Genomic DNA, 141950 nt, shown 5'->3' on the forward strand with positions numbered 1-141950 from the left:
AACCTCGTTTTTCATCATTTTTGAACATGGGCTATAGCCCCTACCGTACGGCATACTATAGCACACCATTTTTCATCATTTTTGAGGATTGGAAAAAAAATTGAATTTTCAAAAAACATGGGTTATAGCCCATCGTTTTTTTGAAATTTTGAAAAAAAAAATAACCTCGTTTTTCATCATTTTTGAACATGGGCTATAGCCCCTACCGTACGGCATACTATAGCACGCCGTTTTTCATCATTTTTGATGATTTGAAAAAAAATTGAATTTTTTTTTTAACCTCGTTTTTCATCATTTTTGAACATCGGCTATAACCCCTACCGTACGGCATACTATAGCACGCCGTTTTTCATCATTTTTGAGTATTTGAAAAAAAATCAAATTTTCAAAAAACATGGGTTATAGCCCATCGTTTTTTGAAATTTTGAAAAAAAAGAATTAACCTCGTTTTTCATCATTTTTGAACATGGGCTATAGCCCCTACGGTACGGCATACTATAGCACGACGTTTTTCATCATTTTTGAGGATTTGAAAAAAAATCAAAATTTCAAAAAACATGGGTTATAGCCCATCGTTTCTTTGAAATTTTGAAAAAAAAAATTAACCTCGTTTTTCATCATTTTTGAACATGGGCTATAGCCCCTACCGTACGGCATACTATAGCACGACGTTTTTCATCATTTTTGAGGATTTGAAAAAAAATTGAATTTTCAAAAAACATGGGTTATAGCCCATCGTTTTTTTGAAATTTTGAAAAAAACAATAACCTCGTTTTTCATCATTTTTGAACAAGGGCTATAGCCCCTACCGTACGGCATACTATAGCACGCCGTTTTTCATCATTTATGAGGATTTGAAAAAAATTCAAAATAAAAAAAAACATGGGTTATAGCCCATCGTTTTTTGAAATTTTGAAAAAAAAAATTAACCTCGTTTTTCATCATTTTTGAACATGGGCTATAGCCCCTACCGTACGGCATACTATAGCACGCCGTTTTTCATCATTTTTGAGGATTTGAAAAAAAATCAAAATTTCAAAAAACATGGGTTATAGCCCATCGTTTTTTGAAATTAAAAAAAAAAAAATTACCTCGTTTTTCATCATTTTTTAACATGGGCTATAGCCCCTACCGTACGGCATACTATAGCACGACGTTTTTCATCATTTTTGAGGATTTGAAAAAAAATTGAATTTTCAAAAAACATGGGTTATAGCCCATCGTTTTTTTGAAATTTTGAAAAAAACAATAACCTCGTTTTTCATCATTTTTGAACAAGGGCTATAGCCCCTACCGTACGGCATACTATAGCACGCCGTTTTTCATCATTTATGAGGATTTGAAAAAAATTCAAAATAAAAAAAAACATGGGTTATAGCCCATCGTTTTTTGAAATTTTGAAAAAAAAAATTAACCTCGTTTTTCATCATTTTTGAACATGGGCTATAGCCCCTACCGTACGGCATACTATAGCACGCCGTTTTTCATCATTTTTGAGGATTTGAAAAAAAATCAAAATTTCAAAAAACATGGGTTATAGCCCATCGTTTTTTGAAATTAAAAAAAAAAAATTACCTCGTTTTTCATCATTTTTTAACATGGGCTATAGCCCCTAACGTACGGCATACTATAGCACGCCGTTTTTCATCATTTTTGAGGATTTGAAAAAAAATCAAAATTTCAAAAAACATGGGTTATAGCCCATCGTTTTTTGAAATTAAAAAAAAAAAAATTACCTCGTTTTTCATCATTTTTGAACATGGGCTATAGCCCCTAACGTACGGCATACTATAGCACGCCGTTTTTCATCATTTTTGAGGATTTGAAAAAAAATCAAAATTTCAAAAAACATGGGTTATAGCCCATCGTTTTTGAAATTTTGAAAAAAACAATTAACCTCGTTTTTCATCATTTTTGAACATTGGCTATAGCCCCTACCGTACGGCATACTATAGCACGCCATTTTTCATCATTTTTGAGGATTTGAAAAAAAATTGAATTTTCAAAAAACATGGGTTATAGCCCATCGTTTTTTTGAAATTTTGGAAAAAAAAATAACCTCGTTTTTCATCATTTTTGAACATGGGCTATAGCCCCTACCGTACGGCATACTATAGCACGCCGTTTTTCATCATTTTTGAGGATTTGAAAAAAAAATTAATTTTTTTTTTAACCTCGTTTTTCATCATTTTTGAACATCGGCTATAACCCCTACCGTACGGCATACTATAGCACGCCGTTTTTCATCATTTTTGAGTATTTGAAAAAAAATCAAAATTTCAAAAAACATGGGTTATAGCCCATCGTTTTTTGAAATTTTGGAAAAAAAAATTAACCTCGTTTTTCATCATTTTTGAACATGGGCTATAGCCCCTACCGTACGGCATACTATAGCACGACGTTTTTCATCATTTTTGAGGATTTGAAAAAAAATTGAATTTTCAAAAAACATGGGTTATAGCCCATCGTTTTTTTGAAATTTTGAAAAAAACAATAACCTCGTTTTTCATCATTTTTGAACAAGGGCTATAGCCCCTACCGTACGGCATACTATAGCACGCCGTTTTTCATCATTTATGAGGATTTGAAAAAAAATCAAAATAAAAAAAAACATGGGTTATAGCCCATCGTTTTTTGAAATTTTGAAAAAAAAAATTAACCTCGTTTTTCATCATTTTTGAACATGGGCTATAGCCCCTACCGTACGGCATACTATAGCACGCCGTTTTTCATCATTTTTGAGGATTTGAAAAAAAATCAAAATTTCAAAAAACATGGGTTATAGCCCATCGTTTTTTGAAATTAAAAAAAAAAAAATTACCTCGTTTTTCATCATTTTTGAACATGGGCTATAGCCCCTAACGTACGGCATACTATAGCACGCCGTTTTTCATCATTTTTGAGGATTTGAAAAAAAATCAAAATTTCAAAAAACATGGGTTATAGCCCATCGTTTTTTTAAATTAAAAAAAAAAAATTACCTCGTTTTTCATCATTTTTGAACATGGGCTATAGCCCCTAACGTACGGCATACTATAGCACGCCGTTTTTCATCATTTTTGAGGATTTGAAAAAAAATCAAAATTTCAAAAAACATGGGTTATAGCCCATCGTTTTTGAAATTTTGAAAAAAACAATTAACCTCGTTTTTCATCATTTCTGAACATGGGCTATAGCCCCTACCGTACGGCATACTATAGCACGCCATTTTTCATCATTTTTGAGGATTTGAAAAAAAATTGAATTTTCAAAAAACATGGGTTATAGCCCATCGTTTTTTTGAAATTTTGGAAAAAAAAATAACCTCGTTTTTCATCATTTTTGAACATGGGCTATAGCCCCTACCGTACGGCATACTATAGCACGCCGTTTTTCATCATTTTTGAGGATTTGAAAAAAAATTGAATTTTTTTTTTAACCTCGTTTTTCATCATTTTTGAACATCGGCTATAACCCCTACCGTACGGCATACTATAGCACGCCGTTTTTCATCATTTTTGAGTATTTGAAAAAAAATCAAATTTTCAAAAAACATGGGTTATAGCCCATCGTTTTTTGAAATTTTGGAAAAAAAAATTAACCTCGTTTTTCATCATTTTTGAACATGGGCTATAGCCCCTACCGTACGGCATACTATAGCACGACGTTTTTCATCATTTTTGAGGATTTGAAAAAAAATTGCATTTTCAAAAAACATGGGTTATAGCCCATCGTTTTTTTGAAATTTTGAAAAAAACAATAACCTCGTTTTTCATCATTTTTGAACAAGGGCTATAGCCCCTACCGTACGGCATACTATAGCACGCCGTTTTTCATCATTTATGAGGATTTGAAAAAAATTCAAAATAAAAAAAAACATGGGTTATAGCCCATCGTTTTTTGAAATTTTGAAAAAAAAAATTAACCTCGTTTTTCATCATTTTTGAACATGGGCTATAGCCCCTACCGTACGGCATACTATAGCACGCCGTTTTTCATCATTTTTGAGGATTTGAAAAAAAATCAAAATTTCAAAAAACATGGGTTATAGCCCATCGTTTTTTGAAATTAAAAAAAAAAAAATTACCTCGTTTTTCATCATTTTTGAACATGGGCTATAGCCCCTAACGTACGGCATACTATAGCACGCCGTTTTTCATCATTTTTGAGGATTTGAAAAAAAATCAAAATTTCAAAAAACATGGGTTATAGCCCATCGTTTTTTGAAATTAAAAAAAAAAAAATTACCTCGTTTTTCATCATTTTTGAACATGGGCTATAGCCCCTAACGTACGGCATACTATAGCACGCCGTTTTTCATCATTTTTGAGGATTTGAAAAAAAATCAAAATTTCAAAAAACATGGGTTATAGCCCATCGTTTTTGAAATTTTGAAAAAAACAATTAACCTCGTTTTTCATCATTTTTGAACATGGGCTATAGCCCCTACCGTACGGCATACTATAGCACGCCATTTTTCATCATTTTTGAGGATTTGAAAAAAAATTGAATTTTCAAAAAACATGGGTTATAGCCCATCGTTTTTTTGAAATTTTGGAAAAAAAAATAACCTCGTTTTTCATCATTTTTGAACATGGGCTATAGCCCCTACCGTACGGCATACTATAGCACGCCGTTTTTCATCATTTATGAGGATTTGAAAAAAATTAAAAAAAAAAAAAACATGGGTTATAGCCCATTGTTTTTTGAAATTTAGAAAAAAAAATTAACCTCGTTTTTCATCATTTTTGAACATGGGCTATAGCCCCTACCGTACGGCATACTATAGCACGCCGTTTTTCATCATTTTTGAGGATTTGAAAAAAAATCAAAATAAAAAAAAACATGGGTTATAGCCCATCGTTTTTTGAAATTTTGATTATTTTTTTTAACCTCGTTTTTCATCATTTTTGAACATGGGCTATAGCCCCTACCGTACGGCATACTATAGCACGCCGTTTTTCATCATTTTTGAGGATTTGAAAAAAATTCAAATTTAAAAAAAACATGGGTTATATAGCCCATCGTTTTTTTGAAATTTTGAAAAAAAAAATAACCTCGTTTTTCATCATTTTTGAACAAGGGCTATAGCCCCTACCGTACGGCATACTATAGCACGCCCTTTTTCATCATTTTTGAGGATTTGAATTTTTTTTCAAAATTTCAAAAAACATGGGTTATAGCCCATCGTTTTTTGAAATTTTGAAAAAAAAATTAACCTGGTTTTTCATCATTTTTGAACATGGGCTATAGCCCCTACCGTACGGCATACTATAGCACGCCGTTTTTCATCATTTTTGAGGATTTGAAAAAAAATCAAAATTTAAAAAAACATGGGTTATAGCCCATCGTTTTTTGAAAAAAAAAAAAAAAATTACCTCGTTTTTCATCATTTTTGAACATGGGCTATAGCCCCTAACGTACGGCATACTATAGCACGCCGTTTTTCATCATTTTTGAGGATTTGAAAAAAAATCAAAATTTCAAAAAACATGGGTTATAGCCCATCGTTTTTGAAATTTTGAAAAAAACAATTAACCTCGTTTTTCATCATTTTGGAACATGGGCTATAGCCCCTACCGTACGGCATACTATAGCACACCATTTTTCATCATTTTTGAGGATTGGAAAAAAAATTGAATTTTCAAAAAACATGGGTTATATCCCATCGTTTTTTTGAAATTTTGAAAAAAAAAATAACCTCGTTTTTCATCATTTTTGAACATGGGCTATAGCCCCTACCGTACGGCATACTATAGCACGCCGTTTTTCATCATTTTTGAGGATTTGAAAAAAAATTGAATTTTTTTTTTAACCTCGTTTTTCATCATTTTTGAACATGGGCTATAGCCCCTGCCGTACGGCATACTATAGCACGCCGTTTTTCATCATTTTTGAGGATTTGAAAAAAAATCAAAATTTCAAAAAACATGGGTTATAGCCCATCGTTTTTTGAAATTAAAAAAAAAAAATTACCTCGTTTTTCATCATTTTTGAACATGGGCTATAGCCCCTAACGTACGGCATACTATAGCACGCCGTTTTTCATCATTTTTGAGGATTTGAAAAAAAATCAAAATTTCAAAAAACATGGGTTATAGCCCATCGTTTTTTGAAATTTTGAAAAAAAAAATTACCTCGTTTTTCATCATTTTTGAACATGGGCTATAGCCCCTAACGTACGGCATACTATAGCACGCCGTTTTTCATCATTTTTGAGGATTTGAAAAAAAATCAAAATTTCAAAAAACATGGGTTATAGCCCATCGTTTCTTTGAAATTTTGAAAAAAAAAATTAACCTCGTTTTTCATCATTTTTTAACATGGGCTATAGCCCCTACCGTACGGCATACTATAGCACGCCGTTTTTCATCATTTTTGAGGATTTGAAAAAAAATCAAAATAAAAAAAAACATGGGTTATAGCCCATCGTTTTTTGAAATTTTGATTATTTTTTTTAACCTCGTTTTTCATCATTTTTGAACATGGGCTATAGCCCCTACCGTACGGCATACTATAGCACGCCGTTTTTCATCATTTTTGAGGATTTGAAAAAAATTCAAATTAAAAAAAAACATGGGTTATATAGCCCATCGTTTTTTTGAAATTTTGAAAAAAAAAATAACCTCGTTTTTCATCATTTTTGAACAAGGGCTATAGCCCCTACCGTACGGCATACTATAGCACGCCGTTTTTCATCATTTTTGAGGATTTGAAAAAAAAAAAAAAAACAAAAAAACATGGGTTATAGCCCATTGTTTTTTGAAATTTTGAAAAAAAAAATGTACCTCGTTTTTCATCATTTTTTAACATGGGCTATAGCCCCTACCGTACGGCATACTATAGCACGCCGTTTTTCATCATTTTTGAGGATTTGAAAAAAAATCAAAATAAAAAAAAACATGGGTTATAGCCCATCGTTTTTTGAAATTTTGATTATTTTTTTTAACCTCGTTTTTCATCATTTTTGAACATGGGCTATAGCCCCTACCGTACGGCATACTATAGCACGCCGTTTTTCATCATTTTTGAGGATTTGAAAAAAATTCAAATTAAAAAAAAACATGGGTTATATAGCCCATCGTTTTTTTGAAATTTTGAAAAAAAAAATAACCTCGTTTTTCATCATTTTTGAACAAGGGCTATAGCCCCTACCGTACGGCATACTATAGCACGCCGTTTTTCATCATTTTTGAGGATTTGAATTTTTTTTCAAAATTTCAAAAAACATGGGTTATAGCCCATCGTTTTTTGAAATTTTGAAAAAAGAAATTAACCTGGTTTTTCATCATTTTGAACATGGGCTATAGCCCCTGCCGTACGGCATACTATAGCACGCCGTTTTTCATCATTTTTGAGGATTTGAAAAAAAATCAAAATTTCAAAAAACATGGGTTATAGCCCATCGTTTTTTTTAATTAAAAAAAAAAAAAATACCTCGTTTTTCATCATTTTTGAACATGGGCTATAGCCCCTAACGTACGGCATACTATAGCACGCCGTTTTTCATCATTTTTGAGGATTTGAAAAAAAATCAAAATTTCAAAAAACATGGGTTATAGCCCATCGTTTTTTGAAAAAAAAAAAAAAAATTACCTCGTTTTTCATCATTTTCGAACATGGGATATAGCCCCTAACGTACGGCATACTATAGCACGCCGTTTTTCATCATTTTTGAGGATTTGAAAAAAAATCAAAATTTCAAAAAACATGGGTTATAGCCCATCGTTTTTGAAATTTTGAAAAAAACAATTAACCTAGTTTTTCATCATTTTTGAACATGGGCTATAGCCCCTACCGTACGGCATACTATAGCACGCCATTTTTCATCATTTTTGAGGATTTGAAAAAAAATTGAATTTTCAAAAAACATGGGTTATAGCCCATCGTTTTTTTGAAATTTTGAAAAAAAAAATAACCTCGTTTTTCATCATTTTTGAACATGGGCTATAGCCCCTACCGTACGGCATACTATAGCACGCCGTTTTTCATCATTTTTGAGGATTTGAAAAAAAATTGAATTTTCTTTTTAACCTCGTTTTTCATCATTTTTGAACATCGGCTATAACCCCTACCGTACGGCATACTATAGCACGCCGTTTTTCATCATTTTTGAGTATTTGAAAAAAAATCAAATTTTCAAAAAACATGGGTTATAGCCCATCGTTTTTTGAAAATTTGAAAAAAAAAATTAACCTCGTTTTTCATCATTTTTGAACATGGGCTATAGCCCCTACCGTACGGCATACTATAGCACGCAATTTTTCATCATTTTTGAGAATTTGAAAAAAAATCAAAATTTCAAAAAACATGGGTTATAGCCCATCGTTTCTTTGAAATTAAAAAAAAAAAATTTAACCTCGTTTTTCATCATTTTTGAACATGGGCTATAGCCCCTACCGTACGGCATACTATAGCACGCCGTTTTTCATCATTTATGAGGATTTGAAAAAAATTCAAAATAAAAAAAAAACATGGGTTATAGCCCATTGTTTTTTGAAATTTTGAAAAAAAAAATTAACCTAGTTTTTCATCATTTTTGAACATGGGCTATAGCCCCTACCGTACGGCATACTATAGCACGCCGTTTTTCATCATTTTTGAGGATTTGAAAAAAAATCAAAATAAAAATAAACATGGGTTATAGCCCATCGTTTTTTGAAAATTTGATTATTTTTTTTAACCTCGTTTTTCATCATTTTTGAACATGGGCTATAGCCCCTACCGTACGGCATACTATAGCACGCCGTTTTTCATCATTTTTGAGGATTTGAAAAAAATTCAAATTTAAAAAAAACATGGGTTATATAGCCCATCGTTTTTTTTTAATTTTGAAAAAAAAAATAACCTCGTTTTTCATCATTTTTGAACAAGGGCTATAGCCCCTACCGTACGGCATACTATATAGCACGCCGTTTTTCATCATTTTTGAGGATTTGAATTTTTTTTCAAAATTTCAAAAAACATGGGTTATAGCCCATCGTTTTTTGAAATTTTGAAAAAAAAATTTAACCTGGTTTTTCATCATTTTGAACATGGGCTATAGCCCCTGCCGTACGGCATACTATAGCACGCCGTTTTTCATCATTTTTGAGGATTTGAAAAAAAATCAAAATTTCAAAAAACATGGGTTATAGCCCATCGTTTTTTTAAATTAAAAAAAAAAATTACCTAGTTTTTCATCATTTTTGAACATGGGCTATAGCCCCTAACGTACGGCATACTATAGCACGACGTTTTTCATCATTTTTGAGGATTTGAAAAAAAAATCAAAATTTCAAAAAACATGGGTTATAGCCCATCGTTTTTTGAAATTTTGAAAAAAAAAATTACCTCGTTTTTCATCATTTTTGAACATGGGATATAGCCCCTAACGTACGGCATACTATAGCACGACGTTTTTCATCATTTTTGAGGATTTGAAAAAAAATCAAATTTTCAAAAAACATGGGTTATAGCCCATCGTTTTTTGAAAATTTGAAAAAAACAATTAACCTCGTTTTTCATCATTTTTGAACATGGGCTATAGCCCCTAACGTACGGCATACTATAGCACGCCGTTTTTCATCATTTTTGAGGATTTGAAAAAAAATCAAAATTTCAAAAAACATGGGTTATAGCCCATCGTTTTTGAAATTTTGAAAAAAACAATTAACCTCGTTTTTCATCATTTTGGAACATGGGCTATAGCCCCTACCGTACGGCATACTATAGCACACCATTTTTCATCATTTTTGAGGATTGGAAAAAAAATTGAATTTTCAAAAAACATGGGTTATATCCCATCGTTTTTTTGAAATTTTGAAAAAAAAAATAACCTCGTTTTTCATCATTTTTGAACATGGGCTATAGCCCCTACCGTACGGCATACTATAGCACGCCGTTTTTCATCATTTTTGAGGATTTGAAAAAAAATTGAATTTTTTTTTTAACCTCGTTTTTCATCATTTTTGAACATGGGCTATAGCCCCTGCCGTACGGCATACTATAGCACGCCGTTTTTCATCATTTTTGAGGATTTGAAAAAAAATCAAAATTTCAAAAAACATGGGTTATAGCCCATCGTTTTTTGAAATTAAAAAAAAAAATTACCTCGTTTTTCATCATTTTTGAACATGGGCTATAGCCCCTAACGTACGGCATACTATAGCACGCCGTTTTTCATCATTTTTGAGGATTTGAAAAAAAATCAAAATTTCAAAAAACATGGGTTATAGCCCATCGTTTTTTGAAATTTTGAAAAAAAAAATTACCTCGTTTTTCATCATTTTTGAACATGGGCTATAGCCCCTAACGTACGGCATACTATAGCACGCCGTTTTTCATCATTTTTGAGGATTTGAAAAAAAATCAAAATTTCAAAAAACATGGGTTATAGCCCATCGTTTCTTTGAAATTTTGAAAAAAAAAATTAACCTCGTTTTTCATCATTTTTTAACATGGGCTATAGCCCCTACCGTACGGCATACTATAGCACGCCGTTTTTCATCATTTTTGAGGATTTGAAAAAAAATCAAAATAAAAAAAAACATGGGTTATAGCCCATCGTTTTTTGAAATTTTGATTATTTTTTTTAACCTCGTTTTTCATCATTTTTGAACATGGGCTATAGCCCCTACCGTACGGCATACTATAGCACGCCGTTTTTCATCATTTTTGAGGATTTGAAAAAAATTCAAATTAAAAAAAAACATGGGTTATATAGCCCATCGTTTTTTTGAAATTTTGAAAAAAAAAATAACCTCGTTTTTCATCATTTTTGAACAAGGGCTATAGCCCCTACCGTACGGCATACTATAGCACGCCGTTTTTCATCATTTTTGAGGATTTGAAAAAAAAAAAAAAAAAAAAAAAACATGGGTTATAGCCCATTGTTTTTTGAAATTTTGAAAAAAAAAATGTACCTCGTTTTTCATCATTTTTTAACATGGGCTATAGCCCCTACCGTACGGCATACTATAGCACGCCGTTTTTCATCATTTTTGAGGATTTGAAAAAAAATCAAAATAAAAAAAAACATGGGTTATAGCCCATCGTTTTTTGAAATTTTGATTATTTTTTTTAACCTCGTTTTTCATCATTTTTGAACATGGGCTATAGCCCCTACCGTACGGCATACTATAGCACGCCGTTTTTCATCATTTTTGAGGATTTGAAAAAAATTCAAATTAAAAAAAAACATGGGTTATATAGCCCATCGTTTTTTTGAAATTTTGAAAAAAAAAATAACCTCGTTTTTCATCATTTTTGAACAAGGGCTATAGCCCCTACCGTACGGCATACTATAGCACGCCGTTTTTCATCATTTTTGAGGATTTGAATTTTTTTTCAAAATTTCAAAAAACATGGGTTATAGCCCATCGTTTTTTGAAATTTTGAAAAAAGAAATTAACCTGGTTTTTCATCATTTTGAACATGGGCTATAGCCCCTGCCGTACGGCATACTATAGCACGCCGTTTTTCATCATTTTTGAGGATTTGAAAAAAAATCAAAATTTCAAAAAACATGGGTTATAGCCCATCGTTTTTTTTAATTAAAAAAAAAAAAATTACCTCGTTTTTCATCATTTTTGAACATGGGCTATAGCCCCTAACGTACGGCATACTATAGCACGCCGTTTTTCATCATTTTTGAGGATTTGAAAAAAAATCAAAATTTCAAAAAACATGGGTTATAGCCCATCGTTTTTTGAAAAAAAAAAAAAAAAATTACCTCGTTTTTCATCATTTTCGAACATGGGATATAGCCCCTAACGTACGGCATACTATAGCACGCCGTTTTTCATCATTTTTGAGGATTTGAAAAAAAATCAAAATTTCAAAAAACATGGGTTATAGCCCATCGTTTTTGAAATTTTGAAAAAAACAATTAACCTAGTTTTTCATCATTTTTGAACATGGGCTATAGCCCCTACCGTACGGCATACTATAGCACGCCATTTTTCATCATTTTTGAGGATTTGAAAAAAAATTGAATTTTCAAAAAACATGGGTTATAGCCCATCGTTTTTTTGAAATTTAGAAAAAAAAAATAACCTCGTTTTTCATCATTTTTGAACATGGGCTATAGCCCCTACCGTACGGCATACTATAGCACGCCGTTTTTCATCATTTTTGAGGATTTGAAAAAAAATTGAATTTTCTTTTTAACCTCGTTTTTCATCATTTTTGAACATCGGCTATAACCCCTACCGTACGGCATACTATAGCACGCCGTTTTTCATCATTTTTGAGTATTTGAAAAAAAATCAAATTTTCAAAAAACATGGGTTATAGCCCATCGTTTTTTGAAAATTTGAAAAAAAAAATTAACCTCGTTTTTCATCATTTTTGAACATGGGCTATAGCCCCTACCGTACGGCATACTATAGCACGCAATTTTTCATCATTTTTGAGAATTTGAAAAAAAATCAAAATTTCAAAAAACATGGGTTATAGCCCATCGTTTCTTTGAAATTAAAAAAAAAAAATTTAACCTCGTTTTTCATCATTTTTGAACATGGGCTATAGCCCCTACCGTACGGCATACTATAGCACGCCGTTTTTCATCATTTATGAGGATTTGAAAAAAATTCAAAATAAAAAAAAAACATGGGTTATAGCCCATTGTTTTTTGAAATTTTGAAAAAAAAAATTAACCTAGTTTTTCATCATTTTTGAACATGGGCTATAGCCCCTACCGTACGGCATACTATAGCACGCCGTTTTTCATCATTTTTGAGGATTTGAAAAAAAATCAAAATAAAAATAAACATGGGTTATAGCCCATCGTTTTTTGAAAATTTGATTATTTTTTTTAACCTCGTTTTTCATCATTTTTGAACATGGGCTATAGCCCCTACCGTACGGCATACTATAGCACGCCGTTTTTCATCATTTTTGAGGATTTGAAAAAAATTCAAATTAAAAAAAAACATGGGTTATATAGCCCATCGTTTTTTTGAAATTTTGAAAAAAAAAATAACCTCGTTTTTCATCATTTTTGAACAAGGGCTATAGCCCCTACCGTACGGCATACTATAGCACGCCGTTTTTCATCATTTTTGAGGATTTGAATTTTTTTTCAAAATTTCAAAAAACATGGGTTATAGCCCATCGTTTTTTGAAATTTTGAAAAAAGAAATTAACCTGGTTTTTCATCATTTTGAACATGGGCTATAGCCCCTGCCGTACGGCATACTATAGCACGCCGTTTTTCATCATTTTTGAGGATTTGAAAAAAAATCAAAATTTCAAAAAACATGGGTTATAGCCCATCGTTTTTTTTAATTAAAAAAAAAAAAATTACCTCGTTTTTCATCATTTTTGAACATGGGCTATAGCCCCTAACGTACGGCATACTATAGCACGCCGTTTTTCATCATTTTTGAGGATTTGAAAAAAAATCAAAATTTCAAAAAACATGGGTTATAGCCCATCGTTTTTTGAAAAAAAAAAAAAAAAATTACCTCGTTTTTCATCATTTTCGAACATGGGATATAGCCCCTAACGTACGGCATACTATAGCACGCCGTTTTTCATCATTTTTGAGGATTTGAAAAAAAATCAAAATTTCAAAAAACATGGGTTATAGCCCATCGTTTTTGAAATTTTGAAAAAAACAATTAACCTAGTTTTTCATCATTTTTGAACATGGGCTATAGCCCCTACCGTACGGCATACTATAGCACGCCATTTTTCATCATTTTTGAGGATTTGAAAAAAAATTGAATTTTCAAAAAACATGGGTTATAGCCCATCGTTTTTTTGAAATTTTGAAAAAAAAAATAACCTCGTTTTTCATCATTTTTGAACATGGGCTATAGCCCCTACCGTACGGCATACTATAGCACGCCGTTTTTCATCATTTTTGAGGATTTGAAAAAAAATTGAATTTTCTTTTTAACCTCGTTTTTCATCATTTTTGAACATCGGCTATAACCCCTACCGTACGGCATACTATAGCACGCCGTTTTTCATCATTTTTGAGTATTTGAAAAAAAATCAAATTTTCAAAAAACATGGGTTATAGCCCATCGTTTTTTGAAAATTTGAAAAAAAAAATTAACCTCGTTTTTCATCATTTTTGAACATGGGCTATAGCCCCTACCGTACGGCATACTATAGCACGCAATTTTTCATAATTTTTGAGAATTTGAAAAAAAATCAAAATTTCAAAAAACATGGGTTATAGCCCATCGTTTCTTTGAAATTAAAAAAAAAAAATTTAACCTCGTTTTTCATCATTTTTGAACATGGGCTATAGCCCCTACCGTACGGCATACTATAGCACGCCGTTTTTCATCATTTATGAGGATTTGAAAAAAATTCAAAATAAAAAAAAAACATGGGTTATAGCCCATTGTTTTTTGAAATTTTGAAAAAAAAATTAACCTAGTTTTTCATCATTTTTGAACATGGGCTATAGCCCCTACCGTACGGCATACTATAGCACGCCGTTTTTCATCATTTTTGAGGATTTGAAAAAAAATCAAAATAAAAATAAACATGGGTTATAGCCCATCGTTTTTTGAAAATTTGATTATTTTTTTTAACCTCGTTTTTCATCATTTTTGAACATGGGCTATAGCCCCTACCGTACGGCATACTATAGCACGCCGTTTTTCATCATTTTTGAGGATTTGAAAAAAATTCAAATTTAAAAAAAACATGGGTTATATAGCCCATCGTTTTTTTTTAATTTTGAAAAAAAAAATAACCTCGTTTTTCATCATTTTTGAACAAGGGCTATAGCCCCTACCGTACGGCATACTATATAGCACGCCGTTTTTCATCATTTTTGAGGATTTGAATTTTTTTTCAAAATTTCAAAAAACATGGGTTATAGCCCATCGTTTTTTGAAATTTTGAAAAAAAAATTTAACCTGGTTTTTCATCATTTTGAACATGGGCTATAGCCCCTGCCGTACGGCATACTATAGCACGCCGTTTTTCATCATTTTTGAGGATTTGAAAAAAAATCAAAATTTCAAAAAACATGGGTTATAGCCCATCGTTTTTTTAAATTAAAAAAAAAAATTACCTAGTTTTTCATCATTTTTGAACATGGGCTATAGCCCCTAACGTACGGCATACTATAGCACGACGTTTTTCATCATTTTTGAGGATTTGAAAAAAAAATCAAAATTTCAAAAAACATGGGTTATAGCCCATCGTTTCTTGAAATTTTGAAAAAAAAAATTACCTCGTTTTTCATCATTTTTGAACATGGGATATAGCCCCTAACGTACGGCATACTATAGCACGACGTTTTTCATCATTTTTGAGGATTTGAAAAAAAATCAAATTTTCAAAAAACATGGGTTATAGCCCATCGTTTTTTGAAAATTTGAAAAAAACAATTAACCTCGTTTTTCATCATTTTTGAACATGGGCTATAGCCCCTACGGTACGGCATACTATAGCACGACGTTTTTCATCATTTTTGAGGATTTGAAAAAAAATTGAATTTTCAAAAAACATGGGTTATAGCCCATCGTTTTTTTGAAATTTTGAAAACAAAAATTAACCTCGTTTTTCATCATTTTTGAACATGGGCTATAGCCCCTACCGTACGGCATACTATAGCACGACGTTTTTCATCATTTTTGAGGATTTGAAAAAAAATTGAATTTTCAAAAAACATGGGTTATAGCCCATCGTTTTTTTGAAATTTTGAAAAAAATAATAACCTCGTTTTTCATCATTTTTGAACATGGGCTATAGCCCCTACCGTACGGCATACTATAGCACGCCGTTTTTCATCATTTATGAGGATTTGAAAAAAAATCAAAAAAAAAAAAAACATGGGTTATAGCCCATTGTTTTTTGAAATTTTGAAAAAAAAAATTAACCTAGTTTTTCATCATTTTTGAACATGGGCTATAGCCCCTACCGTACGGCATACTATAGCACGCCGTTTTTCATCATTTTTGAGGATTTGAAAAAAAATCAAATTTTCAAAAAACATGGGTTATAGCCCATCGTTTTTTGAAAATTTGAAAAAAAAAATTAACCTCGTTTTTCATCATTTTTGAACATGGGCTATAGCCCCTACGGTACGGCATACTATAGCACGACGTTTTTCATCATTTTTGAGGATTTGAAAAAAAATCAAAATTTCAAAAAACATGGGTTATAGCCCATCGTTTCTTTGAAATTTTGAAAAAAAAAAATAACCTCGTTTTTCATCATTTTTGAACATGGGCTATAGCCCCTACCGTACGGCATACTATAGCACGACGTTTTTCATCATTTTTGAGGATTTGAAAAAAAATTGAATTTTCAAAAAACATGGGTTATAGCACATCGTTTTTTTGAAATTTTGAAAAAAACAATAACCTCGTTTTTCATCATTTTTGAACATGGGCTATAGCCCCTACCGTACGGCATACTATAGCACGCCGTTTTTCATCATTTATGAAGATTTGAAAAAAAATCAAAATTAAAAAAAAACATGGGTTATAGCCCATTGTTTTTTGAAATTTTGAAAAAAAAAAATTACCTAGTTTTTCATCATTTTTGAACATGGGCTATAGCCCCTACCGTACGGCATACTATAGCACGCCGTTTTTCATCATTTTTGAGGATTTGAAAAAAATTCAAAATAAAAAAAAACATGGGTTATAGCCCATCGTTTTTTGAAATTTTGATTATTTTTTTTAACCTCGTTTTTCATCATTTTTGAACATGGGCTATAGCCCCTACCGTACGGCATACTATAGCACGCCGTTTTTCATCATTTTTGAGGATTTGAAAAAAATTCAAATTTAAAAAAAACATGGGTTATATAGCCCATCGTTTTTTTTGAAATTTTGAAAAAAAAAATAACCTCGTTTTTCATCATTTTTGAACAAGGGCTATAGCCCCTACCGTACGGCATACTATAGCACGCCGTTTTTCATCATTTTTGAGGATTTGAATTTTTTTTCAAAATTTAAAAAAACATGGGTTATAGCCCATCGTTTTTTGAAATTTTGAAAAAAAAAATTAACCTGGTTTTTCATCATTTTTTAACATGGGCTATAGCCCCTACCGTACGGCATACTATAGCACGCCGTTTTTCATCATTTTTGAGGATTTGAAAAAAAAATCAAAATTTCAAAAAACATGGGTTATAGCCCATCGTTTTTTGAAAAAAAAAAAAAAGAATTTACCTCGTTTTTCATCATTTTTGAACATGGGCTATAGCACCTAACGTACGGCATACTATAGCACGCCGTTTTTCATCATTTTTGAGGATTTGAAAAAAAATCAAAATTTCAAAAAACATGGGTTATAGCCCATAGTTTTTTGAAATTTTGAAGAAAAAAAAATAACCTCGTTTTTCATCATTTTTTAACATGGGCTATAGCCCCTATCGTACGGCATACTATAGCACGCCGTTTTTCATCATTTTTGAGGATTTGAAAAAATTTCAAAATTTCAAAAAACATGGGTTATAGCCCATCGTTTTTTTTTTTTTTTTAATTTTTTTTTTAACCTCGTTTTTCATCATTTTTGAACATGGGCTATAGCCCCTACCGTACGGCATACTATAGCACGCCGTTTTTCATCATTTATGAGGATTTGAAAAAAATTCAAAATTTCAAAAAACATGGGTTATAGCCCATCGTTTTTTTGAAATTTTGAAAAAAAAAATAACCTCGTTTTTCATCATTTTTGAACAAGGGCTATAGCCCCTACCGTACGGCATACTATAGCACGCCGTTTTTCATCATTTTTGAGGATTTGAATTTTTTTTCAAAATTTCAAAAAACATGGGTTATAGCCCATCGTTTTTTGAAATTTTGAAAAAAGAAATTAACCTGGTTTTTCATCATTTTGAACATGGGCTATAGCCCCTGCCGTACGGCATACTATAGCACGCCGTTTTTCATCATTTTTGAGGATTTGAAAAAAAATCAAAATTTCAAAAAACATGGGTTATAGCCCATCGTTTTTTGAAAAAAAAAAAAAAAAAATTACCTCGTTTTTCATCATTTTCGAACATGGGATATAGCCCCTAACGTACGGCATACTATAGCACGCCGTTTTTCATCATTTTTGAGGATTTGAAAAAAAATTGAATTTTCAAAAAACATGGGTTATAGCCCATCGTTTTTTGAAAATTTGAAAAAAAAAATTAACCTCGTTTTTCATCATTTTTGAACATGGGCTATAGCCCCTACCGTACGGCATACTATAGCACGCCATTTTTCATCATTTTTGAGGATTTGAAAAAAAATTGAATTTTCTTTTTAACCTCGTTTTTCATCATTTTTGAACATCGGCTATAACCCCTACCGTACGGCATACTATAGCACGCCGTTTTTCATCATTTTTGAGTATTTGAAAAAAAATCAAATTTTCAAAAAACATGGGTTATAGCCCATCGTTTTTTGAAAATTTGAAAAAAAAAATTAACCTCGTTTTTCATCATTTTTGAACATGGGCTATAGCCCCTACCGTACGGCATACTATAGCACGCCATTTTTCATCATTTTTGAGAATTTGAAAAAAAATCAAAATTTCAAAAAACATGGGTTATAGCCCATCGTTTCTTTGAAATTAAAAAAAAAAAATTTAACCTCGTTTTTCATCATTTTTGAACATGGGCTATAGCCCCTACCGTACGGCATACTATAGCACGCCGTTTTTCATCATTTATGAGGATTTGAAAAAAATTCAAAATAAAAAAAAAACATGGGTTATAGCCCATTGTTTTTTGAAAATTTGAAAAAAAAAATTAACCTAGTTTTTCATCATTTTTGAACATGGGCTATAGCCCCTACCGTACGGCATACTATAGCACGCCGTTTTTCATCATTTTTGAGGATTTGAAAAAAAATCTAAATAAAAATAAACATGGGTTATAGCCCATCGTTTTTTGAAAATTTGATTATTTTTTTTAACCTCGTTTTTCATCATTTTTGAACATGGGCTATAGCCCCTACCGTACGGCATACTATAGCACGCCGTTTTTCATCATTTTTGAGGATTTGAAAAAAATTCAAATTTAAAAAAAACATGGGTTATATAGCCCATCGTTTTTTTTTAATTTTGAAAAAAAAAATAACCTCGTTTTTCATCATTTTTGAACAAGGGCTATAGCCCCTACCGTACGGCATACTATATAGCACGCCGTTTTTCATCATTTTTGAGGATTTGAATTTTTTTTCAAAATTTCAAAAAACATGGGTTATAGCCCATCGTTTTTTGAAATTTTGAAAAAAAAATTTAACCTGGTTTTTCATCATTTTGAACATGGGCTATAGCCCCTGCCGTACGGCATACTATAGCACGCCGTTTTTCATCATTTTTGAGGATTTGAAAAAAAATCAAAATTTCAAAAAACATGGGTTATAGCCCATCGTTTTTTTAAATTAAAAAAAAAAATTACCTCGTTTTTCATCATTTTTGAACATGGGCTATAGCCCCTAACGTACGGCATACTATAGCACGACGTTTTTCATCATTTTTGAGGATTTGAAAAAAAAATCAAAATTTCAAAAAACATGGGTTATAGCCCATCGTTTTTTGAAATTTTGAAAAAAAAAATTACCTCGTTTTTCATCATTTTTGAACATGGGATATAGCCCCTAACGTACGGCATACTATAGCACGACGTTTTTCATCATTTTTGAGGATTTGAAAAAAAATCAAATTTTCAAAAAACATGGGTTATAGCCCATCGTTTTTTGAAAATTTGAAAAAAACAATTAACCTCGTTTTTCATCATTTTTGAACATGGGCTATAGCCCCTACGGTACGGCATACTATAGCACGACGTTTTTCATCATTTTTGAGGATTTGAAAAAAAATTGAATTTTCAAAAAACATGGGTTATAGCCCATCGTTTTTTTGAAATTTTGAAAAAAAAAATTAACCTCGTTTTTCATCATTTTTGAACATGGGCTATAGCCCCTACCGTACGGCATACTATAGCACGACGTTTTTCATCATTTTTGAGGATTTGAAAAAAAATTGAATTTTCAAAAAACATGGGTTATAGCCCATCGTTTTTTTGAAATTTTGAAAAAAATAATAACCTCGTTTTTCATCATTTTTGAACATGGGCTATAGCCCCTACCGTACGGCATACTATAGCACGCCGTTTTTCATCATTTATGAGGATTTGAAAAAAAATCAAAAAAAAAAAAAACATGGGTTATAGCCCATTGTTTTTTGAAATTTTGAAAAAAAAAATTAACCTAGTTTTTCATCATTTTTGAACATGGGCTATAGCCCCTACCGTACGGCATACTATAGCACGCCGTTTTTCATCATTTTTGAGGATTTGAAAAAAAATCAAATTTTCAAAAAACATGGGTTATAGCCCATCGTTTTTTGAAAATTTGAAAAAACAAATTACCTCGTTTTTCATCATTTTTGAACATGGGATATAGCCCCTAACGTACGGCATACTATAGCACGACGTTTTTCATCATTTTTGAGGATTTGAAAAAAAATCAAATTTTCAAAAAACATGGGTTATAGCCCATCGTTTTTTGAAAATTTGAAAAAAACAATTAACCTCGTTTTTCATCATTTTTGAACATGGGCTATAGCCCCTACGGTACGGCATACTATAGCACGACGTTTTTCATCATTTTTGAGGATTTGAAAAAAAATTGAATTTTCAAAAAACATGGGTTATAGCCCATCGTTTTTTTGAAATTTTGAAAACAAAAATTAACCTCGTTTTTCATCATTTTTGAACATGGGCTATAGCCCCTACCGTACGGCATACTATAGCACGACGTTTTTCATCATTTTTGAGGATTTGAAAAAAAATTGAATTTTCAAAAAACATGGGTTATAGCCCATCGTTTTTTTGAAATTTTGAAAAAAATAATAACCTCGTTTTTCATCATTTTTGAACATGGGCTATAGCCCCTACCGTACGGCATACTATAGCACGCCGTTTTTCATCATTTATGAGGATTTGAAAAAAAATCAAAAAAAAAAAAAACATGGGTTATAGCCCATTGTTTTTTGAAATTTTGAAAAAAAAAATTAACCTAGTTTTTCATCATTTTTGAACATGGGCTATAGCCCCTACCGTACGGCATACTATAGCACGCCGTTTTTCATCATTTTTGAGGATTTGAAAAAAAATCAAATTTTCAAAAAACATGGGTTATAGCCCATCGTTTTTTGAAAATTTGAAAAAAAAAATTAACCTCGTTTTTCATCATTTTTGAACATGGGCTATAGCCCCTACGGTACGGCATACTATAGCACGACGTTTTTCATCATTTTTGAGGATTTGAAAAAAAATCAAAATTTCAAAAAACATGGGTTATAGCCCATCGTTTCTTTGAAATTTTGAAAAAAATAAATAACCTCGTTTTTCATCATTTTTGAACATGGGCTATAGCCCCTACCGTACGGCATACTATAGCACGACGTTTTTCATCATTTTTGAGGATTTGAAAAAAAATTGAATTTTCAAAAAACATGGGTTATAGCACATCGTTTTTTTGAAATTTTGAAAAAAACAATAACCTCGTTTTTCATCATTTTTGAACATGGGCTATAGCCCCTACCGTACGGCATACTATAGCACGCCGTTTTTCATCATTTATGAAGATTTGAAAAAAAATCAAAATTAAAAAAAAACATGGGTTATAGCCCATTGTTTTTTGAAATTTTGAAAAAAAAAAATTACCTAGTTTTTCATCATTTTTGAACATGGGCTATAGCCCCTACCGTACGGCATACTATAGCACGCCGTTTTTCATCATTTTTGAGGATTTGAAAAAAATTCAAAATAAAAAAAAACATGGGTTATAGCCCATCGTTTTTTGAAATTTTGATTATTTTTTTTAACCTCGTTTTTCATCATTTTTGAACATGGGCTATAGCCCCTACCGTACGGCATACTATAGCACGCCGTTTTTCATCATTTTTGAGGATTTGAAAAAAATTCAAAATTTCAAAAAACATGGGTTATAGCCCATCGTTTTTTTGAAATTTTGAAAAAAAAAATAACCTCGTTTTTCATCATTTTTGAACAAGGGCTATAGCCCCTACCGTACGGCATACTATAGCACGCCGTTTTTCATCATTTTTGAGGATTTGAATTTTTTTTCAAAATTTCAAAAAACATGGGTTATAGCCCATCGTTTTTTGAAATTTTGAAAAAAGAAATTAACCTGGTTTTTCATCATTTTGAACATGGGCTATAGCCCCTGCCGTACGGCATACTATAGCACGCCGTTTTTCATCATTTTTGAGGATTTGAAAAAAAATCAAAATTTCAAAAAACATGGGTTATAGCCCATCGTTTTTTGAAAAAAAAAAAAAAAAATTACCTCGTTTTTCATCATTTTCGAACATGGGATATAGCCCCTAACGTACGGCATACTATAGCACGCCGTTTTTCATCATTTTTGAGGATTTGAAAAAAAATTGAATTTTCAAAAAACATGGGTTATAGCCCATCGTTTTTTTGAAATTTTGAAAAAAAAAATAACCTCGTTTTTCATCATTTTTGAACATGGGCTATAGCCCCTACCGTACGGCATACTATAGCACGCCGTTTTTCATCATTTTTGAGGATTTGAAAAAAAATTGAATTTTCTTTTTAACCTCGTTTTTCATCATTTTTGAACATCGGCTATAACCCCTACCGTACGGCATACTATAGCACGCCGTTTTTCATCATTTTTGAGTATTTGAAAAAAAATCAAATTTTCAAAAAACATGGGTTATAGCCCATCGTTTTTTGAAAATTTGAAAAAAAAAATTAACCTCGTTTTTCATCATTTTTGAACATGGGCTATAGCCCCTACCGTACGGCATACTATAGCACGCCATTTTTCATCATTTTTGAGAATTTGAAAAAAAATCAAAATTTCAAAAAACATGGGTTATAGCCCATCGTTTCTTTGAAATTAAAAAAAAAAAATTTAACCTCGTTTTTCATCATTTTTGAACATGGGCTATAGCCCCTACCGTACGGCATACTATAGCACGCCGTTTTTCATCATTTATGAGGATTTGAAAAAAATTCAAAATAAAAAAAAAACATGGGTTATAGCCCATTGTTTTTTGAAATTTTGAAAAAAAAAATTAACCTAGTTTTTCATCATTTTTGAACATGGGCTATAGCCCCTACCGTACGGCATACTATAGCACGCCGTTTTTCATCATTTTTGAGGATTTGAAAAAAAATCAAAATAAAAATAAACATGGGTTATAGCCCATCGTTTTTTGAAAATTTGATTATTTTTTTTAACCTCGTTTTTCATCATTTTTGAACATGGGCTATAGCCCCTACCGTACGGCATACTATAGCACGCCGTTTTTCATCATTTTTGAGGATTTGAAAAAAATTCAAATTTAAAAAAAACATGGGTTATATAGCCCATCGTTTTTTTTTAATTTTGAAAAAAAAAATAACCTCGTTTTTCATCATTTTTGAACAAGGGCTATAGCCCCTACCGTACGGCATACTATATAGCACGCCGTTTTTCATCATTTTTGAGGATTTGAATTTTTTTTCAAAATTTCAAAAAACATGGGTTATAGCCCATCGTTTTTTGAAATTTTGAAAAAAAATTTAACCTGGTTTTTCATCATTTTGAACATGGGCTATAGCCCCTGCCGTACGGCATACTATAGCACGCCGTTTTTCATCATTTTTGAGGATTTGAAAAAAAATCAAAATTTCAAAAAACATGGGTTATAGCCCATCGTTTTTTTAAATTAAAAAAAAAAATTACCTCGTTTTTCATCATTTTTGAACATGGGCTATAGCCCCTAACGTACGGCATACTATAGCACGACGTTTTTCATCATTTTTGAGGATTTGAAAAAAAAATCAAAATTTCAAAAAACATGAGTTATAGCCCATCGTTTTTTGAAATTTTGAAAAAAAAAATTACCTCGTTTTTCATCATTTTTGAACATGGGATATAGCCCCTAACGTACGGCATACTATAGCACGACGTTTTTCATCATTTTTGAGGATTTGAAAAAAAATCAAATTTTCAAAAAACATGGGTTATAGCCCATCGTTTTTTGAAAATTTGAAAAAAACAATTAACCTCGTTTTTCATCATTTTTGAACATGGGCTATAGCCCCTACGGTACGGCATACTATAGCACGACGTTTTTCATCATTTTTGAGGATTTGAAAAAAAATTGAATTTTCAAAAAACATGGGTTATAGCCCATCGTTTTTTTGAAATTTTGAAAAAAAAAATTAACCTCGTTTTTCATCATTTTTGAACATGGGCTATAGCCCCTACCGTACGGCATACTATAGCACGACGTTTTTCATCATTTTTGAGGATTTGAAAAAAAATTGAATTTTCAAAAAACATGGGTTATAGCCCATCGTTTTTTTGAAATTTTGAAAAAAATAATAACCTCGTTTTTCATCATTTTTGAACATGGGCTATAGCCCCTACCGTACGGCATACTATAGCACGCCGTTTTTCATCATTTATGAGGATTTGAAAAAAAATCAAAAAAAAAAAAAACATGGGTTATAGCCCATTGTTTTTTGAAATTTTGAAAAAAAAAATTAACCTAGTTTTTCATCATTTTTGAACATGGGCTATAGCCCCTACCGTACGGCATACTATAGCACGCCGTTTTTCATCATTTTTGAGGATTTGAAAAAAAATCAAATTTTCAAAAAAACATGGGTTATAGCCCATCGTTTTTTGAAAATTTGAAAAAAAAAAATAACCTCGTTTTTCATCATTTTTGAACATGGGCTATAGCCCCTACGGTACGGCATACTATAGCACGACGTTTTTCATCATTTTTGAGGATTTGAAAAAAAATCAAAATTTCAAAAAACATGGGTTATAGCCCATCGTTTCTTTGAAATTTTGAAAAAAAAAAATAACCTCGTTTTTCATCATTTTTGAACATGGGCTATAGCCCCTACCGTACGGCATACTATAGCACGACGTTTTTCATCATTTTTGAGGATTTGAAAAAAAAATTAATTTTCAAAAAACATGGGTTATAGCACATCGTTTTTTTGAAATTTTGAAAAAAACAATAACCTCGTTTTTCATCATTTTTGAACATGGGCTATAGCCCCTACCGTACGGCATACTATAGCACGCCGTTTTTCATCATTTATGAAGATTTGAAAAAAAATCAAAATTAAAAAAAAACATGGGTTATAGCCCATTGTTTTTTGAAATTTTGAAAAAAAAAAATTACCTAGTTTTTCATCATTTTTGAACATGGGCTATAGCCCCTACCGTACGGCATACTATAGCACGCCGTTTTTCATCATTTTTGAGGATTTGAAAAAAATTCAAAATAAAAAAAAACATGGGTTATAGCCCATCGTTTTTTGAAATTTTGATTATTTTTTTTAACCTCGTTTTTCATCATTTTTGAACATGGGCTATAGCCCCTACCGTACGGCATACTATAGCACGCCGTTTTTCATCATTTTTGAGGATTTGAAAAAAATTCAAATTTAAAAAAAACATGGGTTATATAGCCCATCGTTTTTTTTGAAATTTTGAAAAAAAAAATAACCTCGTTTTTCATCATTTTTGAACAAGGGCTATAGCCCCTACCGTACGGCATACTATAGCACGCCGTTTTTCATCATTTTTGAGGATTTGAATTTTTTTTCAAAATTTAAAAAAACATGGGTTATAGCCCATCGTTTTTTGAAATTTTGAAAAAAAAAATTAACCTGGTTTTTCATAATTTTTTAACATGGGCTATAGCCCCTACCGTACGGCATACTATAGCACGCCGTTTTTCATCATTTTTGAGGATTTGAAAAAAAAATCAAAATTTCAAAAAACATGGGTTATAGCCCATCGTTTTTTGAAAAAAAAAAAAAAGAATTTACCTCGTTTTTCATCATTTTTGAACATGGGCTATAGCACCTACGGTACGGCATACTATAGCACGACGTTTTTCATCATTTTTGAGGATTTGAAAAAAAATCAAAATTTCAAAAAACATGGGTTATAGCCCATAGTTTTTTGAAATTTTGAAAAAAAAAAATAAACTCGTTTTTCATCATTTTTTAACATGGGCTATAGCCCCTATCGTACGGCATACTATAGCACGCCGTTTTTCATCATTTTTGAGGATTTGAAAAAATTTCAAAATTTCAAAAAACATGGGTTATAGCCCATCGTTTTTTTTTTATTTTGAATTTTTTTTTTAACCTCGTTTTTCATCATTTTTGAACATGGGCTATAGCCCCTACCGTACGGCATACTATAGCACGCCGTTTTTCATCATTTTTGAGGATTTGAAAAAAATTCAAAATTTCAAAAAACATGGGTTATAGCCCATCGTTTTTTGAAATTTTGAAAAAAAAAATTACCTCGTTTTTCATCATTTTTGAACATGGGCTATAGCCCCTACCGTACGGCATACTGTAGCATGCCGTTTTTCATCATTTTTGAGGATTTGAAAAAATTTCAAAATTTCAAAAAACATGGGTTATAGCCCATCGTTTTTTGAAAATTTGAAAAAAAAAAATAACCTCGTTTTTCATCATTTTTGAACATGGGCTATAGCCCCTACCGTACGGCATACTATAGCACGCCGTTTTTCATAATTTTTGAGGATTTGAAAAAAATTCAAATTAAAAAAAAACATGGGTTATAGCCCATCGTTTTTTTGAAATTTTGAAAAAAAAAATAACCTCGTTTTTCATCATTTTTGAACATGGGCTATAGCCCCTACCGTACGGCATACTATAGCACGCCGTTTTTCATCATTTTTGAGGATTTGAAAAAAATTCAAATTTTCAAAAAAACATGGGTTATAGCCCATCGTTTTTTGAAATTTTGAAAAAAAAAATTTACCTCGTTTTTTATCATTTTTGAACATGGGCTATAGCCCCTACCGTACGGCATACTATAGCACGCCGTTTTTCATCATTTTTGAGGATTTGAAAAAAATTCAAAATTTCAAAAAACATGGGTTATAGCCCATCGTTTTTTGAAATTTTGTAAAAAAAAATGTACCTGGTTTTTCATCATTTTTGAACATGGGCTATAGCCCCTACCGTACGGCATACTATAGCACGCCGTTTTTCATCATTTTTGAGGATTTGAAAAAAAATCAAAATAAAAAAAAACATGGGTTATAGCCCATCGTTTTTTGAAATTTTGATTATTTTTTTTAACCTCGTTTTTCATCATTTTTGAACATGGGCTATAGCCCCTACCGTACGGCATACTTTAGCACGCCGTTTTTCATCATTTTTGAGGATTTGAAAAAAATTCAAAATTTCAAAAAACATGGGTTATAGCCCATCGTTTTTTGAAAATTTGAAAAAAAAAATTAACCTCGTTTTTCATCATTTTTGAACATGGGCTATAGCCCCTACCGTACGGCATACTATAGCACGCCGTTTTTCATCATTTTTGAGGATTTGAAAAAAATTAAAAAAAAAAAAAAACATGGGTTATAGCCCATCGTTTTTTGAAATTTTGATTTTTTTTTTAACCTCGTTTTTCATCATTTTTGAACATGGGCTATAGCCCCTACCGTACGGCATACTATAGCACGCCGTTTTTCATCATTTTTGAGGATTTGAAAAAAATTCTAATTAAAAAAAAACATGGGTTATATAGCCCATCGTTTTTTGAAAAAAAATAAAAAAAAATTAACCTCGTTTTTCATCATTTTTGAACATGGGCTATAGCCCCTAACGTACGGCATACTCTAGCACGCCGTTTTTCATCATTTTTGAGGATTTGAAAAAAAATCAAAATTTCAAAAAACATGGGTTATAGCCCATCGTTTTTTGAAATTTTGAGAAAAAAAAATAACCTCGTTTTTCATCATTTTTTAACATGGGCTATAGCCCCTATCGTACGGCATACTATAGCACGCCGTTTTTCATCATTTTTGAGGATTCGAAAAAAATTCAAAATTTCAAAAAACATGGGTTATAGCCCATCGTTTTTTTTTTTTTTTTAAATTTTTTTTTAACCTCGTTTTTCATCATTTTTGAACATGGGCTATAGCCCCTACCGTACGGCATACTATAGCACGCCGTTTTTCATCATTTTTGAGGATTTGAAAAAAATTCAAAATTTCAAAAACATGGGTTATAGCCCATCGTTTTTTTAAATTTTGTAAAAAAAAATGTACCTGGTTTTTCATCATTTTTGAACATGGGCTATAGCCCCTACCGTACGGCATACTATAGCACGCCGTTTTTCATCATTTTTGAGGATTTGAAAAAAAATCAAAATTTCAAAAAACATGGGTTATAGCCCATCGTTTTTTGAAATTTTGAAAAAAAAATTAACCTCGTTTTTCATCATTTTTGAACATGGGCTATAGCCCCTACCGTACGGCATACTATAGCACGCCGTTTTTCATCATTTTTGAGGATTTGAAAAAAATTCAAAATAAAAAAAACATGGGTTATAGCCCATCGTTTTTTGAAATTTTGATTCTTTTTTTTATCCTCGTTTTTCATCATTTTTGACCATCCCACTGAGCAATAGCCGGCTATTAGACGTGCGTCTAAAAATGGGATAAAAACTTCTAAAAATAGATGTCTAAAAAACTTCTAAAAATAGACGTCTAAAACACGTCTAAAAATAGACGTGTTTTAGACGTCTATTTTTGGACGTTTTTTAGACATCTATTTTTAGAAGTTTTTTATCCCATTTTTAGACGCACGTCTAATAGCCGGCTATTGCTCAGTGGGATGGTCAAAAATGATGAAAAACGAGGATTAAAAAAATAATCTAAAATTCAAAAAACGATGGGCTATAACCCATGTTTTTATTTTTTTATTTTTTTTCAAATCCTCAAAAATGATGAAAAACGGCATGCTATAGTATGCTGTACGATATGGGCTATTAGACGAGCGTTTAAAAATGGGGAAAAAAAACGTCAAAAAATAGACGTCTAAAACACGTCTAAAAATAGACGTGTTTTAGACGTCTATTTTTAGACGTTTTTTAGACATCTATTTTTAGAAGTTTTTTATCCCATTTTTAGACGCACGTCTAATAGCCGGCTATTGCTCAGTGGGATGGTCAAAAATGATGAAAAACGAGGATAAAAAATAAATTCAAAAATTCAAAAAACGATGGGCTATAACCCATGTTATTTTTTATTAAAAAAAATTCAAATCCTCAAAAATGATGAAAAACGGCATGCTATAGTATGCCGTACGGTATGGGCTATAGCCCATGGTCAAAAATGATGAAAAACGAGGATAAAAAAAAAATTAAAAAATTCAAAAAACGATGGGCTATAACCCATGTTTTTTTTTTGTTTTTTTTTTTCAAATCCTCAAAAATGATGAAAAACGGCATGCTATAGTATGCTGTACGATATGGGCTATTAGACGAGCGTTTAAAAATGGGGAAAAAAAACGTCAAAAAATAGACGTCTAAAACACGTCTAAAAATAGACGTGTTTTAGACGTCTATTTTTAGACGTTTTTTAGACATCTATTTTTAGAAGTTTTTTATCCCATTTTTAGACGCACGTCTAATAGCCGGCTATTGCTCAGTGGGATGGTCAAAAATGATGAAAAACGAGGATAAAAAATAAATTCAAAAATTCAAAAAACGATGGGCTATAACCCATGTTATTTTTTATTAAAAAAAATTCAAATCCTCAAAAATGATGAAAAACGGCATGCTATAGTATGCCGTACGGTATGGGCTATAGCCCATGGTCAAAAATGATGAAAAACGAGGATAAAAAATAAAAATAAAATAGACGTCTAAAACACGTCTAAAAATAGACGTGTTTTAGACGTCTATTTTTTGACGTTTTTTATCCCATTTTTAGACGCACGTCTAATAGCCGGCTATTGCTCAGTGGGATGGTCAAAAATGATGAAAAACGAGGATAAAAAAAAAAATCAAAAATTCAAAAAACGATGGGCTATAACCCATGTTTTTTTTTTTCATTTTTTTTAAATCCTCAAAAATGATGAAAAACGGCGTGCTACAGTATGCCGTACGATATGGGCTATTAGACGAGCGTCTAAAAATGGGATAAAAAACGTCAAAAAATAGACGTCTAAAACACGTCTAAAAATAGACGTGTTTTAGACGTCTATTTTTAGACATCTATTTTTAGAAGTTTTTTATCCCATTTTTAGACGCACGTCTAATAGCCGGCTATTGCTCAGTGGGATGGTCAAAAATGATGAAAAACGAGGATAAAAAAAATAATCTAAAATTCAAAAAACGATGGGCTATAACCCATGTTTTTTTTTTTTTTTTTTCAAATCCTCAAAAATGATGAAAAACGGCGTGCTACAGTATGCCGTACGATATGGGCTATTAGACGAGCGTCTAAAAATGGGATAAAATGTCAAAAAATAGACGTCTAAAACACGTCTAAAAATAGACGTGTTTTAGACGTCTATTTTTAGACGTTTTTTAGACATCTATTTTTAGAAGTTTTTTATCCCATTTTTAGACGCACGTCTAATAGCCGGCTATTGCTCAGTGGGATGGTCAAAAATGATGAAAAACGAGGATAATTTTTTTTTTTTAAATCAAAAAACGATGGGCTATAACCCATGTTTTTCTTTTGTTTTTTTTGTTTTCAAATCCTCAAAAATGATGAAAAACGGCATGCTATAGTATGCCGTACGGTATGGGCTATAGCCCATGGTCAAAAATGATGAAAAACGAGAATTAAAAAAAAATTCAAAAATTCAAAAAACGATGGGCTATAACCCAGGTTTTTTTTTTCTTCATTTTTTTCAAATCCTCAAAAATGATGAAAAACGGCGTGCTACAGTATGCCGTACGGTATGGGCTATAGCCCATGGTCAAAAATGATGAAAAACGAGGATATTTTTTTTTGTTTTTTCATTTTTTTCAAATCCTCAAAAATGATGAAAAACGGCGTGCTATAGTATGCCGTACGATATGGGCTATTAGACAAGCGTCTAAAAATGGGATAAAATTTTTCTAAAAATAGACGTCTAAAACACGTCTAAAAATAGACGTTTTTTAGACGTCTATTCTTAGACGATTTTTAGACGTCTATTTTTAGACGTTTTTTATCCCATTTTTAGACGCACGTCTAATAGCTGGCTATTGCTCAGTTGGATGGTCAAAAATGATGAAGAACGAGGATTCAAAAAAAATTCAAAAATTCAAAAAACTATGGGCTACAACCCATGTTTTTTGTTTTTGTAATTTTTTTCAAAACCTCAATGATGAAAAACGGCGTGCTATAGTATGCCGTACGGTATGGGCTATAGCCCATGTTCAAAAATGATGAAAAACGAGGTTAATTTTTTTTTAAATAATTTCAAAACACGATGGGCTATAACCCATGTTTGGTTTTTTTTGTTTTTTTTTCAAAACCTCAAAAATGACGGCGTGCTATAGTATGCCGTACGTACGGTATGGGCTATAGCCCATGGTCAAAAATGATGAAAAACGAGGATAAAAAAATTAAAATAAAATAGACGTCTAAAACACGTCTAAAAATAGACGTGTTTTAGACGTCTATTTTTAGACGTTTTTTTATCCCATTTTTAGACGCACGTCTAATAGCCGGCTATTGCTCAGTGGGATGGTCAAAAATGATGAAAAACGAGGATTCAAAAAAAATCAAAAAACAATGGGCTATAACCCATCGTTTTTCATTTTTTTTCATTTTTTTCAAATCCTCAAAAATGATGAAAAACGGCGTGCTATAGTATGCCGTACAGTAGGGGCTATTAGACAAGCGTCTAAAAATGGGATAAAATTTTTCTAAAAATAGACGTCTAAAACACGTCTAAAAATAGACGTTTTTTAGACGTCTATTCTTAGACGATTTTTAGACGTCTATTTTTAGACGTTTTTTATCCCATTTTTAGACGCACGTCTAATAGCCGGCTATTGCTCAGTTGGATGGTCAAAAATGATGAAGAACGAGGATTCAAAAAAAATTCAAAAATTCAAAAAACGATGGGCTACAACCCATGTTTTTTGTTTTTGTAATTTTTTTCAAAACCTCAATGATGAAAAACGGCGTGCTATAGTATGCCGTACGGTATGGGCTATAGCCCATGTTCAAAAATGATGAAAAACGAGGTTAATTTTTTTTTAAATAATTTCAAAACACGATGGGCTATAACCCATGTTTGGTTTTTTTTGTTTTTTTTTCAAAACCTCAAAAATGACGGCGTGCTATAGTATGCCGTACGTACGGTATGGGCTATAGCCCATGGTCAAAAATGATGAAAAACGAGGATAAAAAAATTAAAATAAAATAGACGTCTAAAACACGTCTAAAAATAGACGTGTTTTAGACGTCTATTTTTTGACGTTTTTTATCCCATTTTTAGACGCACGTCTAATAGCCGGCTATTGCTCAGTGGGATGGTCAAAAATGATGAAAAACGAGGATAAAAAAAAAAATCAAAAATTCAAAAAACGATGGGCTATAACCCATGTTTTTTTTTTTCATTTTTTTTAAATCCTCAAAAATGATGAAAAACGGCGTGCTACAGTATGCCGTACGATATGGGCTATTAGACGAGCGTCTAAAAATGGGATAAAAAACGTCAAAAAATAGACGTCTAAAACACGTCTAAAAATAGACGTGTTTTAGACGTCTATTTTTAGACGTTTTTTAGACATCTATTTTTAGAAGTTTTTTATCCCATTTTTAGACGCACGTCTAATAGCCGGCTATTGCTCAGTGGGATGGTCAAAAATGATGAAAAACGAGGATAAAAAAAATAATCTAAAATTCAAAAAACGATGGGCTATAACCCATGTTTTTTTTTTTTTTTAATTCAAATCCTCAAAAATGATGAAAAACGGCGTGCTACAGTATGCCGTACGATATGGGCTATTAGACGAGCGTCTAAAAATGGGATAAAAAACGTCAAAAAATAGACGTCTAAAACACGTCTAAAAATAGACGTGTTTTAGACGTCTATTTTTAGACGTTTTTTAGACATCTATTTTTAGAAGTTTTTTATCCCATTTTTAGACGCACGTCTAATAGCCGGCTATTGCTCAGTGGGATGGTCAAAAATGATGAAAAACGAGGATAATTTTTTTTTTTTTAAATCAAAAAACGATGGGCTATAACCCATGTTTTTCTTTTGTTTTTTTTGTTTTCAAATCCTCAAAAATGATGAAAAACGGCATGCTATAGTATGCCGTACGGTATGGGCTATAGCCCATGGTCAAAAATGATGAAAAACGAGAATTAAAAAAAAATTCAAAAATTCAAAAAACGATGGGCTATAACCCAGGTTTTTTTTTTCTTCATTTTTTTCAAATCCTCAAAAATGATGAAAAACGGCGTGCTACAGTATGCCGTACGGTATGGGCTATAGCCCATGGTCAAAAATGATGAAAAACGAGGATATTTTTTTTTGTTTTTTCATTTTTTTCAAATCCTCAAAAATGATGAAAAACGGCGTGCTATAGTATGCCGTACGATATGGGCTATTAGACAAGCGTCTAAAAATGGGATAAAATTTTTCTAAAAATAGACGTCTAAAACACGTCTAAAAATAGACGTTTTTTAGACGTCTATTCTTAGACGATTTTTAGACGTCTATTTTTAGACGTTTTTTATCCCATTTTTAGACGCACGTCTAATAGCTGGCTATTGCTCAGTTGGATGGTCAAAAATGATGAAGAACGAGGATTCAAAAAAAATTCAAAAATTCAAAAAACTATGGGCTACAACCCATGTTTTTTGTTTTTGTAATTTTTTTCAAAACCTCAATGATGAAAAACGGCGTGCTATAGTATGCCGTACGGTATGGGCTATAGCCCATGTTCAAAAATGATGAAAAACGAGGTTAATTTTTTTTTAATAATTTCAAAACACGATGGGCTATAACCCATGTTTGGTTTTTTTTGTTTTTTTTTCAAAACCTCAAAAATGACGGCGTGCTATAGTATGCCGTACGTACGGTATGGGCTATAGCCCATGGTCAAAAATGATGAAAAACGAGGATAAAAAAATTAAAATAAAATAGACGTCTAAAACACGTCTAAAAATAGACGTGTTTTAGACGTCTATTTTTAGACGTTTTTTTATCCCATTTTTAGACGCACGTCTAATAGCCGGCTATTGCTCAGTGGGATGGTCAAAAATGATGAAAAACGAGGATTCAAAAAAAATCAAAAAACAATGGGCTATAACCCATCGTTTTTCATTTTTTTTCATTTTTTTCAAATCCTCAAAAATGATGAAAAACGGCGTGCTATAGTATGCCGTACAGTAGGGGCTATTAGACAAGCGTCTAAAAATGGGATAAAATTTTTCTAAAAATAGACGTCTAAAACACGTCTAAAAATAGACGTTTTTTAGACGTCTATTCTTAGACGATTTTTAGACGTCTATTTTTAGACGTTTTTTATCCCATTTTTAGACGCACGTCTAATAGCCGGCTATTGCTCAGTTGGATGGTCAAAAATGATGAAGAACGAGGATTCAAAAAAAATTCAAAAATTCAAAAAACGATGGGCTACAACCCATGTTTTTTGTTTTTGTAATTTTTTTCAAAACCTCAATGATGAAAAACGGCGTGCTATAGTATGCCGTACGGTATGGGCTATAGCCCATGTTCAAAAATGATGAAAAACGAGGTTAATTTTTTTTTTAATAATTTCAAAACACGATGGGCTATAACCCATGTTTGGTTTTTTTTGTTTTTTTTTCAAAACCTCAAAAATGACGGCGTGCTATAGTATGCCGTACGTACGGTATGGGCTATAGCCCATGGTCAAAAATGATGAAAAACGAGGATAAAAAAATTAAAATAAAATAGACGTCTAAAACACGTCTAAAAATAGACGTGTTTTAGACGTCTATTTTTAGACGTTTTTTTATCCCATTTTTAGACGCACGTCTAATAGCCGGCTATTGCTCAGTGGGATGGTCAAAAATGATGAAAAACGAGGATAAAAAAAAAAATCAAAAATTCAAAAAACGATGGGCTATAACCCATGTTTTTTTTTTTCATTTTTTTCAAATCCTCAAAAATGATGAAAAACGGCGTGCTACAGTATGCCGTACGATATGGGCTATTAGACGAGCGTCTAAAAATGGGATAAAAAACGTCAAAAAATAGACGTCTAAAACACGTCTAAAAATAGACGTGTTTTAGACGTCTATTTTTAGACGTTTTTTAGACATCTATTTTTAGAAGTTTTTTATCCCATTTTTAGACGCACGTCTAATAGCCGGCTATTGCTCAGTGGGATGGTCAAAAATGATGAAAAACGAGGATAAAAAAAAAATCAAAAATTCAAAAAACGATGGGCTATAACCCATGTTTTTTTTTTTTTTTAATTCAAATCCTCAAAAATGATGAAAAACGGCGTGCTACAGTATGCCGTACGATATGGGCTATTAGACGAGCGTCTAAAAATGGGATAAAAAACGTCAAAAAATAGACGTCTAAAACACGTCTAAAAATAGACGTGTTTTAGACGTCTATTTTTAGACGTTTTTTAGACATCTATTTTTAGAAGTTTTTTATCCCATTTTTAGACGCACGTCTAATAGCCGGCTATTGCTCAGTGGGATGGTCAAAAATGATGAAAAACGAGGATAATTTTTTTTTTTTAAATCAAAAAACGATGGGCTATAACCCAGGTTTTTTTTTTTTTCATTTTTTTCAAATCCTCAAAAATGATGAAAAACGGCGTGCTACAGTATGCCGTACGGTATGGGCTATAGCCCATGGTCAAAAATGATGAAAAACGAGGATATTTTTTTTTGTTTTTTCATTTTTTTCAAATCCTCAAAAATGATGAAAAACGGCGTGCTACAGTATGCCGTACGGTATGGGCTATAGCCCATGGTCAAAAATGATGAAAAACGAGGATATTTTTTTTCATTTTTTCATTTTTTTCAAATCCTCAAAAATGATGAAAAACGGCGTGCTATAGTATGCCGTACGATATGGGCTATTAGACAAGCGTCTAAAAATGGGATAAAAATTTTCTAAAAATAGACGTCTAAAACACGTCTAAAAATAGACATTTTAGACGTCTATTCTTAGACGATTTTTAGACGTCTATTTTTAGACGTTTTTTATCCCATTTTTAGACGCACGTCTAATAGCCGGCTATTGCTCAGTTGAAGAACGAGGATTCAAAAAAAATTCAAAAATTCAAAAAACGATGGGCTATAACCCATGTTTTTTGAATTTTTTTATTTTTTTCAAATCCTCAAAAATGATGATAAACGGCATGCTATAGTATGCCGTACGGTATGGGCTATAGCCCATGTTCAAAAATGATGAAAAACGAGGTTAATTTTTTTTCTTCAAAAATTCAAAAAACGATGGGCTATAACCCATGTTTTTTTTTTTTTTCTTTTTTTTCAAATCCTCAAAAATGATGAAAAACGGCGTGCTATAGTATGCCGTACAGTAGGGGCTATAGCCCATGTTCAAAAATGATGAAAAACTAGGTTAAAAAAAAATCTAAAATTCAAAAAACGATGGACTATAACCCATGTTTTTTTTTTGTTTTTTTTTTTTTTTTCAAAACCTCAAAAATGATGAAAAACGGCGTGCTATAGTATGCCATACGGTATGGGCTATAGCCCATGATAAAAAATGATGAAAAACGAGGTTAATTTATTTTTCTCAAAAATTCAAAAAACGATGGGCTATAACCCATGTTTTTTTCATTTTTCATTTTTTTCAAATCCTCAAAAATGATGAAAAACGGCGTGCTATAGTATGCCGTACGGTAGGGGCTATAGCCCATTGTCAAGAATGATGAAAAACGAGGATAAAAAAATATATCTAAAAACGATGGGCTATAACCCATGTTTTTTGAATTTTTTCATTTTTTTCAAATCCTCAAAAATGATGAAAAACGGCGTGCTATAGTATGCCGTACGGTATGGGCTATAGCCCATGTTCAAAAATGATGAAAAACGAGGTTAATTTTTTTTCTTCAAAAATTCAAAAAACGATGGGCTATAACCCATGTTTTTTTTTTTTTTCAAATCCTCAAAAATGATGAAAAACGGCGTGCTATAGTATGCCGTACAGTAGGGGCTATAGCCCATGTTCAAAAATGATGAAAAACTAGGTTAAAAAAAATCTAAAATTCAAAAAACGATGGGCTATAACCCATGTTTTTTTTTTTTTTTTTTTTTCTTTTCAAAACCTCAAAAATGATGAAAAACGGCGTGCTATAGTATGCCGTACAGTAGGGGCTATAGCCCATGTTCAAAAATGATGAAAAACTAGGTTAAAAAAAAATCTAAAATTCAAAAAACGATGGGCTATAACCCATGTTTTTTTTTTTTTTTTTTTTTTTTTTCAAAACCTCAAAAATGATGAAAAACGGCGTGCTATAGTATGCCATACGGTATGGGCTATAGCCCATGATCAAAAATGATGAAAAACGAGGTTAATTTATTTTTCTCAAAAATTCAAAAAACGATGGGCTATAACCCATGTTTTTTTCATTTTTCATTTTTTTCAAATCCTCAAAAATGATGAAAAACGGCGTGCTATAGTATGCCGTACGGTAGGGGCTATAGCCCATTGTCAAGAATGATGAAAAACGAGGATAAAAAAATATATCTAAAAACGATGGGCTATAACCCATGTTTTTTGAATTTTTTAATTTTTTTCAAATCCTCAAAAATGATGATAAACGGCATGCTATAGTATGCCGTACGGTATGGGCTATAGCCCATGTTCAAAAATGATGAAAAACGAGGTTAAAAAAAATCTAAAATTCAAAAAACGATGGGCTATAACCCATGTTTTTTTTTTTTTTTTTTTTTTTTTCAAAACCTCAAAAATGATGAAAAACGGCGTGCTATAGTATGCCGTACAGTAGGGGCTATAGCCCATGTTCAAAAATGATGAAAAACTAGGTTAAAAAAAAATCTAAAATTCAAAAAACGATGGGCTATAACCCATGTTTTTTTTTTTTTTTTTTTTTTTTCAAAACCTCAAAAATGATGAAAAACGGCGTGCTATAGTATGCCATACGGTATGGGCTATAGCCCATGATCAAAAATGATGAAAAACGAGGTTAATTTATTTTTCTCAAAAATTCAAAAAACGATGGGCTATAACCCATGTTTTTTTTATTTTTCATTTTTTTCAAATCCTCAAAAATGATGAAAAACGGCGTGCTATAGTATGCCGTACGGTAGGGGCTATAGCCCATTGTCAAGAATGATGAAAAACGAGGATAAAAAAATATATCTAAAAACGATGGGCTATAACCCATGTTTTTTGAATTTTTTTATTTTTTTCAAATCCTCAAAAATGATGATAAACGGCATGCTATAGTATGCCGTACGGTAGCCTATGGGCTATAGCCCATGTTCAAAAATGATGAAAAACGAGGTTAATTTTTTTTCTTCAAAAATTCAAAAAACGATGGGCTATAACCCATGTTTTTTTTTTTTTTCTTTTTTTTCAAATCCTCAAAAATGATGAAAAACGGCGTGCTATAGTATGCCGTACAGTAGGGGCTATAGCCCATGTTCAAAAATGATGAAAAACTAGGTTAAAAAAAAATCTAAAATTCAAAAAACGATGGGCTATAACCCATGTTTTTTTTTTTTTTTTTTTTTTTTTTCAAAACCTCAAAAATGATGAAAAACGGCGTGCTATAGTATGCCATACGGTATGGGCTATAGCCCATGATCAAAAATGATGAAAAACGAGGTTAATTTATTTTTCTCAAAAATTCAAAAAACGATGGGCTATAACCCATGTTTTTTTCATTTTTCATTTTTTTCAAATCCTCAAAAATGATGAAAAACGGCGTGCTATAGTATGCCGTACGGTAGGGGCTATAGCCCATTGTCAAGAATGATGAAAAACGAGGATAAAAAAATATATCTAAAAACGATGGGCTATAACCCATGTTTTTTGAATTTTTTCATTTTTTTCAAATCCTCAAAAATGATGAAAAACGGCGTGCTATAGTATGCCGTACGGTATGGGCTATAGCCCATGTTCAAAAATGATGAAAAACGAGGTTAATTTTTTTTCTTCAAAAATTCAAAAAACGATGGGCTATAACCCATGTTTTTTTTTTTTTTCATTTTTTTCAAATCCTCAAAAATGATGAAAAACGGCGTGCTATAGTATGCCGTACAGTAGGGGCTATAGCCCATGTTCAAAAATGATGAAAAACTAGGTTAAAAAAAATCTAAAATTCAAAAAACGATGGGCTATAACCCATGTTTTTTTTGTTTTTTTTTTTTTTTTCAAAACCTCAAAAATGATGAAAAACGGCGTGCTATAGTATGCCGTACAGTAGGGGCTATAGCCCATGTTCAAAAATGATGAAAAACTAGGTTAAAAAAAAATCTAAAATTCAAAAAACGATGGGCTATAACCCATGTTTTTTTTTTTTTTTTTTTTTTTTTTCAAAACCTCAAAAATGATGAAAAACGGCGTGCTATAGTATGCCATACGGTATGGGCTATAGCCCATGATCAAAAATGATCAAAAACGAGGTTAATTTATTTTTCTCAAAAATTCAAAAAACGATGGGCTATAACCCATGTTTTTTTCATTTTTCATTTTTTTCAAATCCTCAAAAATGATGAAAAACGGCGTGCTATAGTATGCCGTACGGTAGGGGCTATAGCCCAATGACAAGAATGATGAAAAACGAGGATAAAAAAATATATCTAAAAACGATGGGCTATAACCCATGTTTTTTGAATTTTTTAATTTTTTTCAAATCCTCAAAAATGATGATAAACGGCATGCTATAGTATGCCGTACGGTATGGGCTATAGCCCATGTTCAAAAATGATGAAAAACGAGGTTAATTGTTTTTTTCAAAAATTCAAAAAACGATGGGCTATAACCCATGTTTTTTTAATTTTTTCATTTTTTTCAAATCCTCAAAAATGATGAAAAACGGCGTGCTATAGTATGCCGTACGGTATGGGCTATAGCCCATGTTCAAAAATGATGAAAAACGAGGTTAATTTTTTTTCTTCAAAAATTCAAAAAACGATGGGCTATAACCCATGTTTTTTTTTTTTTTCATTTTTTTCAAATCCTCAAAAATGATGAAAAACGGCGTGCTATAGTATGCCGTACAGTAGGGGCTATAGCCCATGTTCAAAAATGATGAAAAACTAGGTTAAAAAAAATCTAAAATTCAAAAAACGATGGGCTATAACCCATGTTTTGTTTTTTGTTTTGTTTTTTTTCAAAACCTCAAAAATGATGAAAAACGGCGTGCTATAGTATGCCGTACAGTAGGGGCTATAGCCCATGTTCAAAAATGATGAAAAACTAGGTTAAAAAAAAATCTAAAATTCAAAAAACGATGGGCTATAACCCATGTTTTTTTTTTTGTTTTTTTTTTTTTTTAAACCTCAAAAATGATGAAAAACGGCGTGCTATAGTATGCCATACGGTATGGGCTATAGCCCATGATCAAAAATGATGAAAAACGAGGTTAATTTATTTTTCTCAAAAATTAAAAAAACGATGGGCTATAACCCATGTTTTTTTCATTTTTCTTTTTTTTCAAATCCTCAAAAATGATGAAAAACGGCGTGCTATAGTATGCCGTACGGTAGGGGCTATAGCCCATTGTCAAGAATGATGAAAAACGAGGTTAATTGTTTTTTTCAAAAATTCAAAAAACGATGGGCTATAACCCATGTTTTTTGAATTTTTCATTTTTTTCAAATCCTCAAAAATGATGAAAAACGGCGTGCTATAGTATGCCGTACGGTATGGGCTATAGCCCATGTTCAAAAATGATGAAAAACGAGGTTAATCTTTTTTCTTCAAAAATTCAAAAAACGATGGGCTATAACCCATGTTTTTTTTTTTTTTTTTTTTTCAAAACCTCAAAAATGATGAAAAACGGCGTGCTATAGTATGCCATACGGTATGGGCTATAGCCCATGATCAAAAATGATGAAAAACGAGGTTATTTTATTTTTCTAAAAAATTCAAAAAACGATGGGCTATAACCCATGTTTTTTTCATTTTTCATTTTTTTCAAATCCTCAAAAATGATGAAAAACGGCGTGCTATAGTATGCCGTACGGTATGGGCTATAGCCCATTGTCAAAAATGATGAAAAACGAGGTTAATTTATTTTTCTCAAAAATTAAAAAAACTATGGGCTATAACCCATGTTTTTTTCATTTTTCATTTTTTTCAAATCCTCAAAAATGATGAAAAACGGCGTGCTATAGTATGCCGTACGGTATGGGCTATAGCCCATGTTCAAAAATGATGAAAAACGAGGTTAATTGTTTTTTTCAAAAATTCAAAAAACGATGGGCTATAACCCATGTTTTTTGAATTTTTCATTTTTTTCAAATCCTCAAAAATGATGAAAAACGGCGTGCTATAGTATGCCGTACGGTATGGGCTATAGCCCATGTTCAAAAATGATGAAAAACGAGGTTAATTTTTTTTCTTCAAAAATTCAAAAAACGATGGGCTATAACCCATGTTTTTTTTTTTTTTCATTTTTTTCAAATCCTCAAAAATGATGAAAAACGGCGTGCTATAGTATGCCGTACAGTAGGGGCTATAGCCCATGTTCAAAAATGATGAAAAACTAGGTTAAAAAAAATCTAAAATTCAAAAAACGATGGGCTATAACCCATGTTTTTTTTTGTTTTTTTTTTTTTTTTCAAAACCTCAAAAATGATGAAAAACGGCGTGCTATAGTATGCCATACGGTATGGGCTATAGCCCATGATCAAAAATGATGAAAAACGAGGTTATTTTATTTTTCTAAAAAATTCAAAAAACGATGGGCTATAACCCATGTTTTTTTCATTTTTCATTTTTTTCAAATCCTCAAAAATGATGAAAAACGGCGTGCTATAGTATGCCGTACGGTATGGGCTATAGCCCATGGTCAAAAATGATGAAAAACGAGGATAAAAAAATATATCTAAAAACGATGGGCTATAACCCATGTTTTTTGAATTTTTTAATTTTTTTCAAATCCTCAAAAATGATGAAAAACGGCATGCTATAGTATGCCGTACGGTATGGGCTATAGCCCATGTTAAAAAATGATGAAAAACGAGTTTAATTGTTTTTTTCAAAAATTCAAAAAACGATGGGCTATAACCCATGTTTTTTGAATTTTTCAAATCCTCAAAAATTATGAAAAACGGCGTATGCCGTACGGTAGGGGCTATAGCCCATGTTCAAAAATGATGAAAAACTAGGTTAAAAAAATTAAAAAATTAAAAAAACGATGGGCTATAACCCAAGCCCATTCCCCATCCACGGCGACGTCCTCTACTCTGCGGGGGATGGGAGGCATTAGCCCGGCCCGCCGTCTCTCCAGACGGGTTTTCACCGCGTTAAAGGGGGGGGGTGTTTTCCATATCCGCTGTTTGGGCAACGACCTGGTCATATACCCGCTTCACGGGGATTGTTGGATCGGCCACCACCAGGTTGAGCATCTGCTCAATTATAGCCGTGGTGGCGACCAAATCCGCCTCTCCCGCGTGGTCATGGTCACCTGACGGCATAAGAATGGTGATGGCTGGATTGTCCTCATGGACGTCAAGCCACCGTGTGTGGACGGTCACGTTGCACCCAGGGTGGGCACAACGCCAATATATTTTGGCTGGGGTGGTTTTATTTCGGAGGTAACGAAATGGTTCGATTACCATGGTTTTCCCTCTGCGACTGTTGGCCACCTGTATGTAGGCCTATGCCATGTTTTGTAAAAGAGAATTATCACTGGTGGGCCGCGCTCTTTTATAGACGTAAACTTGATTGATTAACATGTGATTCCAATAAATTACGATTGCCTCGGCTCAAACTCATTGGCCTAGGCGAATTTAATGCTTTATTGGTATGTCAAATTGACATTGTCAATTTTAACGCGCCCACCTGTCTGTCTGGTGATGAGGAGCTGTCTGTGGTGCTGAACGTGGGGACCTGTTGGTCTATCTGTCTGTCTGTCTGTCCACAAGTTTTTGACAAAACTTGTCAAAACTTGTGGACGAAACCTGGGCTCACATTTTCGTTAAAAAAAAGAGAAATTACCGGTAGTGTTTCCTCCCGTCGATGACACATTTTATTTTGCAGGCCGTAACTTTTGAGATACTGTATAATGGACGTCAAGTCTGTATGTCTGTCTTTGATTACTGGACTTATTTCTTCATTGCAATATTGATACTATACTATGCACGACTCTTGTTCCTTGGTGGACGGCGAAACCCCCTCATATTGCTTCCGTTATAAAATATCCAATCCAAATGTATCCATTAGGAAGACGCATTTTCTTTGAGGATTTGCATTGTGCTATACCAATGGCATTAATCATTTATTTACGCTGTTATTAATAACAGTGCAGTATTTACGCACAGCAGGTTCTAAACACTTATTTGTAACACTTTTTAAACGTGTCACATGTGTTTAGATTATAAACAGAAGAGCATGTTTAAATGCCATATGATTGCACTGAGTCATCTGATATAGGCTATAGGCCTACTCCTTTTCATTGTAGCCTAAGCATACAGTAGCCATACCTGTCAGGTGAAAACAAGTTTGCATTTGAATGCCTGAATGCCTGATCTGCATGTGTACAAGAGGACAGGGAACGTGGTATATTTGACTGGACTTGCGCTGTTACGAATGTGGTTGTATTTTTATTTTATTTGTGTTAGATTTTTTGGAGTCTGTGTGCTCTGAACAATGGCAGTTTGTCTGCATGCCTAGTAGGCTATAGCCTGTCTATTTCACCTAACGATAAATAGCGTCTGCGAATGTGGTTATTATTTTATTTGTGTCTGTGTGCTCTGAACAATGCAGGCAGCTAGTTTCGAGACATATGGCAGTAGCTTACAGTAGGTTATGACTCGTTATGAATATATATATGAATAATAAAGTCTACATTTTATAATCACACACACACGATAGCAAACGTCCCAAGGTTATTTAAGAGTGGTGTGATTTATCAGTGACAATTATCTCGAGTGTTGCTTTAGTTTGGCGGCTGATCATTCAAAAGCAGTTTGCTGATATGACTGAACCTTACAGCATGTTTGCTGATATGACTGAACCTTACAGCATGTTTGCTGATATGACTGAACCTTACAGCATGTTTGCATTGACTGAACCTTACAGCATGTTTGCATTGACTGAACCTTACAGCATGTTTGCATTGACTGAACCTTACAGCATGTTTGCATTGACTGAACCTTACAGCATGTTTGCATTGACTGAACCTTACAGCATGTTTGCATTGACTGAACCTTACAGCATGTTTGCATTGACTGAACCTTATACAGCATGTTTGCATTGATGTGCCATTAAAGCTCAATGACACTTGGGCAACGTGTGGGTTGTTTGGTTACCTCCGGGTGGAACACAGATGAAAGCTAAACAAGCTAGGAAAAACATCTTGTGTGCACCAGTAAACTGAGATTGTCTGTTTAACAGCATAAAACATTTAAAAAATATATATAAAACCGGTAAGATTCTGTATGTTGTTGCAAGTTTGGGATCACCAAAATGCACACATGCAGATGACCAAGACGACAGATAGTTTTTAGCCTGCTCACTGTTTAACGATACTTTGACACAATTCAAAACTTACAGGCCATTGATTTGCTGTGACAAGGAAGCAGGCATTTTCATTTAACAGATGGGTGGGTCAGGTAAAGTTTGCTTTTTATTGACTGGAACACAGCTGCATTGTCAATAGAATTACAGATTGGGAAGCTTTCAAAAAGGCAAAAGATTTGGAACAAAGCCTATCATCAACCCCAAAAACAGTAGTGTAATTCTTTCAAATGGACACACTTTCCTTTTTTAAACAGGCTTCTAGACCATTGCTGATCATTTCCAAAGGTCAAGGTGTAAATGACAGCTTTAGTTTCTAGAACATGGGACTGAAACCTCACAAAAAGTGCAAATTAACAAGTGCCATTACAAATGAAATATTCAAAAACATAGTTGTTAACATAGGCAGCATCATGTAAGGTGCCCACAAGCATCTGAATCCAGAACTTTGCATCTAATGAAGACTACCTCTGTCTTTTCTGATACGCATGACTTCACACAGCAGCGACTGGCGTTTAAAAGACACAGGCAAGTCTCTTCAAATGCAAACTATGAACTACTAACACACAAAAAAGGCACAACAGACAAATTCACACATGTTCACAGGCAGTGACGTTTGTCTGATCTCGATAGAAGTTCAGAAAACAGTAGAAATATCAAAATTCCAGTGCTAAGTAACATAACATTAAAGGCTTGCGGCGAGCTGGCACCAAAGAGGACTCAGTGAGCATGTGTAGATGTCACAGACACAAGCAAATAACGGTTTGTTGGCAAGTCGTGGGTGTGCTCTGTGTAACAATGTGTGCTATATAGTGCAAAGTGTCTGCAGATGTACAGGGCATTCTGCAATGCCTGGGGATGTTGTGTGTGAGCTCTCGACAGTAAATTTGGTTTCTTTCTATTGTGGTTGTGTGGTATTCTACTTGTTGGGGATGTCTAACTCTGACTGAGTGCCACCGCAGAGAAACGGACTTCGCCCTTCTCCCGTTCCATGAATTCACGACACACGGCAGACGCATCCTGGAGGGGAAGAAAGGGAAAAGGAGAACCGTTTGGCAAGATCACTGGTAATTTTTGTGTCCAACTTTGCACAAGGCACACCAATGGTCATTTTTTTCAGATTCAGATTTCAAAAACACATTGTTCCAACACTGTAAACATCTACCAATGCCAAATAGTTTAACATCATATGCCCAATTTAATAGTCATATTTTAAACAAAATGTCTTTGTCATTTCCACTACTTGTGGAACTAACGACATGCACAATATAGGAACAGGTTGAAAAGTCGTTAAATGTTTGTCTAAAGGGGTAAAGAATTAGTTCATGACGTGCACACGGCGTAACCGCAGCATGTGATCAAAATATACCAGACAAACAAACGCGACACAGATGGACATAGTCGCACAAGACCAGGGCAGACACAGGACCATGCATTGGGCAGACACAGGACCATGCATTGAGGGAGAGTTCTGTGTGCCGTCAGCCTGTCACACAACTGTACGGTGGGGAACCCCTGGTCTATGCTAGTTCCAAGTTGGTAATCCACATTCAGCATGCATAACTGCCAATTAAGTGACCATCACTGTAGTTCTGGTTTTCAGAGAACAGGGCTGCATACATTAGTGATGTTGATGTTAATACATTAGTGATGTTAATGAAAAGATCATTACCAAGTAATTTCAGTTGAAACAGTTAAATAGAAAACAGAAAAACGACCATAGTCATTACCTTCATGAAGGAATCATCTGTCGTGGCTCCATGCTTCACTGCACCGTCCAGTCTCCCATCTAAAAACAAAACAAAACACCGGGCAACTTAAATACTAAGCAAGGCTATACTCCACACACCTCAAGTGTACTGCATGCAGTCTGTTCTGTTGCATAGAACATATTTTGCTCGCCGTGGATTACAATGGTAGTGGTACACTACAGAATATGGTAATATACTACTGTTGCATTTGTCTAAGCTCAATTGTTTGTCGTATTATGGAAGACGCTTCTGATCATCCATCCTACTGCTGGTTTGACCAATTATTGACCTGTAAATTGGTGGATTTGAATTAAAATACGCTGCACCATACAACTGTCCTGTTCTACCCTGGTGTTGAACAGAGGTCTCCTGCGCAGCTGCTCAAATATTGCATTTTAACTTTAAAGAAATTAGTAATTACATAGAGCTTCAATATAATTTTACTCTTTAGTATCTACAAGATTACACAAGGAATGCATTGTGGGCTTGTAGATCACCATTTTTTGTGGCCGTCTGTCCCTAAGGCGAAAGCTTTAGGGACAGACAGTAGGCTGACAGGAAAATGGGGAGAGAGATGGGGGGGTGACATGCAGTAAAGGCCGTCAGGGTGACTGACAATCTACAGGCACTCCCAGGCCTGTAGATCGTCATTTTGATAATTATAAATCATCCTTTAGAGAAAGCCAAGAGTTGGCCAAGTCATGGAGAAATCAGATCTACAAGCTGACAACTGAGCATGAGGATTTGCAAATTTCTTATATGGCTATAGTAATTGAGCAAATTTGGGCTGTATACTCTTGCTGGAGGCCTCATTCAATACCATTTTGAGCATGCTTGCAGCTCTTTGTTCTCAAACATCAAGGTAAAAAAAAAAAAAAACTAAGCTCCAGACCTTCTAAAACAAACTGATACCACTACTCTGCCGTACGCCCATGACCTACCTAATTCTAACATACTTTGCTATTTTGGGATGGCTCAGGGTGGGAGACAGGGTTATGATGAAAATAAATAGAATTGATGAAGAGACAGTGCCCAGGCCCATATATATATATGGGTTCAGGTAGGGCCTTAATTTTCAGGACTATTGAGAACTCAGTTTTCGCGGGCTGCGAGGTGTAGCTGCACCAATACTAATACGGCCCGTCTAGAGTTTAAATGGACAGGTATCAGTCAAAAGAGAGACATCGATGTTTGTGTGACTAATCTGAAAAAGCAATAAAACTTTGAATCATAAAAAAAAAAAAAAGGAGAGACATCGAAGAGGAAGGATGGATGGGGAAGGTTCAGCATATGGAATGTCAGAACAGGTAAACTCCATATATGGAGATCTAAGAGTTTGAAAAGAAAACAATCTGCTGGCAAAGGTCTTGTTTTCCCCATTGAAAAACTGAACAGAAATACGGACGCTCACCCAGTTCATAGAGGTGTCCTTTTACGTTGATGAAGGTAATGAAGTGGAAGTTGACTTTATCAGCTTCAGGCTGAGAAAAAAGAAACATTGGAGGACTTAGATCTTGTACATTATGCATGTATATTAAAAATTTCATGAAAACCAGTAGCCCTAGCAAGTCACTGGTTTTTACTAAACCGATCAAAATAATTGTCACACGTGTACAACTGACCAAATGATACATGAAACCCAAACAGCCATTAGAGATCTTACCCTACACTGTCCCTGTGTATTATATTATACATATATGTATTAAATGACACATGAAACCCAAACAGCCATTAGAGATCTTACCCTACACTGTCCCTGTGTATTATACATATATGTATTAAATGACACATGAAACCCAAACAGCCATTAGAGATCTTACCCTACACTGTCCTTGTGCAGCCGCTTCATCATGAGCCTCCCGGATGTCCTTGGAGAAAATAATGACGTTAAACCTTTTTAAATTTACGAAAAGAACTATTTATTCCGTTATTCAAATCCTTGGTGAGATCACAACTTGAATTTGCAAGCTCAGTCTGGTGCCCCTACAAAATCAAATACATAGAGAAAATAGAGAAGGTTCAGAGAAGAGCTACTAAACTAATACCAGGGTTGAAAGAAAGGTCTTATGAAGAAAGGTTAAGACACTTACAGTTACCAACGTTAGTGTATAGGAGGCACAAAGGGGATATGATCGAGGTATATAAACTTGTTCACCAGATATGACTTTACAGCCGAGCCTGTTGTACATTCTTGGGACAGCAGGTATGAGTTGAGGGAATTCTCTTAAACTCTTACCACTAAATTGTCAGTCAGAAAAGAGAAAGAATTTCTTTACTCAGAGCTGTCAGAGCATGGAATAAACTTCCGGAGGAAGTGGTCAGGCTCCTTCAGTCAATACTTTTAAGAATAGGCTTGACAAATTTTGGTCAACAAAATGTTTTTTGTATAACTATAGGGCTGGCTTGTAAGGTCATAGACTGGTAAATACAAAGTTCATTACTATTGAACATATTTCCTGCTCTTCAAGTTCATATTCACCGACTAAAAATAAAGATGTTAACATACATATATTAAATTAAATGAGTTACCTTATTCTTCTCTAGACATTTGGCACGTTCAGCAGCAGACATTTTTGCAGTCTCCTCAAAAAACTTCTTGAGGGCTGAGGCACCGTCTATGACAGGGCACAAAGACATGTTTAAATCAATGACTATGAGTCATGCATCGATGACTCATGAGTCATGCATCGATGACTCATGCATCTTTACATAATTGCCTTCCAGTTTCCAAATTCCATTATTTAACTACCACATTTCTGGCCTATATCAAATTGACATGAATTATAGATTTTGCTTAAAATTCTTCTCTCCATAAATGTTTTTATCTACACTTTTCAAATCAGTCCAAATGGATTCCTTTACCATACAACATAGCCTTAAGACAAAACTAATCATGCGATCTCAGGAGTCACATGGGCAACAGTGTGGATGTGGATCTGACATTTTGTGAGCAGCCTGCGACATCAGCCGTCTGATGTATAATTCACATATTGGCAAGGTTTCAGCCCATTAGAAACCCATTGACTGCCATCATTACTTCAAATTGAAGTTTCAAAATTCATGAAACACAATAAATATGTTTGGTGCAGACAGTGGTTTGGAATATTAGCTCCAGACAAACAAAGTTTAGGCATATGGCAGATGCCAGAGTGCCAAGTCACAGTAAAGGTATAAAGCATAGTTAAATGGTCACAGAAGTAGAGTGCAAAGTGAACAATTTAGTGCTTCAAACACAACTATGATACCAGCCAGGTAAACATCAAACCTAGCATCTGTCTCCCAACATGTGATCTAAATAACATTGTGGTCAAGCACAAAATACAGTAGTCGTCTTGACTCGTCTAGTGTACACCCACAAACCGGGTGCGCAGCGACGCGGCACAGGCGTTGCCGCGCGGCGACGCCTGGAAAACAGTTCTATCGGAGCGTCCGACGCACGCACGCCGCCGGTGTGCGATAGGTTAATTGAAAATAATGGAGGCGGCTGTTTTGCCGCGCGGCGTTTGCAGACGGTGTGTGCGGCCCTTAAGACCGACCTCATGCAGACACAGTTCACCATGTTGGCATAGCCATCTAAAGCCAGTTTTCAAGTCTCTGAAAGTAGTATTTTTACACTAAATGATGTAGTTTCCTGGACGTATGAAAAAGTCTTCACAATCCTAAACCAGTAACTTACACAGGAAAGTGTAAGTTAGTGGTTTGAAAGGTGTCCCTGGTGAGTGATGAACCCTGGGATGTGGACAGACCGTAGCCATGATCAGACGTGTCCTCACCGAATGTCACTTTGCTCTGGTTGTTGCCAATGGAGTGCAGGAGGGCCACGGTGCCACAGGAGTTCACCACCGTCTGCTTCAGGAAGTAGATGTCCGGTTCATCCACTACCACCTTGTCCGCCTGTTGTTTCCTGAGAGTCTCATGCTGACACACACACACACCGCATCATGGCACAATACCCAACCAATGGCATCGTTGCCGTCGGGCATAAACCTCTCTACAGTCCAACTTTGTGTTTTTCGTAAATTAAACCATTCTGGGCGGGAAGCCCTTTTGGTGTTGGCATTATGTTAAGCTTTAGCTATTGAAAAATAGCAGATCTACAAGCTCATAGTGCACCACCGAATGGTGCGCTACTAGCTTGTAGGTCTGCTATTTTTTTTTAATCGAAGAACGAAACATAGCTTTTTCTGAAAACTTTCAGGACACCCTACTTGATCCAGCGTCACACAAGTATCAGAAGCAGTAGATCTGGAGGAACTTGTAGATATGCTTTGAATCTTTTTTATCCTGAAGTAGAGTCTACGAGTTTTCCCAACTCCTATCGTTTTTTTTTCTTAAAGGGGTCACCCCATCTCTTTAGAAGACAGAAAATAAATGTTCAAGTTGTGATACAAATTTTATTCAATCAGGAGAAGCCAGACAGACATTTATATTTGTATAGTGCCCATTTTAATTTCACCACCGATGAAATAAGTAAGAGTTCTTTACTGAATGGATACTGAACTTTGTATCCCGATTGTTTTTCTGTTCAAAGAGCTGGAGAAACTGGGAGAACCACCATTACTGAACAAACACTGTATAGCAATGAAAGCCAAATCAGAAGTGCCATTTAACACTTCACCATAAATTAAACATTACATCTCACTCAAACATATACTCTGCCGCCCCCCCCCCCCCTCTCTCAGACACACATCCCTCACCTTTGGTGTCAGAGGAAAGAGGAGCATCAAAGCACAGGAGGGAGTTGACAAAGACTCCCCGTCCAGGCCCAAAACATCCACAAAATGCCAGCTTCCAGCCACACCCAGTTTAGTCAGCATCTGAAACAAAGACACACATGTCCATCACGGCTCAGCAATATGGCCGTACGTACACAGACAAATGTGTCCGTGCCGGCAAGACTTGTCCGTGGAAATTCTAGGTTCTCTTTTAACTTTTTACAAAACATTATAATGTTCTTATTTTGATCACAAGACCCCATCCATTACTTACTGAATGTCAGTCTCTCATGCGTCTCAGAATATGTATGCAACCATTCCCTGATGAAGGCTTAACATTGGATTCCTTTGTCTTAGCCTGCTGCGTCCTAATAAAGTATTGTCACTCTGGCCATTGGCGTGTGCGTTTGTTTTTTCCAAGATTCCTTCTCACAATAATATGTATGCCACTGATTTACTATGACACATTAGTCCGCTCATTTGCATGTCCATGGCACCAAAAATAAAATAAAAGATGGACTATAAAATGTCCACCACAGCTGCCGAGCATGGTGGTGATGACCCAATTACTAATTAGTCCCGTTAGTTGAAATGTGTCATGTAGTTGAAATGGTTCAGATTATTATTGTCAAGGTCAGTTGGTGGAGTTCAATTGAATTTGAAGATGATGCATGTGCAATTGTCTGCAGCATGTAACGTTTATTTTGTGATTCTTTTGAGGAGGTTTGGTGTTCCCCTCCTCCCTGGAGGGTGTGTGATACCTCAGAAGGATTGGGGTGCAGGTCCCATTTAGTGTAGATACACTGCAAGAAAATGTTCTCAGGGAGTTAGCGATGAATGGATCGGGTAGCAAGAATAAAGATCAATCATGTTGATTTGAGTCACATTCGATCAAAGCTACGCGCAACTTGCGCAACACCCATATACATACATTACACACACACTTTCAGAATTGACCAAAATGGTGACCAGTTGGATTTGTCACAGGAGGATGTCATGAAACCTTGTTCCAATAATAAAACTAGATGGCATTCATGACATAACACATATTAAATTAACTTGAAAATGGGCCAAAACATAAGACAGTGAAATCCTAATTGAACCGTGTGTGCAGCTCTAGTAGTTCATCCATCCAATCCATTCCTGACCACACCCTTCATCCCAGACAGAGGGTGGAGCACTGACACAGCATGCTACTGCTGCATAACGTTACTGACTGGTGACTGCACAATGCATTACTCAGTCTACAGAATGCACAATTACTCTACAATACTCTAAAATGACTGTAATACACATTACTCTAAAAATGCAAATACATTCAACCAGTGTTCCAAGTCCAACTCAAGTTTAGTTAAATCATTAAATTCACCACACAATACGTTCAATCCACGTTTCACATTTTGCCCTTTTAAAAATACGAATTACCAAAAATACAACCGTACAACACCATAATGACTGTAGGCTTGCGCGATGCAACTAATTCGTGAGATTATAGAGTGGTCAGATATCATTGTTTATTTCAACAATGTCAGCACCGGCGTCAACTTACCAATGAAATAAAAGGACAATAACCCTCATCTAAACACCAACATACATACATACCGCCATCATGACTCGGCATCATCATGAAAAAATGCTACGCACCTTGTTGAGCATCTGAAAGAAAGCACACAGAGATGGAAGCAGCAAGGTGAGTTTACATCGTCGAGTGGAGAGGAAAAAAAGCTCAGTCATAAAAAAAATACAATGTTCAGGGTTTGTTTAATAGAGGCTGGTTTCACTCACCTCGGGGTTGATCTCCATCGGGTTCCACTCCATTTTGCTGAAAGTTAGCTGGGTTTGTCCAGTTGAATCGAATGAAAGCAGATAAAAGCAACCGGCGTCTGTCTGGTGTGATGTGGTGACTGGTCTGCTGCTCCTCTTCTGCTAGGCTAGAGTAGATAAAAGCTGGGAGTGCGCATGCACGCGGTTTATACTCTGTCTGCTTGTGTTACAACACATCTGGTTCCCCTGTCGAATTGTGTGCCTCCAGCAGAGGTCTTCTCCTGTACGGAAATAATAGGCTACTATCATATGATTATCAATTTATCATAGAAATTGACAATTGTATGATGTGAAATAGCCCTGGAATCTGGATTGGGCTATTTCACGTCATTAGATAGAAAGAGGAATAATATATATTTAAAGTATATGTAATAGCTAAAGAGGATGGTAAAAAAGCGAAAAATTATATATCAATATCCTTTCTGTGTACAGCTATATTCCATTAGATGTCGCTGTAGCTTATTCTTTCACTGATGTGATGTACATTTTCTGCTGACAAGTGCCTATACCCTCGTTATCAATGTGTTTGTGTATTGAAATTTCGAACAATTAAATGTAAAAAGACATTCAGAAGAATTAGCTGATCTACAAGCTCTGCTATTTTCACTATATTTGAAATATTCATAATATATTTTGTAAGTCCCTTGTTAGAAATAGAGTGGAGTCATAGTGCATTCCCGGCGAATTGAAAGTCACGAGACTTCAAAAGTCACACTTATTGATTGTGAAGTGAGGGGTGCCTTTATTTATCTCATGATGATCATCAATGATGATGTAGTCACGAGGACATGCACAAAAGCATAAAGTCCATAGACTTGGCCACACATGACGTCACGGGGGCTGCGGGGGCACAAAGCCAGGCATTGGAGTCTCCATGGAAAAAGATAGGAACAGTTCCATATATGGGCATACAAGGACAACAGGTACAGTGCACAACTCTGGTAGTTATGGGTATGGCATATGGGTTCTGTCTGTCTGTCTGTCTGTCTGTCTGTCTGTCTGTCTGTCTGTCTGTCTGTCTGTCTGTCTGTCTGTCTGTCTGTCTGTCTGTCTGTCTGTCTGTCTGTCTGTCTGTCTGTCTGTCTGTCTGTCTGTCTGTCTGTCCGTGTGTCTGTCCGTGTGTCTGTCCGTGTGTGTGCGTGCGTGCATGCGTGTGTGTGTGTGTGTGTGTGTGTGTGTGTGTGTGTGTGTGTGTGTGTGTGTGTGTGTGTGTCCTTTATGCCTATATATATATATAGAGGTCCCTGATGACGTAATGCATCATAGTCCTGAGATCATAGACTGGTCTCAGTGTACTTCACTACATTGTCTGACAACTGGCATTGCATTACTGAAGAGGCATATGCTGCAACAGGCATCACAGATCACACCCTTTGATATGCAATACACCTTTGTTTTACATCTCTGGGACTCCCCCCAATCTAAATCCCTAATTTAAGAAGCCCCCAAGACAGACCAGACAGACACTCACCAGGGATGAAAATAATAATCTTTCCTTCGGCCTGGTAGAGATAATGTTACGTTGATGATGTCTCAAACTAAACAAATGACTGTGGCAACATGCTCCAAGCCAGAGAGAGTTGACACCATGTTTGGGCAAGGCTAGTGACGTCACACTACACCATGGTGAAGTGTTTATATACTGGCCCATTCGATCTAAGACCTATATATCACTAGAGGACAGGGAATAACTCAAGCTGACGTCGTTATTTTAGCTTAAGGAGTCAAACATCTCCTTAGGTACTCAGGATTTCTCCCGAAATACACCGTCATGAAAAAGAACTACAGAGAAACCCCAACAAAAGACAACAGAGACAGATCATCGACAGAAACCCCTGAGTGCATGCAATATCGCAAGGAGCAAATCAGGAGACTAGAGGAGGAGTTCCAACAAGTTAAGGATGGGAAGAGGACACAGGAAGACCCCATGTCTGACGATGTGCGACACACCGTCCTCCAGGTCCTGAAGAATAACTATGCAGAGCTGTATGGTAAGTACCAGTGCCTCCCGATTATCTTAGATACCCCGGGGAAAAACTCCCGCAAGGAGAGCATGGAGGCTTTACTGAATCAAATTGAGAGCAACATTCACCTCTTTGAAGGCTGCAAGACCATTTTCATAGCCAACAGCCCCATGGAGATGGACAGGCTGGACAACAAGATTATGCACTCGGGACTTGTATACAAATATATCAGGAAAAAGGATTACCTGCAACTGCTCAGAAAAACGATCAGCTCTATGGAGGCTGAGTATAGCAGCGATATTAAAGAGCGGAGGAAGCAGGAAGCCGACAGGCCTGACGATGAGCGGGAGACCATCCTCCAGGACCTGAAGAGCAACTATGCTCAGCTGTATCATCAGTACCAGTGCCTCCCCATTATCTTAGACACCCCAGGGAAAGTGGCCCGGAAGGAGCGCCTGGAGGCTGAAATGAATCAAAAGCAGAACGACATTAATCAGTTTGAGAAATATCGAGAGGAGCACCCTGAGTGAGAACAAGGACTACGGAAGTTTCCAGAATCTTATGTTAAACACCTTACCGATTTCTGAAAGAAGCATTTTAATCTCAAAATGGTAAGGATTCTGCAGTGAAGGAACCGGAGGGGAGATATTGCATGAGCTTTCGGGCAGAGTAACTCACATTTTCAAGTTGCGTATTTCAGCTTTCATCTTGAGAGATGCTCACAATGCAGTGTGGATGCAAGGCATTGTGAGCTTATAACTCATAGATGTGAATAGATAGTACGGAGCATAGCGGCATAATTAGGCAGGACAGGCATAATTAGCCTGGGAAAAAAAAAAAGGTGCAAGAACCGTGTGGCACCAGCAAGATCGTGAGCGACGACATGCCACAACAGGACAACAGGATTGAGAAACTTGAGAAATGAATGAGGGAAATGGATGATAGAGATCTCCATGAGAGACCATCTACTGTGAATAGTCATCAACTAAGATGTTCTCCTGAAGCATATGCATTGTTAGCATAGATAGAAAAGAAAATGTGATTCACTTGATTCTAAATACCAGATAACCAGACTACTGAGGTGGCCTAGCTTTTTCACTTTCCACTTTTATCACTATCAATACCTTAGAAGAACACTTATGTTTGTTTTTATTTATTTATTTTTTGTCCCAACTTAGACCCAGGGCTTTTTTGTTAGACTAGTGAGCTCAATCCTTTGAGAGAGCCCAGTTATTTATTGTCACTATTCTTTATTAGTGAGCTTATTTTTGTTGTTTTTCTCATTCAGGAATAGCCGGGACTTGTTTAGTTTTTTTGAAGTCTTTTATACTTCTGAAATATTTTAACCTGAATATCTTTTTATTAAAAGGTCCTGCAGTAATGTTTTCAGCAACCACAACCAGCTGAGGCGGTTGAGGCCGAGCAATCCAACCCTTTTTTTATAGACAGTAGACAGTTTATAGATAGTAGAAAAATAGTGGTACACACTACACACCTATTTTTATAATGCATCATCTCCACCTGTGTAGGGGATGATGGGTGGGAATTATTGTATTAAAGCAGAAACCTACTTGTCCCTCTTTGACATTCAATGCTTTTTTCCAGCCAGGGACGTAGCTGACTATTTGGTTGCCCTACTCTTAGGATATTTGTGCTGCCCCCCCCTCCCGACGACTGGAGGAAATTGTTCTTATGAGGGTTGGCTTGGCACTTTTTGTCACATTTTGTTGCCCCCCTTGGTGTGTTGCCCTACTCGCAGTGCGTAATGCACGTATACGTAGCGACAGCACTATGTTTCCAGCATCACCTTTGAAATATCAAGCCGTGTGTGTGCTTTCATTCTTGTGCAAACAGTGACCATCTATCTCAAAATGTCTTCTATCTGCTCCATACTGTACATGACATTGTTTCTAGTAGTTGTGTACAGTGTTAGTACCAAAACACTTTATACTTACTCATATATTTGATATAGCCTAGACTTTACACATTATAGACATTTTATATATACAAATTAAAGTTGTTTCTCTACTGAGTTACCATTCAGGATTTCCATTACATGTTTCACCTGTCACGTTTTATAAAGCAATGAGTCGATTGATGCACAGTCACACCTACAGTGTGCAAACGTTAATAAATCACCACCTTTCCTAAATATCCGATAGTGATTGTTCTTCTGAAATCATCGTAGCAAGATCATCATGATATGCTGAGTATAGGTGGTGTGGTCTGGTATTGAACCCAGAACCTTGTGATGAAAAGGTGAGCACTCTGAGCTAAATCCCCCACCATGTCTATAAGATGGTTATGCCCTTAATCTGTGCTATGTGAAACAGATCCTATACTGTAACAGATGTTTGTTGCAGTCGCAGGACATGACTGCCTACAGTGTGTTGCTTGAATGCTTGCAGTGTTCCACACACACATGCTCCTTTCATGTGCACTTTGGGTTAATCAGACGGTGGATCAGACAACGCGTGCCGTTTGGTAGATCTCTCCAGGGAGTGGACAGGACCTAAATACATTGATAAGATAAATTAGATAAATAGATCAATTTCACAGATATCATATGATGATGTCATATTTCGTCACATTCTGCACTTCGCGATCAAACACGTCTACAGTGTCTGTCTATATATGATGATAGTGTACATTCATGGGTGGGGCAATGCACCATCATCATCTAATTATGTTAGCAGAGCAATTGCTTCATGTGCTTCATTGCTCGGGCTCCAGTGGCATAAAGGTCAACTTTATAATTCAATGCTTATCTTAAAAACACACTAGCAGATCTAGTAGAGCCATGATGGGGCACGTTACACGTAGGGTTTAACTGGATAACGCATTAAATATTTCTCATAGATAAAATAATTTGTCTGAAGACATTACTCACAGAAAATAGAATCTTCTGTTTGGAAATTACCGGTAATGGCTGGCTGTTTGAGGTTTGATTGGGGGGGATTAGCGCTTCCCTTGCTTTTTCGCTGGCTTTGCTGCTGCCTTGGTCAGTAATTGTCTGCGGTGGTGGTAAGTGGCTAGCACTTACTTAATCTGAAACAGTCCGTGGTTGGGGTGGCTCGGATCTTTGATGATTCGGAGAGCTTTGCCGAAACAGTGTTCATCTTATGAGGCTTGGATGGTGGGGAGGTCACATTCCGGTCAATACCGTTTCCATGCTTCGCATTACAGCAATTAGTCCATTTGCTCTTTGGTGGTTGGTAGTGGTACCTCTGTTGAAGTATAGCCTATGACTCAGGACATTTGGTCCCATGTCTTCAGTCGACTGAGAAAGTAGAGGCCTTGTTGTGCCTTTTTCACCACCCGTTCAGTGTGTATACGGTACGTCCCAGGTGAGTTTCTCAGTGATGTGCACTCCCAGGAATTTGAACCCACTCAGCTCTTTTGTCTTGTCAGTATTAAGAGCCAGGTTGTTCCCCTGACACCATTGTTTCAGATTCTCCATCTCTATAGGCTGTCTCAGGCCTATCAGGCCGTATCACTGTAGTGTCATTTAGATCCCATCCTCACTACCTGATATAGTTCTGACAGGAAGTCCAGAATCCAGCTGCACAGATTGGAGTTGAGCTCTAGGCTCCTGAGCTTGGTGTCTAGTCTGACAGGGATTGTAGTCGACAGTATATGTAGTCTGTGTTGTCTCTCTCAGGTGTGATGTGAGAGAGCAGTGTGCAGACGTTCCTTATGGAAGGTCAGTTGGTGGGGGTCGAACGTGAGCGTGACATCTTGCTGTTGATCAGCTCTGACATGTTTCTCAAAGCATTTGCTCGCCATGATTCTGAGTGCTACAGGCCGCCAGTCATTTTAGACCAGTTACTGTACTCTTTTTCTGCACTGAAATGATATTTTCTGTGTTGCACATGCTCTGTAGACCCGCCCTGGAATTGTATCTGGACCTGCTGCTTTACGTGTGTTGATTGATACATTGGAGCCTTGCGCACTTCAGATGCTGCTTTACCGGTATGTCCGTGAGTGACCATTTGTGTGTGTTGGCGCTTTCCTCTAAAGGTGTCGCCTTCAGCCCTGCTATAAATAACTCATGACACATATTAAAGGTATATTCAGTGATTTCACTCAAAAAACCTTAGGTTTCGTTTTTGGCTGTGGGACCCAGCCTTTCGTCCAATCAGGATAGAGAGTCAAAAACCCCCAGGGGTTAACTGGGGACAGGGAGGAACTCCTTATATGGCCAGCACACTCTATAGTAGGGAGGATTATCACAACAAATCAAAAAATCACACACGTGTGAACTGAGTGGTGCAATTCCCCCCCCCCCCCCCCCCCCTCTCTCTCTCTCTCTATCTCTCTCTCTCATTAGAGTCACTACCCCTCTCACTGTTTCTGGCGCCCCCTACTGCTATTTTTAAGTCACATACTCATGCTCACACAGACACACAAACAAGTACGAGACAGACACACACACAGACACACAAACACGTACGAGGACATTGCAAGCTGGTTGTAGGAGTGGTTGCACCACTCAAAAAATAAGTGATATTTGAATTAAGTGAAATCACTGAATATACCTTTAAATGTGTTTTCAAATAATGTATTGAATTCATCATAGTGCAGTAAATTGGAAGTAGACATCTCTGTAGTGTAACCTGTTGCTATGTGAATCTGTTCATCTGTGCTGCATATTTTAGGGCATTTCACTTTAAAACACTTCTGGGGACATTTTAACGATTTATCTGGCTTTTGTGTGATTCAATATTTAAATATTAGATATTAATTTGATCAGACTCTCAGGTGTTATATTAGCCCATTCTAATTGTTAATGATTTTAGACTAATTGAAAACACACTGGTGACTGATATTGAAGAACAAATAAAATGTGGTAATAAGTTCACAATGCATCAATGTGAATGTTGGTCATGAGGTATACTGTATGAATTCTTGAAAATGTTTGAAAATAAATAATAAAAATAAAAGAACAATGAACATTTTTGCTTGTAATGACTTGCCCAAAATGGAGCTGCCAAGCCGAAAGCGGTTTGGTAGCATTGATGCAATAGGCTGTGTGTGTGTGTGTGTGTGTGTGACGAAAGACAACAACAAAAAATCTCTGTGAATTCAAGGCTTATATGGGGAGTGTAATTTATAGAAAATAAGACCTTTTTGGGGGAGAACTACTCCTTTAACATGGCACTGACGGCAGCTTTTCGGTTGCCGTGTTAAAGTGTACGAGGTACTGTAAAGACTAAAATGGATAACTCCAAAAAATACCTATTGTGGTCCCCTATGTATTCAATTCATCAACGTAACAATCAGCATATACCGCAATAATGCATAATATGTTAGTTGCACAGATTTCATCCAAATCTCACGCAAATCGGTACACATGATCTCTGTAGTCATCTGATCAAGACGAGTCTGTTGGATTTCTCAGATTCTACACTGATTGGCTAAGATTGCCTTCCAAAGTTTTCAGGAGTGGCCCGTTTCGTTCAAAATGCTGCACATGTCCTGCTCATCCAGAATTCTATCCTCAGAGATGCTATGAGTGATCTGGCTCTGCATTTCCTCAACAAAATGAAGAAAATTGTTGCAAAAAACAAACAAACAAAACAAAACAACCTTCCCCCCTCACGATGCACATCCTTATAATGCCCTCATCCAAGGTTTCTCCGACTGCATGCACCTCTTGGTACCACAGCACCTCAAAGGCCCTTAAAACAAGGCTCCAGACTTCTCAAAACAAACTGGTCAGGCTACTACTGGGCCTCACCCCCTGAACCCATCTCAACCCTGCCCACTTTGACAGGCTGGAATGGCTTAGGGTTGACGACAGAGTACAGCATCTTGCAAAGGGTCTGGTCCACAAGATTTGATACACCACCAAGATACCCATGTACCTGTCTAAATACTTCCTTAATGTCAATGAAGTCCACACCCACAACACCAGTGGGAGTTCAACAAACCATGTGCAACCCAGATTCGGCACAAACAAGGGACTAAATTAATTTCACTCCTATGCCACAAAAATGTGGAACGCCCTACCAACTGTCATTAAGAATGACAGTTGGTAGAATCAGTTGGTAGAATCAGTTGGTAGAATCAGTTGGTAGAATCAATTGGTAGAATTATGTGAATCAATTGACTCCTTCAAAACCGCTCTCAAAGGGCACCTACAGGCGACCCCGTAAAAAAAACTGTATCTTTTCCCCCTTTTCACATCCTTTATGATTTCCTGTTTTTTTGCTATATAGAAGTGTATATTTGTACGTCTCTAAATGTTATGATGGATTGAAACCGGTGGACCCTCTTGTAAACAAATGTAATGCTTTATGGTGTCGTGTCGTCCACTCACAGTTAACAGTTTTTGTATTGAGTTGTGCTTGAATGTACTGTAATTCTGCAAACTGTTAATAAATACTCCAATCAATCAATCAATCAATCAATGCCCTTCTAATCCCTTCCATTTCTAAGGTGTGTAGCAGGAAGATGCCGTTTCTACCAGATCTGCCATAACCGGAGTATTTTTCAATAGCATCCTTTGGAGGATCATATAGTTTATTAGTTGGTAACTATACCAGAGCTGGGACAGAGAAGAGTACAGAACAAATAAAGGCTTGCAAGGTATTTGATAAGATGCATTAACAACGGATAGTAGGAGTTAATGAGTAACTTGTTTACATTTGATTTATATTGCCCCCTTGCTCCCTCAACCATTAGAAAGTGAAGAAGACCCATCATTCACAGCGTGAATTAATGTGATGTGGGACTGGGGAATAGGCTGTAATCAGATGTGGAGACAGAAGAATCCACCAGGTATTGATCAAATATACATGGTCTGTGTGTGTGTGTGTGTGTGTGTGTGTGTGTGTGTGTGTGTGTGTGTGTGTGTGTGTGTGTGTGTGTGTGTGTCACTCATGAGGGAGTGCATGCTGTGCGTGTTTGTGCGGGAGGCTTGCATGTGGGTGGATGCCTAGGTGCGGTGGGGGCTTTTGTGTGTGTTCACACAAAAGACAAACAGACACAGTACACACACACACTTTCTCTCTCTCTCTCTCTCTCTCTCTCTCTCTCTCTCTCTCTCTCTCTCTCTCTCACACATGCACACATGCACAGCACACACAGTTTCCATCTCTGCATGCAAGAAACAGAGCTTAAGTTGTGCTTCACCGACACCAAAGAGGGAGATTCTATGTTCGATTTCGTCTCCCTGCACCTCGAAATGGACATCACCTGGTGCAGTGTGTTATGAAACCAGTGTCAACTGTTCAAAAGGATACTCAGTCCCAGCCGGACCTGACCGGACGTGTGCTGTGGATGAGCAGTTCCGTGGTGATGAGCCGACCTCAGAACATTTGAGTTCTGCTTGGCTGTGAGGGAGCTTTGAACTTTTAGGCGTCTCAACACCTGGGAAGAAAAGGACAACAGACTGAGAGGTACTGGCTGCTATACCTAACACACTGAGACGGAATTGGCTTCCCCTGCTCTGTCCACAGTGGACAAACCCATCATGGGCATCGCTGCTCCCAGAGTACACATGTAGGACCACTATAGGGATATAGAATATATAGAAACTTTAGTTTGGACATTTTCCATTATGTTGTGTTCTGTTGTCACATAAAGAGTTTTAGATTATGTGTTTGTTTTTAACTGTTTTTTTTATCGTTTCCTTTGCCTGCTTTGAGTCCTCTGTGAGTGCATCATGTTTTTATCTGATCTCACCTCTACAAATGTTTGTACCTTGCTGTTATCAACAAATTACTAGAGTGAAGTAAAACGGCCTCAGTTCAAGTCATTTGCTGTCAGACCACTGATGAACGGGACCTTGAGAAATGGTGTCAATGTAATCTTTAAACGTTGCACGAGTCTCCGTCGGCTTTTGCGCAAGGACACGCATTTTGAGTCAACCATGAAGTCGGGACCCGATTTATTTTGTGACTGACGTCTTGTGAACCATTGGAGTGACCCGACTGACCACTCTGTTTGAGAAACGGCCCGCAACCATGCATCTCCCGCTGTGCTTCGTTGAGGTGTCCGGGGTGCCTCCATTGGCTGCTGGCTGGGGATGGAGCACGGTGACCTACCTCTGTCTCTTCTTCTCTCTCGGCATCCTGTTCTCTCTGCTGCTCTGGTTCCTATTGCGCGAGCTGCGACGCAACGTTCACACACTACGACACTAGAGATGACCTGTTAACACCGTCATCCAAACACTCTCACCGGTTCCCAAACCTTTTAGCTCAACGTTTTTTGTCTCCCTGGGATCCAAACTAGTGACAATAGCAGATCTACAAGCTCACAATGTGTCGCGATGAGACTCGTTGTGAGCTTGTAGATCTGCTATTTTCAATACTTCTTCCTTTTTTGGTTTATTCGTGAAAAAGTGTGATTTCTTTCTTGAATTTTTTGAAGATCTTTTGAAAATGTATTGGAAAACTAAAAATGTATTTCTTTTTTCTCGTGACCATTGTAGTGTCCAAGCCCTATGCTTGAACACTGGTTAACTGATGGCAAGGAGGTTGTTCAGACGTGTGATCAAATGAACTGAAGTCAAAACGTTGTCCGTTGTTGAGTTAATACAATATATTTATTTACGCCGTTGTCCTATACTTCAGCACAATAAATACAATAAATAAACGGTCAAACGCTACACAATACACATACTCAGACCACAGCTCCAAGAGCACAGCTGAAAACTGTGTGCCTCTGCCAATCAGCAACACCCGTGCCCAATCAGGGACCAGGCCTAAATACCCTGGGCAACCATGGCAACCCCGGCCCCGCCCATGCCCCGCTGCGATGCCATCAATACATACATATACACACACACCATTAAAATCACTTAAATCAGTAGTCATCGTATGGCTCCCACAACCATTATGGGTCTGCGGAAATCTCTCTCTCTCTATCTCTCTTGCAATCCTAAAATGTTGGTCCTGTTTACTTTTGCGTCTGTGCGTTTTTGTTATGTTTTTTGTTTTTGTTTTCTTGGATTCATATGTTTGATTTGTGTTCATTTATTCATTATTTGGTGTAAAGATTTCTTTTTTAATAAAAACCTTTTTTTATTAAAAAAAGAGTTGGTCCTCACAAGTATAGTAATAAATACGTTATGAATCTTGCACAATAGATAATGCATTGTTAATTGTTAAAAAAAATTATTTTACTGGGATGTCTGAATACCTTTGAACTTCTGTGTTTATTATTCATCATTTCTGAAGGTATATCAATATCATTATGATTAGACTGTCCAAACATTACTAGTGCGCAAGCAGAGCGCGCAAGTACTGTCGACCGCTACAAACTGTCAAATCTCAGCTTCTCTGTGAAGGAACGTTTGAAATGTAGAATTATTAGGTTTAGCTATTTGCTACCTACCTACTTTATGCATGTAAAAAAGTAGTATTAAGTATTAAGTAAAGTAAGTACAAGTTTCTATCTATAAAAGAAATACAGTTTTATCGATTTAGAATTATTCTGGATCCCTTTTTAGTTTCTCAAAGAAAAATAAATCATCGATATCTGATGAAAAAAAGGTATATAAACTGAAATAAAATATGTTATCACGTATACAGTATAATTATTTAATTATTTATTTTAAATTGTCAATTGCTTTAAATGTACTTAATCTTGGACTATAGTGATATTAATACTGTGTATATGTATATGTAATTTGTAAGTTGATTAGCGGTATACTGTGGTTACTTTGCGCCACTTTTGATGCGTATGCACCGTCCCAGCATATGATGTCAGGGTATAACTGGTATAACTAGCTCTCAATGATGACGTAATAAAGATGTGGATTAAAGGACCCAATGCCAGAGTGTAATTGGTTTTCGATGGTGACGTAATGACGATATGTTTTAGTGTCGGGAGGATTAAAGGTAATGCTCCTATGCATACATGTAGTATATGTAATCTTGCACCACTGCCGTATCAGGCACAAGTATTCATTACGTCATTTGCTGGGACGGTGCATACGCATCGAATATCGTCCTAGGCAAAACTAGTACTTGCGTGCTCTGCTTGCGCAAGTAATTATGGTTCTCAAAGTATGGTCTGGGGGGGGGGGGGGATGTACAGGTTTGATGAGGTCAGATCAACATATGGAATGTCAGGTCAGCTCATATAGGAAATCTAAGGGTGGCAGTGGGGGCAGTGTCTTGAGTGTACAGGGTTTGATGAGGTCTAAATAGACAGGTATCATCATATGGAATGTCAGAACAGGTCAGCTCTATATATGGAGATCTAAGGGTTTGAGGTCAGATGTAGAGTTGCTGGACAACTCTATATATGCAGATCTAGGTGATGATCAGTCTTGTCCATGTACACATGTCATGAGGTGTGATATATGGAGGCTTGATGTCACAAGGCGTGACCATATATGGTGGCATGATGTCACGAGGCGTGACCAGGAGGCATGATGTCACGAGGCGTGACCATATATGGAGGCGTGATGTCATGAGGTGTGACCATATATGGAGGTGTGACTGACGGGATATGCAGGTTTTCATAGTAAACTGCAACCTACAGTCGCAAATGGTGTATTCCAGTACTTTCTGTGTCAAGCTTTCAATTGCTCAGCCTGACCATGGATACAACGTCCGTCTGTCTGTCTGTCTGTCTGTCTGTCTGTCTGTCTGTCCGTCCGTCCGTCAGTCAGTCTGTCTGTCTGTCTGTCTGTCTGTCTGTCTAATCCATCCAGCCAACAACAAGCTATAGCCAGCCAGCCAGCCAGCCAGCCGACCTATTGTTATCACAGAATAGCATTGATTGCATAATACAAAACGACATTTCCCAGACTGCCTCGGGGTTAGTGTCATATGAGAGGTGTGGGCTTTAATTTCTCGTCACTGGGGTGTGGTCAGTGGACTTTTCCTACTCTGCTGCCTGCCTGCCTGCCCGTATCTTTTTCTCTCTTCTCTCTTTCTGCGCCTCTCCTCTCCTGCTCCACCGCGCCTTGTTGACAGAGAAACTTCATTTATAAGGTATGTTCAACTTCTATAGACTTCTGGGTGACTTTAGCACTTATACTTTCCACTGTTCACTTTTCACTTGTAAACTAAAGTGACGGGATAGTGTTTATACCTGCGTACTAAAAATACTGACTGTACGGATTTGACAAGGCAGACTGTCTGGCTTGCCGGTAAAAAAAAAAAAGAGAAAAAAAGATCAGCCTTTTTATTGAAAAGTTTGTTCGCACAGGGAAATGTTCTGCAACTGCATTTTTCTCCCCTTTTACAACTTGTTACTTTTTCCTTTTCTCATGCAGACTATTTTTCTCTAGCTCCCGAAATAAAGAAACCCCAAGACTGTCAAAATGGTAAGTAGCCTAAGTAAGCTAATTCTACCTAATTCACTGAGCTTTCAAATACTTTACGACATTTTACCATTATTGTATTTATTGTAGCCTATAAAAGTCTCGCTAAAATTCATCAATTTCACTTTCCGTTACTTATGCAAATGTCTGACTCACACTCTGAAATAAATCCAAGACAACGCCCACTGTACTCCGAGTCCACATTAAACGTACGTTAAGGGTGTAGAAAAATGTGGACATTCAAATACATTTTAATTCACTTTTCACAAATGAAAAAGCTGTAGTTTATATTTAAATTACTTTTCATTAGCCTACTCATAATAGCAAGCAATCCAAAACTTTAATATAACCTGTATAAGTATAGGCAAGTTAGGCAACGCAAACAGACAATTAAGCTCATCTAGGCTAATGCAAAACGAAATCTGAACATCAAGCAGTGATTTTATTTTATTAACACCTTTCCCGTTTTTAAAGTCAAGTGTGTGTGTGTGTGTGTGTGTGTGTGTGTGTGTGTGTGTGTGTGTGGGTGGGTGTGTGACTGTGTGTGTGCTTGTGTGTGTTTCTGTGCATGCCTGCGCGTGTGTGTGTGTGTGTGTGTGGGGGGGGGGTGCACTCGTTTAGGAGGCAGAGAGAGAGAGAGGGGGGCTGCATTTGGGGAAGTTGGGAAGTTTGGTCTATATGACTCATGTGGCTTTATTCCAGTCGGGTGGGCCTCCCCCTCCCTCCCTCTCTCCCTCCCTCTCTCTCTCTCCCTCTCTCCCTCTCCCTCTCCCTCTCCCTCTCCCTCTCCCTCTCCCTCTCCCCCTCTCTCTCTCTCTCTCTCTCTCTCTCTCTCTCTCTCTCTTTTCCATCGTCCCCACCTCTAGTGGTTTCTGCAGTTTTAAAGTATGTCTCTTTAAAGGGGAATGTTAGCTTCTCTAGCAGTCACAAGACAAGGCGGAGTTATGACAGTATCAAAAACGGCCTATGGCTACACACACATTGTGCTCATCATCCTGGCATTGTTATGTAAATCGGACACATGCAGCTGCCCAAATTCCAATGTGTTCTCGACTGAAAATAGCAGATCTACAATTACGCTCACAATGCATCGTGATATTAATGATAATAATCTACTCAAAAATGGGTCCCAAACCCAGTGTTTTGGGGAAACACTGTTATAAAGTGTTATAACTTTGGCTATGAATGAACTGCGGAGTGGGCGGCTTCCTCATACGTACAATAGGGTGTGGTCAGACTAGAGCAACTGTTAAATGAGTGACTTCACTCTTCTCACAGAATAGAATAGAATTCTTTATTCATTGGCAACAGTTAGCTACAACAGTATCACCAATTTTACCACTTTTACTCAGTGGAAAAAATGTAAGCACTTAAGAGTACAGGAGACCCGGGTTCAGGTCCAAATTACATAACTTCCCTGTATTTTACAGTCCCAGAGATTAAACAATGGTGTCAAATGGAGGTCCATCAGAATCACTGTTATATATATATATATATATATATATAAATCTCTTGACCGTACAGAACGGACAGCCACTTCCCTCATTTCTTTAGCAGGTTGAGGAAGTCCAGTATGTGTGCATGGATTTATGAGGGTTGTTTGTTTCCATGACAACATAAAAGCAACCACACGATTGGTCGTAAAGCAAAGAAGTCATGTTGTAATAATGTAAAGAGAACTATCTACTTCTTTGTTGTGGGCCAACGGATTGTTATCCACTGTAAGCCCTCCCACCTGCGCACGCACGCACACACACACACACACACACACACACACACACACACACACACACACACACACACACACACACACCCCTGTGTGTGTGCGTACTCCGGTACTACTGTACTTATGAGAACCAAATGTTCTCACAAGCAGAGAAAGTTGAGGGGGAGTGAGGCAGTGAGCACATTTAACTTCACTTTTTGAGAGTGATTTAAAGAGAAAATGTTTAGGCTTAGGGGACCAGACCATAGGCGGAGCTTGAAATTGACGCCTGGGGGTGTGACTGCTTGGCCAACGACACAAATTTACCTTTATTTTATTATTTTAGCGTTTTTACAATGCCCTAACCCCTAAAAATGAGTTATTTAGGTAGTACAGCAGCTCACACACATGCACTACAGCCATACAGCGAGTCATCATATCATGATAAGAGAGATGATTACAAACTACAGTCAGAAGCCAGAAGTTATGTTAAAAAAAAAAAAAAAAAACCCTGAACCCCCTCATGCTCCGCCCATGGACAGAACCTAGGGTTAGACAGACAGACAGACAGACAGAATAAATCAATCCTCGCAACAGCTACAGGAATACAAACCAGTGTGTGAGTGTGTATCTGCACACATGTAAGCAAGCAAGTGTACTGAATGTCTGTAATCATGTAGTATGTGTTTATATATGAAAGTATTGTGTGAGTGTAAACATGCACACGTGTGTCAGTCATGCCTGAACTTGTAATCCAGGACATGATGACACATACTGTAGCCCTGAATAGAGGTCCTGAGCTGTTCTATAAGAGGGACATTCCAATGGAGACATTTCACATTCCGCCATGTTTTTGGGGTCAATTCCAGGCGAATGTTCTTTTTGTCTCTTTCTAAATGCCTCCTGTCTCAGCACCTTGATTAGATCTGCCATGGCTCGTGGTGCTGACTCTGTCTGGGTGTGACCATGAGCGGGAGGGGGGGAGGGGGGGGGGATACAGAGATTGTGCACGCACATGTGCATGTGTGTGTGAGAGAGAGAGATAGATCATGTGGACATTTTGACATACCAAATCTTGATAAACAAAATTATAGTTGTTATAGCGTTCTAGTTCTGGGCATTGGGAGAGAGAAACCGACAGACCAAGAGTGAGATAGACATGCAGAGATATATAGCGATAGTGATAGAGAGACTGCACATTCCACAGCACAGAAAATTAGGCATTTTCTTTTGAAAGTATTTACCAATGGTAACACAGGCAGGCGGGAGGAGGCCATGCTGGAACTGGAAGACAGAGAACTATACAAACATCCCTTGCAAGGCCGTTTCTATTCCGTTGGTTCTGTCCCATTCCAGAGACATGCCGGTGGGTTTCCTCTATAAACACAGCCGTGGTTCTCAAACTTATAGTACACTATAGGATTGTTCTCATGCTTAGACTCAGACTCTGGACTATAGTGTCACTCTCTGGAATGAGTGTTTTAACGAGGAGCAATTTTGCGTTGGAATTCAATCGATGGAACACAATGTGATGATGTGCCTTACGGTATGTCTCTTCTTTGTCCACTGTGTGAGTGGAATATTCAATTGAATTGCCAAGGGGAATCTGCTGGTAATCGATTCAGCGTGCTCAGGGTAAACACTGGACCAGGGCATCAGGTTCACAATATGGATGTCTTAGCCATACAATCCAATAGTGTTGTAGACAAGGAACAATTAAAGAATCATCACGAATCAGGTGCTAACAATGTGCTTCAACATCGGATTCAGCAATGCATGACTTTATTGTGTCGTTGTTGCCAGTCAGATACCTTGTATCTCTTGTGTTGTTGGTGCAACCACTCCAAGGAACAGCAATGTCTGTGTTCACCTATGTGACTATGAGCACCAGTATGACTATGAGTACCAGTAGGGGCGCTGTTGTGCCAGAAACAGAGTGAGAGAGATAGTGCTGCACTGTTGCCTGCTAATGAGAGAGAGAGAGAGAGAGAGAGAGAGAGAGAGAGAGAGAATGAGAGAGGGGGAGAGGGGTCTTGCAACACTCAGTTCACACAGGTGTGATTTTTCCCTCGTAAATGACATACAAGAGTGTCACACAAATAGTGAAAATAGCAGATCTATCTGGCTATTGTCACTATTCTTATTTATTTTTGTAACAGCAACGACATAAGAGGTTCATAGAAGACATTTGCTTCATAGAAGACAGGAGTTGCAGCATCAGCCACTTACAACCTAGCATCCCTATTCTGAGGGAACATTTGCCAAGAATAGAGATTTGGTGCAGAGCGGTTAGTTTAATTAAAGTACTTAACCCATTCTGGGTGGGAACCCCTTTTGGGGTTAGCATTATGTTATGCTTTAGCTATTGAAAAATAGCAGATCTACAAGCTCATAGCGTGCCACCGAGTGGCGCGCTACGAGTTTGTAGGTCTGCTATTTTTGAAAAATCGAGCAATCAACCTGCTCCTATAAAACTGGACTCTACAAACTCTCATTGTCAGTTCATAGTTTGATATCATGGCCTGTCTGTGGATTCCTGTTTTGACTACATTGTCATTTTGCAATTGCCTGATTCCTGCCTACAACTTAAGTGTAAGATCTGCCTTATTCTTTATGAAATACTTAACATCTATTCTTGTTTGTTGTTACTCTGCACTTGGGTTGGACTCTGTCTACATCCATGACAGATCCACTGTATGTTGCAACAGGACATTGCAGAAGCATTTCAACATTAGACAGCTGACTACAACAGCCTACACTAAAAGAGTCATCCATGGCACTTTATCCAACTCAAGTCCCTCTGTCTGGATTAGTGTGCTGTCTTAATTGTAATTTTAAATAAATTGTACTCTAGCTATATTGATCCTGTTGTGTACAAATGCTGGGTATAGTATGGGTGCCAGGTGTTTTGGACCCTACAAATGCAGAATTCATTTCAAAGCATGAGACCAAGGGGACAGGATAACGAATACATTACTAAATTTAAATCGTAATGCAAAACGAGGTACACCTCACAGGGCGAATAAACACAACACGGGGACCTGGAAACGAGCACCCTGAATATACAATGAACCAACACAGAGAGCACTCACAAACTGTCTTAAATAGGCTCTGGCCAACTAGGTCATTTGGCCAACAGCTCGCACCTGTGGACCAGGGGAGAAGGGTTGAGCATGCACAGCCTAGTGGCCAAACAGGGAAAGTACAGGGAACAGACCCAGGACGTGACATGTCTGTTGTTCATGGAATGAGGGTAGGGGGAAATTGTTTGTGCGTGTCTGCCTCTCTCTCCCTGTGTGTGCATGCATGTGTCACTCAGTATGACCGCTTTATCTACATCAAGGTAATTATGTTATAATTACAGTCAGTGTCTCCAAGGATTGATAAGGCCCAGCCAACGGATGCTTCTTCATTTTACACACATCTGCAAAGAGGAAACTTCATACCATGTTATTTAAAAGAAAAACCTTTGAAATTATCTTTCACAGGAAAACATTATTTTTACCTAATATTCTATTAAGCATTTTTACCAGAAAATTATAGCAGCAGTAGTACTAATAGCAGTATAGCAGTATGATCACACAATGTAATATTTTATCAACTTATTTGTTTCCGGACCGTAAAGTTGTATCCGCCATAAAAACGCTGCTGCCTTATTCAAATTCACGTGCCCCTGTCGTACCTTGCCACTGGCTATACGGCCACAGCTGTGTTTACTCAGTGAGTGCAAACAGCACTGCCAAGGTTATCATTTAAACCCAACAAAGCATCCTGTCATCTGGGAGGTCACATTTAGATCTTCTCCCACTGCATGACGAGTGTGATTACTACCCTGCAATACACCCATACAGACTCTGGGGAACCTGGTTGTGGTTGTTTTTGTAATCTATGTATGGGTTCGATGACATTTCAAACAACACCGTCACCTCCTCTCTCTTCTTCCTCTGCTCATGTACGTTGTTGTTTTTGTTGTTTTCGTAACCAGGCCAGCAGAGGGACCGTTAAAGCCAGCGCCAACTTCAGCGCCAACGACGATGCCGAGATCCTGTTCAAGGCCATGAAAGGACTGGGTGAGATGTGTGTGTGTGTGTGTGTGTGTGTGTGGAGGAAATCTAAATATCCTGTGAGCTCACCTGCCTGTGTGTAATAATGGCTGCATCTTGTGGGAATGTTAACGTTGATAAACACTGGCGGGCTCGGTTGCGTAACCATGACTGGTCACTGCCGCAGGGACGGACGAGGACGCCATCTTGCAGCTGTTGACGGCCCGCAGCAACGACCAGAGACAGAAGATCAAGGCGGCCTACAAGACCCTGCATGGAAAAGTAGGACACACACACACACACACACACACACACACACACACACACAATTTCTCTCTCCCTCCCTGTCTGTGTGCGTCTCTCTCCATCGCTCTGTTTCTCTCTCCCAATCTCCAATTCTAATTAAAAATGCTTTATTGGCTGCTGGCATGATACAATTTGTTTTACATTGCCAAAGCATACATATAACATAAAACGAGTCAACATTACAGTACAACAAGGGAATCACATACATGCATCCTAACAATAATACGTGAATGACAAGCAATGTAGTAATAATGAAAACGGTGAATAACAAAGAGACGACAAGTGATATTCTGTGGTTAGCAAGTTCGTTTAGCCAGATGTGTTTTCCCCAATCCCTCCCAACACACACACGCACACAGCTTTGTCTCAGATGATTTAAACGGACTTATTTAAACTAACTTAGTTGCGTGCCAAATTCCAACGAGGCACACTGAAAATAGCTAGTCTACGAACTCCACAAAAAGCTCCATTCTTCTTTGTTTTAGTCTGCTGAGCATCTTTTCTCCACCTTTTGGAGTTATCCTTGTAGCTGTTCAGTATAAAAGCTGTAATATAAAATATTTCAGTCAGACAACTCATGAATAGATTAAACAATATTTATTGCAGAATGAGTAACAAGTGTGCATATGATATTTGACTTGGCGTTCGGCTCTGCTGGATTTCTCCGTGCTCGGCATGAATAAGCAACATCATAAAACATAAGAGCAGGGAGATAGATATACAATAACCCCCCCATGGGGAGCATAAATAGCAGAGCCCACCGGTGGTGCTGGGGTGGTGGTGGGAGAAAACATCACATACAACCGGGAACCATGAGCAGAGGAAGGCGGAAGAGCATGGAGTCTAGTGAGCTTAAGTAGCCTGCCCAATTGGTCAGCTGACTGCCGCATCGGCGAATGACGTGTGAGACTTGCACACACTTATACGCCCACATAGTAATGCAGCATGTTAACCCCTTGAGTATAGAATGAGCCTTTGAGCATGGCAAGAACCCCCCTTGAGGTTGACTGACTGAACTGACTCCGCGAGCTGCGTTTGATAAAGTATATGATGAATATGAGATTCCATAATTCTGCAATATTACATGCCCTTGTGTTCTAGAGTTGAGTAGACCTATTTTTGGTGATTAGCACCTAGGGTGTCGGCCTTCTCAGGGTGATACAGTATATCCTGGAGCCGAATTCCGGTGGCTAGCCTATCTGTATAACAAAGGAGTTTGTTGACATGAAGAAAACAGACGGGTTGATCAAAGACTTTGGTTTTACATATGCAATAAATGTCGACACCCCACGCCAATGTACAGTGCTTAAGTAGTGACCAAGAATACAATCATTTGGTCAGTTGGGGCGAATCTCGTCTGTCTGCCTTGCACATTTTCTCCTCTGTATGGTATAAAATATACATCAGATGGTGCCGAAACCAGGGATCGAACCAGGGATATTTTATACCATACAGAGGAGAAAATGTGCAAGGCAGACAGACGAGATTCGATGTTCCATGAGTTGTTTATTTCAACGAAGTACAGCTTACAGCATAGACAGACTCACGCCAGCCAGCAGAGTGGCTGACGTCTCCACACAAGGCTTGCGCCCCAACTGACCAAATGATTGTATTCTTGGTCACTACTTAAGCACTGTACATTGGCGTGGGGTGTCGACATTTATTGCATATGTAAAACCAAAGTCTTTGATCAACCCGTCTGTTTTCTTCATGTCAACAAACTCCTTTGTTATACAGATAGGCTAGCCACCGGAATTCGCCTCCAGGATATATCACCCTGAGAAGGCCGACACCCTATAGTGCTAATCACCAAAAATAGGTCTACTCAACTCTAGAACACAAGGGCATGTAATATTGCAGAATTATGGAATCTCATATTCATCATATACTCAATAACTCTCTCTCTCTCTCTCTCTCTCTCAGGATCTGATCGACGACCTGAAGTCTGAGTTGGGGGGGAAGTTCGAGACCCTCGTCGTTGCACTGATGACCACACCTCTCAACCAAGATGTCACCTTACTCCGTGATGCCATTAAGGTACTGCAGTTGTAGGTGCAGCATTTGATGAGATCTGTCAAATCAGAATCACGTTTATTGGCCATGTAAGTTTGCAAGATGGTGGTTTCTTCAGACTGGATCGTATTGTACATGTTTGTAGGGGGACACTCACTTACTCACAAACACACAGGCACACTGTAGCATTTGTTTCGAATGCAAATAGACCTTTATTGGCCTAAAATTTCAGTTCAATGTAATACATTGTTTAAAATATTTCTTTTTACAAATTGTTTTTGCTGTAATGAGAGCATGCAGAGCTGGAATAGACTCCATTAAACCTGATGATCCCTGCATGATTTGACAAGGTTCCAAATGGCTTCTTGTGACGTCACAGGATGCTTCAAAGCTTTCTCAGTTTCCGATAAACAGTCTTGGGTTTGAGGGAGCAGCGGTGGCTCAGGAGGTAGGGCAGCCACTCCAGAAGCAGAAGGTTCCTGGTTCCATCCCCCTGCGTTAGTGTCGAAATGTCCTTGAGCATCCCCTTTAACCCAAGAGGACCACAACGGAAACAAGCCTGCCGGCTTTCTTGTGACTCTATCCTTTTGAATGTATTTTCAATAAAGTAATCAATCAATTAAGCAACACACTGAACCCCTAACTGCTCCTGGTGAGCAGGTCTGTTCCCTCTGCCGTCTGTGTGTGAATGTAATGTGCATTGGATAGAGGCAAAATGCAGCATTTAGGTCAGGTGACGTTAGGTTTTCAAGTAGTATGTGCAAAGGGGTCATTATCCATCCATGTAGCATGTAGAGAGGAGTGGTACTTCAATGAGTGGCAAGCTCACAGTGTGAGCTCTTGGAAAAGCACTACAAGTCATCATTATGTGATTGTCATTTTCTCTCCAGTTTGTCTCTTTATTCAATGGGATTCTTTCCACTAATCCACTGTGAATTGCAGTTGTGGGAGCTTTTGGACGGGATTCCCCTCCACTACCAGACAGCCTTCTTTTGACAGTATTCTTTTGCTGATTGGAGTCTTGCGTTCTTTATTTAGCTAATTCAGTATCTTTGATGGAATTGCTTTTTTTTTCTCAGGGAACTAAAGCCTGATTTATGCTTTGTTGCACGCACAGAAAATAGCAGATCATTAAAAGTTTGTGGATTTGCTATTTTCGGTACGAAGCTTGTGCTTCGTGTATTGATCTTTGGGTGTGGTCACATTTGATCTGCCTGATCAAATGCTTTGTATACATTACAACTGATCCAGTTTCTTATAATCGCTAATGGCTCTCGTAGACGGAGAAAGCAAGACCTAAGACGACAAGAGGAGTCCGTGGACTGGTGCACCCGTTTCGAATGCCATCAATGCATTGAAAAAGACTGAATCACGTTTAATCAGAGCAGACGCGGCTACCGACCTACCGGATCTCAGCTGCATTCTGTATTGATCACGGCTACCAGCGATGAGACACGCATTGGACTTACATGCCTGTTTAACACTGATATGAGGTTAGGGGACTTACATGGCTGGTTAAAACTAATATGAGGTTAGGGGACTTACATGGCTGGTTAAAACTATTATGAGGTTAGGGGACTAACATGGCTGGTTAGAACTACTGAGGTTAGGACACTTACATGGCTGGTTAAAACTGATATGAGGTTAGGGGACTTACATGGCTGGTTAAAACTGATCTGAGGTTAGGGGACTAACATGGCTGGTTAGAACTAATATGAGGTTAGGGGACTTACATGGCTGGTTAAAACTGATCTGAGGTTAGGGGACTAACATGGCTGGTTAGAACTAATATGAGGTTAGGGGACTAACATGGCTGGTTAAAACTAATATGAGGTTAGGGGACTTACATGGCTGGTTAAAACTAATATGAGGTTAGGGGACTAACATGGCTGGTTAAAACTGATCTGAGGTTAGGGGACTTACATGGCTGGTTAAAACTGATCTGAGGTTAGGGGACTTACATGGCTGGTTAAAACTGATATGAGGTTAGGGGACTTACATGGCTGGTTAAAACTGATCTGAGGTTAGGGGACTTACATGGCTGGTTAAAACTGATCTGAGGTTAGGGGACTTACATGGCTGGTTAAAACTGATCTGAGGTTAGGGGACTGTCACACCCCTGTCTTAGGCGAGGGTAATATGAACACAAGGATGGCGAGGCAACGCAGTTGGGCAGAGTTTAAGAGTTGTTTATTTTCCCCAAGTGCAAGATGTGACAAAAACCAAATACAGAGGAGACCGAAACATCTGTAATAGAAAATAAAATATATATTCAAAACCAAGTATTTCATTTTATAGATATGTAAATCAAAGCAATCATTTTAAATTATATATAATATAATCAAGTATTTATAAATCAGGCCTTAATATAAAGCAAATCAAACACCATTATAATAAATCAACATATCTGGATCCAAAAATGCATTTCAACCATGGTTATAAAATGATAAATCAAAACATCACCTCCTCAGAGACTGAGACCTTCTTGTCCAACACCAGCAGACTGACTGGAATACCAATTCTCTGCAGCTATATACCCCCCATGGCCCCTCCCACCAGACAGGACCAATTGATAGGGGTTAACATTAACTTAACATGATCCACAACATGTCAAATCTGCATTTTTATACACCTCAATTAATTTAAGCTTGTAGATCTTTTCTTTCTCAAGTCTTTAGTTTTTCCAAAGTCCTCTTTTTAGAGTCCAGTGTCCCTCATGACAAATGCTATCCCTATCCACAGACAGGAGTTGGTTTGGCCCAGTAGGTGCTCAGCTGGGCTTCCACCTATTCCACAGAACCCATTGAACATGTTTGATAGCTGAACAGAAATATACAGAGAGTTGATGGGGATTTGTTGTTTTGTTTGTCCATACCCTACCTAACCAGTGCGCGCTACTGACAGGCATGTAATGAGCAAAACATGAACAGTGACAGGGTGTGGTCACACAGTCACAGGGACTTACATGGCTGGTTAAAACTGTTTTGAGGTTAGGGGACTTACATGGCTGGTTAAGACTGAGCTTAGGGTTAGAGTTAGGGTTAGATTTAGTGTTGGGGTTTGTAATGTCGGACAACGTGCGTCGCTGCTGCCTAACAGTAGTGATCAATGCAGAATGCAGCATACTGAATCTCTCCAAAGCGTCACAATATAACGTTTCGCGCTGGTCATGAACTTCCCTCCACAGTCACCTGACCTCAACCTCATCCCCATGGAACATTTATTGGGAGCTCTTGGACACTGAGAAAGCATCTTGTGACGCCAAAAGAAGCTCTTTGGCCCATTATCAAATCATGCATGGATCATCAGATCATCATTAGTTCATCATCAGAGTACATGTATGCCAGCTCCAATGCATTGTGCAAAAGGAGGGCATACCAATATTCTGAAAATGAATTAAAGTATATTTTCTAAACGGATGCAAAATAGAAGTATCTTGACTAGTGGTGTCATATCTTTGGACCCCACCCATGTTTTTGGGGTACGTACTGTAGGGTACTTTATGAAGTGACTGTGTCTTGCAGGGGGCGGGGACAGATGAGAAGATTCTGGTGGAGATCCTGGCCTCCAGAACAGCAGCGCAGGTCAAAGACATCGTGGCTGCCTACAGAGAGGGTAACACACACACACACACACACACACACACACACACACACACACACACACACACACACACACACACACACACACACACACACACACACACACACACACACACACACACACACACGATTCCTAGAGATCAAATACCTACATTCTAAGTAACAATGAGGTTAAGTCCCAGAGCAACAGTTCAGAAATAACACCATTGTCTGATAATGATTCATCAGGCTTAAGAATGCAGAAAGATACAAGCAAGTAATGTTCATTCACTAACGATGTAGAGTGGGTGTCACTTAAGCAATATTACACGAGAGGGTGTGGGTTAACGTGATTATTGCCACGACAGGGAACGAGACCAAGTCGAGTTCCGCAAGCATCACTGAAGTGGCAATAATCACGTTAAACCACACCCTCGAGTGTAATATTGCAATTCTACCACAGTTACCCTTAAAACTAAGAAAATCGCTGAAATAATATTTTATTTTAATGACAGATGTAGTCACTACGACCACAAATGTCCCAAGAAACTATCTAGCCTAGCCACCGAGTTTGCTAGCGCTCTGGGAGAACAGAGCAGCTGAATTCTTTGTTTTGATTAGGTGGTGAATGGTGCTGGTTTAACCCACGTCTAGAAGGCTGTTTCAACCAATCAGATTGCTTCCTCGAAACGACCTGTGGTAGAATGTCAGATATTGGTTTCAATGACGTTCAAAAAGGTGTGGCAGAGTCCACACCACAATGACTGTTGTGAACGATATCGCTTGGATCAATTTCAGAGTGATTGTATGAACAATGACAGCCAATCAAACCCATCAGAAAGGCATCTGGGATGCAAGCGGTCTCCCTCACCCTCGGAATCACATGAATGAGTTGTATTATGAAATGGAGATGAGGCATGACGAGGCATGAATTATGAATAGAGAGCGCTCTAGCCGGTGGGCAAGCTGGCATTACCTCAGGTACAGCCTACAACTATTTATGTTACCTCCTTACACTCTCACATGAGTCACATTTCGACGAGAAGGCCAAATCATCCCCAATAACCAGCATCACTGTCAGGATCTGCCTTCTGTGGGTTTTGTTTGGTGTTCCTGATTCTTATTTTGAAGTGATGCTTTGTGTTTCCTGTCCTACCTTGTAGTAGTTTCCTGCCTTGTCTCACCTTCCCTGATTTTTGGTTCTTTGTTTCACCTGTGTCTTGTTTTTCCCCAGCCAATCCTTGTGTTGATTTGATTTGAGTTCACCTGTGTCCTGTTAATCTTGTGCCTATTTAAGCCCTGTGTTTGGTTGTGTTCCCTGTTGGATTATTGTATTGTCACCTGAGTTCCAAGTCTATGTTTTGTTTGCTAGTGTTACTGCTATACTGCTTTACTAGGTCTTTGGTTGAATAAAGACTTCTAAGATCCCGACTTCCTTGCATTTGGGTCCTGCTTGAAAACCACCACCCTGACAGAATGGCTATTCTGTCAGGGTGGTGGTTTTCAAGCAGGACCCAAATGCAAGGAAGTCGGGATCTTAGAAGTCTTTATTCAACCAAAGACCTAGTAAAGCAGTATAGCAGTAACACTAGCAAACAAAACATAGACTTGGAACTCAGGTGACAATACAATAATCCAACAGGGAACACAACCAAACACAGGGCTTAAATAGGCACAAGATTAACAGGACACAGGTGAACTCAAATCAAATCAACACAAGGATTGGCTGGGGAAAAACAAGACACAGGTGAAACAAAGAACCAAAAATCAGGGAAGGTGAGACAAGGCAGGAAACTACTACAAGGTAGGACAGGAAACACAAAGCATCACTTCAAAATAAGAATCAGGAACACCAAACAAAACCCACAGAAGGCAGATCCTGACAATACCCCCCTTCAAAGGGGCGGATCCCCAGACGCACCAAAAAAACAACAAACAGGAGGGACCAGGGCACTGCACTGAGGGACAGGACTGAACTGGAGGGACAGGGCAAGACAGAGGGGGCAGGGCGTAAACAGAACTGGACTATAGCAAAGGGCCAGGGGCTGGGGACTAAGGCAGGGTGGAGAGGGGCTGGGGAAGACTGACCAATACAGAACAGAGAGAAGGATAGAGGACACTGGCAAGGAAAAGGTGACGAGAAACGGGCAGAAAATAGACAAGACCGAGTAGGAATCACACACACAAGCAATCAAGAAGACGCACACAAAGGCAAAGACATCCAAACAGGCAACACACAACTAGGTGAAAAGCTGACAAACTACCAGAACCAGGAAAACACTGCAGGCTACAGACATTCCACACTCCACAGGACAGACAAAGAGAGACAGCGGAACGCACAACCATACAACCGGAATCACATTGAAGTGGGCAAACACACTGACAGACATGCAGATAGGCACATAGACAAGCAGACAGGCATCAACTCAGACAGACCAACAGACAAACAGATTAACTGACACACAGGCAGGCAAGCGGACAAACAGGTGATCTCACACAACATCAGGCGGGAACGAAAGTCAGAGGGTAGACAGGAGGACTGGGGGGTAGACAGACGGACTAAAAGACTAGCAGACAAACTAGCAGACACACAGAGAGGGAGACAGGCAGACACACAGAAAGGGAGAGCAGTAGGCAGACCAAGCGAACCCTCCACCAAAGGGCAGGACATTTCAGAACGGAACAGAGGAGGCTGGGAAGAGGAAGTAGCTTGGGGAACAAAGGGGCTGGCATACTGGGACACAGGGGAGAAAGGCTGCAAAACTGGGGAAGAAAGGTGGCCAGGGACAGGGCTAGAAATGGGACTATGATGAGCAGTGCTGGGTCTAGGGCAAAGAGGCTGAAGAGGGCTGGGACATAATGGCTCTGTAGAGCATGGGGACAAAGGCTCAGGAGGACATGGAGACAGGGACTGGGGTAGTGGACACTGAGACAGGGGCATAGGGGGAGAAGAACATTGGTCAGGTGGTCGAAGGGGTACTGGGAGAACACAACAGGCCTCACAAGGCTGGGGAAACACTGGGAGGACAGAACACTGTGGGGACACTAGGAGCACAGAATAGGAGTCTGGTGGCTGAGGGAACACTGGGAGCACAGAACAGGGTTCCGGTGTCAGTGGGGACACTGGGAGGACAGAGCAAGGGTCTGGTGGCTCAGGGGACACTGAGAGGGCAGAACAAGGGTCTGGTGGCTGTGGGGACAATAGGTGCACAGAACAAGGGTCTGGTGGCTGGGGGGACACTGGGAGGTCAGAACAGGAGTCTGGTGGCTGAGGGGACACTGGAAGGACAGAACAGGGATCCGGTGTCTGTGGAGACACTGGGAGGACAGAACAAGGGTCTGGTGGCTGGGAGGACACTGAAATGGCAGAACAAGGGTCTGGTGGCTGTGGAAACAGTGAAATGGCAGAACAAGGGTCTGGTGGCTGGGAGGACACTGAAATGGCAGAACAAGGGTCTGGAGGCTGTGGGGAGACTGGGTTGGGTACAACAGCGACAACCAGAGGCAGTTCAGAATGTTCAACAGGGGTGTCAGCAGGGAAAAGGGACAGGGTTCCTGGCAAACTGTCAACAGACGAGGACACAGACTTACAGGTGGGGACAGACAGGATGTTGGCAGGACCAGCCAACACAATCTTAGGCAAAACTGGGGGCAGAGTCACTGTAGCGCTGGGCAGCAGTGGAGCCTCTTGAACACTGGGCAGTGACACACACTGGGCACTGGATAGCAAGGACTCCAAGGCGCTGGGCAGCGAAGCATCCAGGACGCTGGGCAACAGGGAACGTTGGCGGTATCGGGAGCCATGGCGCTCACGCCCCCTTCTGGAGGTCCCACGGATTCCCCTGAACACGACCAAACGAGACCCCTCAAATGGGTCTTGGGCTGGAGTCGGCTCAGGGTAGACGGGTACCGAGTCATTACAGACAGGATCTGGGAACTTTACGGAACAGGCAGGTGTAGGGAGGGCCAATGAAGTGCAAGGCTGCAGAGTGTCAGCGGCACTGGACACAGTGAAGCTGGGCAGCTCGGTGAAGCTGGGCAGCTCGGTGACGCTGGGCAGCTCGGTGGTGCTGGGCAGCTCGGTGATGCTGGGCAGCTCGGTGACGCTGGGCAGCTCGGTGGCGCTGGGCAGCTCGGTGACGCTGGGCAGCTCGGTGACGCTGGGCAGCTCGGTGACGCTGGGCAGCTCGGTGACGCTGGGCAGCTCGGTGACGCTGGGCAGCTCGGTGACGCTGGGCAGCTCGGTGAAGCTGGGCAGCTCGGTGAAGCTGGGCAGCTCGGTGGTGCTGGGCAGCACAGGCTTGATGGTGCTGGGCAGCACGGGCTCGGGTACACTGGACACTGGAGAACCAAAAACTCTTCTCAGCTCTGTTGTGAAAGAGGAGTAGCTGGAGCAAAACCTTTGTTCCTCCTCCCATGCATCAATAGCCCAGGATAGGGCCTCTCCTGTGAGCATGTATCTCACATAAGCCAGGCGGGAATGTTCAGTGGAGAAGGCACGTGCCTGGTCCTCAAAAACTGCCCAACACTGGGCAAGGAAAGAGTCACATGTCTCAGGAATACCTCCATAACGCTCAGGGTGAGGAACGTGGAGCCCCTGGGTGGGCAAGGCATGGGCAGGAGTCAGAGATGGCAGAGTACAGGCATGTGTCACAGGTGTGAGCACTGACAGACCTGGGCATAGTGGCTTGCTCCAAACTGCTGGCATCTTGAAGAATAAAAAATCTTCCCGCTGGGTCCGACGTGGTTGGATTATTCTGTCAGGGTGGTGGTTTTCAAGCAGGACCCAAATGCAAGGAAGTCGGGATCTTAGAAGTCTTTATTCAACCAAAGACCTAGTAAAGCAGTATAGCAGTAACACTAGCAAACAAAACATAGACTTGGAACTCAGGTGACAATACAATAATCCAACAGGGAACACAACCAAACACAGGGCTTAAATAGGCACAAGATTAACAGGACACAGGTGAACTCAAATCAAATCAACACAAGGATTGGCTGGGGAAAAACAAGACACAGGTGAAACAAAGAACCAAAAATCAGGGAAGGTGAGACAAGGCAGGAAACTACTACAAGGTAGGACAGGAAACACAAAGCATCACTTCAAAATAAGAATCAGGAACACCAAACAAAACCCACAGAAGGCAGATCCTGACAATCACCTTCTCCACCCAGGACCTCCACCTCTCACCCCACCTGACCTTCGACTCCCATATTAAACAAAACCTCATTCACGCCTTTGTCTCCTCAAGGCTCGACTACTGCATCGCACTTCTCATCGGGATCCCTAGCAAGAGCATCCAGAAGCTTCCGTACATTCAGAACAGTGCTGCTAGGATCCTGATGAGAGTGCGAAAACATGAACGTATCACACCCATACTCCATTCCCTTCACTGGCTTCCCGTCTCCTTCAGGATAGAATACAAGGTCTGACTCCTCACCCATCAGTGCATCCACAGCAACGCTAAAGGAACTCATTGAACCTCCACCCGCTCCCTCCGCTCTGGGACTTCAAACACACTTTAATGCAAAAAGACTAAGCTCCGCACCATGGGGGCCTTCTGCTCAGCTGCTCCTCAGCTGTGGAATGCCCTCCTCGACCACCTGAGAGCACCACAGTCCGTGGACACTTTATAAGGGGACCTTCCTTTTTAACAAGGCATTTTCCTAGCTGGACCTTTTAAATGCCCTGTGTGCTTTTTTAACCTTTTAGCTTAGGTGCATTAATTGTTTTTATTCTTATCTTGTCCGTTTTATTTGTATTATCCTGCTTTGTATCACTTTGAGATTTGTTTCAAATGTAAAGTGCGTTAAATAATAAATATAATGTATTATTTATTACAAGGCAATTCAATGTGCCCAGTCTGGCTCAAGTGCAATCTTCTCTCCCTCACAGAAGAAAAGGTATCGTTCACACATTGTGAATATAAAGTTGTGCATGTGTGTCTAAACTAAAAGCCTGGTTTGTGTGTCTGTGTCTCTCAGAGTACGACGACAACCTGGAGGAGGACATTTCTGGAGACACCTCCGGTCACTTCAAAAGATTGCTGGTCATTCTGCTTCAAGTGAGTCTCTTCTCCTCCCTTACCTCCTCTCCTCTCCTCTCCTCCTGTAACTCTCCTCTCCTCTCCTCTCCTCTCCTCTCCTCTCCTCTCCTCTCCTCTCCTCTCCTCTCCTCTCCTCTCCTCTCCTCTCCTCTCCTCTCCTCTCCTCTCCTCTCCTCTCATCCCCTCCCCTCCCCTCATCTCCCCTCTCGTCTCCTCTCACAGTAATCTCCTATCCGTCCTCAGGGCAGCAGGGAGCAGGGCATTCAGGAAGGAAACATAGAAGCTGACGCTCAGGTGAGTGAGATGCCTGTATGGTTTTACAGATCAACGACTGTTACAAGGACATAATAACCTCCCCAGCTTCCTACTGTACCTACAGAAAAACAGGCTCTGTGCATAACTGTAGTCCCACGTTTTCCAGTGGGTGGCAGCTAGGGGTTGACACTAAGGGTTGCCCCTGGCAGGTGGCAAGTGCTCGTTTGAGAAACACATGAGATATCTGTCTAAAAACCTGAACGTGGCCAGAGCGCTCCGTCTTCTGGTCTGTGGAATGTAAAATAAGAGCAGTTTACCTATGTGCTGTTTTCACTGTTGCTACACAAAATATAAGTGTGAACCATATTCGTAGCTATGTGGAGGATTTGGCATACAAATTGAGGCATTTATTTTTATCGCACAGCCCCAGAAAGTCAAAAAGTGTTGAACAGTAATACAGTATAGTAGAAAACTTTACTTTACTTTACTTACTATACTTTTATAATCGACGATTAACTTTCTGGGCAAGTGGGCAAGACCTGTTGGTCAAGTTGAACATGACCTGTACTTGCCTGATGGGCAAGTGCCTCTGAGACCTTAGTGTCAACCCCTGGGTGGCATACCCATGTCTTGTTGTTCCCGTTCATTTACTCATAGCTTCGTTTGATTGGCTAATCTCCTGCTGAGCCAATAAAACAAAGCTTTGGGAAAACGAACTGGAACAGGAAACGGGTATGCCACCTACTGAGAACATGTCACGATTAGCACAACTGGGGGACCCAAATGCAGAAACAACACAAACTGTGTTTATTTAAAAAAGGAGGAATTGGGGAAGTTGGGTGGTGTTGGTGTGGCGTGGTAGAGGGGTGGTAGGCACTAGGCAGGCGAGTATGGTCACTGACTAAAGAACAGGAGAAAGGATCGACTAAATCACGAGGAGTACAAAGTACGTTTCAAGAAAGCACTAACTGTGGCACTAGGAATTAATAGCATTATATATACAGTCATTGGCAAGAAGAATTACCACACACGCGGGAGGTTGAGAAACGATCTGGCATCGTGTGGAGAGAAGAAGAGGGCTTTCTAGACCTAGAGGTGATGAGCTGATGGCAGGTGAGGTAGAACTGTAGAAACAGGTGTGCCAAGCTGGAAGCTGGAGCCATGCCTACAGCCACACGCACACACGCCCACTCACAATGACACAGACACAAACACAACACAAGGACACAGACAAGACACCGTCAGCCACACACACGCCCACTCACAATGACACAGACACAGACACAACACAAGGACACAGACAAGACACCGTGACAGAACCTGGGACTAGTTATGTGTAGCCTACCATGCAGCTTGGGTTCATTTGAGTGCCCGGTCAAGCCTGAGGCACTTGAAGCCAGGTGTTTGCATTGGTGGGTGAATGTTTTGTCTCTATGTCACCCAGAACCCCCCCCCCCCCCCCCACCCCCACAGTTTACATATATCAGCTCGTAATAATAACTGCGTTATGAGAGAGAACTAGAGTATTTTGTTGTTAATGCTGTCTTTGAGTAGGCTTGCCCAGGGGTATGTGACTGTCACATGTGTGTCGTGATGATACAGTAATAACTGGGCTTGGAGCCTGTTGCCTGAAGGGTGTGTGTGTGTGTGTGTGTGTGTGTACACATTTGAGGTGGACATTTTAATGTGTTATTAGAAGTTTGGGTATGTATTTTTACTGTAAAATGAGGATTTGGCGTCATCTAGTGGAGATAAAGTGTTACCACACCTCTAGTCCACAAAATGTAGACTAGATACTACAGTAGAATTGTCATTGTATGTGGTGTGTAATACTAGTGTACAGTAAGTGTGTCTCTGTGCTTTCAGACTCTGTTCAAGGCAGGGGAGGATAAGTATGGTACTGATGAAACGGAGTTCATCAAAATCCTGGGCAACCGGAGCGCCGAACATCTGAGGAAAGGTGTGTGTGTGTGCATCTCTTTTCTGGTTATATTTCCGACAACATTGAACTATTCAGAGCATTTATTTAATCTCTCTTTTTAGTGTAAAGTTGTATCTAATGTATTTATCAATCAATACATACAGAGGAACAGTTAACTCAAAGAAAGAACAAGACGCACGGAATGCGATAGCAATCTGACGTGACCTCAGCCGGTCTGAAAAGATACGCTGGAGTTAAACAAATCTCTCGTTCTCAACGAATACTTATCGAAACATCATCAATTCGGTATGGAAATTCTCCGAATATTTCCAGGTTGTCGGATATATAATAATAAAATTCATTTATATTGGATAGTGCTATCAAATGATGATATAAACTCAAGGAATGTCCCCAAAAAGGGGCGCGGCTTTGGTGGTGACACCGGGTCTGTTGTATGACGGCTGAATGCCGACTGTGGCACAATTTGAGTGCCATGTTTTGTCATCTTTAAATATTTACCTCATGGGAACAATGTTAACCCATTTTGGGTGGGAAGTGGGAAGTGGGAAGTGGGAACTGTAGGGAAGTGGGAACCTTTTGGTGTTAGCATTATGTTATGCTTTAGCTATTGAAAAATAGCAGATCTACAAGGTCATAGCACGCCACCGAGTGGCGCGCTACGAGCTTGTAGGTCTGCTATTTTTGAAGAATCGTGAAAAGTGACATGAAATAGTTTGAGAACGACTGACATAGAAAAACTGCTTTTTCAAGAAAACAGTCAGGATTTATTAGAAGACATTTGCAGAATCGTTCCCAGGTCAAAGTGTGTGTGTGTGTGTGTGTGTGTGTGTGTGTGTGTGTGTGTGTGTGTATGTGTGTGTGTGTGTGTGCACAGTGTTTGCTGCCTACATGAAGCTGTCAGGTTTTGAAATGGAGGAGAGCATTAAGCGAGAGACGTCTGGACACCTGGAGGACCTTCTACTGGCCGTGGGTATGGAACACACACACACACGCACACACACACACACACACGCACGCACGCACGCACGCACGCACGCACGCACGCACGCACGCACGCACGCACACACACACACACACACACACGCACACACACAGCTCGTCACTTGTACCAATGTTTTTCTGCTTGTCTCCCATAGTGAAGTGTGCTAGGAGTGTTCCCGCCTATTTCGCTGAGACTCTGTATTATGCCATGAAGGTAGGTATACAAGATACAACTACTATATGAATACGTCAAACCCAGATCAACATAAAACTGTATTAACCCATTTAGGCCTGATGTCGAAATTTAAAAAAATCTTCTAAATCCTCCAGTTTTCTGAAATAAATATTTTCACGATTTTTACTAAAATAGCAGACCTACACACTCGTAGCGCTTGTAGGACCTACAAGCTCGTAGCGCTTGTAGGACCTACAAGCTCATAGCTCGTAGCGCGCCACTCAGTGGCCCACTGTCCTCAGTGATATTTTTTTTTAATCAACTCCACAGTCACAAGATAGCTTGCGACTATTGGATGACAATGTCATTGTGGTCATTTGAAGCAGAATTGGACACTTACGTGCTGCCAGCTTTATTGTAGTTTAGACATCATTGCAATTACCTTTCCCTGTCTGGAGAGATGTGAAACTTATGGAACGTAGCTTCAAGACTGAATGCTATTGAAGACAGACAGTCTCAACACAGGATTACCTCAACAGAAAGAAATACAACACCATAAAGTAATGTGCAGACTTGACTGATATAGTATGTATCCCAACTGGCCCGCTGCTTATAATGACCAGTGATTGGAAAGTGTGTAGCACTTGTGAATTCTGCTGTGTATGCTAAAGACTCAAACTCGCAGAAAGAAGTAAAACATCATCATCTTAATAAAAAACTGCAAACAATGTTAATAATAATAATAATAATAATAATATAAGTCATACAATGTTTATGTACTTAATACTAAAACCCACTGTGATTGTGTGTCAGGGCGCGGGTACTACGGACCAGACACTCATCAGGGTGATGGTGTCTCGTAGCGAGGTGGACATGTTGGACATCAGGACTGAGTTCAGGAGGATGTTTGCCTGCTCTCTGCATTCCATGATCTTGGTACGAGAGCGAGCACACACACACACACACACACACACACACACACACACACACACACACACACACACACACACACACACACACACACACACACACACACACACACACACACACACACACACACACACACACACACACACACACACACACACAGCTCAGGTGTGCATGTATGTGTACAGCAAGCAAGATCAACACAAGGTAATACAGTAAGCAAGAACAACATAAGGTAATACAGTAAGCAAGAACAACATAAGGTAGAAAGTCATCAAGGATCATAAATAACTTAAGCTAAGAACCTAACGGTAGAATATCTGTACAATGAAACTATACACTATAGAATGCTATGTCTACATAAGATGCCATCTAAATGACATATTTTAGCCTTCGCATACGCCTGCACGGTCATCCATTCCAGGGCAAGTGCTGTATTCATACAGGTTGATGCTTTAATTCCCTCTGGAATATCAACCTTGCTTTACCTCCTTATATTTGCGTTCTGTGTGGATGTATACTCATGACACAGCAGTCGAAGATTTACGCAAATTAATCACACAATATAAATCATGTAGGCCTACAGATCTTAATTAATAAAATGTTATTACCTTATGCTACAATTTGTTGTGTGTTGTGTGCGTTGTGTGTGTTACAGGGAGATACCTCTGGTGACTACCGTAAGGCCATGCTCCATCTCTGTGGCGGTGACGATGCGTAACCATGGCAACGAACAATCAACAGTGACCACACCTGAAGTGCCTTTTCTCTCTCAGTGGCCCTTTGGGGCTGTCAATCACTCACTGAGTTCTGAATGTGAGCCAATAGAAAGTCTGGAATCATTATAGCAAAGCTTGGCTGTGAGCCAGAGATGGTTCAGAGGGCAATTTAACATTTTAAAGCCATTCCAAAGGTAGCTAATATTGTTTTCATATCCACGTTTTGAAGCAGCTTTGGGTCACACTATTATTAATATGACTAATAATATGTAATTCATTTTTAATACAAACATGATTGTGCATTGTATGCATCTTGTATGACAACTAGTACGGAGCAATAAATAAATGTTAAAATTAACTCAGTTGTCTCTATTGTCTGCTTAGTTGTTTTGCCCTGTTTTATCGACAAGGGGCGAGTACTGTGTGTGTGTCCACTGGGCTTTTTTTCCTAGTTGAAAACGCCAAAGTGCTTGCCTAAAAACGCCTGAGTTGAAAATATTATCTCATCTCAATCTTCACACGTGAACACACTGGCCAGCTCAAAATAAATGATCGGCGCCATGCCAAGCTGCTGGCGTTTCCAAAAAAGGATGTAGCAGTTATGCACCATCAACTCAAGCCACATCCATCCTTAGTTGCACACCAGTGTCACACAATGAAGTATATCAAGCCATTCACCTTTTTGTGTTTAGTTGGTTTGCTGCAGGTTCTCCAGAACTGACCCCTGTAAAAAAAAAAAATTGTAACAGCAACGACGTATGAGGTTCATAGAAGACATTTGTTTTGATAGGAGTTGCAGCATTAACCACTTACAACCTAGCATCCCTATTCTGCCAATAATAGAGATTTGGTGCAGAGCGATTAGTTTAAAGTAGTTTAAAGAGAGGAAATGGATGTGCAGGATCCTGTCACAGTCTCTCTCTCCCTCAGTCTGTGGCCCAATCCCAATCCACTCCCTTGCTGACTCAATGAGCCCTCACTGACTTAGCTGCGCGTTCATGTGAAGTCTGCGAGGGCTTGAGGGATGTCCCATTTGAAATCGGTAAGTCAGTGAGGGCTCAGCCCATGGGCGGAACTTGCGGGGGTTCAGGGGGTGCACTGCACCCCCTGGCAAAAAAAAAAAAAAAGTTTTTTTTTTTTTTTAAACTTAACTTCTGACTGTAGTTTGTAATCATCTCTCTTATCATGATATGATGACTCGCTGTATGGCTGTAGTGCATGTGTGTATGTGTGTGAGCTGCTGTACTACCTAAATAACTCATTTTTAGGGGTTAGGGCATTGTAAAAACGCTAAAATAATAAAATAAAGGTAAAAAAAAAAGCGTGCGCGCGGGTGTCGTTGGCCAAGCAGTCGCACCCCCAGGCGTCAACTTCAAGCTCCGCCTATGGCTCAGCCCCGCCCCTTTATGTGCCCTTTGCCAAAGTCAGCGTCGATGCTGACTTTAGGCTGACTTTGGCAAATAAATTACCCACAGTTCATAGCGTTACCAGTGGAATGAGGGGGATCCTCATTTAGGTATGCAAATTAGTTATGTATCGCGATTAGAATGTCAACAAACACAATAGTGCTTTCTCACTGTTCTCAAAAGGAGACGGAATGGAAGGATATAGGCTGTATATTTAATAACAATAATAATATTAAGGGAAATATGATGAGAAATGACTAATGAGCAAAGTAAAAGAATATGGAAATGAAATGTATAATGCATATTATTATATATGAATATTACAACTCATATCACACAGGAAAGTGTATTTATTAAACTAATAATAAAACGATCATCTTAAATACTAAAATAGACATGATAGACATGTATAAATAGGCCAAGCATGTAGGTAGGCACTGGCTGTGAATGAGGACAGTTTCTTTGTATAAAGTGATGCAAAGTGTCATGAATGGCGGACTCATCTTCAAAGTGCTGTCCCATTTCTTTCACAACAATTTGGAGCCCTTGCAGCCTCTCACCCTCAAGCACTTACAGCTGACGTCATTAAAGTCAATGAGGGTCCAGGGCTCACTGGCTCAGGGCTTGAGGGAGGCAATTGGGATTAGGCCTGTGACTCCAGCATGGCCACTCACTGCAGTCCCATTTACACACCTGTCTTCAACTCCCTCGTCAGCCAACCTGTGAACACTTTGCCAATCAACCTGCTCCTATAAAACTGGACTCTACAAACTCTCATTGTCAGTTCATAGTTTGATATCATGGCCTGTCTGTGGATTCCTGTTTTGACCACATTGTCATTTTGCATTTGCCTGATTCCTGCCTACGTAAGTGTAAGATCTGCCTTATTCTTTATTAAATACTTAACATCTATTCTTGTTTGTTACTCGATCTATTCTTGCAAGTTACTCTTGCACTTGGGTTGGACTCTGTCTACATCCATGACAGATCCACTGTATGTTGCAACAGGACATTGCAGAAGCATTTCAACATTAGACAGCTGACTACAACAGCCTACACTAAGAGTCATCCATGGCACTTTATCCTACTCAAGTCCCTCTGTCTGGATTAGTGTGCTGTCTTAATTGTAATTTTAAATAAATTGTACTCTCTAGCTACAGTATATTGATCCTGTTGTGTACAGATGCTGGGTATAGTATGGGTGCCAGCCTGCCAGGTGTTTTGGACCCTACAAATGCAGAATTCATTTCAAAGCATGAGACCAAGGGGACAGGATAACGAATACATTACTAAATTTAAATCGTAATGCAACACGAGGTACACCTCACAGGGCGAATAAACGCAACACGGGGACCTTGAAACGAGCACCCTGAATATACAATGAACCAACACAGAGAGCTGCACTCAAAATAGGCTCTGGCCAACTAGGTCATTTGGCCAACAGCTCGCACCTGTGGACCAGGGGAGAAGGGTTGAGCATGCACAGCCTAGTGGCCAAACAGGGAAAGTGCAGGGAACAGACCCAGGACGTGACATGTCTGTTGTTCATGGAATGAGGGTAGGGGGAAATTGTTTGTGCGTGTCTGCCTCTCTCTCTCTCTCTGTGTGTGTGTGTGCATGCATGTGTCACTCAGTATGACCGCTTTATCTACATCAAGGTAATTAGGTTATAATTACAGTCAGTGTCTCCAAGGATTGATAAGGCCCAGCCAACGGATGCTTCTTCATTTTACACACATCTGCAAAGAGGAAACTTCATACCATGTTATTTAAAAGAAAAACCTTTGAAATTATCTTTCACAGGAAAACATAATTTTTTACCTAATATTCTATTAAGCATTTTTACCAGAAAATTATAGCAGCAGTAGTACTAAAGTTGTTTCCGGACCGTAAAGTTGTATCCGCCATAAAAACGCTGCTGCCTTATTCAAATTCACGTGCCCCTGTCGTACCTTGCCACTGGCTATACGGCCACAGCTGTGTTTACTCAGTGAGTGCAAACAGCACTGCCAAGGTTATCATTTAAACCCAACAAAGCATCCTGTCATCTGGGAGGTCACATTTAGATCTTCTCCCACTGCATGACGAGTGTGATTACTACCCTGCAATACACCCATACAGACTCTGGGGAACCTGGTTGTTGTTGTTTTTGTAATCTATGTATGGGTTCGATGACATTTCAAACAACACCGTCACCTCCTCTCTCTTCTTCCTCTGCTCATGTACGTTGTTGTTTTTGTAACCAGGCCAGCAGAGGGACCATTGAAGCCAGTGCCAACTACACCAACAATTCCGCCATAGTCGATGCCGACAAGCTGCACAAGGCCATGATAATATGGGGTGAGATGTGTGTGTGTGTGTGTGTGTGTGTGTGTGTGTGTGTCTGCGTGGAGGAAATCTAAATATCCTGTGAGCTCACCTGCCTGTGTGTAATAATGGCTGCATCTTGTGGGAATGTTAACGTTGATAAACACTGGCGGGCTCGGTTGCGTAACCATGACTGGTCACTGCCGCAGGGACGGACGAGGACGCCATCTTGCAGCTGTTGACGGCCCGCAGCAACGACCAGAGACAGAAGATCAAGGAGGCCTACAAGACCCAGCTTGGAAAAGTAGGGGACACACACACACACACACACACACACACACACACACACACACACACACAGGCTGTCCCCGAACATTCGGGGTTCGTTAGGGTTGGCACTCGAATCTTAATCAATGGGCTTGAACCAATAATTTTGTTTCTTTCTTTTTTTTTAACTCAAATATTTCTCGGATAGAATGCGCTATGTATAAGAGTACTATGTTCATGTTGTGTTTACATGTTAGATGTTATTAATAATCAGGGAGGCACACAACCGATGCCCATACGTCGTCAAAATGTTTTCTGTGCGTAGATCAAAGGCATGCAAGGCAAAGAAATCTGACAGGCATTCAAAAGGAACTCAAGTGTCAAATGTGATGTTAATGTCCTGTAAGTAGACTTAGAAATAAAACTAGTGTTGACTAATCAGTTGTAAACAAGCTACTATGACACTTTCCCAAAGTTACGTGCCCCCCCTGATGTGTTTGCCCCAATCCCTCCAACACACACGCACGTGCACACACACATCTTTGGCTCAGATGATTTAGACTGACTTATTTAAACTAACTTGGTTGCGCGCCAGATTCCAACGAGGCACACTGAAAATAGCTAGTCTACGAACTTCACAAAAAGCTCCATTCTTCTTTGTTTTAGTCTGCTGAGCATCTTTTCTCCACCTTTTGGAGTTATCCTCGTAGCTGTTCAGTATAAAAGCTGTAATATGAAATATACTCAATAACTAAGTACACACCCCTCTCTCTCCCTCTTTCTCTCTCAGGATCTGATCGATGACCTGAAGTCTGAGTTGGGGGGGGAGTTCGCGACCCTCATCGTTGCACTGATGACCACACCTCTCAACCTAGATGTCACCTTAATCCGTAATGCCATTAAGGTACTGCAGTTTTAGGTGCAGCATTTGATAAGATCTGTCAAATCAGAATCACGTTTATTGGCCATGTAAGTTTGCAAGAATTGACTTGGTGGTTTCTTCAGACTGGATATGTGAATCGTATTGTACATGTTTGTAGGGGGACACTCACTTACTCACAAACACACAGGCACACTGTAGCATTTGTTTCAATTAATGCAAATAGACCTTTATTGGCCTCATGGAAAATTTCAGTTCAATGTAATGCATTGTTTAAAATATTTCTTTTTGCTGTAATGAGAGCATGCAGAGCTGGAATAGACTATTAAACCTGATGATCCCTGCATGATTTGACAAGGTTCCAAATGGCTTCTTGTGACGTCACAGGATGCTTCAAAGCTTTCTCAGTTTCCGATAAACAGTCAGTGGGTTTGAGGGAGCAGCGGTGGCTCAGGAGGTAGGGCAGCCACTCCAGAAGCAGAAGGTTCCTGGTTCCATCCCCCTGCGTTAGTGTCGAAATGTCCTTGAGCATCCCCTTTCCCCAAGAGGACCACAACGGAAACAAGCCTGCCGGCTTTCTTGTGACTCTATCCTTCTGAATGTATTTTCAATCAAGCAACACACTGAACCCCTAACTGCTCCTGGTGAGCAGGTCTGTTCCCTCTGCCGTCTGTGTGTGAATGTAATGTGCATTGGATAGAGGCAAAATGCAGCATTTAGGTCAGGTGACGTTAGGTTTTCAAGTAGTATTTGCAAAGGGGTCATTATCCATCCATGTGGGACTTCAATGAGTGGCAAGCTCACGGTGTGAGCTCTTGGAAAAGCACTATAAAAATGCAATTCATCATTATGTGAATGTCATTTTCTCTCCAGTTTGTCTCCTTGGATTCTTAAATTCTTTATTAAATGGGATTCTTTCCACTGTGAATTGCCGTTGTTGGAGCATTTGGACGGGATTCCCCTCCACTACAAGACAGCCTTCTTTTGACAGTATTTTTTTGCTGATTGGAGTCTTTATTTAGCTAATTCAGTATCTTTGATGGAATTGCTTTTTTTCTTCTCAGGGAACTAAAGCTTGATTTATGCTTTGTTGCAAGCACAGAAAATAGCAGATCATTAAAAGCTTGGATTTGCTATTTTCGGTACGAAGCTTGTGCTTCGTGTATTGATCTTTGGGTGTGGTCACATTTGATCTGCCTGATCAAATGCTTTGTATACATTACAACTGATCCAGTTTCTTATAATCGCACTGAACGCATGGTGGCTCTCGTAGACGGAGAAAGCAAGACCTAAGACGACAAGAGGAGTCCGTGGACTGGTGCACCCGTTTCGAATGCCATCAATGCATTGAAAGGGACTGAATCACGTTTAATCAGAGCAGACGCGGCTACCGGATCTCAGTATCATGATCACGGCTAACAGCGATGAGACGCACATTGTCAACTGACTACGTGGCTGGTTAAAACTGATATGAGGTTAGGGGATTTAGATGGCTGGTTAAAACTGATATGAGGTTAGGGGACTTACATGGCTGGTTAAGACTGAGCTTAGGGTTAGAGTTAGGGTTAGATTTAGTGTTGGGGTTTGTAATGTCGGACAACGTGCGTCGCTGCTGTCTAAACGGTAGTGATCAATGCACAATGCAGCATACTGAATCTCTCCAAAGCGTCACAATATAACGTTTTGCGCTGGACATGAACTTCCCTCCACAGTCACCTGACCTCAACCTCATCCCCATGGAACATTTATTGGGAGCTCTTGGACACTGAGAAAGCATCTTGTGACGTCAAAAGAAGCTCTTTGGCCCATTATCAAATCATGCATGGATCATCAGATCATCATTAGTTCATCATCAGATCATCAGAGTACATGTATGCCAGCTCCAATGCATTGTGCAAAAGGAGGGCATACCAATATTCTGAAAATGAATTAAAGTATATTTTCTAAACGGATGCAAAATAGAAGTATCTTGACTAGTGGTGTCATATCTTTGGACCCCACCCATGATTTTGGGTAGGGTACTTTATGAAGTGACTGTCTTGCAGTATTGGGGGACAGATGAGAAGGTTCTGGTGGAGATCCTGGCCTCCAGAACACCAGATCAGGTCAAAGACATCGTGGCTGCCTACAAAGAGGGTAACACACACACACACACACACTCGATATGCTTATTGATCAATGTGTTCTAATCGATTCCTAGAGATCAAATACCTACATTCTAAGTAACAATGAGGCTAAGTCCCAGAGCAACAGTTCAGAAATAACACCATTGTCTGAGTCTGATAATGATTCATCAGGCTTAAGAATGCAGAAAGATACAAGCAAGTATAATGTTCATTCACTAACGATGTAGAGTGGGTGTCACTTAAGCAATATTACACGAGAGGGATGCGGTCAGGAACGAGACCAAGTCGAGTTCCGCAAGCATCACTGAAGTGGCAATAATCACGTTAAACCACACCCTCGAGTGTAATATTGCAATTCTACCACAGTTACCCTTAAAACTAAGAATCGCTGAAAGAATATTTTATTTTAATGACAGATGTAGTCACTATACGACCACAAATGTCCCAAGAAACTAGCTAGCCTAGCCACCGAGTTTGCTAGCGCTCTGGGAGAACAGAGCAGCTGAATTCTTTGTTTTGATTAGGTAGTGAATAGTGCTGGTTTAACCCACTTAGAAGGCTATTTCAACCAATCAGATTGCTTCCTCGAAACAACCTGTGGTAGAATGTCAGATATTGGTTTCAATGACGTTCAAAAAGGTGAGGCAGAGTCCACACCACATTGACAATGACTGTTGTGAACGATATCGCTTGGATCAATTTCACAGTGATTGTATGAACAATGACAGCCAATCAAACCCATCAGAAAGGCATCTGGGATGCAAGCGGTCTCCCTCACCCTCGGAATCACATGAATGAGTTGTATTATGAAATGGAGATGAGGCATGACGAGGCATGAATTAAGAATGGAGAGCGCTCTAGCCGGTGGGCAAGCTGGCATTACCTCAGGTACAGCCTACAACTATTTATGTCACCTCCTTACACTCTCATATGAGTCACATTTCGACGAGAAGGCCAAATCATCCCCAATAACCAGCATCACCTTCTCCACCCAGGACCTCCACCTCTCACCCCACCTGACCTTCGACTCCCATATAACAAAACCTCGTTCACGCCTTTGTCTCCTCAAGGCTCGACTACTGCATTCTCATCGGGATCCCTAGCAGGAGCATCCAGAAGCTCGCGTACATTCAGAACAGTGCTGCTAGGATCCTGATGAGAGTGCGAAAACATGAACGTATCACACCCATACTCCATTCCCTTCACTGGCTTCCCGTCTCCTTCAGGATAGAATACAAGGTCTGCCTCCTCACCCATCAGTGCATCCACAGCAACGCTAAAGGAACTCATTGAACCTCCACCCGCTCCCTCCGCTCTGGGACTTCAAACACACTTTAATGCAAAAAGACTAAGCTCCGCACCATGGGGGCCTTCTGCTCAGCTGCTCCTCGGCTGTGGAATGCCCTCCTCGACCATCTGAGAGCACCACAGTCCGTGGACGCTTTATAAGGGGACCTTCCTTTTTAACAAGGCATTTTCCTAGCTGGACCTTTTTAATGCCCTGTGTGCTTTTTTTTTTTATGCTTAGGTGTTTACATAATGCATTAATTGTTTTTATTCTTATCTTTTCCCTTTTTATTTGTATTCTTCTGCTTTGTAGCACTTTCAGATTTGTTTCAAATGTAACACTTAACATTTTGAAACAAATAATAAATATAATGTATTATTTATTACAAGGCAATTCAATGTGCTTTACACACCCAGTCTGGCTCAAGTGCAATTTTCTCTCCCACACGGAAGAAAAGGTATCGTTCACACATTGTGAATATAAAGTTGTGCATGTAGGTCTAAACTAAAAGCCTGGTTTGTGTGTGTCTGTGTCTCTCAGCGTACAACGACAACCTGGAGGACGACATTTCTGACGACACCTCTGGTCACTTCAAAAGATTGCTGGTCATTCTGCTTCAAGTGAGTCTCTTCTCCTCCCTTACCTCCTCTCCTCTCCTCCTGTAACTCTCCTCTCCTCATCTCTCTCCTCTCATCTCCCCCTCTCGTCTCCTCTCACAGTAATCTTCTATCCGTCCTCAGGGCAACAGGGAGAAGGACATTCAGGAAGAAAAAATAGAACCTGACGCTAAGGTGAGCGAGATGCCGGTATGGTTTTACAGATCAAGGACATAATAACCTCCCCAGCTTCCTACTGTACCTGCAAACAGAAAAACAGGCTCCGTGTATAACTGTAGTCCCACGATTTCCAGTGGGTGGCAGCTAGGGGTTTGATACTAGGGGTATCTGTCTAAAAATATCCGTCTAAAAACCTGAACGTGGCCATAGCGTTCTGTCTTCTGGTCTGTAGAATTAAGAGCACTGTTTACCTATGTGCTGTTTTCACTGTTGCTACACAAATTATAAGTGAACCATATTCATAGCTATGTGGAGGATTTGGCATACAAATTGAGGCATTTATTTTTATCGCACAGCCCCAGAAAGTCAAAAAGTGTTAAATTGAACAGTAATACAGTAGTAGTAGAAAACTTTACTTATACTTTTATAATCGACGATTAACTTTCTGGGCAAGACCTGTTGGTCAAGTTGAACATGACCTGTACTTGCCTGATGGGCAAGTGCCTCTGAGACCTTAGTGTCAACCCCTGGGTGGCATACCCATGTCTTGTTGTTCCCGTTCATTTACTCGTTTGATTGGCTAATCTCCTGCTGACATGTGCGTGCGCACGCACATGTCAGCAGATTGTCAGCAGCGTTTATGGATTTTACACACATTGTGTGTGTGTACACGTTTGAGGTGGACATTTGAATGTGTTATTAGAAGTTTGGGTAGTTTGGGTATGTATTTTTACTGTAAAATGAGGATTTGGCGTAGACTAGTGGAGATAAAGTGTTACCACACCTAGTCCACAAAATGTAGACTAGATACTACAGTATTGTCATTGTATGTGGTGTGTAATACTAGTGTACAGTAAGTGTGTCTCTGTGCTTTCAGTCTCTGTATAAGGCAGGGGAGAAGCGGTTTGGTACTGATGAAACGGAGTTCAACAAAATCCTGGGCAACCGGAGCCCCGAACATCTGAGGAAAGGTGTGTGTGCGTGTGCGCTCACGTGCGTATCTCTTTTCTGATTATATTGCTAACATTGAACTATTCAGAGCATTTCTTTAATCTTTGTCTTTTTAATGTAAACAATGCATCTAATCTATTTATCCATCAATCAATAAATACAGAGGAACAGTTAATTCAAAGAAAGAACAAGACGCACGGAATGCGATAGCAATCTGACGTGACCTCAGCCGGTCTGAACAGATACGCTGGAGTTAAACAAATCTCTCGTTCTCAACGAATACTTATCGAAACATTATCAATTCTGTATGGAAATGCTCAGAATATTTCCAGGTTGTCGGATATATAATAATGAAATAATATTGGATAGTGCTATCAAATGATATAAACTCAAGGAATGTCCCCAAAAAGTGGCGCGGCTTTGGTGGTGACACCGGGTCTGTGGCACAATTTGAGTGCCATGTTTTGTCATCTTTAAATATTTACCTCATGGGAACGATGTTAATTTCCTGTGTGTGCACAGTGTTTGATAAGTACAAGGAGCTGTCAGGTTTTGAAATGGAGGAGGTCATTAGGAGCGAGACGTCTGGAGACCTGGAGGACCTTCTACTGGCCGTGGGTATGGAACACACACACACGCACACACACACACACAGCTCGTCACTTGTACCGTACCAATGTTTTTCTGCTTGTCTCCCATAGTGAAGTGTGCTAGGAATGTTCCCGCCTATTTCGCTGAGACTCTGTATTATGCCATGGAGGTAGGTATACAAGATACAACTACTATATGAATACGTCAAACCCAGATCAACATAAAACTGTATTAACCCATTTTGGCCTGACCTCGAAATTAAAAGAAAATCTTCTAAATATTATATACTATAAATATTTTCACGATTTTTCAAAAATAGCAGACCTACAAGCTCGTAGGGCGCCACTCGTGGCTCGCTATGAGCTTGTAGATCTGCTATTCTTCAATGGCTAAATTATAACGAGGTTTAAAACACAAAGGGGTTCCTGCCCAAAAGCGGGGAGCGAGGAACGCAGTAAACGCACACGTTGTTGCCTGGATCAACGACGGGTCTGCTCAAGAGGGGCGCGACAACGCAAGCGTAAAGAAAAGCTAAACCGAATCCAGGTCTTGTGAGTCGCGGGCGTGTGCACGAAACGAGCATGCGCGCAACAAATCCACAGGACCGCGTGTAAATACGCTTGCGTTGTCACACCGAGACTTCTCAGAGCAAACACGCAGGTCTCATTGAAAATTAACTATAGGCGCTTTTTATCGCTCCCGTTTGCAAGGCCCTGAACATTTACAATCTTGTTCATCACACTTGCTATTGCCGTTACAACCAAAGGGTGTATCAACTGGGCGACACCGATAGCTAAATGGTTCAGGACCGGTGCAACCATGCACAATGCCTTTAGCAGTATGTCTGCCCCCTGCTAGACTTCAGGCCGGACGGAACATTTATTGACTTTAAAGGGATTTTTACATTAAAAAAAAGGTTTGGGAATTGTTCTTATTTTTAGGTTTTCTAATCTCAATTGCACCCAAAAAACATGAACTTTTAACATTCAGTAGATTCTGTGATCTGGGGTTTTCTGGCTCAAACAGGTGCTCTGATTTGCCGGCAGTAAGTGACATCACTTACTGCAAATCCCATATATGTCAATGGGATTTGCCAGCAGATGTCACTGTTTCACTGTGTTGCCTGTTTTCATTGTAGCTCCAAACCCCAAAGAAAACTTCAGACCACAGAAAATCCACTGAATGTTCAAAGTTCAGGTTTTTTGGGTGTAATTGAGGTCATAAAACCTAAAAGGAAAAAGAAAAATAAATTAAAATTATGTCATAAAACCTTTAATTGAAAACGTTTCTGGCACAGGATAAAATCCTCTTCACCAGACTCTAACACAATATACATATTTCTTTACAAGTTCATACATACTACCTACCCTACAACCCACCCATCCCCTCCTCCACAATTTATCCGCAAACCACATACTACCCCACATACATAAACATCACATTTACTGTGTGCATTTTCCCCACTGTCTGTTTTAGTTTAGTTTTTTCGTACTTTGGTTTATTTGTGGGTTAGGGTCATAGGGTTAGCGTGGCTGCGTGCTGCCGTACGGTGCTGAAAACTTCCGTAAAACTTGTTGGAGAAAATGAGGAAATTAATCGAATGAATTTAAGAGGATTATATTACGAAAGGAATATAAATATTGATAAAAACTAAGGGTATTTTGTCTATAATTTCAGTTAGTTTTGAGGACACACAATACAGTTTCAGTTTATCGTTTTTTAATTTATTTTTAGTTTTTATTAGTTTCAGTTAACTAAAATGTTTTTTTTAATTCTAGTTTTTGGTTAACTATTATAACGTTGACTCGCAGAAAGTAAAACATCTTATAAAAAACTGCAAACAATGTTAATAATAAGTCATATAATGTTTATGTACTTAATACTAAAACCCACTGTGATTGTGTGTCAGGGCTGGGGTACTACGGACCAGACACTCATCAGCGTGATGGTGTCTCGTAGCGAGGTGGACCTGTTGGACATCAGGACCGAGTTCAGGAGGATGTTTGGCCGCTCCCTGCATTCCATGATCAATGTACGAGAGCGCACACACACACACACACACACACAGCTCAGAGGTGTGCATGTATGTGTACAGCAAGCAAGAACACAGGGTAATACAGTAAGCAAGAACAACATAAGGTAGGAAGTCATCAAGGATCATAAATAAGCTAAGAACCTAACAGTAGAATATCTGTACAATGACACTATAGAATGCTATGTCTACATAAGATGCCATCTAAATGACATTTTAGCCTTTGCATATGCCTGCAAGGTCGTCCATTCCAAAATCAACCTTGCTTTTTTTCCCTTATATTTGCGTTCTGTGTGGATGTACTCATGACACAGCAGTCGCAAATTAACGCTAATTAATCACACAATATAAAACATGTAGGCCTACAGATCTTAATAAAAGATCGGCTGCTACAATTTGTTGTGTTAATCTGTGTGCGTTGTGCGTGTTACAGGAAGATACCTCTGGTGACTACCGTGAGACCATGCTCCTTCTCTGTGGCGGTGACGATCCGTAACCATGGCAACGAACAATCAACAGTGACCACACCTGAAGTGCTCTTCTCTCTCAGTGGCCCTTTGGGGCTGTCAATCACTCACTGAGTTCTGAATGTGAGCCAATAGAAAGTCTGGAATCATTATAGCAAAGCTTAGCTGTGAGCCAGAGATGGTTCAGAGGGCAATTTAACATTTTAAAGCCATTCCAAAGGTAGCTAATGTTTTCATATCCACGTTTTGAAGCAGCTTTGGGTCAGACTATTATTAATATGACTATGTTTGTATTAAAAATGAATTACATGATTGTGCATTGTATGCATGTTGTATGACAAAACTAGTATGGAGCAATAAATGTTCAAATTAACTCTTGTCTCTATTGTCTGCTTAGAGTTGTTTGCCCTGTTTTATCGACTAGGGGCGAGTACTGTGTGTGTGTCCACTGGGCTTTTTTCCTAGTTGACAACGTACTTGCCTAAACGCCCGAGTTAAAAATATTTCATCTCAATCGTCACACGTGAACACACTGGCCAGCTCAAAATAAATGATCAATGCTGGCGTTTCCAAAAATGTCAGAGCTCAGTGGTGTCGGATGCAAGGATGTACGGTAGCAGTTATGCACCATCAATTCAAGCCACATCCATCCTTAGTTGCACACCAGTGTCACACAATTAAGTATATCAAGCCATTCACATGTGTGAAGTCCATTTACAGTAGGTTTGCTGCAGGTTCTCAAGCTGAATTCCATAGTAACACCGGCAATTCAGGGGTCATTTAATAGGGTTGATTTCAAACCAAATAAACTGCATGTTCATGGTGCAAAGAAACATGAATATCACAAGTTCAGTTGGCCATTGAGATTCCTTGCTTCCACTCTGCTCTTGTCCACTCACATTTTACCTCCCCTCCTGTCAACTTATGTCTCATATTGTACACATAACATGACTCTTATCATTAGCTACCTGCTAAGACACGTACAACACGATCACTTCTTTATTATATTTGAATAAGTTAACTGACTGGAAGGACATTGTAAGCAAAGAGCTTAGATAACACATTTGGATTGCTATTATTTAAATTTTTATCCCACGATTTTGTAACCCAGTTTTCTTTTCACCCAGTGCCAATTATCTAATGTAATCCTGGGCGCTACACTTACTCTGCCAACCTGGGGGGGCAGCGGACTGACCTCATGCCTCCTTCTATGCATGAGGAGTCCAAGCTGCTTCTTTTCACCTGACAGAGGGGAATTTCCCCGGCCGGACGTAGCGCGTGGAAGGGACACGTTATTCCGACCAGTTCCTTTCCCCTCCATCAGGCGCCCCGGCTGGCCAGGGGGAGGTAGTTTTAGAGACCAGGATTACGGCATGTTTTTGTGAGGTTATCTACCCTAGGGGACACGGGGAGAACATGCAAACTCCACACAAAGGCCCTATCGCCAACCCCCGCCTCGGGTATGGGCACTGATGACGCGGAGGAGGGAACACGCCGCCAGTGCCCACAGCGTCCCCAGCGGGAATCGAACCCAGGATCTTCTAGCTGTGAGGCGACAGCACTACCAACTGTGCCACCTTGCCCCACATTTGGATTGCGGCTTCTTGTAGTGAATGAACATCTTTGAAATGAAGTTTCAAATAGGACAGTTTAATCACCAAATTAACACCATATAGTTCATACATGGGCAACTGGCGGCCCGGGGGCCACAAGCGGCCCTCACCTTCACTTAATGTGGCCCTCAGGTTAATATCAGAATATTGATATCATTTATTTCAGCTGTTACAATTCCAAACATGCAAACATGACCCGCTTTAATTACTTCAGTCTATCTGTATTTAGTTCATAAAGTTAACATAAGTATAACTAAATGCATAAATAAAAAGGTTGCTTTTCAGGATTCAAATTAAAAAATAACAAAACAATTATTCAGGATTTCAATTCAAATATAGCAAAAATAGCCCATCTACTTGTAGATCGGCTATTTTTTCTATGACAGTAATATGCAATGTGGCCCCTCTGGAGTGAGTGTGGAAATATAGTGGCCCTCTCCATTGTCAAGGTTGCCCACCCCTGATATAGTTTAAGTTTGTGCTTTAAAGTTTATTAAGTGCACCTTGTTGCAAGTGGTCTAATTCATCTTTGCATTTATCCACTTGTGGCCCTTAGAGCAAATATTCTAACCTCTTTGACCCTAGCAACCTTTTTTAAATTTTCACAAAGCATTGAAAGTTGGAATTTGCCATTTTCGTCAAAGTCGAATACTGGACAACTCACCCTGGTGCGTGCCCGTTTTTCCTCCCGGTATTTTCCCCAGTGAGGGGGATAACTTTGTAATAATTATGCTATTGGCTGTTTATTTTTGGAAAAATAAAAAAAGATACTCCTGTGGAAAGGCTATTATTTTACTTATATTGACCCTATAAACAATTTAGTATTATTTAGTATATGTAAGGTTTGCACACTCAAATGGTACCTCGTCAGATAATCCCCACATAGACTACAACAACTTCTGTTAACAGACTTCACTGTAGTAGCTTTTCATAAATTATATTTATACTGCTGTCATGAAAGTTTATAGTTAGTGAAATTCAAAGTCCAGCTGTCTGCCGTCCAGCCTCTCCCACCCCTCATTGGGGAAAATTCCGGGATGAAAACGGAAAAGGGGTGAGTTGTCTTGTTACCAGAAAAGTCTATGCATTTCTCTCTACAGTGTAGAGAAAAATAAAAGTGCAGACCAAGTACAGAGCAGACTCAGGTCAAGTATAGTTTGTGTTAAATCTGGTGCTGGATAGACTCACAATACAAACCAAACATCAGCTAAACCTTCCTCAGGAGCTTTCTGCTCTAATCCATAATGTTTATACAGGTAATACGTACACAAGCTTTTCTTTAACAAGCAAAACTTTATTTTAGACCATCATGTTTATTTATTTTAGCCTTTATCAAATTATTTAAAACATTATTGGTTTGTAACAGAGCCAGTGAGCCAGGAGTCTGTGCTGGGGAGGAGTCACGTCATGTGGGGGGGAAGAACCGCTTTGCTGGGTCTGCTCTTTGTTTTCCACCAGAAGATCTGGATGACGACAAGTGCAAAACATTTCAACAAAATGGCAGATGTACAAGCTCGCAGCATGGGGCCAAGTGATGTGCTACAAGCTTTGATATATGCAACACTAATATTAATGGCTGATGTCTTACATGAAGGCATGGCCCAGCTTCCTGATTCTTCCCCCCAGAGTTCCGGTGTTGGCAGCATTCCGGTGCGCGCCCAGTTCCGGGGACGTGAGAGGATCAAAATAAACTGTGGAAACGGCTACAAGCAGAACAGATGTGTGAAGATCATTTCAGTTGTCTGCTATATATATATATATAAATGACAATGAGAGTGACGCAATACGTTTTTTTTCTCCACTGTTATATTCCCATAAAGACAGTGGTAGATTTGATATGATTTTAGTAAAAGAAACTTAAAACCAGGACATACACGAAAGCGTAATAAAACACTTTGATTCTGTAGTAACGCTCAAATATTTTCAAATGGGGTTTTTACGACCTAGTATGCATCAGTTTGGGCAACATTGACCTGAACATGTTTGAGAGCTATTGACAGTAAATGACTGAACTAAGTATTCAAAACCCTGTGGTCGGTACAACCCGAATGACCACAGCTCATGTGTAAGTACCATTGTTACGGCTAGCTCCGCCTGAGGACATGGTCGGAGTGTCCCTCACCATGGACAGCTTCTTCCAGTACGCTTCGGGGAATGTTAGCATGCGTCCCACAACCTGAGATGAAGATCCAAGGGAAATCGGTAATACAGGACCACAATAGAACCAAACCCACAGGGCTTTCTGAGTTATCCTTTTAGAAATACCTCTGCAGACACCCATAAACTAATTTCACCAACTTCTTCACTTGTGAAACTGTGATGTGACAATGATGATTCTAAAAATGTTAAACATGTCCACAAACACACCAGAGGGAGCTCCAACTGCTCCACAAATCACATTCAACCCAGATTTGGCTCGAACAAGGGCTTAAATTTGTTTTACTGTTATGCGACAAAACGTGGAATGCCCTACCACAAAAGTGTGAATCCCTACAGTCCTTCAAAACAACTGCTCTAAAAGTCCAAGGCATATCACTATAAATGCATCCCTAAACAGTTTACTGTACATAATCTTCTTTTGATTAGTACTCACTTAGGTTTTTAAATAGTATATTTTTCCGTCAGTAAATGTTTCTATGAATGTTATACTCAGGACCCCATTGGAAACAAGTCGTGCATTGTACTTAACCCATTCTGACCTGAGATCAGATTCATACGAGGTTTCCGCCGGACACACACTGGTCTGATGAACCCATTCTGACCTGAGATCAGATTCTAAAAATGTCAGTCGCTCTTCGATTTTTCAAAAATAGCAGACCTACAAGCTCGTATCGTGCCACTCGGTGGCGCGATATGAGCTTGTAGATCTGCTATTTTTAAATAGCTAAAGCATAACATGATGCTGACACCAAAATGGGTGCCCGGTCAGAATGGGTTAAACTGGCCTCTTCTATGCTTTTATTTTTATTCAATCAATGCAAAGTTATTCGATGAAATCAGTAATCCTTAATTTATGCTCCGCTGTATGACATGCTCACATGTCTGTCTCATAACCTTGTTGGGCTGGGGCCGGACAGGGCCCGGCCGGGCCGAGCCGAGCTGGAATACCACAGGCCAGCGCCGTGCGGGGTGATATCGTTTCTAACCTTAGGCTGGGAGTTGGTGTCTCTCAAGATGACCAGTGGGGTGGGATCCACCATCGCATGGCCAACAATCGTAGGTCCGAACACCCGGGCCAGGTTGTTCTTGTCCATCTGACACAGGGGACTCTTCATGACCCTGGAAAGCACATTTAGAATGCATTTCTTTGTGAGGTCATTTCTCTGTGAGGTCAAAGTGTAACATGCTACCAGTCCAGCACCTTCCTGGTGTTTTACTGTACGTCATTACCAGAGATCTACACTACAGCATGTTGAACTGTACTGCACCCTGTGTATATACACACTTGATACTACAGGGACCAGGGTCCCACAAAAGCATCAAAGGTAGCAGAAATAAAAGCTCGAAGCAACGCATTTTGAGCTTGTAGATCCGTTACTTTTGCCGGTTTTGAATTTAAATCCTGAAAAGTAACAGTTTTGGACACATGAGGTTTCCACCCGACAGCTAGAATAAAATGATTCATCATGAATGCTGCTCAGGTAACTAGAATAAAATGATTCATCATGAATGCTGCTCAGGTAGCTAGACTAAAAGGATTCATCATGAATGCTGCTCAGGTAACTAGAATAAAATGATTCATCATGAATGAATGCTGCTCAGGTAACTAGAATAAAATGATTCATCATGAATGCTGCTCAGGTAACTAGAATAAAATGATTCATCATGAATGCTGCTCAGGTAACTAGAATAAAATGATTCATCATGAATGCTGCTCAGGTAGCTAGAATAAAATGATTCATCATGAATGCTGCTCAGGTAGCTAGAATAAAATGATTCATCATGAATGCTGCTCAGGTAGCTAGAATAAAATGATTCATCATGAATGCTGCTCAGGTAGCTAGAATAAAATCATTCAAGGTTTCCTTGGCATTTCTGCAGTCCTGATCAGCTCTATTTTTCCAATACAAGCCATGGTCTCCTGACTATGAAAAATAGTCACACACTTCCGACAGACTAACCTCAAACTTCTACCAGCATAAATGGTTTTTGCTTAACCCATTTTAGGCGGGAACCCCTTTTGGTGTGGAGAGTGGTGCGCTATGAGCTTGTAGGTCTGCTATTTTTTTTAAATTTAAGAACGACTGACATAGAAACATAGCTTTTTCAGTGTTTTATCGCTCCCCGTTTGTAAGGCCCTTTATGCAGCCTGCCTTGTTGTTACAATGGCTGGGAAAAACTAACTAGGGTTTCATCCCCCTTTAAGTGTTTACACCTGTAAACACGTGATATGACAAAGTTGATACTGATGCAGAAGTTGCCTTGCATTCTACCTTTTCTACCCTAAAGTAGAATTCCCCAAGTGAATGCCGTTTGTCTGAAAGAACATTGTCCAAGTAGGCTTACACGCTATGTGACAGAGGCGATGATGCACCCTGTAACAACAGCTCTTACTTCTGTAAGTGAAGCATGAGGAAGGCCAGAGTGTCTCTATTGACCTTGGGGAGGTCTCCGATGGCCTGGTACATGACGGATGCAGCAGTCTCCTCATCAGCCATCTCTGGGACACACAAACGCACACATGGAGATGAGCACACAAGGCACAGTTTTCCTCCACTGCATGAGCTGCAGCTACAGACTACTGGACTGGTGGCAACAGCAAATCAAACCAGTATTCAATTTAATCTAAAGAATTATATATAAATACAGTAGCATCAATGGGGCGTTACGTCTTCAAAAGGCTGACCACTTTCAACCTAGGGTCTCTAGCCGGAAATGTTCTTCCTTCAAAAGTAATCCATAGTTGCAGCCCTACCACCATCTTCTGGAGAGGTTTGCATGGGACGATTATTTTATTTATACAATAAAACATACCAGCGGCCAGCATTAATTTAGCATGGAGCTTAAAGGTGACCAGTGGCTCTTTCAGCTTCCTAAAGAAATCCTTCAGGAGGCCACAGATGTTGTGTATCTCCTCCACTTCGCTGAGATAAAGTGTTCCTTTCCCTTGGATGTACTTCTCCCTCAGTTCCTTCACCAAGCGATCACTCCCGGGGACGCGGTACAGTCCTCTCTGTCACACGGGGAGAGGCACAAGGGGTTAGGCCGCTAAAGTGGTGTCGTTTGATAAACGGACGCATCTCAGAGGTGGATTAAACTGTTGGGACACTCACCTCCTTCAGTCCCCTTCTCTCAATTTCACTCACACACTTCACCACCAAGTCAGGGACTCTCGGATGGGTTATTGGAGCAAAGCTCTCCAGAGTGTCCTGAAGATGACGGTCACATTTTATAATTGGATAAATACGAAAAAAGAAAAAATAACTACCGTGTATATAAACGTATATGAACTATTGTCAGTTTGCAAAAACCTAGTGAAAACGGGCTAAAATGGCACAGCAAGATATGCCTTTTTATCCAATGCTCCAAAATAGAGACCAGGTTAAAAGTGGTTAACTTTCTTTGATTGCATATTTATAAAAACGCACAGAGCGACTTAACCCATTTTGGTGTTTTAAACATTGTTATAATTTAGCTATTGAAAAATAGCAGATCTACAAGCTCATAGCGCGCCACCAAGTGGCGCGCTACGAGCTTGTAGGTCTGCTATTTTAGAAAAATCGACTGACATAGAAACATAGCTTTTTCAGAAAACTGTCTTGATTTAGAAGACATTTAGAAGACATTTATAGAATCGTTCCCAGGTCAAAATGGGTTAAGTGACAATTGGATCCATATGGATCAGACCCCCCCCTCGCAACCCACCCCAATTTCCTGAAAACAAACTGTTCTGGACATGCACTACACTGGTTTCATTGATTCCACCCGACTGACGTGAGGGTTAATGAGCACCACACTGTCCACGCACCTGCTGTCCACGAGGATTCTGTGGCCTAGAAGGAGTGCAGCCTTCACGACACATCTCCCTGCACTCTGGATGTGCGACAACGCGGCAGTCTCTGCACTTCAGCGCCATCTTCCCGAAGCGGAGCCTCTTGCCGCACGGCACACACGTCTCTGGCCGGATCACCTGGGAAGAGCCAATTCAGTATTTAAGTCCGACGTCATTTTGTAGTGCTACGTCACGTCCGGGTCCCAAGTGGCACCAGCTCCCGTCCGCATCTCATTGTAAATAGAATATCTAAACGTGTGAATCTTTTTACAATGACGTTCTTTTTCAGAAAGGAAGCCATTGAGGGTTATAATGGGTCTTAATGCTTCCAACTCGAGTATAATTATTAATGTTTTGTAATAGTGTCCATGACAAAGAAAATATATGATGTGGAGACAATAAAGACTATTATTATCATTATTATTGAAGGTGGTAACAGTCCATTTGCTCAGTACAATATTTCGGGGGCATATTTAGAATGTGTGCAGGCTTGAGTATGTTGAATCTAGTCTGCAATTAATGAGGATTTAGTTGACACAATGAAATAAAATGGCGATAGTATTCCGTGTGGGGCAGACGGCCTGTCACAGCCAGATTTGGGAGAGCAGCATGGCTTTGTTGTTGCGAGGAAAGCGGTAAAATGAGACTTTCGTGGTTGTTTTCGTCTCAGATTTAGTCTGACGGAGCGTCACAGTATAACTATGGGGACACAAAAGTGGGACCCGGAAGTATCTCAGGAGGGGGCGCTCACGTCATGGCTAAAATACTGAATATAGCGTGGAACAAACTCCCACTATTTACCTTCGACAGGCAGCCTCTGTAGACATTTTTAAAGCACAGCTCTTACTTTTAGTTTATCTTTAAAATTCTTTGTTGTTATTAATGTCCTCACTGTATTGCATTACCGCTATTATTTTAATGCTTATGCCTTGCTTCCCTTATTTTTTTTCTCCATTGTTCTGTAAAGCACTTTGAGCTGCATTTCATGTCATGAAAGGTGCTATACACAAATAAAGTTGTACCAAGTAGTGGTATAAATGTGAGCCTTATGGATCAGCTATTGTGGGCAAATGGGTTAAAATATTTCCCCACCACATCTTTTTTTCTAATTGAATACTATACTATACTACGAAATAATAATACAGATATGTAAACAGTACGTGGTACAGTGAGACATTAAAGCTAAAAAGGATAACACAAAAAGTCCAGGGGACTTGTTTCCATTGTGGTCCTGTGTATTCATCAGCATAGCATAGAAAATGAACATCAATACATGAAATACAAGCCCCATGTACAAAAGAGATGTGATAGAGGTTTTCTCAGGCCAATTTTGAAATAAACTGTTCTAGGTACGACTCGAGGGTATTGTCCCTTTTACAATCCCAGTGATATTTGCTTAACCCCATCTTCTACCCTGAGCCATCCCAAACTGACATGGGGTTTAAGGCCAAAAATAGTTTGCTTAAGGCAGAATATCAGTTTGTTTTGGGAGGCTTGAAGCTTTTGTTTTTAGTGACATTGAGATGTTTGAAAACCAAGACATCCAATCATAATCAAAGTGGCATTGAATCAGGGCTCTGGCTAGAGTCTTGACTCTTGAGAGCACTTTCGTTGACAAAAGAGGAAATCCTGCCCAAAGATCGACTGGCATTTCTTCCCCACCAGTCAGGTTTGTTGTCAAAAAGTTCATACCGTTTTGGTCTGGAAGTTGTGCTTCACAGGTTCATCCATGACGGCTTCTTCCATCTCTGCCTCCGTCTCCATGGTAGTCTCCTCCATTTCTGCTACCGTCTCCCATGGCGCAGTGTCCCCTAGGACAGAGGGGGCCGGGACCCCTGGACTCTCAAGATTACGGGGGTCCTCATCTGTTCATTTACGGAAAAACACAAAAAGTTGAACTATAGCTCTAGGAGGTTTCTTTCAGAGAGCAACGATATACATTTTTAAACATTTTCCCATTCCCATAGTGGTCTGTGGTGGACCAAACATCGTCTTGCACAACGAGAAAACAAACATCCTCGGAGAGAAACCGAATGGTGTGTGTAATGATCACCTCTGAAGGAAACCAGTTCTTCTGTTATCATGATGCCGGGTACCCTCTCCCTCTCGTGGGTCTCCTGGGTGAAATTGATCACCATGTGAACTGGGCCTTTATTATCAGGGGTCGTGACAGTGGCTATCACAGTGGTCTCCACTTCCTGACCACAGAGGGTATAGAAAGAAGGGTTCTTAGATAAGAGGGTATGTACAGCCCATATTCTTATTTTTTCCCCCCCATAAGTACAAATGAACATATAAACAGGCATTCCAAATTAATGTGTAATGCAAATACAGGACTGCAACACCCATCTGAAAATGTTTTGTGCCAGGGACCCCCAGAAGAGAAGAGAAAAACATGGCAGATGTACAAGCACTCAATGGGGAAACAAAACAAAATGAATCCATTTTATATTTTAAATTATTACTATTTTGGAACTAAGTTTACCAAACTGAAAAACATTGAAACATAACCTAACCTAACTGAAACATTAAGCATGAACTTTCAGAGCCCAAAGACTAATTATGTTGGGAGTTCTTCCCATCTCCCACATAAGTGGCAAGTTGCGAATCTTTAAACAGAGAGGTATAACCCGATTAAAATGACCTAAATAGTCGGAGTTAAAAGCCACTACACGTTTTTCAGAGGCCAGTCTAGTTTCACTTAAGTGGGTAGAACACAACCTTTCCCGAACTCATCCGCTCTTCCTTAATGTGGCCAAATATTATTAAATCAGCAAAAGATGGAAGATGAAAGAATGTGGTGTTCCACGGAACGCGCTCTCTGGTGGTGGTTGACCCACGATTCTTCAGTTTAATGGCATGAAAAGGCTTGATGTAATGCAAAAATGAACTATTTATCCGACAATGAAGGTGAACAATAAATTGGCTACGTTTACATGGACAGTTAAATCCCCTTTTCATTCAGAATAAAAGTTAAATCCTATTAAAAGTTCTCATGTAAACACCTACAAAAACTTAAATCGGAATGAAAATGGTCAATCTGATTTAAACTTAGATCTGATGTAACTGACCGGTTTATTCCATTTTTAAATCCTATTGAAACAATTGTGGACTCATGTAAACACTCATTCGGATTGAAGTTCATTCTGGTCTTTCTGTGCATGCTTGTTTCCATGTAATTGGTATGGCTATATTATGCTCTTGTTTTGCGATTAATTATATTAAGAAATTATATTAGAAACCTCTCATAGGCTACAGGATACATCAAATATAAAGTAATACGGCATAAAAGTGTTTTTCTATTATTATTATTTTGTTTTACTGAAATGTAGTGTAGTAAAAGTAAAACAATTGGAAAGTAAAGTAGAAATACCTCAAAATTGTACTTTAGTACTAAAGTAAATGTACTTTCCACCACTGGACGTAAACATATCCGCCCGCCCCCTATCCAACCAGAAGCCTTCCCAGCCCCAAACCTGATGTGGAATGAAATAATGGGATTTTAAAGTATTGTCCATGTAAACACTCATTCGGAATGACCTTTCCCATGTAAACACGCAGCAAAAAACATTACTTCTGAATGAATTCATTCTGAAGTTTTCATTCTGAATGAAAAAGCCCTCATGTAACCGCAGCCATTGACAGTCAAATAACCATTCCATATTCACCATGTCTGGACCAGGTCTGTCCGGGAACTCTCCAAATGTGTTGGACATCCTCGTCCGCCGCAAGGGTGCCGTACATACAGAGGGCACCATGGATGACCTCTGTCAAACATAAGGAACGTGGATTAGTGGGTCTATGGGGTTGATAGTGGGTCTATGGGGTTGATAGTGGGTCTATGGGGTTGATAGTGGGTCTATGGGGTTGTGACATGATATACTTCCAAATAAAATTTCATGCTTCCATTCATGCTTTGTGAGAAGATAGTCACTCACCCTCCTCTCTCTGGCCCTGGACCTCAGGGGTCTAATGATAGTCGTGTCCAGGTCCTGAATTGATTCACAAGAAAGGTCAGAGGTCATGCGGTGCCTTCCACAGCTCGCTGCGTCACATCTGCTCTACTGCATGTACAGTACATAGAGGCAGTCACCATTACAACAATTTAAGTTGACAATATTCATTGGCTTACAAATAATTGTGATTGTGTTTTGGGCACACTGAACATCCAATAATTCTGTTTGCTTTTAAGCCTTTGTAATGAAAACATATGACAAATATCTTGAAGAAATTACTGAAATATTTAATCATTTCACACTTTAAATAAATAATACGAGGAAATAGCTGGCAACGTGCCACGAAGTGACACATAAGTAAGCTTGTAGATCTGAAATTTCTGTTATTTTTTGGAAAATGTATATCAACATTTTTCAACATGGAAACAGAATTGTGATTATTTCAAATAATTGCGATGATCTAATAATTGTGACAGGCCTTTAAAGTATGTACAGTATGTGTGTGAGTACACAGTAGGCCATCATCACTGTCGGGATGTCAAAAACGTACTTTTCAGAAAATGGGGGGGAAAGAAATAACCTGTGTTGCAAGCAATGGAGCCAATGTGATTATTTAGTCATGAAAGATCTACAAGCTCACAGAATAGTATGATCGGCGACAATAAGCTCACAACGTGTGCGTTGCAGCCCTGTGAGCTTGTAGATCCGCCTTCACTGTCGTATAGCGAAGGATGTCAGATGTTTTGGAGATGAAGCCATGGATGGTTTAGACATGTTATGACAGAGGAGGGATAGGGAGTATGTCGGTACAGAAGGATGTTGAGGTTGGGACTGCCAGGAAGGAGGCCTGGCCCTAGAGGAAAAGATTTATGGATGTAGTGAAAGAGGACATGATGTTAGTTGGTGTGAGAGAAGAGGAGGCAGAGGACAGGGTGAGATGGAGACAGAGGACAGGGTGAGATGGAGACAGAGGACAGGGTGAGATGGAGACAGAGGACAGGGTGAGATGGAGACAGAGGACAGGGTGAGATGGAGACAGAGGACAGGGTGAGATGGAGACAGAGAACAGGGTGAGATGGAGACAGAGAACAGGGTGAGATGGAGACAGAGGACAGGGTGAGATGGAGACAGAGGACAGGGTGAGATGGAGGCAGAAGACAGGGTGAGATGGAGACAGAGTACAGGGTGAGATGGAGACAGAGGACAGGGTGAGATGGAGACAGAGAACAGGGTGAGATGGAGGCAGAGGGCAGGGTGAGATGGAGACAGAGGACAGGGTGAGATGGAGACAGAGGACAGGGTGAGATGGAGGCAGAGGACAGGGTGAGATGGAGACAGAGAACAGGGTGAGATGGAGACAGAGGACAGGGTGAGATGGAGACAGAGGACAGGGTGAGATGGAGACAGAGGACAGGGTGAGATGGAGACAGAGGACAGGGTGAGATAGAGGCAGAGGACAGGGTGAGATGGAGGCAGAGGACAGGGTGAGATGGAGACAGAGGACAGGGTGAGATGGAGACAGAGGACAGGGTGAGATGGAGACAGAGGACAGGGTGAGATGGAGACAGAGGACAGGGTGAGATGGAGACAGAGGACAGGGTGAGATGGAGGCAGAGGACAGGGTGAGATGGAGGCAGAGGACAGGGTGAGATGGAGGCAGAGGACAGGGTGAGATGGAGGCAGAGGACAGGGTGAGATGGAGGCAGAGGACAGGGTGAGATGGAGACAGAGGACAGGGTGAGATGGAGGCAGAGGACAGGGTGAGATGGAGACAGAGGACAGGGTGAGATGGAGGCAGAGGACAGGGTGAGATGGAGACAGAGGACAGGGTGAGATGGAGGCAGAGGACAGGGTGAGGTGGAGTCAGAGGACAGGGTGAGGTGGAGGCAGAGGACAGGGTGAGATGGAGGCAGAGGACAGGGTGAGATGGAGACAGAGGACAGGGTGAGATGGAGGCAGAGGACAGGGTGAGATGGAGGCAGAGGACAGGGTGAGATGGAGGCAGAGGACAGGGTGAGATGGAGGCAGAGGACAGGGTGAGATGGAGACAGAGGACAGGGTGAGATGGAGACAGAGGACAGGGTGAGATGGAGGCAGAGGACAGGGTGAGATGGAGGCAGAGGACAGGGTGAGATGGAGACAGAGGACAGGGTGAGATGGAGACAGAGGACAGGGTGAGATGGAGGCAGAGGACAGGGTGAGATGGAGACAGAGGACAGGGTGAGATGGAGACAGAGGACAGGGTGAGATGGAGACAGAGGACAGGGTGAGATGGAGACAGAGGACAGGGTGAGATGGAGACAGAGGACAGGGTGAGATGGAGGCAGAGGACAGGGTGAGATGGAGGCAGAGGACAGGGTGAGATGGAGGCAGAGGACAGGGTGAGATGGAGACAGAGGACAGGGTGAGATGGAGGCAGAGGACAGGGTGAGATGGAGGCAGAGGACAGGGTGAGATGGAGACAGAGGACAGGGTGAGATGGAGGCAGAGGACAGGGTGAGATGGAGACAGAGGACTGGGTGAGATGGAGGCAGAGGACAGGGTGAGATGGAGGCAGAGGACAGGGTGAGATGGAGGCAGAGGATTCGCTGTGGCGACCCCTGTAGGGAAAAGCCGAAGAGAAGACTGTTGTATAGCGAAGCGAAGTAAAACAAAAAGACAATAGAGTCAACTGTCAGACAGCAACGATTACATTACATAATATAAGATTACATAATAAAATATATTATATCTCGCTTGAAATGGTTATACTGTTTTGTACTGTTGAATGTATTGAATGTAGGTGGTTTATTATTTGGTTTTTTTAAAAGCACAGGGAGGTTACAATGTAATGATATAAACACATGTATGTGTATACTGTAAACTGATGTGCTCAAATAAACATACAAAGAAAATGGTTATACTGTACCAGCAGGTCATCGTCCGTTTTATCATAACTGATATCCGAGTGAGACAGGAAGGAGGACTCATCGATGACATTGAGCCTGTGGGAACATAACAGTCCATGCATGTATTAGTAGAGGTGTGACAAAATCAAATGTAATGAGGTACAGTATTTAGCCAAAAGTACAACAATATGATGTGACAAACTAATGTATCATTATATATATGCATTTAAGACCAGAAGATTCCAATATGTCACAATATTACACAACTGAAGTCACAGACTATGTACAGTATAATAGGGGTATAATATGGGGTGACAAATTAAAAGAAAACAACCTGAATAACCTAAAAGAAAAAAGAAAAAAGAAAAAGAAAAGTCTGGGGTGCATGCCACACATAGGCTTTGGCCTGACAGCGCGTTGCATGTTCGATTCCCGTTCATGACGACCTTTGCTGCATGTCTCTCCCCTTCTCTCTCTCCCCCTTTCCCATCAGTCTTCACTTGATACCATCAATAAAGGCAGAAAACAAATCTTAAAAAACATTAACATCCTATCATGTTGTGTGGCATGTATGAAAATGCTAAGTTGGCGCAGTTGACCTTGATTTTGGATCAAGATGGCAAGAGACAAAGATGTGACAAAAAAGGGGTTCATTATTGGGGCACGGATGGTTCAGTCACGAAGACTCAACTGGCATATCGTTGCAGAAACCGCCCATCTACATATTTTAACTTTTCTTTTGCTTAACCTGCGACCTTGGCCCAGGCCGTAGCATAACGGTCTGGGCACCGGACTGGTGATCCAGTCGCGGTGTGCCGCGGGTTCGACTCCCGGACCCGACACGGCCTTTACCGCATGTCATCCCCCCATCTCTCTCCCGTTTCCTGTCAGCCTACTTTCTGTCCCTTAAAAAATCAATAAAGGCGTAAGCCGCAAAAAAATATCTTAAAAAAAAAAAAGAAACTGCGACCTTTTCCATTTTTTATTTGAATCCTGAAAAGTAACAGTTTTGGACATACTGTATGAGGTTTCCACCCGACAGACGATATGACATACAGTACACCAATAGAACAGTACTGTGAATGCTCGACTCCTACAGTGATGGGGTTGGTGGGCTCTTATGCACTCTCTTGGTTTGGGTCTACTTGGTCCAGCTTAAGACAGAAGGGGCACATGGCCACTACAAATACATAGTTATGAGTGACCGACCACCTGTCTGTACGTCGGCCATCTCTAGAAGCAACATTCACTGGGGTTTTCTTTAAACGGCTAAAAATGAAATACATTACCGCTTCCCGTAAAGCTGGTTGACATTGGTCACCCTGTTGTCAAAACGGGCGAGGAGGGATTTCTGCTCATCATTGAGGCACGACACGGCTTTGGTGTCATGGATCAGGATGTCACAGACCAACTGCATCCGTCTCTCCTGCAAACACAATTAAGGCAGCATCGATTCCAAACCTGTGGGCTCACCGATGGGCTGAGAGCGTTGTAGACCCCCAAATAAATGGCAAAAAGACTAAGACTTCCATGATAAAACATTAAGAAATAGTGTCAACAAAGAAATATTGATAAGATAGGACATTTTAGGTTTACCATGTTGGTCTCATTGAACAAAGCCAGGACACAATCGATCAAAATTATGTACTGAAAAGACATGAAACCAAGGCTTCTTCGACTGCTGTATTAAGTGGTGAGATATGTGGGCTTTATTTTCAAGTGAGCCCTTATCTAGAAAAGGAACCCCTGGCCTGAATTAACTAATTGTGGGGAAAGCTTTCGCTGAAAATAGCCGATTGTCAAGCTCACAACGAGTTGCAGCTTGATCTGCTATTTTCAATTAAAGCTTCCCCACAATTCGGACGTTGGGGGAAGTAATCCCCAGGTTGAGGTTACATTGGTGAGTGAATGTCACTGATGTTCAGTCAGGACAACTCAAGAATGGATGGAATAGATACTTATTGAATATAAATGAGCGATATGCTTATTATGGTTTGGCGAGAAATGGGATCTGCTTTTTAGGTACTCAGATCAAGCGCATCAGTCCCGGCCAAGGCGGCCATAGGGACTCCCAATCCCCCGTACCTAAACATTAGATCCAGAACAACAGGTGGTAGCTGGGGTGGAGGAGGGTGAGCAGCAGGTTTGTATACAGCAGCACGCAGATACAGCAGCAGCAAGCAAGCAAGCAGGAGGAAGAATGCAAACCTTCCAGCTAATGTAGCCGGTATGAGGATGGAGTGAGTGTGTGATTGGCTGAGTGAATCATGTGGATGAGAGCGTGATGCTGAGGCGGCTCAATTAACGGCCAGCAGCGACTGCAACAAGGTTTCCCCGACTGAACTTGCTCTGCGTATGTCTGTGACAGGCACAATGCTCATTTCTCTAGGCACTCACCAGATTCTGGTAGTCCACCTCCATTTTATGGCGCTTCTTAATTTCCACGTCCACCTGGTTTCGGGCATGTTTCAGCTGGACCTCGAGCGCCGCCTTGGCCACGTCAGAATTCACCAGACATTCCTTGTAGGCTTTCAGCTCATGCTCTGCATGGTGGCATTTCTTCCTTAGAGCCTCAAAGTTCTTCACCATGTCCTTGAATGCTGCAATTAACAAGAGGGGATAACTCATGTACCGTTTGTGGTTATGTTAAATATCAACATCCTAATACATCCGAATACTGGGGGGTCAAATTATGACAAAAAACACTTTGTTTGAAATAGACACTCATGCTTTCCAAGGTGTGATTTGGGGTCTGGGATGAATACAAGATGAATATAAACATCTTAAAACCAAAATGTTGAATTGTGGGTTTGAGCCATAGACTGTAAAAAATATGGACAAAGCGTTCCCCGGGTCTAACATGAACGCAAAATGAAGCCTGTCAGTCCTTGAATTGTACATCGCCATCTTTCTAGTTCCGTTTGGGCCCAGCTGGCCCATTGGCTGGCTCCGTTTGGGCCCAGCTGGCCCATTGGCTGGCCCAGACAACAAGGCGGGACTTCCCCCCTTCTTCTTAGTTGGTTTTTATTTTGACTCGAGTAGGTGAGGAATCCCGATCATAGACTGTAACGGTAGCCACACCCCTCAGAACATACGCGACTTTATGGTAAAAACAATTATAAGTGGGGCCATAATTTTCCAAAAACAATATTATGACATTAGAAATTAGACTTTAAACTAGTGACTGGAAGCAGAAAGTATTCATGACCATGTTTATGATCTGTCTGACTGCCCCCCTGGTTTGAGCTCACATGCCCAAACTACCCGTCAGTGGGGAGTGTTGGAGCTGGGAGGAGGAGTAGGACTAAGGCCCTATACGGCCTCTCTGGGGGGGGGGGGGGGGGGGGGATTACCTGTCAGTGGGGAGTGTTGGCTGGGAGGAGGAGTACTAAGGCCCTATACAGCCTCTCTGGGGGGGGGGGGGGGATTACCTGTCAGTGGGGAGTGTTGGCTGGGAGGAGGAGTAGGACTAAGGCCCTATACGGCCTCTCTGGGGGGGGGGGGGGGGGGGGATTACCTGTTCAGTGGTGGCTGATGAATGAATATAAACATCCCAATACATCCGAATACTGGGGGGTCAAATTATGACAGGCTGTCAAAATATGACCCCCCAGTGAAAAAACACTCAAAACACACAGTGAAATAGACACTCATGCTTTCCAAGGTGTGATTTGGGGTCCTAAGGATGAATACAAAATGAATATCAACATCTTAAAACCTAAATGTTGAATTGTGGGTTTGAGCTCACATGCCCTTTGGGGGGGGGGGGTACTACCTGTGAGTGGGGAGTGGTGGCTGTTGAATGAATATAAACATCCTAATACATCCGAATACTGGGGTGGGTGCACTTCCTGAAATTCTAACCTGAGGTTAGCTCTGGTCCATATAGCTATAATTCCATTGCATTGCAAAGTGAGGCATTAGAGCTATGGACCAGAGCTAACCTAGGTTAAAGAAAGGCATTAGAGCTATGGACCAGAGCTAACCTAGGTTAAAGAAAGGCATTAGAGCTATGGACCAGAGCTAACCTAGGTTAAAGAAAGGCATTAGAGCTATGGACCAGAGCTAACCTAGGTTAAAGAAAGGCATTAGAGCTATGGACCAGAGCTAACCTATAGGTTAAAGAAAGGCATTAGAGCTATGGACCAGAGCTAACCTAGGTTAAAGGTTGAATTAGAATGAGGTAACCTCATATAGCAGGTGCAATACAAAAACAGTAAACGCATTCTCAACACATACACACCAACACATGCTTCATGTTGACTGAAGAATCTTTTAAAAACACATTTGTTCCATTACACTATATAAGCACTTGTTGTATGTTATATTGTGCTTGCCTTTAATGTTATTGCTCTTAGCCGTTTTAACTTAATTAGGCCTATATAGTATGTCTTTTAGTTTTAATATGTGCGTTCCTACCCTGTCCTGTCCTCTGCATGTGGTGTTTTTATTTATTTTTTGTCTATGCTTTTATACTCTAATTTTGTTATTTGCCATTGTTCTATCATTTTAACTACTTGTTTTATTGTACTCTGTTTTTGTGTCCTGCCCTGTGAAGCACTTTGAGCTGCATTTATGTATGAAAGGTGCTATAGCCTACAAATAAAGTTTATTATTATTATTATGTTGTGTGTACAGCGGCCCTTAATAAGGGCCGCTGTACACACAACATAATAATAATAATAATAAACATAATCATAAGGGCCCCTTATGATTATGTTTTGAAAGGGGTTTGAACTTCATAATCGGAATAAGTAGACCCGTTTTATTGATTCATATTGTATTCATAAAATAGTAAGTAGAATAAGTTTAGTATTTACTATTAAGTTTCTCACCGAGGTCCGAGGCCTGCAGATCAGAATTCTGGCGGACCATGGCCAGAAGTTCTCGGAGAATCTCCTGATAAAACGCCATCGCAAACAAACCATCCCAGGACAACTTAACTCCCAGGCAAGCTGAATGAAAGCAAAATGACGACAAATCCAACGAGACACACCTGGCTGCAATTAACAATAGAAAGGGAGCCAGGGGAGGGTGCATTAATCAAATGATAATACCATAGAGGATAATACCCCTACCCCCTGGATAAAGTTGATTAACTGATAATATAAATTACTCTCTCCGCCATCTTGGATCTTTCCTCAATTGCAACTGCGCAACAGCGCCCCATGGCGGTCAGGGTTGCGCAGCCAGTTGCACTCATTTGGGGAGACGAGGACAGATCCAAGATGGCGGAAAGATTCCGAGACAGAGTGGATTAAAACAGTTTTTTTATTGAAAACTACGGACCTACGGGTTTTAAACGCTAGGCGCAGATAAACCGGACAGGTGTGGGTGGCAGCAGCGTAAAGCACCTTAGATTTTGCATTTGTACTACGGAAGGTTCTACGGAGGCACCGGGTGCCGCGCTCACAACCATCTGGCGAGAGACCTTTTAATAGACTCTCGTAGGTTGAAATGTCAAAATACATCTACAGTCTTAGCCATGATTTATGACTCTCGTATTCATACGAGAGTCATGACGAAACTTCACCCTGGTTTTTGCGAACGCTGCATTTACAAGATTTCCGTATATATAAACATTCAGATTTCAAATATAAAGTACTCACAATTTGTCCCACGGGTGTTAGTTAGTAGCAGCTCCAGCGATTAGAATTTCTGCATCCCGCGTTGTTTAATAAAAAGCATTTTTATCCGAGGTGTTATTTTGCCATTGGCTTTCAACTACGCGCCCCTATCGGTCCGGAGGAGGGTGGCACTCGGTGTGTTCGATATATGTCCGCTGACCGCCCTGCCAATACAGACTAATAGGCGAGTGCGCTCCCGGTGTGCAACTGTGGATTTCCCAAACGAACCCCGTTTGAAAAAAGTAGCCGGGGAGCTCGGACAAAAATGCTTTTTATTAAACAACGCGGGACGCAGCAATTCTAATCGCTGGCGCTGCTACTAACTAACACCCGTGGGACACTTTGTGAGTACTTTATATTTGAAATCTGAATGTTTATATATACGGAAATCTTGTAAATGCAGCGAGCGCAAAAAACAGGGCAAAGTTTCTGCATGACTGTCATGATAATCATCATGGCAGTCATGTTCCAGGGCTACTACAGTCTAGACTCGAGCTAACATAATCCCAGTCACCACAACGTCCCTATGATGGGAATGTGACATGTGTGTCTGATGATGATCTACCATACCGAATGTTCATCCTGAGATGTTCATCCAGATGAAAAGAGTTCAAATTGCAGATTGATGAAACTTTCTTTTTAGGCATTCTGTAGTTACTAGTTTGCATAGCCCAGAGCCTTAGAAATTATACGGCTCTGCTCTGGCATAGCCTACCAAAGACAAAGACCACAGCCAATGGAATAGTGGTGATATGTGAATCTTACAAAAATAAAGAAAGAAAGTGTATACATAACATCGATATTCACATCTTTTGGACCTATTATGAATGATCAATAAAGTATGTTCATAATGATTGATTTTGTTTCTTGATTAAGAACTTGAACTTGTCACCTCTGCTCAGTGAATTGTCTCTTTAACCAAATATTATTAATTTTAAAGTAAAACAAAATGTCTATTGTCCAATTGTAGCTATATTATTGTCAGCCTAGCCCACCACCAAAACAATATCATTGTCAATATATTTTCATTGTATTCATTATATTTTCATCATAATGTTTCATAATTTTCAAAAGCACTTTTCACAATTCATATGTTTTATGTCTGTTAGTCTTCAGCACATTGGTGACACATTTATCATTAAATCCTTATCACACACGCACACACAGGGGCTCCCCTTACCCCTTATCCCTAAATTTGCCATGTTTTACGATTTTAAATAGTTCAACTTCAACTTCAACTAGCCAATCTGCATCGACACATTGTGAGCTTAATTGTAGATCGGCTATTTGTACTATGACTTGACCCATAATGTACTTTTTGACAGATCTTGCCCCCTTTATTTGGGGTCATTAATTGCCATATGCGGGGGACTCGAAGGAGGAGGGTGAACATGAATGAACTGAACATGAATTTAAACCTGCATGCTTTTGCTTGTTATCCATATGCAGTTCAAGTATTTGCCCACCTGATGGCGATAGGTTTTCACTACAAAGTGGGTATGCGGACCATTCCTTTCACTGTTGACTATTGGTGCTTTGTGATGATGTGCAATAGGCCTACTTCCAGTTTAGATCTCACTTTGAATACTTTAACTCCTTGTACACATAGAATATATACTAGTACAAATGGGAAGATTCTGTAGCAACAAGTATTATTTAAAAGAAAAACATGCCAGCAGTCTACTATACCTATAGGCCTATAGCTCTTAGCCTGCCCCTTCTCTGCAGCTGGCTGACTGACATGTGCTTCTTGTACAGCTATACATATTATTATTAATATAATATCTTTGTAATTTTACCAAGTCTACTCAAGCCATTACCCTATAAAGTTGTATAGGCACCTACTGTATGGCACTAGCCTTGCGTTGTGGTGCTAATATACCGCTGCCTGGGGGCAGATGAAGTCTATAGCTGCACCAGGCCAGTATGGCACAGCTGCAGAGAATTGTACTGTATATTTCATTATTGCGGCTGCAGGTCGCATTTACTATTGAAAATGTGCATTTCCCGTCAGTCTGTCCGTCCGTTAGTCAGCTCACGCCTCCATATATGGTCACGCATCGTGACATCATGTCTAGTCACCCACGCCTCCATATATGGTCATGCCTCGTGACATCAAATGACATCATCAGGGATCTCCATATATGGGCATATCATGCTCCGATCAGGTTTTTTGGGACCGATACTGATCACCGATTGTTTTTCTCATGATCGGCACATGTTGATACTTGTGAAGTGCAAATTTTAATATTTCCAAAATGATTATATGTCAAAACCTATAGGCTACGTCAAAACTGTTCCTGTGTGTGTGGGGAGGAAGGGGAGAATGTTTAGGCCTGTCTCAAAAATGCAAAATGATATATACTCTGACATTTATACCACTTAAATGGTGTAAAAGATCAGTTTCTCCTGATAGGGTAAATTGCCGATCACAGATAGGGTAAATGCCGATTACCGGTCAGAGTGAATATCGGTCGATATGGCCGATCACCGATCGCTGGCCGATTATCGGAGCATCTCTAGCATATATGTAGTCGACATAGACGACATCGCCAGGGGCCCTTCCCCATATATGTGTGTGTGTGTGTGTGTGTGTGTGTGTGCACGTGCGTGCATGCGTGTGGTCCTTTTACACTATAACCGTAACCATCTATGTTATTGTTGTCACGGGAGGGCTTGCCCTTGATTGTTGCCGTGGTAACAGGCAGCCAATAACAAGGTCTGAACAGTAGGGTGTGGGGTCAGGCCACCTCGAGCCACAGGAAGAACAATAACACTGACTCCACCCCCTAACAGCTTTACATGCGCGTGTGCACGCGCATGTAAAGCGTGTGTGCGTGTGTGTGCGTGTGTGTGTGCGTGTGTGTGTGTGTGTGTGCGCGGGTGTGTGTACAGTATGTGTGTAGTGTGCGCATGTGAGTGAATAAAAGGGTCAGGCAGCTTTGTAGGTCAGATTTGTAGTACTTACTGGAACGCTGTTGAGTTTTGTTTTGATGTTTTCGTCAGTCTCCTCCACCCAGCACCTCTCCAACCCTCCACCCCCACCCTCCATCCACCCAGCACCTCTCCAACCCTCCACCCCCACCCTCCATCCACCCAGCACCTCTCCAACCCTCCACCCCCACCCTCCATCCACCCAGCACCTCTCCAACCCTCCACCCCCACCCTCCATCCACCCAGCACCTCTCCAACCCTCCACCCCCACCCTCCATCCACCCAGCACCTCTCCAACCCTCCAACCCCACCCTCCATCCATCCAGCCACCCCCACCCTCCATCCATCCAGACCAAGAGATTACAAATGAAACGCAAATTATTCCATTCGTGGACATCCATTTGTCTACTATTTTATTTGTTCAAAATAATTATGTTCAAGCGACTGGGGTGTTTTTGCCATAACATTGACACCATGTACCTGTAGGATTAACTCCATTTAAGAGCACGTCAATGTTATCATCCGTGTCCTGGGTTATCTCGGTCGGTGGAGGGTTCAGCCCTTGAACCACACGGTCTGGGTTCAATCCCGGTCACCGCCAAGGCGCCAACTCAGTGTATCAAAAGGCACAGCTTTGGTAACTAAGACGTGTGGTATGTAGGCCTACTGTTCTGTACTGGGAGCTGACGGAAGGTGTGGCGGTCCATCCCCCAGAGGTCCAGCACATTGTAGAGGGGATGGACACCCTTGTTGCTCGGCTGAAATGGACAATATTAAGCCACTCTGACCTACTTAAAGGTGTTCTAAAACATTCTTTTGTTAGAAAGTTAAAGCTGGCACAAACTCAGGACTCTTTCATGGCTGCCCTAACATCTGGGTCTTGATCTCTGCAGTGTGTATTGATTACTATGGAAATATTGTTATGATTAGACTGACCTTTATCTGCTTATCTGCTGAAGTGAGAGCTATGGGTCTGTAATCTTATGTTATTTTTGACATTGGAGTTTTGGTAATAGTTTTATGTGTCTACTTGCATGTGTTGAATCACTCTCATCTGGGAGAACTTTTAGCCTTAACTGATTTCAGTTGTCAGTCACACACACACACACACACACACACACACACACACACACACACACACACACACACACACACACACACACACACACACACACACTTTTGCAAGTTATGTGGGGTTACAGCCCCTACAAGTACAAGCTTGAAACCAAGTATGAATGGGGGATCCACAATAGGGAAGTATTCCCTTGCCTTGACTCATGATGTGTGTGCGTGTGTGTGTGTGTGTGTGTGTGTGTGTGTGTGTGTGTGTGTGTGTGTGTGTGTGTGTGTGTGTGTGTGTGTGTGTGTGTGTGTGTGTGTGTGTGTGTGTGTGTGTGTGTGTGTGTGTTGCCTCAGGTGTTTGTTTTAGGACTTGGGACGCAAAGTCCCTCAAAGAAAGGCACTAAGGCAGCCAGGAGAGGCACATTACCACCTCCACACACGGGATAGGAGTGGAAAGGAGAGAGAAAACATGACTAATGATTAAAATATCTGCAAGATTTGTGAGCTGTTGTGACAGGAGCAGGATGTCTATAGTGGAATACAGCCACCTTACTACTATAATCATTGTGTGGAGTCCTGCCCAGAGTGATCTCTACATAGAAAAACTGTACGTACGTACAGTACACACCATAAATACATATGATACATCTACCGGTACTGTTATTTGTCCCCACGTGAATGCGAAACATTGAAATATTGTTTTTAGTATCTAGTTATGTAATTATTTCTGATGCTACATACTAATTCCTACACGGGTTGTGCTTATAACCACGCCCCCTGGCAAGTTAACTTTACTGAGGTGAGGTTAAGGTTAGGGTTAGGTTTACGTATAGTTTTACTGAGGTTAAGGTTAGGTTTAGGCTGTCAATCACAGCGACTGGCCAATCACAGTGCGTCAACTGCACAATCCGTGTAGGCTTTGGTATGTCGCATTTCTGACCGCAAATGCCCAATTCTTATGGTTTTGTAAAATAAAAAAAATAAAAAATCGTCTAAGTTACAAAGTAACACAGCTCTGTGTACTTTATTTCTTTATTCCACTTTTGATTCGGCAATATGTTTTCTCGTCTGTCTGTCTGTCTGTGTGCGAGAGATATCAGACTGCAGTGTGAATGAGGTGAGCAGATGGTTATCATTCATACTACAGCCTCACCATAATGGTGGTATCACACACTGGATATGTCTGTTCATTGATACTGAGCTCTGACACACCCAAACACACTTTCCTTCCTTCCTTCCTTCCTTCGTGCCTTTGATGCATGGGTTAATATAGACCAGTGGTTCCCAAACTGGGGACCCCCAGGGGTCCTCGAGGGAGTTTCAGGGGGTCCCCAGCTAAATGATAGTTAGGAACCAAATGGACCAATTATGGGTCTGTAACTCTGAGAGTGTACAAATGGGTCAAATGGGTCACGGGTCCATTTGGTTCCATTTGTGCACTCTCAGAGTTAAATTAACATTGATTTTACAATATAATTTGGGGGTCCCAGAGATTGAAATGACATGAAACGGGAGTCAGTCGACTAACGGGTTGAGAATCACTGCTAACTGCTAGGGCCTTGGTCCCTTATTGTTTTTGTCTGTTTTCTTCTTCTCATTCAGCCAAACATAGCAGTTCTGGCTAGTCGTTTTTTGCGAAACTCGGTAATATGGGGTAAGAGGGCCATGCCAAACGATGAGGATGCGAAGCCCAGGACCATTGGCCACAACACAAAACAGACTGCTCTATAGCACTTTAGTTTGTACCTTCCCCCACTCAATCAAGAGGATCACCAGTACTGCAGGAGAGCCAGGTGCCAAACAATTATACTTAAAACACAATTGACAATAAACATAATATGCTGTGAAAGTCTTTGCAAAGTACTTGTGTTCTCTGGAACAAAGGGAGTCTACCAACGCGCCTCAAGCCTGGAATGGCAGGGTTTGTTGATATGATATGACCTCATATGACATCAGATGCACGCACGCACGCACACACGCACGCACGCACGCACGCACGCACGCACACACAAACACACACACACACACACACACACACACACACACACACACACACACACACCTTTTTCCCCACTCAATTTGCCAAAAGCCAAGCTCACAACTCATCGCAACAATCAAAGATCTGCTATTTTCACAGAATGTTCACTTAGTCTTGTTCGTCTGTTATGATGAACATTGGTATAATGCTCGGGGTTCATGTGGTTAATTCCTACCTCTTCAGACATTTCATGGTCATGCTGTTAATATCAAACTTATGGGTTTTAATCTTTTCCCTAACACTCCCACATTCCATCAAAAGTAATCCCCCCAAATCCACTTCCTACGAGGCTAAAGGCACACAGGAAGTGGAATCAGGAGATAACTCTTCTGAGCTTGTGATTGGCTGCCTAGCAACATGATATGCAATTTCCTCCAATCACAGCCCACCATGCTATTCTTTGGTTCTGTGCCAAAGTAGCAGCATGGCCCTGCAGTTGGGGCAGTGTGTGTGTGTGTGTGTGTGTGTGTGTGTGTGTGTGTGTGTGTGTGTGTGTGTGTGTGTGTGTGTGTGTGTGTGTGTGTGTGTGTGTGTGTGTGTGTGTGTGTGTGTGTGTGTGTGTGTGTGTGTGTTAGTGACAACCCGATACAGGCCAGAGTTGGCACCGGCTGCCTGCCAGCGAATTCCACAGAAAACCACCTACTAATGATATGGAATCACATAATTACAAACACGCACGTGTGCAGACACACACACACACACACACACACACACACACACACACACACACACACACACACACACACACACACACACACACACACACACATCCCGTCTAAACACAATTTTCTTTTGCTTCAATTGTTGTATAGGTTTTTGTGTGCCACATGTGTGCGTGAGTGTGAGTATGTGTGTGTGTGTGTGTGCGTGCGCGTGTGTGTGATCTTTTAACAACCTGTTGACCTTTGACAGTGTAAAACAAACAAAGGCTCTGGTTCCGGAAAAAGAGAAGCCTCGACCTCTATACCTCCCTGCTAGCTTTCAACCACTTCCTGGACACCTCTGGACTGCATGATGCACACGTGCGTGCACACACATGTATGTGTGTGTGTGTGTGTGTGTGTGTGTGTGTGTGTGTGTGTGTGTGTGTGTGTGTGTATGTGTGTGTGTGTGTGTGTGTGTGTTCATGCTAAGATCAAACAGAAGTGTAATGGGATGAGGCCATGAACTATATAATTGAATTTATAATTACTTTGTGTCATGCACTCTCTGGCTCTGTCTCTCTCTCTCTTTCTTTCTTTTTCTTTCTCTCACGCACAAGGGTGAAGGGTGAAAGACTATCTCTCTCTTTCTGACACACACACACACACACACACACACACACACACACACACACACACACACACACACACACACACACACACACACACACACACACACACACACAACCCAACAGCCCACTTAGAGCAATCTCCTGGACCTAGAGAGCTGCAACTTTACATTGCAGAGTTATATAATGAGCCTGCAGGGTTCTGGATTTCTTCTCACACATATATACTCTATATTATACAGTAGCTTACCATCATGAACTAAAAGCCACTGTTGTGTCGGGTGGGTCCATCATAGACCCAGCTGACACAATAGTGGTGGGGGTTCATACACCATTCCATGGGTTAAGATTAGGGATGTTTCCTTACTTCTTACTCGCTTACACTCTATGACATCACAGCGGTCAGTCGATCCTATAGGCCTACACTATGACATCAAAGCGGTCAGTCGATCTTGTAGGTTTACACTCTATGACATCACAGCGGTCAGTCGATCCTATAGGCCTACACTCTATGACATCACAGCGGTCAGTCGATCCTGTAGGTTTACACTCTATGACATCACAGCGGTCAGTCGATCCTATAGGCCTACACTCTATGACATCACAGCGGTCAGTCGATCCTATATGCCTACACTATGACAGGGGTACTCAACTGGCGGACCATAAATAACATCAGATGGTACATTTCTCATGTGAAAGTGCTGCAAAGGCCCCCAAAATGTCCCCCAAGGGCCCCCAAAATTCTGGCGCGCGCGCGCACAGTGTGGCCTGCCAGGACCTGATTTGGAGTTCCACTCCGGGCCTGCACTCTGCACCCCATTATTGGTTGGGTGGAAGGCGATCTGATTTGTATAAGCTTGGCTTGACCATACTAAACGGGCATAGAGCCCCGCTCTCCGATGGACGCCGCGCATGGGACCGGACCTCGGTCTTATTAAAAAAATTATTTGTGGACCTTCATCATTTCTAGTTGAGGACCCCTGCTCTATGACATCACAGCGGTCAGTCGATCCTATAGGCCTACACTCTATGACATCACAGCGGTCAGTCGATCCTATAGGCCTACACTCTATGACATCACAGCGGTCAGTCGATCCTATAGGCCTACACTCTATGACATCACGGCGGTCAGTCGATCCTATAGGCCTACACTCTATGCATATACTATACAGCCAAGTAGTATACAGCAGTGGTTCCCAAACCTTTTCATGCAAGGAACTCCAAATTGACACCAATTAGCCCGCGGACCCCCATTTGAAAACATATGCCAAGGACCCCCATGAGAGAAGATATTTATGGCTATAGCAGTGATTTTCAAGCATTTTTATTTCAAGGGCCCCCGGTTTGACCTGAATTACGCCACCGGCAATGGCATTTCTATCTCTGGGACCCCAATGTATATTGTAAAATCAAAGGAACCTTTTGATTTTTTTTTATTGATCCATTTGTACAATCTCTGAGTTACAGACCCATAAGGGTCCATTTGGTTCCTAAATATAATTTAGCTGGGGACCCCCTGGAACTCCCTCAAGTACCACTGGGGGTCCCCGGACCCCACTTTGGGAACCACTAGTATACAGTACAGTCTATTATATCCCGTCACAACATACAAAGCCTAGTACACGTAGGTGTAATGTTAGTTTTATATCGGATAAATGACACATTTAAGGAAGGAAGGAAGCTGTGGGGAATTTGGACATGCCAGGACTAGACTAACCTGACGCTGCCAGATGAGGGCGGTATTGGGTAACCATGTTCCCCAACACAGCACTCATCTGGGATCTCTCAGGCAGTTGAGCTGACAAAAATCCGTTCCGTACCGGACCAATCAGCGTGAGCTAAGGGCGGGATATGTGCGAAACCGGATGTGAAGCTATATAGACACGTCAATATGATTGGTTGTGTTTGCACGCCCACACGGTGATAGACAGACGGTCCCATCCAATCATCTACCAAGTATCTTGAAAAAAAGGAACAGCCCCGTCATCGAATTTGCTTCCGCGATCCCAGATCCCAATAAGCTGTGAAACAAATTTGTGTAGCAAGCTTCTTGGATCTGGCAGCGTCAGGTTAGGACTAGACCTCCTAGGACTAGACTAGGGTATACCTTGAAATAAATTGAGAGACAGAAATATAGATGTGCAGTTCAGGTTGTGTAACACTTGGTTCAATATATCACTTTCAGGTAAACAGTTAAGAATGAGGTTTCATACAAGGATTCAGTGCTGTGATATACCACAAAACTAAATATTGTGCCTGTATATTTGCATGCACACAGCACTTCAAGTTTGCTCATTTCACTCTTCTTCCCTAGCTCACACACACACACACACACACACACACACACACACACACACACACGCACACACACACGCGCGCACACGCACGCGCGCCGATTAATGCTTAGAATAGGTAGCTATAACTGACCTGCAGAATAAAAACAAAATGACCAAGCCGTTTGTTATGAAGATTAATTAACTTCTCTTTCAAACTGTCACACACTAGTTGTCTGAGTGGTTTTACACTTCCTAACAACGCAGACTACTCCACTCAACTTCCATGAGGTGTAAAGTTACATTATAAGTTGTTTATTTCACTCGTTTTACTACCAATTACCAAACATGTATGTGTCTGTCTGTTTGCAGCAGGTGTGTGTGGAGGGGGAGGGGGCGTGTTTTCATGTCACGGCCCATTATTTATTCTGCATTGATTTAAGCCACAGACCATTTGATGACATTTAGGGGCATATTTTGCACATCTTAAGTACCAGGTGTTATGACTTAAATTAAGACATGTATGCGTGACTGATGCGATTTGGCCACTCAAAATAGCCAAACAGCATTGGCCACTATGGTGGTACCATAGGAGAGAAGTTTAACTGGGGACCATCTGGAACCCCCTCAAGAACCACTGGTGGTCCCCGGACCTCTGGTTGAGAACCACTAGTGGTCCCCGGACCTCTTGAGAACCACTGGTGGTCCCCGGACCTCTTGAGAACCACTGTCATAAGAGGACCTCTTGAGAACCACTGTCATAAGAGGACCTCTTGAGAACCACTGTCATAAGAGGACCTCTTGAGAACCACTGTCATAAGAGGACCTCTTGAGAACCACTGTCATAAGAGGACCTCTTGAGAACCACTGTCATAAGTGGACCTCTTGAGAACCACTGTCATAAGAGGACCTCTTGAGAACCACTGTCATAAGAGGACCTCTTGAGAACCACTGGTGGTCCCCGGACCTCTTGAGAACCACTGTCATAAGAGGACCTCTTGAGAACCATTGTCATAAGAGGACCTCTTGAGAACCACTGTCATAAGAGGACCTCTTGAGAACCACTGTCATAAGAGATAGGCCACATTGCTCAGGGCACGAAACGCGACGGTGACGAAATGGAGAGGTGTAGGACTAAACACGTTAAGCCGCCGCTACGGTCCTTTTAAAAAAACCTTTTTAAAAAAGGTGGAAAAAGTACTCACATTTTGTATTTTTGTAAGTATCAATACTGCAATATAGAAATACTCTGTTACAAGTAAAAGTCCAGAATTCAAGTACAAAAGTATTGGTTACAAAATGTACTTAAAGTACCAAAAGTAGAAAGTACTATTGTATTTATGCAGATAGTCTCATTTTAAGTTTTCAAATGGCCACTACAAAGTAACTAGCAACTAAAGTTTTCAAATAATTGTAGTGGAGTAAAAGTACAATATTTGGATCTGAGATGTAATATTGTAATATTGGAAATACTCACGTAAAGTACAAATACCTCAAAACTGTACTTAAGTACAGTACCAGCACTGATAGGGCTTCAGTGGTTAAAACCAATGTACCTGCCATGACTTGCCTGTAACTGAAATGCCAATGGTTTGAATATTGTATGGTTAAAATCTTCAGGCATTATGTACCTGATCCCCAGTAAGGATGGGAAATGGGTGGGCGGAGACCAGAAACTAGACTTAAATCACTAGACTTAAACAGTCGCTTCATTTCCTTCCGTCACACCCTTGACCTCCGACCCCTAACTACTTCCTTCCCATCTGACAGGGTGGCCCCCTGAGTGCGTCCTTGTTTTGGGGAGGAGGCGGGGCGGGGGTGCGGTGGTAAACCAATATGCTGAGGAACCCCACCCCCGACCCACCCACCCTCCGGTGCCATCAAAGACAGAGCGAGAGGGGACTTCGGGGAAAGGGGGGAGAGAGGGGTGCTGAATGGAGAGGTCGACAGGGACCCTCACAGATGTCTCACTTTGTACATGTTATTGTTGCTTAGTTAGTATACATACGGGGGCTCCTCCTCCTCCTCTAATTCTAAAGTGTATGCCTATTAAAGTTGAATACATAAAATGATGTTCACCGTTTTATTATTTATATTTTTTAAGGTAAATATTTTACGTTTTGTTTTTAAAAGGTAATGGTAATGGTTGATTTAGAGCAGTGGTTTTCAACCAGTGGTCCGGGGACCACCAGTGGTCCTTGAGGAGGCTCCAGGTGGTCCCCAGCTAAATGATGGAGAGTTGGTATACTCAAATGGACCCTATACTGTAGAAGTGTAGATCATTAATTAACTCAGGGTTGAGAGAGTCTAAAATGTCATTCTACGCCCTCAAGAGTTAAATTGTTGATAAACATTGCATTACTATAAGAGAATGTATATAAAAAAAAATTGGGTTTGCCTGTTATCTCTCCGTGGTACCACATCAATACAGCATGGAATTGTGGACAAAATCTTATCCAACGATAAGAAACTATTCCGTTTTGGTTCTGAGAGGCTAAATCTCCTCAAATGGTGGTCCGTGGCTCAAATGGGAAATAAGTAATTGGGCCGTGTGTTGTGATGGGATAAAGTATACATATTAAGCAATAAGCAGTTACCATTATGTATAAGAGTGCTCCCTAGCTGTGCTCAAGCAAGGTCACAGAGAGAGAGACAGAAAGTTATCTATATAGGTGTCTGAAAGAGTGGGACACGTCAGAGCTCTCTGGCCTGCGCTTCAACTGATATGATCGAACAATCTGATTCGTGATGTAACAGGTCGTATTTGCTTTCATCTATGTCTTTGCTGTTCATATGCACATGGACCATTTTGGGATAAGTATCCCGGGCAATCATTAAAATATGCCAGTTCTTATGATTCCATGACTTATGTTTACAGCCTGTTTATTGGACTATCAGATAACTCTCGATTGTCTCGAACAATAACGACACATCAGTTGTCACAGAAACGGTTGACAGCGTGACGCCAGGCCATAACGTCAGTCTATAAAGTATAGGCACATACTTACTTATTTCATACTATAAGTAAGTATCTCATACTGTAAGTAAGTATTTGGAATCATATAAGAAGGCGGTACCTAGTTAAAACTGGGTTCAAGCTAACTGACTAGTTCACAACTCCCTCCCCCAAGCACCTGTAGGCCTTAAACTAGATCCTTGGCCCAGGCCGTAGCGTAACGGTCTGGGCACCGGTCTGGTAATCCAGTCGCAGTGTGCCGCGGGTTCGACTCCCGGACCCGACACGGCCTTTACTGCATGTCATCCCCCCATCTCTCTCCCGTTTCCTGTCAGCCTACTGTCTGTCCCTTCAAAAATCAATAAAAAGGCGTAAGCCGCAAAAAAATATCTTAAAAAAAAAAGAAACTAGATCCTTAAACTATAAGGCCTCCCCAAATAGGAGCCCTCATAGTATAGACTTCACTGACAGCTTCCTGCAAATCCAGGAGATCTCAGTTAACTTGTCCAGAATCTTAAAAGCATGCATGTCTAATATCTGTCCGTCTGTGGGTTCTGATGCACTTAATGTCTATCAGGGATGTAGGCATCGGCTATCCCTGATTGGACAACCTGAGAGATATTCTGACTGGTAAAAGGAGGCTGGCTGTTGTACAGTTTGTGCACTCCTACACCTGCATGCCTATAAGAGCATGTGAGGTCCACAGATCAGGCAGTTTGATAGTCAAGAGGTTTATTCAGTGACATTGGTGGAATGAGGATGAATGATGGTTTAAGATTTTAACTGACAAGACAAGGAAATGAGTAACAATCAGTAATGGGGATAAGTCAGGCGTAATCAGACACAAAATAATATTCGGAGGGGCATTCTGGTAATTAGGGAAGGGCAGACTTACAGTAATGCATCGGTATACAGGCACGAAGGAGTTGTGGTGCTGCAAGCACCTCTCAGTGAGGGACAAAATGTTTGTCTGCTGCTTAGTTAGGCCTATATATAGTCCCCAGGTGTGCTGATTGTTGGCCCCGTCCACACCACCAACAAGGCAACCTGCCACTACTCCACCCCACTCTCAGCTAGAGTGGTGGGGTTTTCTACACAACCCAAACCATCGGCTACATGGATTGGCCTGCAGGCAATGCATGAAATTAATGTCTGTCTGTCTGTCTGTCTTTCTTCAAATCCATATTCTGTCTCCCATTTATGCCTTCAGCAGTTCTTTTAAGGCATCAAGGATGGGTTTGTATTTGTATGTATGTTAGTGGTCACTGGTTACTGCACTGTATTCAGATAATGGGTACAACGGGTACTCTGACAACAACAAACAAAGAACAATCAGGAAAATGAGGCAGGTAGCTTGTGGGCCAGCAAAGTTTGGATCCAGTCCCAGATGGAAATGGGCTTGGTTTATTTGGGGGAGTTGCGTAATAATCCCTTGGATTCCTTGGAGGCCGATTAGAAAAAATGTAGGGTTGCATTTCTTCCTTGGCCTAGTGGGAATGTGGGTGCAAAGAGCAATCGGACGCTGTGTTCATGATTTGGGGAATTCTGTTAGAATGGGCCATTCCTGTCAAACTGTGAAAGCCAATCTATCTATCTTTTCATTCCGAATTACATTCCCCCCTGGAACCCCCCCCCCCCCCCGACTTGAAAAGCACCGTTGTGGTGGTGGGCCCCTATAGCTGGACATTGTTGGATGCCTCTCTGGCCTCCTGTATATCTCCAGCTAGTGAGTGTGTGTTTGGTGAGTGTGACAGGGGGTGCCTTGCAGGGGGCGATCCGGAAGAGTGTGTGTCTGTGTGCATGTGCGCATGTGAGCGATGGGGGTAGTGTGTGTACGGGATGGGGCAGGGGGGTCAGTTGAGGAACAACAGGTCATAGGTGCCGGAGGTTAAGAGCAACCGACAGGAAAGAATAAAACTCACATGTGCGCTCGGAGCAGGCTGCGCGGGGATTACAAAGACAGATGGGTTCTGGTCGTGGAACTCAACCCTCTCTGCTCTGTCGGCCCTCGTAAGACAGACAGCACACACCCACACACACACACACACACACACACACACACACGCGCGCGTGCACACACACACTGCTCTTCCCCTCCTAAGTGAGAGGCTGGATGTTAGCCATAGTGGATAAGGTTCCCGCTCCCCAGCATCCTATAAGGGAACACATAGGAACCATTCCCTACGCAGCTGGCCCCTGTCACTGAAAAAGTAATTAGAGACTCGGGCAGGAAGCTGGAAGACATACATACCCCTAAATTTGGATGCCATGTGCAATTGTGTGCTGAGAGTGTGTGTGCTTTATGTAGGTGTGTGTGTGTGTGTGTGTGTGTGTGTGTGTGTGTGTGTGTGTGTGTGTGTGTGTGTGTGTGTGTGTGTGTGTGTGTGTGTGTGTGTGTGTGTGTGTGTGTGTGTGTGTGTGTGTGTGTGTGTGTGTGTGTGTGTGCGTGCGTGCGTGCGTGTGTTTGAGTGAGTACGTGTTTAAGGAGTGGACGTGTTCAATTGTGTGTGTGTGTGTGTGTGCGTCCGTTCAAACTCATCCGTGTGAGAGAGTGAGAAATGGAGAAGCTTTCATCTGTGCACGTGTGTGCAGTGTCTCAATCTGGGTACACGTGAGGGCGGGAGGGCGGGGGTGTCTTATATATATATACGCTAAACACACATAATGGAACATTAATGGCATTTTCAGACCACCGCCCTACAGAGACCGACGGAGGCGCGCTCAACTTTGTTTAGAGGCGCCCGCTGTAACTCTTGGCTCAGTGACACAAGAACGCGTCACGCTGGAGGAATCCCAAGATAAGGGCTCTAAATTATTTAGGCCTCTTTGAGGGCACCAGTGAAACACTCTGGCCCCTTGCTGTCGTCTTGCATGTCTTATTTCTCGCCGGTGTCATTATATGTACATGCAGTATAAACGGCTGGGAGCTGGCTGGCATTGTGTCTTTTTAGGGCAGTGGTTCTCAAAGTGGGGTCCGGGAACCCCCAGGGGTCCTTGAGGGAGGTCCCAGGGGGTCCCCAGCTAAATGATAGATAGTTATGGACCCCAAATGGACCCTCATGGGTCTGTAACTCGGAGAGTGTAAACATTTTAACCAAACGGTCCATGTGTACACTCTCAGAGTTAAATTTACAATATAAATTTACAATATAAATCGGGGTTCCAGAGATAGAAATGTCGTGAAATGGGGGTTCGTAGTCTAATGCATGTCAAACTGGGTGTCCTTGAAATTAAAACGCTTCCGAATCACTGCTAGAGCCGTAAAACAAAAGAAGGGTCCCACGGCCAAAAGTATCAATTTGGGGGTCCTTGACATGACATGTTTTGAGAACCACTGTTTTAGGGGCAGTGTGCCAAGAGTCAACATGGATATCACGTGCAGTTATAATATCTCTCTGTCTCTATCTATCTCTCACTCACTCGCACTCAACTCTCCTTCAACCTACATCTGAAGTTCCATTTCCAGACTGAATACGTTGACAACGTATTCAGTCTGGAAATGGAACTGTTCTACAATTAGGACTTCTTCCTTACACGTCTTCTCAGTCTCTAAAGGCTCTCAGTATCATACTACTTTGTTGACCCCTTCGCAGTTCGCTCAGAGGCACAAGGGCTTGTAGATTCAGAAATAGTTTTTTCTCCCCCTCAGCCATATTATTCTGTTGAACTCTAAATCCAAGTTATAGGATTTATCACCAATCCCCCCGACACAATGAGTTCCTTGTACATATATTAACTTTTATTTTTTAGTATTTAGTACCTCTCTGCTATGCTGCTACCTTCATCTATGCATTCTCTCGCTCTTTCTGCATTGGATTGATGCCATTAAGAAAATGTTGTTGTACACGTTGGGACAGAAAGTCCTCCATCCATTCGTCACATCTATAGCAATCTGAATCTGGGAAGTAATCTTGAGAGATTACATCTATAGTAAACCTGCAGACAACCATAACGTTCTGTGTTTATGAGATGTGTAGAAACTGAAGTGTAGAAACTGTATAAATAGGAGACATTTATTTGTGCAGCATAAATACAGTGGCGTTCGCTCAAACGGTATGCATTGTTAGTGGTGTTGTGTGCATCATATCGAAGAGAGTGTAATTCCATACCCAAAAGAAATATATTGTCACGTTTCAAAATATACAGAAATTGTCCCCAACAAGACTTTGCAGAGAATACATGGGAGAAGGTCTAAAATTTACATCAAAACATAATTGTGAAGCTATTATTTCCAGCATCCAAAACATTTTGCACAAAATGGGAAACATACACTATGTGAAATATACATTCTTTGGTTTGGGAACGGACAGTAGTACATCTAACTTCACAGCAGTGGTGGGCAAAGTACTCAACCACAGAAGTTCAGTCAGTCAAAGTACAAATACCAGTCAAATATTACTCAATTACAAGTGAAAGTTGCTCAGTCAAATTTGTACTTGAGTTAAAGTAAGGGAATACTTTGCCTTTTAAAATATTTAAGAAATCAAAAGTACATGCTTTTACAAATACTCAAGTATTCAAAAGTACAAATTACAAAGCACATTTTCTTTTCTTTTTTACTAGTAGGCCTATCAATGCATTGCTCTGTTGAAATGAAGAAATGTTCAAAAATGAATTTAAAACCCCCCAGAAATCTTCAAAAAATCTTCCAAATAATGAGCTCACGTGTTGCATCGATTTGTAGATTGCCTATTTTCACTTTTTTTTTTAAAGTGGTTTGAGTCGCGGGGGAGTCAAAAGTACAACTATGTCTGTGAAACGTAGTGACGCGAAATTCATATGCTTCCAAAAAAGAAAATACTCAAGTAAAGTACAGTACTCATGTAAATGCACTTTGCTGCTGTCCATTTCTCCACGGTGTACAAGAATCAATGTCTTCAGTTCGACAGGCAAGGCTGAGGCAATAGTCTGAATAATGGAGGTGGGACCTTCCGCTCAGAAAATCAAGGTGTTTAACTTAATCCACTTGGGGAGGTAGAGTTCTGTATTCGGTCAGCATTCAGAACCACTTTGCACCATGGAAAAGAAAAACGTGCAAAGGCTGGCCCACGAGCTGTTGCAGTACTCTTCTGCCAGCTTCTGCTGGTCCACACGCTCTGTGCAGGACTTCTCCGGGGTCGGCGTGCCCTGGGTTTGGAGTCTCTTGGTGGTGGTGGTGGTGGTGGTGGTGGTGGCGGGGGTGATGGTGGTGGTAGGGCGGTCGGGTGATGGAGTCTGAGGTCGAGGTGTCTCCGACTGCCTCACGTTGTCGCCTGGTTGCTGCTCAGACACCACTGCGGTGTGGAGATCCAGCTTGAAATGTGCGTCACGGGAGGCGCGCCTGCACACCCCCGCCTTGACCAGCGCGCGGTCGTCCGTGCAGAGTTTCCTCTGCAGCTTTTTCAGCGAGCGGGCCACCTGCTTCCAGAAGCTGGCCTGGTTTGAGGCGTACTCCGCGCAGCTCGAGGGTTTGGCAGAGTATTCACAGCTGACCGTGACCCCGCCTGTGACGCGAGCCTCTGGGTTCTGGCAGTGCACGCGCAGCTTGACCAGCATGTCCTGGTCCTCTCTCGCGGCCCACGTGCACTGCATTTTGTCCTTAGTGGAGAACTTGCCCTTGTTGGCAGCCGCGGCCCTCGCACCGGCTCGCTGGCTTGCCGGCTGGCTGGCTGGCTCCGCTCCTCTGCCGCCGTGACCTTTGGGGTGACCCCTGTCTCGCGCAGCAGCGGACATGGAGAAGTGCTGCACGACGCAGGCACACAGCAGCAACACACACGGTGCCAGACTCCCAAGCAGCATCATTTCCTTCTCGACCTGGAGTGGAACATAGAAACGGAGGTTTTTTTTCAATGACTGGTGGGTTGAAGATCAACAGCACATGAAAACATCATAAGCACTGAAGCCAAATATATACTTCATCGCACAATACTATTTAATCTAGCCTACTTGTAGATCTTGTACTGTAGATCAGATATTTTGGAAAATGTTTGCATGTAATAACTAATAACATGCCCGCAAATAGGGACGCAAGGTTGAAAGAGGTTAATATAGGAAATTATTTTTATTGCAGGTCTCACACATAAAAGTCACTCCAAAGAAAGAACCTCATATGCAACGAACAGGGTGCCAGCCAATCATAAACACTCTTAACAGCCATGGTTTGGTTTCACAATCAAATGCGTACACATGGAATAAAAGCATTAAACAACAACATCAACCACAATAAACACGCAAAACCATTGTCTAACTAAAACAAAGTGATTTCGTAGCCTGACCGACATCACATACTGGCACTGTCTGTATGCCAAATAACTTCTTAGTATGTCTGAAGTACAGTAGTCTGAAAATAGCATGCTCTGTAGTGTGTAGTGTTTAACGTTAGCATGTGGTTTGGGACACAACCTAAGTGTCTGTGACATGTGCCCTGAGGCATGCTGGGAGCTGGGAGGTCCATCTCAGTCACAATGGCACGCGTCTAGGATGCTACAGTATTAACCCATTTAGACCTGACGTCGAAATTTAAAAAAAAAGGTTTTCTGAAAGAAAGAATATATATTCAAAGATTTGTGCCGCATTTTCACGATTTTTCAAAAATAGCAGACCTACAAGATTGTAGCGCGCCAGTGGCACGCTATGAGCTTGTAGATATGCTATTTTTCAATAGCTAAAGTATAACATAATACTTAGTTAAAACACCAAACGGGTTCCCGTCCAAAATGGGTTTTTAATAAATATCGACACACATTGCCACTGGCACTGGCAATAAAAATGTGTCAAATATTGCTTCTTGAATGGACCCCAATATACTACCTTATTGTTTACATAGGCATGAAACATTATACATTATAATAATGGTTTCTGAAGTTATAAAGAAAAACTGCTAAATGAAATGTTTTACAATGAGAAATGTGCTTTACGAATTGAACGACATGCACTAAATATGTTTGTGATGTGTATACATAGTAGTAGTATAAATATGGGGCCCACATGAGTGGGTTTGCTCCACTGAAAAGTACAGGACAAAGTGATTCTGTGTGTCTATTGTGTTCCAACTCATTCACATGCATGCAAGCAAATTATATCTGTGCCACATTGCTATAAAAATCATAGAGCTTCATCTATTTTCTATGTAACATCACACACACACGCGCGCGCGCGCGCACACACACACACACACACACACACACACACACACACACACACACACACACACACACACACACACACACACACAGCCTATAAATAGCCTATACTGTATTAGGCCTACTACTATTATGCTTCCCAAAAAAACTAATTAACTTAACACAATGGTTTTTACTTACCGAAAGTCGTGGTGTAGCCTTTAATATACTAGCCTATATAGTCGCCTATGCTGCGGACAGAGAGATGTTGTGGCTCGTGTAGGCTACAACAAATGAAAGGGGGGGCTCGCACATGGCATTTATACATCTAGAGGCACGCCCACACGAGGCGCGCGCGCCACGCACGCACGCACGCACACACACACACACACACACACACACACACACACACACACACACTGACACACACGCACACACAGTCACACACACACAATGAGTGAACAACATGTTAAATGCC

General features: G+C 40.0%; 6 protein-coding genes and 1 long non-coding RNA gene across 8 annotated transcripts; 4 read left to right on the forward strand and 3 right to left on the reverse strand.

The window, feature by feature from the left end:
* The first annotated feature begins 44503 nt into the window (after nt 1-44503).
* Nucleotides 44504-45103, forward strand: LOC310858506. The gene is made up of 2 exons (XR_014569207.1): nt 44504-44697; nt 44729-45103. It is a non-coding gene; the product is annotated as an uncharacterized lncRNA (long non-coding RNA).
* A 150-nt stretch (nt 45104-45253) lies between these two features.
* Nucleotides 45254-52868, reverse strand: uchl1 (ubiquitin carboxyl-terminal esterase L1 (ubiquitin thiolesterase)). Of its 2 annotated transcripts, XM_083764639.1 has the most exons (9): nt 52692-52868; nt 52551-52562; nt 50889-51008; nt 49965-50109; nt 48721-48806; nt 48012-48059; nt 47603-47672; nt 46171-46229; nt 45254-45460 (listed from the first exon to the last, which is right to left on the reverse strand). In XM_083764639.1, exons 1-9 carry the CDS (start codon nt 52722-52724, stop codon nt 45377-45379), a joined length of 657 nt encoding a protein of 218 aa, XP_083620765.1. In that variant the 5' UTR covers nt 52725-52868; the 3' UTR covers nt 45254-45376. The 2 variants fall into 2 exon arrangements, with proteins under 2 accessions (XP_083620765.1, XP_083620766.1); XM_083764640.1 differs by lacking the exon at nt 52551-52562.
* Nucleotides 52869-65542: 12674 nt separating this feature from the next.
* On the forward strand, nt 65543-89030 carry anxa5b (annexin A5b). Its single transcript, XM_083765495.1, has 13 exons — nt 65543-65646; nt 65931-65981; nt 71669-71753; nt 71914-72008; nt 73956-74069; nt 77570-77660; nt 83612-83691; nt 83917-83967; nt 85795-85888; nt 86745-86840; nt 87007-87065; nt 87840-87962; nt 88612-89030. Exons 2-13 carry the CDS (start codon nt 65979-65981, stop codon nt 88672-88674), a joined length of 954 nt encoding a protein of 317 aa, XP_083621621.1. The 5' UTR covers nt 65543-65646; nt 65931-65978; the 3' UTR covers nt 88675-89030.
* Nucleotides 89031-91383: 2353 nt separating this feature from the next.
* On the forward strand, nt 91384-98734 carry LOC310859225 (annexin A5-like; the record flags this gene model as incomplete). The annotated part of the gene is made up of 9 exons (XM_083765627.1): nt 91384-91395; nt 92325-92418; nt 92595-92689; nt 93443-93556; nt 95578-95668; nt 96654-96782; nt 97487-97566; nt 97687-97737; nt 98600-98734. 9 exons carry the CDS (start codon nt 91384-91386, stop codon nt 98732-98734), a joined length of 801 nt encoding a protein of 266 aa, XP_083621753.1.
* A 436-nt stretch (nt 98735-99170) lies between these two features.
* Nucleotides 99171-101792, forward strand: LOC310859226 (annexin A5-like; the record flags this gene model as incomplete). Its single annotated transcript, XM_083765628.1, has 4 exons — nt 99171-99291; nt 99375-99433; nt 101174-101296; nt 101730-101792. 4 exons carry the CDS (start codon nt 99171-99173, stop codon nt 101790-101792), a joined length of 366 nt encoding a protein of 121 aa, XP_083621754.1.
* Nucleotides 101793-104749: 2957 nt separating this feature from the next.
* On the reverse strand, nt 104750-121126 carry LOC310859227 (rac GTPase-activating protein 1; the record flags this gene model as incomplete). The annotated part of the gene is made up of 16 exons (XM_083765629.1): nt 104750-104839; nt 104965-105079; nt 105450-105552; nt 106523-106655; nt 107931-108036; nt 108351-108549; nt 108650-108745; nt 109345-109506; nt 111061-111233; nt 111422-111566; nt 113037-113135; nt 113307-113360; nt 116233-116308; nt 117502-117638; nt 118610-118812; nt 121048-121126. The coding sequence occupies 16 exons, from the start codon at nt 121124-121126 to the stop codon at nt 104782-104784; spliced, it is 1938 nt and encodes a 645-aa protein (XP_083621755.1). The 3' UTR covers nt 104750-104781.
* Nucleotides 121127-139088: 17962 nt separating this feature from the next.
* LOC310859103 (fibroblast growth factor-binding protein 1-like) lies at nt 139089-141849 on the reverse strand. The gene is made up of 2 exons (XM_083765482.1): nt 141674-141849; nt 139089-140165 (listed from the first exon to the last, which is right to left on the reverse strand). Exon 2 carries the CDS (start codon nt 140151-140153, stop codon nt 139365-139367), a length of 789 nt encoding a protein of 262 aa, XP_083621608.1. The 5' UTR covers nt 140154-140165; nt 141674-141849; the 3' UTR covers nt 139089-139364.
* Between the last annotated feature and the right edge of the window lie 101 nt (nt 141850-141950).

This window comes from Protomyctophum parallelum, assembly GCF_964188405.1.
Source record: "Protomyctophum parallelum genome assembly, chromosome: 5".
Lineage (NCBI taxonomy): Eukaryota > Metazoa > Chordata > Actinopteri > Myctophiformes > Myctophidae > Protomyctophum > Protomyctophum parallelum.

What these genes read in the sequence shown, in the direction of transcription:
- anxa5b (XM_083765495.1), top strand. An exon ending in CGCCGAACATCTGAGGAAAG is followed by an intron (nt 85,889 to 86,744) that starts GTGTGTGTGTGT and finishes GTGTGTGCACAG; the next exon opens with TGTTTGCTGCCTACATGAAG. An exon ending in CTCTGCATTCCATGATCTTG is followed by an intron (nt 87,963 to 88,611) that starts GTACGAGAGCGA and finishes TGTGTGTTACAG; the next exon opens with GGAGATACCTCTGGTGACTA.
- LOC310859103 (XM_083765482.1), bottom strand. Translation starts at nt 140,153, where the DNA reads ATGATGCTGCTTGGGAGTCTGGCACCGTGTGTGTTGCTGCTGTGTGCC.
- uchl1 (XM_083764639.1), bottom strand. Translation starts at nt 52,724, where the DNA reads ATGGAGTGGAACCCGATGGAGATCAACCCCGAG. An exon ending in AATGTCTAGAGAAGAATAAG is followed by an intron (nt 48,060 to 48,720) that starts GTAACTCATTTA and finishes ATTTTCTCCAAG; the next exon opens with GACATCCGGGAGGCTCATGA. An exon ending in AGGACACCTCTATGAACTGG is followed by an intron (nt 46,230 to 47,602) that starts GTGAGCGTCCGT and finishes TTTTGTTTTTAG; the next exon opens with ATGGGAGACTGGACGGTGCA.